Genomic DNA, 127,853 nt, shown 5'->3' with positions numbered 1-127,853 from the left:
ATTGTCGTGACCAGCTCACCTACATTGCTTCTAGATTTTAAACCACACTTTCCTAAGCCCACTAGTGTATAACTTTTATCAGACAACTACTGACACAGCATCTACAAATTATTTTTGCCTCTTTAACAGAAATGCATACATGAAAATCGTTAACTCCAGTTCGATAACAACACTATACAGCGCTCTTTGAATCTCATGTACCGAAGCCAGACACGTCTCCCTTTATCACCTCATCTTTACTGACGATCGATCTCCTTTTGTTCTCCTATGGTTCTCTTTGTTCTGTTCAAGTCCTCAAAGGTGCTCTAGACCATTTATGTTCACTTTTAGACTTCTCTATTAATCACTCCAAGAGTGTCATTTTCTTTTCTGGAGTCCATCCCTCCATTGAACTTGAAATCTTTATCTATTCTTGGGTTTCAGAAGTGTCCATCCCCAAGTTACCACAAGACTAAAATCTGTGGTTTGCAAAGTTCTCATTGTGAAAATCACAGTGAAAATTATCCATTAGACAAGCAGAGCTTTTCCTTATGTTGGTTGTGTGCAATTGATTTAAGTATGTTCTATTTTGCATACAATTGTCTGGGGATTCAATATTATCCTTCCTAAGAGTACACTAACTGATCTCAACAAAGTCTGTTCTATAGAAATGGAACAGAATAGCAGTCTCAGAACACTTCCAAATCATCACAGCAAAACAGAGCCTACTATGGTCAAGGTGGACATTTACCTCCTGCTCAGTGGTTGAAGCACCGGGCAAGTCAAAATTCCTCAGCAAGCAATGTTGTTGGAATTGGAGAACCATCCTTCAGCTCAGACCTCATACAGCCTTTGGTCATATTTGAAATTGGTGATGGCAATAACATCAATTTCTGATTTGAAATTGGTGATGGAATGGGTGTGTGAGTTTCTTACCAAGAAAAAAAAATAAAAATAAAAAAATTGGTCCTTTGGAATCCTAGTGTGTCCAATGAAGAAGCCATTGAAGCCTCCTCAGGAATCAACGCAGATTCCACGGTCAAACCATTCACCACTGGCCATACATGGAGCTTCCCACCAACCGTCCTTGCTTCTTCTATCCCACCATTGCGAAACCTTGCTTCTTTGCCTTGCCCTAACCCTAAACCCGTGTTCTGCTGCTTCCGGGGTTTGTCTTGTACACCAACGGTCACTTGTTCAAAGTAGCTCTTATACTCTATAGGCTTTTTATGTAATGTTGGGCTTGTTGGGTCTTGTTTCTGTTTTGATTCTTAGCTTGTCCAGCCAATTGATTTCTTCTTGGTCCATTACGTTGGGCCTGTACATTTATATTTTTTTTTACTCAAAGCCTGTACAGTTACACCTACTATATAAATTACCCTTTACATTTTTGGCAAAAGTGCAAACAACTCCCCTGAACTATCACAAAACGGCATTTTACCCTCTTGGACTACAAAAATGAACAAATCGGTACCACAACTAACCAAATCCATGCAAGTTAACCCCTGAAGCTTACTTCCGACCACTTTTCGGCCGACTTCATTGTAGATTTACAAAACTACCCATTGTAATTAAGAAGAAAAAAAATATGAAAATAAATAATTAGCGTGAAATGACCTAAACGTTGCCTAAGTGTTGTAACCCTCACTATTCGTCGGCAAATCTGATCGGCTTCAGAGGATGGTCTCCATCGCATCGGAGGCTGCGAAACAGAGCTTGTTGATTGTTAGATTTGTTTCCGAGGGTGTCACTATGGCTGTGCATGATGGCCATCCGAGAAGTATGTTAATTGCTGAGAATCCGGCAAAGAACGATGATGGTGACGGCGAGACTGAATCGGCGATGTCCAATTTCAAGCAAGGATTCCTGGTTCGACCGGCAAGTGCAGCCATGGCAATGGCAGCGCCGGCGATAGGCTATGGAGAGGACTAGTTCGGCCGACTGGTGCAACGATGACGATGTGGACAAGTCGGTTGTGACCTTGCGGCGCGGCACCGGCGGGCGATGGGCTGTGGACAAGTTGGTTGTGACCTTGCGGTGCGGCACCGGCGGGCAAGGTGAACTCGGTTGTGAGCTTCTTGGTGGTGAGTTCGGCTGTGATGAACTCGTGACGCGACACCGGCGGGCAATAATTGGCCGGCTGGATTTGCCAATTTTGACCCAAGCGGCCGACAACTAATTCACTTACGGACCCTCCGGCATGCCGTGTGTGACGACCCTAAACTAAATACCAAAAATAAAAAAAATAAAAAAATAAATTTAAAAATTTTGGTATAACCTCTGCTAAAAATGGTCCTATAACAACATGTTCAAATGAAAAAAAACAACGGCCTTTCAAGACCTATCCAACCTACCCCAACACACAATACAAAAGAAATATAATGCATTCCTCAATACCACAACATCAACAACCTTCCAAAATTAGCCCATCATCGTAATCCCCTTCAACTTACGCATTTACATGGTCTCAGTTTACAACAAAAATAATCAAGTATCTTAGTTATGTTACAGGGCCATGATTTGCAAAAATAAATACTTTTTTACATAGTTTGAGACAATACAAAAAAAAAATGGGTTAAGATACAAAAGATAACAAAATACAACTCCTAATCTTTTTCAATCTTGCGGGGGATTGTCATCCGCCACTTCTTTTCCGAGCCGTGAAAAATGTTAAATAATAGGGGTGAGCAAAATTGTTCAGTAGGTAGTGGCTAAGGCATACCTCTTGAGACCCCGTGAATCCACACAATGAATAGGAATAAGGAAATTGGGATCATACCATGCCGGGAGTAAAAGTATAACTACGATAAAACATTATTAATCCAATACCACAAATAAATATGTCATGCACTGAAATGTCGTGCCATGCAATGTCACTCCCCATATTCCCAAAACCATTTCCATTATCATTTTCAAACCGTCAGTGAATCCGTCCCATGGCAACTCCATAGCGGCACGAGAGGAGGATTGGCCATTGTCCATGACCCATGGCAACTCCATGGCGTCATTTGGGGCCCAGGTAACTCAATCACACTAGGGCGGTCTCCCTAATCCCCTCTAGGCCTCACTAACGCCGCGGTCCATAGGCAACTCCTAGGCAGCCGGGTTTTTCATAAAATTCTTTTCAAAATTCTTTCCCAAAAATATATATGTATCTATTTCTATTTATTTTTTTGTCAAATTCATGTTCCTATCTCTTTCCCAATGAAGTACATAGATGCTTCATGCCTTTTTGGCCATAGCAACATTTATCATCACACTCCAATTTTAAGATTTAATTACTTAGCATGCTTCACAAGAAGTTTCAAAAAAACATAACATACTTCCTTCAACAAAATTCTAGCATGGTAAGCAAGTAAGACATGGAATTAAATTCATATAAGCATATATTTCATGTAACACCAATTAAAACACATAGACACATATCTCATTACAACAATATGATCATTTCAAGGAAAAACTAACACAATTTAACATGCTTGACAACAAATCAAATAAGATGATTCACAAAGGAGCAAGAAAAAGTGAATTAGGAACCCTTACCTCAATTATATGCAAAACCCCCAAATTCCACCTCAAACCCTAGGATTTTCGAATTTCGTATGGTGCATCAACCAAGGAATTGCTCCTATCAACTTGTAGGCCTCGCCGTGAGCTTCAATTTGCCGCAAACGGCACTTCAAAATACCAAGAATTGAGAGAGGAATCAAGGATTTAAGTTTTGAAAAAAAAAAAAAAAAAAAAAAAAAAAAAAAAAAAAAACAGAGAGAAACAGGCAGCGGGAGAGATGAGAGAATAAAGAAACAGAGACCAAAAGATGGTCTTATGACCACTTCAAACAATTGTGGGCCTCACCAATTGGTTTTTTTTTTTTTTAAATATCTTTTTTTTTCCTTTAACTAACAATATATATATATATATATATATATATATATATATATATATATATATATATATATATATTTGAAACATTACATTCTCCCCAACTTAAAAGATTTCATCCCCAAAATCAAGTCATACCTGGGGAAGAAAACAACTCTGGATACTTGGAGCGAACCTCCTGTTCCAGCTCCTAGGTAGCCTCCTTAACTCCGTGGTGTCTCCAAAGAACTTTCACCATTGGTATCGTCTTGTTCCTCAATACCTTCTGTTGTGTGTCAAGGATTTAAATTGGTCCCTTCTCGTAGGAAACATCCTCATCAATGTCCACATCAACCCAACTCAAAATGTGAGATGGATCCGGCTCATACTTCCGTAACATCAACACATGGAAAACATTGTGGACTCTGTCCATCTATGGTAGTAAAGCAAGTCTGTAGGCAACCTCTCCTACACGGTCCAAAATCTCAAACGGTTCAATGAATCGTGGCGACAACTTGCCACTCTTCCCAAATCTCATCAAACCCTTCCGTGGAAAAACCCGAAGAAAAACGTGGTCTCCCACCTCAAAGGATAACGGCCGTCTCCGCTTATCCGCATAACTCTTCTGTCGGCTCTGAGCTGTAAGTAACCTCTGTCTGATCAGTTTAATTTTCTCGGTAGTCTCGAGTACAATGTCGGGTCCTAAGGCGGCTGTCTCGCCTACCTCAGTCCAACAAATAGGAGACCTACAAGGTCTACCATACAACGCCTCAAATGAAGCCATCTGGATACTCACCTGATAACTGTTGTTATAAGCAAACTCAATAAGCGGAAGATGATCCTCCCAACTACCTCCCAAATCAAGTACACATGCCCGAAGCATATCCTCTAAAATCTGGATAGTACGCTCCAACTGGCCGTCTGTTTGTGGATGGAATGCCGTACTAAAATGCAACGCTGAACCAAATGCTGCTTGAAGTCATTCCCAGAACTTAGAAGTGAACTTGGCATCCCTATCTGAGACAATAGTTACTGGAATTCCATGCAACCTTACAATCTCCTTCACAAAAAGTACACCAAGCTTTTCTGTATCATCTGTTGCCTTAATAGGCAAAAAGTAAGCCATCTTGGTCAACCTGTCAATGATGACCTATATGGCTTCATTACCCCTCCGTGACCTTGGAAGACCTGTCACAAAATTCATAGCAATATGTTCCCATTTCCACTGCGCTACAGGCAATGGTTGCAATAAACCAACTGGTCTCTGATACTCAGCCTTCACCTGCTGACAGGTAAGGCACTTAGCCACAAACTGAGCAACATCTTTCTTCATTCCGTTCCACCAATACTGACGTCTCAAATTGTGATACATCTTGGTACCACCTAGATGAACTGCAAAACGAGAAGTGTGAAATTCCCGTAAGACGTCCTCACGACAAACCGTGGGAACCACCAATAAACCCCTGAACCATAGACCCCCATCTGCATGCAAAGCCCAATCTTTCACTGTCTCACCACTGCAGATCAAAGCGTGAATGGCATCTAAATCCGGGTCCTGTCTCTGTGACTCAATCACTCGTACAATAAGAGTAGGCTGAGCCACAAGACTAAACAAGAATGTTGGCTCACTGTCAACATCGTCATCAAAACACTGCAATCCCATTTCTGCCAGATCTTCAAGCATCTTCCATTTTCAGATGGCCAAACTAGCCAAAGTTCCATGAGATTTCCGACTTAAGGCATCTGCTACCACATTTGCCTTGCCCGGATGATACTGCAAGTCAAAATTGTAATCTTCCAAGAACTCAACCCATCTTCTTTATCTATTATTCAAGTCCTTTTGGGAGAAAAGGTAATGTCTCCAACACTTCAAGGCAAATACAACTGCCGCTAACTCCAAATCATGAGTAAGGTAGTTAAGCTCGTGAGTCTTTAACTGTCGAGACCCATAAGCCACTACTCTACCATCCTACGTCAACACACATCCCAAACCATCACGTGAAGCGTCACAATAAATCACATAACCCAAGCCACACTCAGGTATCACCAACACTAGAGCTGTAGTCAATCTTGTCTTCAACTCCTGAAAAGATGACTCACAGGCTTCATTCCACACAAACTTAAACCCTTTCCGGGTCAAACGGGTCATAGGAGCTGCCAAACGGAAGAAATTCTTCACAAATCTCCGATAGTAACCCGCTAGGCCAAGGAAACTCCGAATCTCAAAACATTCTTGGGTTGCTCCCAATTCAAAACTGCTTCAACCTTTGATGGATCCACTGACACTCCACCTTCTGAAACAACATGCCCCAAAAATTTCACCTCCTGTAGCCAAAACTCATATTTCTTATATTTGGCATACAATCGATGCTCCCGCAAAATCTGTAAAATAATACTCAAATGGATCTCGTGTTTCTCCCGAGATCGTGAATACACAAAAATGTCATCCACGAAATCTACCACAAACTGGTCCAAATAATCGTGAAAGACACAGTTCATCAAGTCCATGAATGCCGCTAGCACATTAGTCAAGCCAAAAGGTGTAACAAGGAACTCATAGTGTTCATACCGTGTAAAGAACGCTGTCTTTGGGATATCTTCATCCCTAACCCGTAACTGATAGTATCCTGACCTTAAGTCAATCTTCGAAAAACAACTTGCTCCTCTCAACTGATCAAATAAATCATCTATCCTTGGTAAAGGATACTTATTCTTGATAGTGGCACGATTCAACTTCCGGTAATCAATGCACAACCTCAAAGAACTATCTTTCTTCTTAGCAAACAAGACCGGTGCGCCCCACAGTGACACACTCGGTCGGATGAAACCTTTCATCCTCAAATCATTAAGCTGCCTCTTTAATTCTTCCAATTCAACTGGTGCCATACGATACGGTGCCATAGAAATCGGCGCGGTACCTGGCATTAAATTAATAGTGAACTCCACTTCTCGGTGTGGAGGCAACTTTGTCAAATCCTCCGGAAACACATCTAGAAAATCACGACCAACTGCAGGATAATCTTCTTCCACAACGTCATCTTCTTCGGCTATAAGGTTAGCCAAGAAGTAATCACCACGACTCCGTCCACGAACTCCATAAAACGATGAAATGTGAGAATCACTCCAATCTCACATGAAAAAGAAACAGTCTTCCTCGGGAGTGCAAACTGTGACTCTACCTCTAAAACAGTCGATCGTGGCACGAAAGGAAGCTAACCAATCCATCCCGAGAATGACATCAAAGCTAGTCATCTTCAGTAGGATAAGGTCAAACACAAAGGTCCGCCTGGCTATTACAATGGAACAATCCCACACAACTCGACTCAAAGACACTGAAACCCCAACTGGCGTATCAATACACAACGCCCGATCCATGAAACTGACCTCTAACCTCGATGCAAGTGCAAATGATGATGATATGAAGGAATAAGATGCACTAGAGTCAAACAAAACACGAGCCCAATAACTAAACACTGGAAATAAACCTCGGAAAACTGACGATCCAGGAGATGCATCAGTCGGTGCAAGTGCAAAGACACGTTCCTGTGGTGCCTGTGCTTGAGAACTGCCAACCTGAACACCTGACTACTGTACTGACATAGTAGGAATATCCCTCCTAACTGGCCGTGAACCCTAAGAGGACATGGTAGGCTGTCATGGTGGTGGTCTGAAACCTGACTGAACCGTAGCCAACTGTGATGGCCTCTGCTATGACCCCTGCCACTATCGGTGCCTGCTCCCTGATTAGGACAATTCTTAACCTTATGGCCCTATTGGCCATAACCAAAACAAGCCCCAGAATTAACCGATGTATGTGGACACTCTGACTTGTAGTGACCCGGCTGATTACAACGATAACAAATGACACCACTCCTGGCAGACCCTGCTGGCATAGGAGTGGTAGGAGCGGATCATGCTGACTGCTGCCCCTGAAACTGAGATAAACCACCCATGTTCCTCTTCCCTGAAGGTCCCTCTGAAACTGAGATAAACCACCCATGTTCCTCTTCCCTGAAGGTCCCTCTGAAAATGACCTTGCATTCCTCTTTTGCTTCCATTGTTCCCTTCTTGCATCTTTATCTTTGGCCTCCGCCTCTAACATTAATGCCCTTTCCACTGCCTCAGAATAAACCTTGATGCCCTGTGCTATTAACAACGGCCTCATCTTGTAGTCAAGTCCGGAGATAAACTTCCGAACCTTATCAACTTCATTACTCACCATCTCTGGAGCAAAGCGAGAGAGTGAGATGAACCTATTCTCGTACTCCGTAACCGACATATTGCCTTGGATAAGGCCAATAAACTGATTCTTTAACTCCCACCTCTTGGAGTCAGGGAAATACTTCTCATAGAACAGCTCATTGAATCTATCCCAACTAATCTCTTCAATCTTATATTGATTTGTGATCAATTTTCACCAAAACTTGGTATCCTTTGTGAACTTATAAGTGGCTAGGATGATTTTCAAGTGATCCACCATCACATCCATAGAAGTCAATTGAGTTTCAACTTGCTCCATGTAGTCATCCACAACCATGGGATCTGCACCGCCTTCAAATATCACTGGCATCAACTGAGAAAACCTTTTAATAATCTTGAGACGCTTCTGTGTTGGCGTCTCCTCTACTTGCACTACCGATTGTGGTACCGGCTGCGGTATCAACTGTGGCTGAGTAGCAATGGTGGCCCTCAAGGCCCTCTACAATAAGCGATTCAATACTAGTTCCGCCGAACTTTCACCCTCTTCAACGGGTGCTTCCACATTATCCCTCCTTCTAGGAACAACTCTTGGGGCAATCAAATCCCGAAGAAATGTGTCCTCATGAACTGGCTCCACTGGATTGGAGCTAGAGCTCTCGCCAACATCACCCCTTGTTGGCCTAGGGCCAATGTCACGCCCCGGATTTTCTAACAAAATCCTCGATTTATACAAGTCCAAATACATCAAAATACACCCAGGATCATAAAAAAAAGAAATACCCTTTTTTATACAAAGTCAGATTCCTCAAAAAATACAAAAAAATTCTCCAAATAATAAAAACAAAACTCGCAACGCCAACTCTTCATCCTAAGCCTATATATACGATCCCCGTCCACTTTCGGTACCTGAAACTAGAGGGTGGTGAGATAAAAAGTCCCAGTAGGAAAAACCATAATAAGAATTTCATAGAGGTTTAACAAAACAACTTCACAAAATAAACATATACAGGTGAGTATAAACAAAATACATATGCATTTCATGAAAACAGTTAATAAAATCATTTGAAGCAAAACCTCCCATACCATTCAAGGTATAGAGAACCCTACACTGAAAAAGAATTATCCCCCGCTGATCATCAAAGCTTCAAGCTCTAAGACCACCTCTACAGACTCTCGGCTCCTCTGTTTTTCCTCAAAACTCACTCTCTGCAATTCTACGCTCTCAGCTCACTCTCTCTTTCTATACTACTTACCCAAGTCACAAGACAGATACATATATAGGAAAATGCACCGACTTCACAATCAAAATATCAAACATAATTATTACTTCAGTGGACCCCGCTACCCACCTTTTCTTCTTATCTTCTCATTTCCTCCACAAATCAGACCATATCTCTCTCTATCTAAATATTCGACGTGCACAATTTAAAGTCAAAAGAAAATTGCCGAAGTCAAAAAGTTGGTCTGCCAAAACACTCATTTCAAGCCAACCCCCACGTGAAGAACCAAGTTCAAAGAACTTATGGCCACAAAAAATTAATTTCGTGGGCCCCACCGCATCATTATTTTTTCTTCCTTTTTCTTTTCTTTCTTTTTCTCTTTCCAATTCGGCCAACCCACTTCGCTTCCTTCTCCATCTATACACAACATAAACATATATATATATATAATGAAACAAACCAAATCAAATGGGGCCCGCCAAAATAACTTTTGCCTTTCTTTTCCCACTTTCCATTTCCCAGCCTACTATATATATATATATATATATATATATAATATAACAAAATTAAATAAAAATTCAAAACCCATTAATATCTCTTTAGTGAACCTCATAGACAAAAAAAATTCCTTATTTCTTAATTTAGATAGTTTAAAAACCATAAAATAATTAAATTAAAATCTCAAAAATTCAGGTCATCACAATCTCCATCACTTAAAAAGAATTTTGTCCTCAAAATTCAGATCCAACAGTCTTTGCATAACCAAAAATACCAATAATCACAAAACCAAATCCACAAATCCTTACCCTAGGCGATGTGAGATACAGTGATATGTAGGACGTTGTGGTAGCTGACAGTGCTAGTAACCCTCCCACACACTCCATAACCGTTGTGGTAGCTAGTCGATGCGTTACTCGCCCACCCACTAAAAAAACAAACAATAACAAATCTGGGCTACCTGCCCAACCACACTAACCAACCATCCCAATAACTGCCAGTGAACGTCATCCGCCCACACACACCCAGTTACGAGTGGTAGCTCACCAGTGCTACACACTCACCCACTCACACCCATCTACATCATCACTATATTCACACTTCCGACTGGGTACAAGCTCTAATACCATTTTGTCACGCCCCGGATTTTCTAACAAAATCCTCGATTTATACAAGTTCAAGTACATCAAAATACACCCAGGATCATAAAATATATATATATATATCCTCTTTTATACAAAGTCAGATTCCTCAAAAAATACAAAAAAAATTCTCCAAATAATAAAAACAAAACTCGCAATGCCAACTCTTCATCCTAAGCCCGTATCTACGATCCTCGTCCATCTTCGGTACCTGAAACTGGAGGGTGGTGAGACAAAAAGTCCCAGTAGGAAAAACCATAACAAGAATTTCATGGAGGTTTAACAAAACAACTTCACAAAATAAACATATACAGGTGAGTATAAACAAAATACATATGCATTTCATGAAAACAGTTAATAAAATCATTTGAAACAAAACCTTCCCATGCTATTCAAGGTATAGAGAACCCTACACTGAAAAAGAATTATCCCCCGCTGATCATCAAAGCTTCAAGCTCCAAGACCACCTCTATAGACTCTCAGCTCCTCTGTTTTTCCTCAAAACTCACTCTCTGCAATTCTACGCTCTCGGCTCACTCTCTCTTTCTATACTGCTTACCCAAGTCACAAGACAGATACATATATAGGAAAATGCACCGACTTCACAATCAAAATATCAAACATAATTATTACTTCAGTGGACCACGCTACCCACCTTTTCTTCTTATCTTCTCATTTCCTCCACAAACCAGACCATATCTCTCTCTATCTAAATATTCGACGTGCACAATTTAAAGTCAAAAGAAAATTGCCGAAGTCAAAAAGTTGGTCTGCCAAAACACTCATTTCAAGAACCCCCACGTGAAGAACCAAGTTCAAAGAACTTATGGCCACAAAAAATTAATTTCGTGGGCCCCACCGCATCATTATTTTTTCTTCCTTTTTTCTTTTCTTTCTTTTTCTCTTTCCAATTCGGCCGACCCAGTTTGCTTCCTTCTCCATCTATACACAACATAAACATATATATATATATAATGAAACAAACCAAATCAAATGGGGCCCGCCAAAATAACTTTTGCCTTTCTTTTCCCACTTTCCATTTCCCAGCCTACTATATATATATATATATATATATATATATATATATATATAATATACCTCCATATAACATATATGTATATATATATATATATAATATAACAAAATTAAATAAAAATTCAAAACCCATTAATATCTCTTTAGTGAACCTCACGGACAAAAAAAATTTCCTTATTTCTTAATTTTAATAGTCTAAAAACCATAAAATAATAAATTAAAATCTCAAAAATTCGGGTCATCACAGCCAACTTCCCTTGATTCCTCACACTGTGACATCGTTCTATAAAACAAAAAAAACGGTTCAATAACAATAACACTAAGGTCCAACCGTGAACAACTCAACATAAAAAGATGTTATACTAACACTTAGCATGCAAGACTATGCAATAAACACATTAATATAAGCATATAAGCACATAAACACGTAAACAAGTAAACAGTTAAGCATGCCTTTTCACGTAGCAACATTTTTGCAATTAAGCAATTAACAATACAAATGACTTCCCAAACAACCCTAGGTAGGCCTTTACCCGTCGTCCTAATGGTTTTCGAACCAAGGCTCTGATACCAAATTTGTGACGACCCTAAACTAAATACCGAAAATAATAAATAAATAAAAAATTAAAAAAATTTCGGCATGACTTCCGCTAAAAATGGTCCTATAACAACCTGTTCAAATGAAAAAAAAAAAAAAAAAAAAAAAAAAAAAAAAAAAAAAAAAAAACAATGGCCTTTCAAGACCTATCCAACCTGCCCCAACATTCAATACAAAAGAAATATAATGCATTCCCCAATACCACAACATCAACAACCTTCCAAAATTAGCCCATCATCGTCATCCCCTTCAACTTACGCATTTACATGATCTCAATTTACAACAAAAATAATCAAGTATCTTAGTTATATTACAGGGCCATGACTTATAAAAATAAATACTCTTTTACATAGTTTGAGACAATATAAAAAAAAAATGGGCTAAGATACAAAAGATAATAAAATACAACTCCTAATCTTCTTCAAGCTTGCGGGGGATTGTCATCTGCCACTTCTTTTTCGAGCCCTGAAAAATGTTAAATAATAGGTGTGAGCAAAATTATTCAGTAGGTAGTGCCTAAGGCACACCTCTTGAGACCCCGTGAATCCACACAATGAATAGGAATAAGGAAATTGGGATCATACCATGCCGGGAGTAAAAGTATAACTATGATACCACATCATTAATCCAATAGCACAAATAAATATGCCATGCATTGAAATGCCGTGCCATGCAATGTCACTCCCCATTTTTCCAAAACCATTTCCATTATCATTTCCAAACCATTAGTGAACCCGTCCCATGGCTACTCCATGGAGGCACGAGAGGAGGATTGGCCACTGTTCCTGACCGATGGCAACTCCATGGCGTCATTTGGGGCCTAGGTAACTCAACCACACTAAAGCGGTCTCCCTAATCCCCTCTAAACCTCACTAACGCTGCGGTCCCTAGGCAACTCCTAGGCAGCCGGGTTTTTCATAAAATTCTTTTCAAAATTCTTTCCCAAAAATATATATGTATTTATTTCTATTTATTTTTTTGTCAAATTCATGTTCCTATCTCTTTCCCAATGAAGTACATAGATGCTTCATGCCTTTTTAGCCATAGCAACATTTATCATCACACGCCAATTTTAAGATTTAATTACTTAGCATGCTTCACAAGAAGTTTCAAAAAAACATAACATACTTTCTTTAACAAAATTCTAGCATGGTAAGCAAGTAAGACATGGAATTAAATTCATATAAGCATATATTTCATGTAACACCAATTAAAACACATAGACACATATCTCATTACAACAATTTGATCATTTTAAGGAAAAACTAACACAATTTAACAAGCTTGACAACAAATCAAATAAGATGATTCACAAAAGAGCAAGAAAAAGTGAATTAGGAACCCCTACCTCAATTATTTGCAAAACCCTCAAATTCCACCTCAAACCCTAGGATTTTCGAATTTCCTATGGTACATCAACCAAGGAATTGCTCCTATCAGCTTGTAGGCCTCGCCGTAAGCTTCAATTTGCCGCAAACGGCACTTCAAAATACCAAGAATTGAGAGAGGAATCAAGGATTTAAGTTTTGAAATGAAAAAACAAAAAAAAGAAAAAAAGAAAAAAAAAAGAAAAAAAAAAAGAAACCAGAGCGAAGCAGGCACCGGGAGAGATGAGAGAATAAAGAAACAGAGACCAAAGATGGTCTCATGACCACTTAAAACAATTGTGGGCCCCACCAATTTGTTTTTTTTTTTTTTAAATATCTTTTTTTTTTCCCTTTAACTAACAATATATATATATATATATATATATATATATATATATATATATATATATATTTGAAACATTACACCGTGATCCAGACGGAGCCCCTCTGGATCGTCTTCAACGACAATGGTGGCCGAAAATTGAGCATATCAGTGAAGAGATGTTGTTTGGAAGAGTGGGAGATTTTAGGGGTACCCAACATCAGAAGAAACCAAATCAAAAATGTTCCCCCCATACACGAATTCACTTTCCTTTGATGATGAACAACCCACAACATCTCTCTCACTCTAAAATCTCTCTCTCCTTCTATAACCATCCATTCTTCTTTGCTTTTTCTTTCATTTTCCTGTGCTTTTTGATTGATATTTGTTATTACCCTCTGCAATCCTCCCTTTTGATTTGTTCTATTATACATAGTAATTGGGTTCTTCATTTACTTTTTCTTTCTTGCATTCCTTGGTTGAACCAACACTGGTCATCAGAGACTTATAGCGATGACAAATCTTTCGAGCTTGATGGACAACACTTCTATAACCATCCATTCTTCTTTGCTTTTTCTTTCCTTTTCTTGTGCTTTTTGATTGCTATTTGTTATTACCTTCTGCAATCCTCCCTTTTGATTTGTTCTATTATACGGAGTAATTGGGTTCTTCATTTACTTTTTCTTTCTTGCATTCCTTAATTGAACCAACACTGGCATCAGAGGCTTAAGGCGACGAGAAATCGTTCGAGCTTGATGGACAACACTTTTGGATGAAATGAAGTAGAGGGAAAGATCATCAGTAATGTTTCCATCTCATATCATCAATAATCTTCAACTCAGTTGCATCAACTATCATTTTATGTGTAAATCAACTGCCATTTTAGTTTTACACATAAAGCTTGAAGAATATGGATTAGAAATCAACTCAATTGATTCGGAGATCGAAAAGTAGAAGTTTGGGTGTTGAGTAATTGGGGCAAATGAAAAGGACAGGTAACCGTGCTGCACTTCCAGTTGACTTCATTGTAAAAATGAAAATGAATAAATAAATAATAATATTAATGAGTATTCCAGGACAAATTTGGAATTAAAAGAAAAGGACTACACTTATGGGCCGGAAAGTGGTCGGAATTAAGCTTCAGGGGTTAACTTGCACGGATTTAGATAGTTGTGGTACTAATTTATTCATTTTTGTAGTCCAGGGGGTAAAATGCCGATTTGTGATAGTTCAGGGAGGTTGTTTGCACTTTTGCCTACAATTTTTTGGGGGGGTTGGGGGTCTAACATACAATATGAATACTTATTTAACAAATTCTACATTTTTTTTTTCCCGATTGAGTGGACTCACATTTTCACCTCTCAAAATTATTTCTTCCTCTTCCATGAGCCTATTCATTTGGTAAATGCCTACCTTTGCTCTTTGAAAGATTAATGATGAAGATCGGGATGGCTCAACTTGGACCCAATGACTCATAAAATGGTTTACATTAATGCAATTTCAAATCAAAAAAAAAAAAAAAAAAAAAAAAAAAATCATTTCCCCACATTTTCTTTCTCTTTTTATCATCAGATTAATCACAGTTGTTCGTACATGTGAGCTCATCAACGGCCAGAACGCAATCTAAAAGGCTGGTGTTGTCAATACCAGCGGAGGACCTGACAGTGTCCCGATGGCGCAATCAGTTAAGAATCGGTGAAGGTGGAGTAGCGTGGCAAGTTCATGATGGTTTGTAAATGGAGCATCTTCAATTTCAAGATGGTGTGTTAATAGAGCATCTTCAATTTCCCCAAGGTGAATACTAATTTTGTTTAGAGTAAACCACCAAGTGTTAATGTGAGTCTCTATGATCATCTAATAATTTCTCCAATAAATAAAGAGTAATGATACTTGCACCGATTTGTTGCACCGAATGTTTCTGATTGGTTATTTATGCATAGTACATATAAATAGAGGGCCCCACTTATTTATTTATGCATAAATAAATCGATTAAAAGAAATAGATTTGACAATTCTTTACAATAAATCGCATAAATAAATAAGTGGGAGCCTCCACTTACATGTACTATGCATAAATAACCATTAAAAAACATTCGGTACAAAAATCGATGCAAGTATCATTGCTCATAAAGAAAACTATCAAGTGTTAACATTCTTTTTGATTGGGCTAGCCACTTTTAATTTTTATTTTTAAATTTTAAAATATATATTTATTTAATTATTTATTTGTGTTTTCTTCCACAGCTATTTTACCAAAAAATTATAATAATAACAAAATTATAAGATTTTTTTTATTTTAAAAAAGGAAACAGTGAAGGAAAGAAAGTCAAATAAAGCCAAAAAATAATAATAATAATAATGAAAGAAGGAAATTGGAAAGAAACCAAAAAAATAACAAAAAAAACTAGGGGTGACAAAATTGGTCAGAAACCATCAACCCGCCCATATTCGCCTGTTTTTTAATGGTTATGGGTGAACCATATTTAATTGAGGGTCAAGATGGGTTGGGTAATTTTTAATTACTTAATTTAAGGGTCAAGGTGGGTTAAAATAGGTTAATCATATTCAACCCATATTTCACCCATCACATAATAAAAACATAACACACATCTATTATATATTGCACTTAACTCATTTCTCTCTCTAAAATTTTCTTACTCACCATCTTCTCTCTCTAAATTTGTCTCTCATCAATCCCCTCTCTCTAAGTTTCTCTCTCTAGAAATTTTTTCTAAAAAAAAATAATTAAAAAAAAATTTAAAAATTAAAAACAATTTTTAAAAATTAAAATTAAAATTAAAAAAAAAAAATTAAAACCTTATGAAAAAAATTTATTGTGACCTAGGCTATGCAGATTCTATATTTTATCTTTTTATCAATCGTCTTATTTTTATATAGTCTTGTGGTAGAGACAGTGTCATACAGGATAGTTGTACAAAATGTTAGTGATAATCAATCATATGTTATCCTACTATTGACTTTTTGCCAGAATTATATGGTTACACCTATTTGGATTTTTACCGGACAAGGAAGGAATTGTAATTTAAAATTTAAAAAAAATAAATAAATAAATAAGAAGTTATAATTTTACTTACTTTTCTGACCACGCTAAAAATGTGGGTACTTTAGGCTATAACTAAAGCTGCTATATTTTACAGATAAAATAAAATAAAATTAAAAACAAAAATAGAAATAAAGTTGTTATACTTATTCGTCATCTTCTTTTTCACATTGTTTAGTTGGCCAAAATAGAATTGTTTTTTTAAAAATATATATATATATATTTAAACAATTATGCTATCAACTAATTTGAAACCACAGGCAAGACATTGGATAAATTAAAATTTCAAATGGGGTGTCCATGCATACTAAAGATTAGAAATTCATTTGCAAAATCAACACTAATTGAGAAGCACGTACTTCTTTTATGAGGAGATCCTAAGGCACAGTATTACTACTATTTCACAATTTTTCTACATTTCCGATGTGTCAAATAATTTTTCTAGCATATCAAATAACCAAACTTGTCTGTATAACACTATGATCATGCAAGGAGGCATAGACAATGTTACATTGTCCCTGTTTCACATTTTTCATATCCTGACGTGATATAAATAGAGATTTTTACAAAAAACTTTCGCTCAAGCTTTCTGTAAAATTTTTCATACAGTAAATAATGTTATATAGACTTGTTTTTAGCGACGCAATTTAGTAGAGATTTTTGCAGAAGTCTTCCATATAATAATAAATCTGCTATATGGACTTGTTTTCAGCAACCCAATTTTGAAATAACATTATGTCTAAAGTTTTCAGTTTAATTAGATAGACAGTTTCATTAGTATATGTCGCAGTCAAAGTCCAATGGATAACGCCTATGTAGTGCAATTTTCTCTAGGTACCGGTGGACATTTTTTATAGTACTATGCACATTGGTTTCATCTTTCATCCTATATATGTAACCATGTTACTAGTGGGCCTTATCCTAATAGTATCATCACTGAGCATAGAACCAGAGCTCATTTTGTCTGTTGATAACCATATATAATGTAAAAAATAATTAAAAAGATTTTAAAAATAAATGAAAAATTTTAATAATTAAAAATTTTAAAAATAATTAAAAAAAATTTAAAAATAAAAAATAATAATTAATGGATTCACGGGTCATAACAGGTTAACCCTGCCCATTCATATTCAACCCGTCTGAATCTTGACCCATCCATTTTTAATCTGACCTACCCCGCCCATTTGCCATCCTGAAAAAACAAAGATGGATACATTTTTTGAACCCCCACCAAGTAAGCAGTGGGCCCATTTTCAATAGCCAAGCCCTATCCGTATAACAAGTGTTTTCACTTTTCGCTATCGGCCACGTGAGGGCCACGTTTTGCCAGTCCAATACGGGCATATTGCTGGCCGAATGACCCCTATACTGCTTGACCTTAGACCACGCTGGTCAAATGGCACTATACTGCTTGCCCTAAAACACTCAATAATTTACAATTCCCTATATGCACCATATATAGCAAAACTCATATGATTTATTAGAATTTGAATGGACCACACTCCACAAGTAATTTCATTTGCAAATAAACTCTAATTTTGACCATATATAGGTAGCCATAAATAAAAATAAAAATAATAATAAATAAATAAATAAATAATTGAAGAGCCAACTTTAATTTTCCCATACAAAATCACAATTAATAACTATATTTAGGTACCATTAATAGAGTTTTGACCCCAAAAAAGGCCCCCCTCCCTGCACCCGGACTAGATACATAGTATAATATAGCGCAGCATTGGGTTGAATGAAGAAATTTGCAGGCTTAAATTCTAACCAATGAAAGTAGTAATCACACTTTAATAACAAGGAAAGTAGTTATCTATTTGATATGTCTACCAAATAAACATTTCGACTGTTCTATAGAAACAGATCAGAACACCTAAATGAATATACTATTTAAATGGGATCTTCCCCACTGATTTTGCAATAACCTTCCAAATTCAGGATCAAAATTTATGCTTTTATAGAATAATATATTAACAACAGACAGCCATTTGAGATTCTAGGCAATCATGCCATAACATTCATATCCCCAAGTGCATTCACTTTGATTGTATATATATGTGATGATACATAGTTACATACCAAAGACACTTACGGGACTCCTAAAGTTAAAAGCAAATTCCCACCATGAGAATGAAAGTGGCACAGCTCACTTGGCTGCTCCTAATGCTCCTTCCTTGCCACCACTTTTTTTTCCCTATTGTATGTACTGCAAACCAGATTGATAACCTTAACAAGTTGATTAAGTCCCGGAGATCAAAAAGTCCTCCGGTTGCACAATCTTGGGCTGAACTAGCTGTCGGAGATGAACATTATTCTCCGGTGTACATTGGACCTCAAGATGGATTGAGGAAAGCTGACAAGATTAGAGCTCTACCGGGGCAGCCAGAAGGAGTGGACTTTGATCAGTATGGAGGCTATGTAACTGTGGATCCAAAAGCAGGAAGAGAACTGTTCTATTACTTTGTGGAGTCACCACAGAAATCTTCCAGCAAACCTTTAGTCCTATGGCTCAATGGAGGTAATACAATGCCATGATCTTTTTCTATTATAAAGCACCATAAAAATTAAAGATAACAGCATGATATGTGTGTGTGCGTGAGCATTTTCATTGAACATAAATTAAGGAATTTATAAATATCATTAGAAGAACTTGATGGGGGTTAAGTCCATGGTCTATAGTTTCTCAGACTGTTCAACTAGTGTGAATTCCACAATATGCTTCAAGCCAACATATAATGTCACTAGAAGAACTTAAGAAGTGGATATTATAGATTTTATTTTTTAATTTTTTTTTGTTTATTAACTTGTAATATTTTCTAACTTAAATCATTGAGTTAATTCAGAGCACCAAACACATAATCATCTAACCCATTCTCTTAACCTGTGTGCATACCACAATTATGATGGAAAATTTTAACATATATTAATGCGTTTAGCAGCATGGAATTCACAGTTCAAAAGTGAATTGTGGACTGTATTAGTTCAAATTTTAAAATAATTTGATTTCAATTCCAATTCTTAAGTATCAATTCAATGTTTCTAAACGCAACATTAAAAAAAAAATGAAAAATAAAAAAACCATTGATTGGTAAACACTAAATCCCTGATTTGGAGTTACTTGGTGGAATTCTGTGGCCGATGGTAAAAGCACAAAAATATGGCAACCATTAATTGATGGAAGGTGGACCAACAAATAGTTGGAACCATTAGATACCAATCATTGTGTCCACATTGGAAAAGGGGTTTCCAAACAAATTCCAACATTAACTGTTTTTCCTGATTGCTTCGTTATGAGAATATTTCTAGTGATGGTCACTGTATATTCACTCTTTAGATGTTTCATATTATACACTTAATTTCTTTAGAATGAAGTACTAATTGAATGTTACCATTGTACAACACCACAACCATTGCATAGTTACTTCATTAATCTGTTAATTTGTATGATATGTTTGCAACAGGACCAGGATGCTCATCACTTGGCTATGGAGCAATGGAAGAATTGGGACCCTTCAGAGTCAAAAGTGATGGAAAGACACTCTTCAGAAACGACTATGCATGGAACAATGGTAAATACTGAACTCATATTCTCTATGTTAAAAACTAACTAATCAAGATAGACTTTGGACTAAGGCCTCCAGAAAACTTACAGTGGCAAATGTGCTATTCCTGGAATCCCCTGCTGGAGTCGGGTTTTCATATTCAAATACATCCTCTGACTATGACAATGCTGGTGATAAGAGCACCGCCAACGACTCGTATACATTTCTACTAAACTGGCTTGAGAGGTTCCCCAAATACAAAACCAGAGATTTCTTCATAACCGGAGAGAGCTATGCTGGTCACTATGTGCCTCAGCTTGCTTACACCATCCTGTCAAGGAACAAGAACACAAACCAAACAAAAATTAATCTAAAGGGCATTGCAGTAAGTCCATTATCAATTATCCTTTGCCACATTTATGTACAAGTAAACATCCCATTCTCTGAAGTAGAAGACACAGTTTAGGACTCTTCTTTATGTTTCCATTGATGGTGCAGATTGGGAATGCTTGGCTCGATGATAATACCAACAACAAGGGGCAGTTTGACTTTTACTGGACACATGGTTTGAACTCTGATGAAGCCAATGCAGGAATAAACAAGTACTGTGACTTTCTCACTGGTCCTTCAGACACTTGTACCAAATATCAAGATCAGGCATATGATGAGCTTGGAAACATTGATGTTTACAACATCTATGCCCCACTTTGCCAATCAAATGCAATGAAGACTGCTTCCACTGGTTTTGTAAGTCCTTACTTTAGTGACATTTTCATGACAACTATGAATTTGACTACAAAAAAAGGAAAGAAAAGAAAAGAAAGGCAATTTCATCTTCTAAATGCTAAATATCCTTCATTCAAAATCACTCAAAATTTGATTTTGATGTTGCATAATTAGATCAATAACTTTGATCCCTGCACCGACAACTATGTCAACTCCTACCTGAATTTAGCTGAGGTGCAGAAAGCTTTTCATGCCAGGAATACGTCATGGTCAGCTTGCAAGTATGTATTCTTTTGCTCATGCAGAATTTATGAACAATGTAATGAGGTTTTATAACACATCAACATGTCAATTGAACTTTTCGACAAATCAAGTTTGTGTGCTTTTCAATCTGATAGAAGAAGGTTTATCATCCAAACTGATTACAATTCCTTCTGAATTTTGTGCAGCGACTTAGGATGGGCAGACGCCCCTACAACCATTCTACCCACAATCAAGCAGCTCATAGCAAGTGGCACTAGAATATGGTTATATAGGTAAGCCCCAATTTTTTCAACTCAAACTACCCACTAAACCCAAGGGCCATATCGACTCAATGTGCTAAGCACAAGAATACAGAATGCAAATCTACCAGAAACTGTAAAAATAACTACAAATGGTTTCCCTTTGGATCGATGTTACTTTAATTTACATCTTACAAAACAAATGATATAGCTTGGAAGATGGCAACATTAAATTATGCCTGAACTTACACTACCTAGCTGGTCAAACTCCCTATCTCTTTGTTAAAACTGAAATATTATTTTAACTGAATTTTTGCAGTGGTGACATTGACGGTCGGTGTCCAGTAACCGCCACTAGGTATGCAGTAAACAGCTTGAAGCTTCCTGTGACCACGGATTACCGGCCATGGTATTATGACAACGAGGTAATATATTAGGGTTGTATGCACCCATTGCAGCTGCAAGCTAAATGTTTTTAAGATGTATGCATATTGTGACAATGGCAGGTTGGCGGGTTCGTGGTTGAATATCAGGGACTGGCCTTAGCCACAGTAAGAGGTGCAGGGCATGAAGTTCCAAGCTACCAACCAGAACGAGCACTGGCATTGATCTCATCTTTCCTTCAGGGAAAACTTCCTCCATCAAATTGAATAAATTTTCTTAACCTGATTCAGCAGGTTAATACTTCTCTCTATGTAATGCCCTGTGAAGTCCTAGAAAAGATGAAATTATGTAAATGAAAATAAGGCATCTAACCTGAGCCTGTTGTGTTGTTCTGGATGGAGTTTTTTAAATGCTATACTGGCCATAAAAGAGAAGGACAAACTCTCTTAAACAAAAGTTAAGCATGTAAATTAATGCACAACAAAACTTGATCATCCAGGGAAAACAAACAGTGAGATTCCTTCACTAAAGGCAAGGCAATTAAGTTGATTATGAAGTTCTCTATATACAGAACAGGCAAAACCAAATAAAGAATAGCACATAATCATGCTGATAAGAGGAATTCTATTAAACTTAAGTTTATTTTTCATTTTTTCTAACAAATAACACACACTCGCTGTTACGAAAACTTGAACCCTCAACCTTCCACTATACAACACCATATAAAACAATACAAAAGAATGCTCCGTGTCATTCTTTCTGTTACCAATATCAAGGTCACCTCACCCATGTAGCCTGTTAACCAAATTCAGATGAGGCTAGGATTTAAAACCAAAATGGCATTGAACTTCTCACCAAAGAGCTAGCCAGTTTCAATAGATCCGAACAACTCAAAAACATAAAATCACTGGATTCAACCACCCCCATTGAACCTACTTTAACAGAATCTCCAAAACTGATATTTTCTTATTATTAATGCAGAAAGAAATGATACCCACGAAAAACAAGTCAAAGAGAAACGTAAAGAAAAATCATTAAAATCTACCACCCCTTAAACCTTCCAAAGAATTACACTTTTCTCCCTGAAAGTGATTTTATCAATATCTAGAGAAGAAAGTGGAACCGATTTTCTGAAACGTGTCATCACCAGCTCAACTACATTGCTTCTACATTTTAAACCACACCTACCTAAGCCTACCAGTGTGTAACTTTATCAGACAACACAGCAACAGACACAGCATCGACAAATTATTTTTGCCTCTTGAACAGAAATGCATCCATGGAATTCATTAACTCCAGTTCCATAACAACCCTATACAACGGTCTTTGAATCTAATGTACGAAGCCAGACACGCCACAAGTCTCAGATTGGAAGGCGGCAAAGATGCAGCAACATCAAAAAGACAGCATTGTAGAAGCTTTCTTAGATAACAAAATAGTTTGTCGGATATCACATTCACCATACATTATAATAGTTCATAAGCACATTCACAATACTAAAGGTCTAAGGCAAGGGGATCCCCTTTTCCCTTTCCTTTTTGTGATTGTCATGCAAGTCTTCTCCTCCGTTGTTCATAATCATATCTCTGCTAATCCCAATTTTAGATTCCATTGGAGGTGTAAGAAAGTCTCTGTGTCTCGCCTAATCATTGCTGATGATCTACTTTTGTTCTGTTATGGTTCTCTTTGTTCTGTTCAAGTCCTCAAAGGTGTTCTAGACCATTTCTGTTCCCTTTCAGGCCTCTTTATCAATCAATCAGTCCAAGATTTTCAATGATGTGGTATATCCGTAGGGACGGCAATTTCCTCCAACCCGCTGGGTTTCCACCCCACTCCGCTCCTAATGGGCGGATTTGGTAGCTCCATAAATGGGTTTGGGGCGGATATGGTAAAAGAATTGAAAACCCGAAGAGGGTTTGGGGCGGATTTAGTGATGCCCCCACCCCACCCCCGCCCCGACCCGACCTCAATTATATATGTACATATAAAGTATATATTTAAGTTAAGTATCCATTAATATATTTTGACTAAATATTCACTAGAATCACTACTTACTAAAATTCCACAATTGTGCACGTGATTCAATCTTCAAAAATCAATCAAGGATTCAAGATCTTAGTATTCTATCCCAAGTCCAGGAATTAATTCAACAGTTTCAACTTTATCGCAATTAAACGGAGTATGTAGGGCGGAATCGGTATTTTGTCTACTGGAGTAGGGGCGAGGATGGTATACCAATTATAAACCCGTCCCGGAATTGGAGCGGAGTTGGTATGACGGATTTTTTAATGGGGCGGAGTAGGGTTTAGCCAACTCCACCCAACTCCACCCCGTTGCCATCCCTATATATCCGACTCGAACAACATCTTCTCTTGTGGATGGTGGGCCCCACAAACCATGTGTCTGCTTTGGTGCTACGGCCTCTGACAAATAATGTATATAAATAGAATAGTTATATGTTGTAGCAAGGATTATAATAATAATTAATCTTTTTTTTTAACTAGATTTGATTTTCTAAAAGCAAGATTATGGTAGTGCCAGACCTCTTAGAGCACCCCACAATCCACCATCCAGATCTCACATGCACCATAGATAGCAAGACTTTAATGATTTATTAATATCTGAATGGACCACAAGTAATTTCGTTTGCAAATAACCTTTACTAACCATAGATAGTTGGCCATAAATAGGAAGTTTTTAAAATTTTGGACGGACATCTTTTAATTTTCCTATACAAAATCACAATTCATCATCATTATCATTTTCCCTGCCTTTATCTTACAATATAAAATAACAATTAACAACCATATTTAGGTACCATTAATAGCGTTTGGACCAAAAAATCCCCCCTCCCTCCCCCCGCCCCCCCTCCCGCCGCGACTAGATACATGGTATGGTATAACGTTGAATGAAGAAATTTGAAGACTTAAATTCCAACCAATGAAAGTAGTAATCACATTCTAATAATAGGAAAGTCGTTTTCAATTTGACATGTCTACTAAATAATAATCATGTCAACTATTCCAAAGAAATAGAGCAGAACAACTAAGTGAATATATAGCTACTCAATTGCCCTACTATTTAAATGGGATCTTCACCACTGATGTCATAATAACCTACCAAATTTGGGACCAAAATTGACCCTTTTAGACAATGACGTATTAACAACAGTCAGCCATTTGAGATTCTAGGCAATCACTCTACAAGCTGTTCCTTAGCTAAGCAATTACTCTATTCCACCATAAAAAAATTTATTACACGCCATAACATTCCTATCACCAAGTGCCTTCACTTGCTTGTATATATATGTGATGATGTACTTGCATACCATAGTCATAGACACTTACAGGACTCCTAAAGTTACAAGCAAATTCCCACCATGAGGATGAAAGTGGCACAGCTCACTTGGCTGCTCCTAATGCTCCTTCCTTGCCACCACCTTTTTTTCCCTATTGCATGCGCTGCAAACCAGATTGATAACCTTAACAAGTTGATTAAGTCCCGGAGATCAGAAAATCCTCCGCTTGCACAATCTTGGACTGAACAAGCTGTCGGAGATGAACATTATTCTTCGGTGTACATTGGACCTCAAGATGGGTTGAGGGCAGCTGACAAGATTGATGCTCTGCCGGGGCAGCCTGGAGGAGTGGATTTTGATCAGTATGCAGGCTATGTAACTGTGGATCCAAAAGCAGGAAGAGAACTGTTCTATTACTTTGTGGAGTCACCTCAGAAATCGTCCAGCAAACCTCTAGTCCTATGGCTCAATGGAGGTAATACAAATATACAACGCCACAATCCTTTTCTATTATAAAGCACCATAAAAATAAAAGATAACAGCATGATATGTGTGTGCCCGCACATAATCATTGAACAAATTTAGGAATTCATAAACATCATTTTTGTGTTGGGAGCACCTTTGCATTAACATGTTAGGAAAACGAGAAATTATGGTGACCATGAATTGATGGAAGGTGGACCAGCAAATAGTTGGAACCATTAAATACCAATCATTGTGTCCACATACTATAGAAGACAATTAACATTGGAGATCATTTTCTCAAACTAACTCCATATTTACTGTTTTCCCTGATTGCTTCATTACGAGAATAGTGCTAGTGATGCGAACTGTATATTCACTCTTTAGGTGTTTTGTATTATATGTTTTAAGGCTTAATTTTTTGAGAATTAAGTATTAAATAGAATGTTACTATTGTGCTGCACTACAACCATTGCACATTTACTTCACTAATCTGTTAAATTTATGACTTGTTTGCAACAGGACCAGGATGCTCATCGCTTGGCTATGGAGCAATGCAAGAATTGGGACCCTTTAGAGTCAAAAGTGATGGAAAGACACTCTTCAGAAATGACTATGCATGGAACAATGGTAAGTACCCAACTCATATTCTATGCTAAAAATTATCGGATGAAGATAAACTTTTGACTAAAGCCTCCAGAAAACTCACAGTGGCAAATGTGCTATTCCTGGAATCCCCTGCCGGAGTCGGGTTTTCGTATTCGAATACATCTGACGACTATGACAACGCTGGCGACAAGAGCACTGCCGATGACTCTCATACATTTCTATTAAACTGGCTTGAAAGGTTCCCACAATACAAAACCAGAGATTTCTTCATAACCGGAGAGAGCTATGCCGGTCACTATGTGCCTCAGCTTGCTTACACCATCCTGTCAAGGAACAAGAACACAAACCAAACAAAAATTAATCTAAAGGGCATTGCAGTAAGTCCATTATCAATTATCCTCCCAGTCTCTGAAGTAGAAGACTAAGAGTTTAGGACTCTTTTTTATGTTTCAATTGATGGTGCAGATTGGGAATGCTTGGATGGATGATAATACCAACAACAAAGGGCAGTATGACTTTTACTGGACACATGCTTTGAACTCTGATGAAGCCAATGCAGGAATAAACAAGTACTGTGACTTTCTCACTGGGGACATTTCAGACACCTGTACCAAATATCAAGATCAGGCAAATGATGAGGTTGGAAATATCAATGTTTACAACATCTATGCCCCACTTTGTCAATCAAATTCAACAAAGACTGCTTCCACTGGTTTTGTAAGTCCTTGCTTTAGAGACATTTACTTTTCATGACAACTATGAATTTGCCTACAAAAAGAAAAGAAAAGAAAGGAAATTTCATCTTCTAAGTGCCAAATATCCTTCATTCAAGGTCACTAAAAAATTTATTTTGATATTGCATAATTAGATCAATAACTTTGATCCCTGCACCGACAACTATGTCAGCTCCTACCTGAATTTAGCTGAGGTGCAGAAAGCTTTTCATGCCAGGAATACGTCATGGTCATTGTGCAAGTATGTATTCTTTTGCTCATGCAGAATTTATGGACAATGTAATGAGGTTTCATAACACATCAATATGTATGACAATGTAACCTCTCAACAAATCAAATTATGGTGCTTTTCAATCCGATAAAAGAAAGTTTATCATCCAAACTAAGTACAATTCTTCTGAATTTTTTGCAGCGACTTAGGATGGGCAGATGCCCCTACAACCATTCTACCCACAATCAAAGGGCTCATCGCAAGTGGCATTAGAACATGGATGTATAGGTAAGCCCAAATTTTCCAACTAACACTACCCACAAAAGCCCAAGGGCCATATAGACTCAACATGCTAAGCACAAGAACACAGAATCCAAGTCTACCAGAAACTGCAAAAATAACTAAAAATTGTGAATATTGTTCATATGCCCTTTGGATGTTACTTTAGTGTACATCCACCAATGCTAATGGCATAGCTTAGAAGATGACAACATTGAAATATGCCCAACACTTACACTACCTAGCTGGATTAACTCCCTATCTCTTATTTGAAGCCAGTTGCAATACAATTCACCAACTGCACCAGATAGAAACTGAAACATTATTTTCACTGAATTTTTTCAGTGGTGACACTGACGGCATATGTCCAGTAACCGCCACTAGGTATGCAGTAAACAGCTTGAAGCTTCCTGTGACAACGCATTGGCGGCCATGGTATTATAACAATGAGGTAATGTATTATGATTATATGCACCCATTGCAGCTGCAAGCTACAGGTTATTAAGATGTATGCATATTGTGACAATGGCAGGTTGGCGGGTTAGTGGTTGAATATCAGGGACTGGCCCTAGCCACAGTAAGAGGCGCCGGACATGAAGTTCCAAGCTACCAACCAGAGCGAGCACTGGCATTGATCTCATCTTTCCTTCAGGGAAAGCTTCCACCATCAAATTGAATAAATTTTCTTAACCTGATTCAGCAGGTTAATACTTCTAGCTCTCTATGTAATGCCCCAAGAAGTCCTAGAAAAGTTGAAATTATGTAAATAAAAATAAGCATTTAACCTGAGTCTGTTGTTCTGGATGGTGTGTTTTAAATGCTATTATGTACATAAAGGAGGAGGATAAACTCTCCTAAATAAAAGCTATACACGAGAATTAATGTACAACAAAATTTAATCAATGAGGGTAAACAACCAAAGAGCTTCCTTCACTAAAGACTAGGCAGTTAAGTAGATTCACAAGTTCTCTATATACAGAACAGGAAAAACCAAATCAGAAGATCACATAACCATGTTGATAAGAGGAATTCTATTATACTTATGGTTTTTCTTTTTCTTTTCTTTTTTTCTAACAAATAACACACGCTCACTTGCAGGCTTGCAGCTAAGAAGGCTTGAATCCTTAACCTTCCACTGTACAACACCATATAAAATAATACAAAAGAATGCTCTGTGTCATTCTTTCCATCACGAATATCAAGGTCACCTGACCCATGTAGCCTGTTAACCAAATTCAAATGAGGCTAGGATTTAAAACCATAACGGCATCAAACTTCTCACCAAAGAGCTAGCAAGTTTCAATAGATCTAAACAACTCAAAAACGTAAAACCACTGAATTCAACCACCCCCATTGAACCCACTTTAACATCATCTCCAAAACTGATATTTTCTTAATATTAATGCAGAAAGAAATGATACCCACGAAAAACAAGTCAAAGAGAGACGAAAAACAAAATCATTAAAATCTACCACCCCTCAAATCTTCTGAAAAATTACACTTTTCTCCCCGAATGTGATTTTTATCAATATCTAGAGAAGAAAGTGAAACCAATTTTCTGAAATGTGTCACAACCAGCTCACCTACATTGCTTCTAGATTTTAAACAACTACCTAAGCCCACTCCTGTGTTACTTTTATCAGACAACACAGCTACTGACAGAGCATCTACAAATTATTTTTGCCTCTTGAACAGAAATGCATTCACGAAATTCGTTAACTCCAGTTCCATAACAACCCTATATGGCGCTCTTGAATCTCATGTACCGAAGCCAGTCAAAGATACAGAAACGTCAAAAAGACAGGATCGTACAAGCTTTCTTAGAGAAAGAAAATAGTTTGTCAGATACACATTCACCAAACATAATTATTGTTCAGCACATTCACCGTACTATAGGTCTAAGGCAAGGGGAACCCCGTTCCCTTTCCTTTTGTGATTGCCATGCAAGTCTTCTCCTCCATTGTTCATAATCATATCTCTGCTAATACCAATTTCAGATTCCATTGAAGGTGTAAAAAACTCTCTCTTTCTCAACTAATCTTTGCTGATGACCTACTTTTGTTCTCCTATGGTTCTCTTTGTTCTGTTCAAGTCCTCAACGGTGCTCAAGACCATTTCTTTTCCCTATCAGGCCTCTCTATCAATCAATCCAAGAGTCTCACTTTTCCTTTTCTGGAACCCATCCCTCCATTGAACTTGACATCTTATCTATTCTAGGGTTTGAAAAGGGTTCTTTACCAAATAGGTACTTGGGAATTCCCCTAGTTACCACTAGGCTCAAAGCTGTGGATTGCAAAGTTTTTAGAGATTACCCAATGGACAGGCTGAGCAATTGATAAGCCTGTTCTCTTTAGCATACAACAAGTTGTTTTGGGCTTCAATATTTATCCTTGCTAAGAGTACACTAACTGATCTCAACAAAGTTTTTAGAGACTTTCTATGATCAGGTTCTAATCATCAAAGCAAAACAGAGACTACTATGGTCAAGATGGATGAGCACTTACCTTCTCAGCGGTCGAAGCATCTGTCAAGTCAAAATTCTTAAGGAATTGGAGAACAATCCTTCAGCTCAGACCTCTCATACAGCCAATTTCTGGTCAAATCTGAAATTGGTGACGGCAATGGCACCAATTTCTGGTTTGAAAATTGGTGCCCAATTCATTTGTGATTGTTTTTGAGATGTCCTGCTATCGAGTTAGGGCTGGCGTTTCTCATTTTCACTATTTAAAGCATAAAAACTATCACTGGTTTTATTGGTGGATTCTTGGCTTAGGCGTTGGCAATTTGGTTCACCCTTTCTTGGGTTCGAGTCGCACTAAGGTAAGATTCTACCTTAGAATCAGTGATTAAAAGGTAGAGGTTTTATCCTTATGGTTTCTTGATTCTTTTATTGTAAATTAAAGACATTGATATAACTTGATAAACTTATATAATTCATATCAATTAATTATTTATTTATTTATCTCAAATTTAGATATAGACAATTTAATTGATATAAAATTATGACTATATATTTATGATGGGAGACCAAAAAGGTAATTAGTAAACCAATAGCTTAATGTTATTAAATTTTTACAAAACTAACGTATAAAAAAAAACATTCACATAAGAGCACCGTATAAGTTGTACCATTACAAGATAGGACAAAAATAAAACGGACTAACTATCTTCAAAATGCAGTCTATTAACACCCTAACTTTCATTAAAAAAGGCATTCCATCCACAAAAATTAAAGCTTGACATAGCACCAGCTTCATCACCACCTGAAATTAAAGCTTACAACCTGGTGCAAAATTAACTTGTCTCCCATGTTTGGCGTTGTTCTTCAGAATCTCTTGCCTACATTCGTTCAAAGGATCGGTCAAAAGTTGCAGTGCCATTTATATACGGATCAAAGTAGAGTCCGTCTGTACCATTAGATAGAAGTAAAATTATGTTAGAAAAAAATATGTATTTTTTATTTAAACAACTGTAGAACATAAAAGTATTTCACAATGACAATATACTATACTAACTTTGAAGCTTCGCAACAATATTTTGCCATCCATAACTCCATGAACCTGATAAAAAAAAGCCCTCATGAATGTCTGAACAATAGTTAAAAATTGTATAAGATAACTAGTGAGGAAGTTCGTATCAAACAGATAGCTAATTAGTTAAATAACAAAAATAATTCAAAAGTATAAAGTCAAACATACGAGTCATGTTGCACAGGAAAATCTTGATGCTTTATGATATCATAAAAATCTATTTTTTTCTTCTAGTGCAATGTCAAGAAAATCTTTCTGTAATATAGAAACATAATTACTAACAATATGATCCTATCAAAGTAATAAAAATGAAATGATTTACTATAAAAGAGTTATATACCACCAATAAACCATAATTTGTGTGTCTAAAACTAACACCGCTGCTACATATGTAATGCATAACCTCATTCAGACGGTGAATGACAACAAGAACCAATGATTACCAATGCATGCAAGGAAATAGAATTGTTAAACATTAACAACATATTAGTAGTGGAAGATTGTCACAACCGAAAACCATAGGCAGAAAACAAGGCTTGTTAAAAAAAAAATAACAAACCAACTCAAATTTATGAAAGTCACTGGTCTTTATTTTTAATTTCTTACATTATCTGTCCCAAGGGCTCACCAAGCGCTTCCTACGCTGCTCCTTATTACTTACAAACTGTGATACCCCCTAATTTTGGAACACGGATTGATCAAGTCCGCGTACAAAATCAAGGGATATCAAAACAATTTAAGTATTTAACAAGCACAGAATACAAAGATGAATAATAAAGAATAAATAAACCGCTGAAGAAAACTAATAAATAAATATTACTTAATGATTCTCCAACAATTACAATTCGGAAATCCCATAACTCAATGACCCCTTAAAACATTATCCAATAATCCAATACTATTTAAAAGTACACAAGATGAATAGACGAATGACAGTCTCCTAGCTGCGGATCCTCAACCTCGAGACTGGAACCTCTAATAACCTGAAAAATAAATCGTGGGTTAAACCTTACGAGCAAGTTCACTCTACCAGGCCTCTGAAAACCAATAAGCAGATCATCTCTGATCAAAACCAAACCTAATAAAGTTTTAACTTTAATAAAGCACGATATACATGTCTATATATAATTATATATACTATACTAATCACATCCATTAATAGGTTTATTAAATTTTCATACCTATTAAATAATTATTAAAATAATATTCATACCTAGACCAATCTACCATTTCATTTTATAAAAACTCCTTTGACCTTAATCCCATCCTAGTCAGTTGTCTAATCATTTAAACAACAAATTATAATAAAAGAAATACTCTATTTAATCACAACCCGATAATGATTTAAATTGTTTAAATCACATATCCAAAATCCAAGTTTTGACAAATCATCCACGTCTTCCCCAATATTATTTTATTAATGTAAAATAATACACTAACCAGTAAGTACTAAACTATTCTCATTTAAGAATATCTAACTCTAATCCAATCCATACATACAACAACCATAAATGATATTTTAATCATCTAACACATAACAACGTAATTATGCTTTGGCAAATCAACCATGCCATTGTAAATATTTTTATTTATATATTGGCAATTCAACCATGCCTTCATAAGTATATTTATTTATACATTGGCAATTCAACCATGCCTCCGTGTATGTATATTTATACATTGGCAATTCAACCATGCCTCCACAGGTATATTTATTCATACATTTAATTAGCAATTCATCCATGCTTTCCATATATGTATTCTATTCATACAAATATTTAGGTAATATATTTAATCATTTGACAATTCATCCATGCCCACACTTTAACCATGAATTAACTTTAAAATTAACAATACGCTAAATCATACATAGCCATCACATGCATATTATACGCATATCCTTAATTTAACAACCAGCCTATTAAGATATGCCAAATAAGAATGATAATATTAATCATCTTAAATGATTTATATATATATATATACCTACACATATGTTATTTAATGTATATATGTGTTTAACACCTTCTTTAATAATCCTTGATTATTTAAAATCAATATACATACATACATACATACATACATATATATATATATATATATATATTCATCCTTCCATACAACTCATAGACAAATTAAACTATATATACCCATATATAAATAATTATATATATATATATATATATATATATATATATACACTTCCTTCCATAACAAATTATTAATTTATTATATTTACACAAATTAGTGCAACTAAATATGTCAGAAATAGTTTCCTTTAAATACTCCATATTGGTTTAAATAGTTTTCCGACACTTTCTCACTAAAACAGAAATATCTCCTAGTAGGATGGGAATCTGATAATGAAATTGGTACCATTGGAAAGAAGACGAAAAATCCTTGAATTTGAGCTCAAGAATGACCCAATTTCGATTTAAAATGACTAAGTTATGACCTTTTTAATTTCTAGTGTCGAATTAGGCCAACATAGTTTCCCACGCGCGCCCACGTGCTTACTATGCACTTGCACGCGCTGGATTCAAGCCTCCTTGTGTGCTGGTATTGGCTAAGCTCTTTCAGCTACCGTGAGCTCACCACACTGAATCCATCACTTCCTTTATGCCGCATCCAATGGTCATAAATGAGTGCGCAAATGAACACGCTCACACTAGATTATTTTCTATTAACTATAATAGATCTAAGGTCCAGATCAGCGAGTGCACCATCTTCTCATGGTCTGCAATACACCAAATAATCCCATAGTTGACCAGACCACTTCTATGGTCCAGATACACATGCGCACCAAAGTTTTATGCGCCGCGATGCACCATATCAATTCACATAAGTTTAATTAATCAAATGGCCCTAATTGGCGTATACACCCTATTATCCTACACCGCGCCGCACTGGATCAATTCTTTATTGTGCCGCCACTCCACATGCGCCAGTTACCTAGTATATATATATATATATATATATATATATATATATATATATATAATTATTTTCCTAACAAATAATAGGAAAATAAATCCTAATAAATTCCTAAAAATATCAGAAAAATTCCAGAAAATTACAGAACAATTCTAGAAAATAAAGAAACCATAATTAACTCTCTTGGGTCACAAATCCACCTATAGATTGATTTTAAAATATACATAACACCTATATATATCAATTGAAATCCAATAATCTAAAAATCAAATATAATAGTTTATACTTTTTAATTATTCCGATCTAACCATAATTTTTAAACAAATAAATTTAATTAAAGCCTTGATACTCAAGGTGAAATCCTTATGAGTTCTAAGAGGAAAGTTAGAGAAAACTCGCCTGAAGGTTTCGAAACGAAACCGACGCTTTAAGCTTTAATTATCTCTTCCAATTCCAACGTCCTCCTTTTCAGATCCGACCTCCTCCTTGTCAGCCCTTCTTCTTCCTCTCTCTCTGTCTGTTTTATTTTTCTAACGTGTAAAACCTTTAACCCTAAAGCCTTATGTGTATTTTTATACACCTTAAATTCCAAATCCTATTCCAACTAGTATTATGAATTAAAATAATAATCTTTAAATAATTTATATCTATAAACATATATATATATAAATATATATTCCTTCCATAATTAACTCATTAGTTAATTAAATCATATATACTTATAAATATCAATAAATATATATCTTTCCATAACAATTATTAATTAATTATATTTATATATAATTATATATATATATATAAATATAATTGATACAAAAGTGATCATTTAAATAATTAAATAACCACGGACCTTCATTAATTAACCCAATAAGGTTTCATACAAGCCCAAGACCACATCTTTTGGTCCAACTTTCCTTAAGCCCAATCCAATTAATTTAAATAAATAAGATAATTAATTAAATACCGAAATTAAAATAACTAATTACATGAAGCACATAAACAAACAAGAATTTACAACTAAGTCATATAATACCAATAAAATCAACACACCAATAATTCAATCAATAATCAACCACACAAACAATCAATCATCATACATAATCACGAAATATATCTTAATTAAAATAAGATAATTAATCTAGCACTCAATAAAATAAAATAAATCATTGAAAAATAAAATAAAATAATTAATCCTAATTAATAAATCTTTTAGAATTATCGGGGTATTACACAAACTCCACATTCTCATCTTTAATGCAAATTACTGCAAAGGTAGAAAAATAGTACTTCATTTTCTTCTCATCCTATTTCTTGTTTAGAAGATTCGAAAAACAATCAATTACCTATAAGAAAGGAAAATCATATGTTAAGGAGAAAAAGAAACCAAATTGAACATGGCCTAAAAATATGAATGAGGTTAATATTCATGTAATCCACTCACAACACTTGCCACCCATTCATCACCTCACATCGTACAAACATTAGCCTGATTTAGTTGTGCAACATCAATACGTACTTACCAAAGTTTCACTGACATTGCAGAAAAAAATAATAATAATAAAAAAAAAAATTAAGTATTTATGATACGTTGAACAGAAGATTCAGAATAAAAAAAGGCAATAATTAATCCTAATTAATAAATCTGTTAAAATTATCGGGGTATTACACAAACTCCACATTCTCATCTTTAATGCAAATTACTGCAAAGGTAGAAAAATAGTACTTCATTTTCTTCTCATCCTATTTCTTGTTTAGAAGATTCGAAAAACAATCAATTACCTATAAGAAAGGAAAATCATATGTTAAGGAGAAAAAGAAACCAAATTGAACATGGCCTAAAAATATGAATGAGGTTAATATTCATGTAATCCACTCACAACACTTGCCACCCATTCATCACCTCACATCGTACAAACATTAGCCTGATTTAGTTGTGCAACATCAATACGTACTTACCAAAGTTTCACTGACATTGCAGAAAAAAATAATAATAAAAAAAAAAAAAAATTAAGTATTTATGATACGTTGAACAGAAGATTCAGAATAAAAAAAGGCATGTTTGGGGAAGTCATAGTCCCACTTTATCCATTACTTACGTTTTGTCACGATGAGGGGCTTGGACATAATTCAACAACATTTTGTGATCAGTAGTTTGTAACACCCCCACATTTTCCACGCATAAGTTGATCAGGCTTATACACGAAAAACGAGGGATATCAAAAACAATTGGCAATATACAAGCATGGAATACAAAATGATGGAAATAAAAGAATTTAGACAGGAAAGAAACATTAAATAATACAACATCCATCCATCCTTTATTTAATACAGTACTTCATTACAACTTGGAAATCCTACGTCAGGGATCCCTAAATATAACCCTGAGAGTTCAACGTCAAAAGTAAATAAAAACTGAAACTGAAGTATTACATAAAACTTCTACCCTGAACTGGATCGTAAGAGTAGATGAGTTCGGATGGTGGTCCCACACTGCTAACCTCAGCCTTGAAACGGATACTGACCGTATCCTGAAATAACAACAATGGTGGGTCAACCCCACGAGCAAGTCCTCTCTACTATGACCCAAATCAGAGAATCAAATAAATTAATCATTAGGAATCGGTTGAGTACTATAGCTGTATACATCCTAAGGGAACTATCCCATGTATAACATGACCTCAACCAGAATAGACGGTGATCACTTAGACTCACACTAGGTGGTCAAGTGTCGCCTTTCCTTACCCGGGAAATCAGCTATTATACATGGTGCACGATACTGACATCACAGACTATAACGAACTACACAGTGATAACACATCTCAAAGTACTGATGAATATACTGAGCATACAAATTAGGCAACACATGCCAATAATATTACTAAATAGACTGAGCATGTCCATTAGGCAACACATGCCAATAATATTAAACCACATACCCCGACAGCCACACATCTGTCTATAGCAACGAATGCATAAGGTATAAATGAGTCTAAACTTATTAGCCAGCTCACATGGTTCTATATGGCAACACATCCATACAATATAAATGCGACATAATAAATAGTCCATTTATTCCCTGAAATGCACACAGCATATAATCATGGTTTATATATCATTAACAACATAAATAATCCTGCAATGTATAACGGACAATTTATTTGAATTAAAACCATGTAATCATTTAATTTTAACATTAATGATTTAATACTGTTTAATAAAATAATAACACAATTAATGATCAACAATGTCATTAAATTAACTACATCCGTTTAATGGTGATCTATATTGAAAACGATACAATTAATATTTAAAAATATTAATCGGACATAATAATAACTAACGATTAATAAAATAATAATTTAATGTCCCGTTAAACCCGTAAGTACCAACCATAGGCCCAAAAGTGCAAGTTTAAGGTTCTGGAAATTACAAAACAGTCCCTAGGGGTATTCTGGACTTTTCCAGTAGCTGTAGAGGCCCCACACGCGCCCTCACGCGCCTCCCAGAGCTTCCCACACGCGCCGCCACTTTTCTCACACGCGCACGCGCTTACACGCGCCTTCACGCGCGTCTAGAACCTCCCACGCGCGCGCACGCGCTGCCACGCATGCACTAATGCATCCTGATGACGCGGCGTGTGCTGGTTGGTCGGTTGTACCGTTTCTATGTGGGCGCGCTACACTGGATTGATCCACCTACCTTCCCTCCATCCAACGCTCACAGATCCGGGTGTACCGCGGTAACATGGACCGCGATGCACCGAATCAATCAGACTCTACTAATGGCCAGGATGCACGCGCGCACTAACCTACCATGCGCCGCATCACACCGGATCACTCCGGTCATCTTCTTCACTGCCGGTGGCCGGAATCCTTGCCGGAGGCTCGCCGGAAATTGCAGAAAAGCCCCGGAAAATTCCTAAAAATTCTAAAAAAAATCCCAAAGGCCATAATAATTATTTTTAGCTATATTTTGATTACATAGGCCATAAAATAATTGTTGACCACCTTTAATAATTAAAATTCCTTTCTTTAATAAATAAAAAAAATTTAATTTAATAATTTCCTAGCATGATATCTAAGCTCTATAATTATTTAAATAATCTAAACAATTAATTTATGGATTCAAAGGGGAAAAGTAGATAATAACTTGCCTTTTTGGATTTAAAATAAATCCGCTGGTCTGCGCGTAGTCGGGTAAAATCGCCTACACCGGTCCAAGCTTCTTTCTCTTTCTCTTTTCCTTTCACTCTTATAAAATAGCTCACTTGAATTTATACTTTGCTTCTAACTCCCTTTCTTTTCTTCTAAGGTAAGCTAGTTAATTTATATACAAAATATATAATATAAATATTACAAATATCTAATTTTTTTCATCTACTAACCATCTTCCCAACCATAAGGCTTCAATTCCACCTATAAACATTGATGCAATCCTATCCTAATCTCTAATTTCATCATGACATTGGTTTAATACTATTATTATTATAACTATTATTATTATTACTACTAATATTATTATTAATAAACTTTTATAATTATTATTATTATATTATTAAACTATTTATTATTATTATTATTATTATTAAACTAATATAATTATTATTATTACAAAATAATACATTATATCATCATAATACTATATAACACAAATATAATACTTTAATTAACTAATATTGATTAATATAAGCATAACCAACAAATAAAATTATTAATAATAATACATGCATAATTAAATGAATACATTTACTATTTTAACATACACAATTAATTTACATGTACCATTAAATGAACTTAATATAACAATGCAGTATGCACAATAATAGGTAAAGGAATCCACACACAATTGAATTTAAATAACTAAACTCTTTAATAAATTACGGGGTATTACATAGTTAGTCTAAGTTTTTTCTTAAACTCTGTTTGGTCCTAGGGAGAGCGTACATATTGTGACTTACCTCGTCGACGACCACTAACAGTTTCTTTTGGGACATAATCATCAACTTCTGTCATGTATAGTCAATATCAATTATTAATTTAAGGTAATCATAATAGGATAAATGAATATATGGTCGAGCATACGAAGAAATATACCTATAGAGATCGATGTTTGAGAAATTAATATACTTTTGTGCCTCTTGCACAACATTTAAGCCATCTTGAACAGTTTCGTCGATAATACTTTCACTATCAACCTTATTCCCCACAAGATTCCATTTCAACATGATCAACACTTTTCACACCCTCCCCTGTTGCATTGTTACCCGTCCCAACATGAGCCATGTATTGGTCAGTTTTTGAGATAGTGGCTTTGGCATTTGGTTCTTCTACATTATTAAAGCACTTACGAACTTGGTCAGAATTCTTCAATCTACCATCAATTCCACAGTCATCGTCAGGATAACTCCAATTTTGATCAGATTCAACAATGTCATTTTCATCAATGGTTACTCCTTCACCTCTTATTCCATGAACCACTGTATGGGGATCAGACGAGTTGCTTTAAGGATGCATATTCAAATGCTCACCATTTTCTTCTCCATTACTTTTGCAACTTGAACTAGTGATACCTAACACACTACCTTTCCTTCGTTTCTCCCGTCACCTTTCCCTAATGGATTGAAGTCTCCTGAAAATTTGGTTAGTATTTTGAAGTTGCATCTTCAATTCTTGAAAGCAGCGCTGCAGATATCAGATAATAGGTTAAGAAGTTGGGGTTTTACAATAAAAAAAATATACAAAATAGACATAATGTAATGTAAACTTTTAAAAAATAATAATAATAATGGAATGTATATTTACCTCGTATTCTGAATCCAAACTTGTATCGGCAGATGGAAATGACATACGAGATGTAAAATGTGAGGGTGACGAATAATAATCAGTGATAGGGACTTCATGACCAGTTGTACAATTGGTTATAGGATGAGCTTATCACAAGTGTTTTACACTCAGTTATATAAATGAATACAACTATGGGGGTGTATGCTTTAATTAATTAAAAATTAAAGACTACAAGTATGAAAAAAATTTAAATTACCTAAAATTATCCTTTGTTTTGTGGATTCAAAACACATACCTTGTGGATTCAAGGTAATTTGTTCCTTGTGAATAAATTTATCACTTTCGCTTACGTCAATTGGTATCAGAGCCTTGTCTTTTCCTAGTCTGATAGCAGATTAACGTGGTGACGGTAACCTCACTAGCGACGAAGATCAACAAAGAGAGGCTCTTTCAAGGGTCGAATTCTAGGAATTTCGACAGACAACCCAACATGCGTTGCAAGAAATTCAAGTAACCCTTGCTGGGCTCGCGTTGGGTCTAAATCAGTATCGCAAAAACAATAGGTTGTGCAACGACGTAAATCGTGTTCATCCTATTCGTAATGGCAACCCCTTCTCTCCGCATAGTCTGTCAGCCTATGAGGAAAAGGTGTTTGGGGGTCATAGAGATGCACGAAGATATCATGATTATGAAGATTATGATTTTAGGAATTTTTCTGCTAGTTTTGATGGTCTCTTTAATGTTGAAGATTTTTAAAATTGGCTAGAAGATTTTGAAAGGCTCTTTGATAATGTGAGGATTCAAGAGGATAAGAAGGTGGCACTCATCACGTACAAATTGAAGGGAAGAACTTCTAATTGGTGGGAACAATTGCGGATTACTCGTGCATAACAAACAAAAACACCAATATGATCTTGGTTTAAGATGAAATGTCTTTTGAAAATCAAGTTTCTTCCACTAAATTATGAGGAGTACGAGGAAATCCAATTTCAGCCGTACAAGGATTATCGGCTGAGGTGTACAAAGGTTCAATCCTCTACTAATTTATTATTTTCTTCGAAGCCTCAATCACCTCCTACAATGGTCAAGTTTACACAAGAATTGAAATTTGAGAGGAATTGCTTTGAAGAGAAGAAAGAAAAAGATAATAAGAAGGAGAATACTAATAATTTTATTGAGGCGACGACTGACATTATTGAGATTGATCAAAAGAAAATTTTTGTTGATCCACCTTTTGTAGTTGAAGATGAGGAAATTTCTCATACTTTAACTACAATAGATCCACTTGTGAAGGCTTCTAAGAACACAGCTTCCAAGGCCACTTTAGACGACATAACCGATGGTTTGGGTGAGGCAGAATTGGAAGAATTTGATGACAATGATAATGGCATTGAATTGTCCAGCACAGAGCTTTGGCATGGTTGCAAACCAAGTAACTACAGAGACCCATTCTTGAATGATAATGATGAGAACGACTTGGAAGGGCTAAAGGATTTTTCATCCTCATTGGAAAGTTCATATATCAGTGTTGCTAACACTTTTAAATCATTAAATATGGAGTTAACCATCCCCTTGAATAAGAGTGTTCATGTGTTAAACAAAGCTGACCCAGAATATAGCGGAAGTCTTGTGCATCAAGATTCATATAGAAGCATGTGCAGTCCAATTATGTTGGTGGAAGGAAGTTTAGTTGGCATTGAGGCTTTGCAAAAAATATATTTAAGTAAAGGTTTTGGTCAGCAAGTGATGGACTTATTCCTCGATTGGTCTTTCAATACATTTAATTCTTTGCAGACAATGTATAAAGGCCAAATTCGAGTCATCTTGGTACTTGATGGGACACCATCATCAAATTCATAAAAATCAATGTTGAATGTTGTGAAAACTATTGGTGATCATTACATCAGATGGCATTGCGACGAGGGTGGAACTGTATTAGCATCCAAATTTGAGGACGAATTCTTTTGAAGTGGAGGGGACTGATGTAGGACAATTTTATCTACTGAGTATTTTTTTTTATTTTTATATTTTTTTATAGGAAGTGTAGTTTTATTAAAATTCTTTGAGGAATTGTTTTCCTTTTGCTATTAGGTTTCTTTATGTTTTAGTTTTCTGCTAAAGTTAGGTTTTTTATTATTATAAATACGTGTACTGCAAAGTGCATAATTAACTTTTATTCATTCAACTATCTATACAAATTTTATATTTCTCTAAAATTATCCTTTATTTCGTGGATTTAAAACACCCACCTTGTGGATTCAAGGTAATCTGTTCCTTGTGAACAAATTTATCGCTTCTGCTTACATCATATTTCTATTTGTCACTCCTAATTTTCTTTCTAAAATCCACTATATTATATATCTGGGGACGCCATTGTAGGTCCAGATTAACTAAACTATATGATATTCCTTCTTTATTTCTTTCCAATTCACAAAATATAATAATAAATAAATAATGAAGAGATTTTTTGAAAGAATGATGTTTCTCTCCATCCCTATTTATAAATACTGAGTAAGAAATTAGAACCCTAATTTATGAGTATTTTCTAACAAATAAATAAATAAAATTCTGTGTATGTGGTACTTCTTGTTTGTCTCTAAAAAAAATACTTCTATTTAAAGGGACTTAATGTTATTGTCTTGTGTAAACTTACTGTGATCTTAAATTATGCATTTTTTTATCCTCTTTTAATAATAGCTTCCTCATAAATGTCCTTTTGTAATTTTAACATCCAAAACCATAGTAGTTAACACCAATTAAAGCTTACTTCTGGGTTTTGATGAATGCATGGCTGCTGAAGAATGCGAGAACAGAGTATAAATTGAAGTGCCAGAGATGAATTTTAGTGTCGAAGAAAGTGCAGTTTCTGGGTTGGTGAAGTTGATACAACAAACAAAGATTTAATATGAAATTAAACATAGACAATGCTAGAAGAGACTCACCTACAATCTTACTGCAAAATTGGATCTTCTTCCCTAAAATCCTGCTTTCTGATTTTGTTGTTCTCTGTTTGAAACCCTTACTTGAATTTAGGGTTTCGGGATTGGTGAAGTTGATACAACAAACAAATATTTGACCATACACGTGTGATCTTGTTGTGAAATTGGACATTCTTCCCTAAAATCCTGCCTCAAGCTTTTCTTGTTCTTTGTTCCAAACTCTTGCTTGAATTTAGGGTTCTTTGGGCGGGAGCTCCCTCTTTGGCCTTTTGTTTTGTTTAAGGTCAAATTTCTGATGATAACTCATCCGTTTTAATTTCTTAATTCCTTTTTTTTTTTTTTTTTTTTTTTCTGTAATAGGCTTACTCTGTATAAGTTAACGAAGGATAAACACTAACGGAAAAAGCCATTTTCTATGGTTATAATGGAGCCTGCTTATATATTATAAAGCGTAGTGTTATTGCGAGAACGCTCTCGCAAAAAATCTAAAGAGCTCGCGCTCCTATTTTTAGGGATTTGAGAAAGAGAATTAATTAAAAAAGAATCATTTGCAAGTAAGGAAACAAATCAAAAAAAATTCTCTGTCTTCTCTCCACGTTCTCTCTTGGTTAACATCCTCAATCAATCTATCTCTTTGCAGTTTCTGAATTATGCTATGTTTGGTTAGCAACTTGTGATCCATTAGGATCTAGTACCAATTAATATGACCATTTGTGAGGAAAAAAATGTAACCAATTTTATGCCCATGCCCAACTCTACAAGAAGACAATTCGAACACCATTCCACCCCTCCAGCCCTCCTTCATATCCATCGTAATTTCTTCTTCATCAAGAGATAATGGAAAAGACTCAATCTGTTTAATGCAGGTGGAGAGACTCTTTGATCGAAAGACAAAGGGTTAACTATGAGAGAGAAAGAGACAGATTCTTTGATGGTTAACTAAGGAGAGAAAGAGACAGACTGGTTGAGGTTAGCAACTTGTGATCCATTAGGATCTAGTCCCAATTAATACGACCATTTGTGAGGGAAAAAATGTAACCAATTTTATGCCCATACTCTAACTCTACAAGAAGATAAATTGAAGACCATTCCACCCCTCCAACCCTCCTTCATATCCATCGTAATTTCTTCTTCATCAAGAGATAATAGAAACAACTCAATCTGTTTAATGCAGGTGGAGAGACTCTTTGATCAAAAGATAAAGGATTAACTATGAGAGAGAGAGACAGATTCTTTGAGGGTTAATCAAGAGAGAGAAAGCGACAGATTCGTTGAGAGTTAACCAAGAGAGAGAGAGAGAACGTGGAGAGAAGAGCGAGAAAAAATCTTGATTTATTTCCTTACTTATAAATGATTCTTTCTTAATTAATTATCTTTCCCAAATCCCTAAAAATAAGAATTGTGTAATTTATAATATAAGCGTGAACTTTTTCTCAAAGTAGCATACTACAGGGAATCCACTTAAGAGGATTCGCGCCTTCTTTGCCTTGCCCCAACCCATGTTCTATCTTTCGGAGTTGTCTTGTAGTTGATGACCAAAGGTAACTTGTTCAAACTTCAAAGTACAAGCTCTTATAATGACTATGGGCTTTCCATGAAATGTTGGGATTGTTGGGTTGTTTCTGTTTTGATTCTAAGCCTGTCCGGCTGATTGCTTACTTCTTGGCCCATTTCATTGGGCCAGTAGAGTATTACCTATATATAAAATTACTCTTTACCTTTAGAATAAAAAAATATAATACTAATTCAAGCTGGTGTTGGGATTTTTTTATAATTATCAGACAAGTATTTTCCTACGTATAGTTATATAGTTTAATTATATAGAATGTTGTTGACCGATAGTTGTATTGTAATGGAACAGAAAAGTTATAAAAAAATAAAAAATAAAAACCCTGATTACTAAACTGTTGTAGGTTACCCATTCACTAAAGCGTGGTTACACTCTGTGTACACATTCATATTAATTATAGGAGACTAACTATGTTATGAGAATTGCATATATATATATATATATATATATAAGACTAAAGACTCCACGAATGAGCAGTTCCATTTTACGTCTAACTGCATATAGTTAGACACCTTGGATGTTACCATATAAATGGGACTTTATGAGTGCACATGGAGTTCACTATGATTTGTAATTGTATGCGGATATTTGGGTATATATATGTCTGTGGTTATATTATACTGATGATGAAAGGAAAATTAATTCACTAATTGAATGATGAGTTTGTCTCACATGGGAAGTAATTGTCTCATTGGGTCATCATTCCATACAAATCTTAGAAATTTTTTTATCTATTATTATTACATGTATTATTGAGCTGCAACCTTATCGAATTTGTGAGCTCACTTTATTTTTATATTTCAAGTGCTTAATGGTTGTAGAGTCTCGCGTTGAAGACCAGACAAATTTAGAGTTGTTATTTATTTATTTATTTCATGAGAGTTTTTGTAATAAGAACTCAATGTAATTTCATGCTAAATTGATCATTGAATATTATATGAATAAGTGATTTAAATTTAAATTATAACACTACAATCCTTATATTATGCTTTGATCTGTGCATTAAATTGCAATATCAGAGAGAGAGAGAGATGTTATGAAGAGTCTACGGACTCTCGGAACATTTTTACAATCAGCTCATCTCAAAGTTCAAATTGACACAAAATGTGTGAATTTATTTATTTCAGTAGTTATAAACTTATCAATTAACCAGCTAACTAAGGTCCTCACTACCTTCTCGTGCTTCTTTCTTCTTAGGAAAAACATCTCCTACCATAGAAGTTATATAAGACGTCAAACATAAGTGCATTGGAGATTAGTGAATGAGCTGTGTGTGTGTGTGTGTGTGTGTGTGTGTGTTTTCTTCCATTTATGTTGCTTTGCTTTGTTAATTGTAGTGTGAGAAATTTTTGAGCAGAAAACTCGTGGTTTCTGTATTGAAATTCCTTGTTTGTGAGGTGAGAAAACCAGGATCAAACAAGAAAATCATAATAAATGGATATAGAGGAAAAAAAAAATGAGTTGTGGAACTTCGTGTGTATGACTAAATACCCGTAATGGAGAAAAAATGCCAATGCATTTTCCCACAATAGGACCGTGTCTGGTTCCAATCCAGGCAAAAAATAAAAAATAAAAATTCCGAACACTAATTTGGATTCGAATTGATCATCAAGTATCAAAGTCCAAAATCATTTAATAATTTCTTCCATAAATGAGACTGTCAAGCGTTAACATTCTTTCTTTAATTTGCCTTAAACTACATAAACAAACACAAGGCATGTGGAGCCTACCATCTACGGCCAGAAAACTCTGTGATGATGGCCCCATATGCCTTGTGTCTACTTCGAGTATCATCAGTCTAAAAAATAATATATACATATGTGTATATATAAAAAATAGAATAGTTATTTATTGTAGCAAGATTAGAGTGTAAATAATTAACACTTATTTTTTTTTAACTAGATTTGATTTCTTAAAAGCAAGACTTAAATGATTTATCAGAATTTGAATGAACCATAAGTAATTAATTTCGTTTACAAATCATAGATAGGTAGTCATAAATAGGAATTTTAAAACAAAATTAGAGTGCCATCTTTAATTTTCCTATACAGAATCAGAATTTATCATCAATATCATCTTTCTTGCCTTTTTCCCTATAAATAGGAACATAAAATCGCAATTTATTTATTTTTAGGTGCCATTAATAGCGTTTTGACCAAAAAAACAAAAAATGGCCCTCCTAGGCTCCCTCTTCCTCCAGAGTCCACCCTCAACTAGATACATGGTAGACCTATTTCTACGTTGTGCCTAGAAATTCCCAGACTCAAATTCCAACCAATGAAAGCAGTAACCACACTCTAATAATAGCAACTCAATTGCCCTATACTATTTAAATGCCATCTTCCCCACTGATGTTGTAATAACCTTCCAAATTTGGGAATCAACATGGACAATGTATTAACACAACAGCCAGCCATTTGAGATTCTAGGAAACCAATCACTCTACAAGCTGTTTCTCATCTATTCCACCATAGAAAAATTTATTGCCTTAACATCCTCATCATAGACATAGACAACTTACAGGACTCCTAAATTTAAAATCAAATTCCCACCATGAGGATGAAAGTGGCACAGCTCACTTGGCTGCTCCTAATGCTCCTTCCTTGTCACCCATGTGTTGCAAACCAGGTTGACAACCTTAACAGGTTGATCAAGTCCCGGAGATCAAAAAATCCTCCGGCTGCACAAGCTTGGGCTGAAATATCCGTCACGGATGATAAAAAACATTCTCCGGTGTACATTGGACCTCAAGATGGAAAGAGTAAAGCCGACAAGATTAATGCTCTCCCGGGGCAGCCTGCAGGAGTGGACTTTGATCAGTATGCAGGCTATGTAACTGTGGATCCAAAAGCTGGAAGAAGTCTATTCTATTACTTTGTGGAGTCACCTCAGAAATCTTCCACCAAACCTCTAGTCCTATGGCTCAATGGAGGTGATACAGTGCCATTATCTTTTTCTATAACAAAGCACCATAAAAATAAAAGAATACAGCATATATAATATGTGTGTGTGGGCGTATTTTCATTGAACAAATAGTTGGAACCATTTTTTGTTGGGAGCCCCATTAATTGATGGAAGGTGGACCAGCAAATAGTTGGAACCATTAGATACCAATCATTGTGTCCACATACTATACAAGACACAAATAACAATGGAGAAGTTTTCAATCAAAATATTGCTAATGATGCTCGCCGTATATTCATTCTTTAGGTGACTTGTAGTATATGCTTTATTTATTTAGAATTAAGTACTAATTGAGTGTTACTATTGTACAATACTGCATATTTACTTCCTTAATTTGTTAATTTTATCATTTTTATGATATGTTTGCAACAGGACCAGGATGTTCATCACTTGGCTATGGGGCAATGGAAGAATTGGGACCCTTCAGAGTCAAAAGTGATGGAAAAACACTCTTCAGAAATGAGTATGCATGGAACAAAGGTAAATTATCCACCTCATATTCTCTATGTTAAAAAATTTAACTAATGAAGATACAACTTTGGACTAAAGCCTCCAGAAAACTTACAGTGGCAAATGTGCTATTCCTGGAATCCCCTGCTGGAGTCGGGTTTTCGTATTCGAATACACCCTCCGACTATGAAAAAGCTGGTGATAAGAGCACCGCCGACGACTCTTACACATTTCTCTTAAACTGGCTTGAGAGGTTCCCCCAATACAAAAACAGAGATTTCTACATATCCGGAGAGAGCTATGCCGGTCACTATGTGCCTCAGCTTGCTTACACCATCCTGTCAAGAAACAAGAACACAGACAAAACAAAAATTAATCTAAAGGGCATTGCAGTAAGTTCATTGTCAATTATGCTATGCCATGTTTATGTACAAGTAACCATCCCAGTCTCTGAAGTAGAAGACTGAGAGTTTCAATTGATGGTGCAGATTGGGAATCCTTGGATGGATGAGGATACCAACAACAAGGGGCAGTATGACTATTACTGGACACATGCTTTGATCTCTGATGAAACCATTGCAGGAATAAGCAAGAACTGTGACTTTCTCAGTGGGAACATTTCAAATACTTGTGGCCAATTTCTAAATGAGGCAGATATTATGTATCAGATCATTGATATTTACAACATTTACGCCCCACAATGCTTTTCAAATGCAACAAACACTGCTTCCACTGGCTCTGTAAGTCCTTGCTTTAGTGACATTTACCTTTAAGTGCAAAATAACCATACAACTAAAATTTGATTTTGATGCTGCATAATTAGATCAAGAACTTTGATCCCTGCGACTACGTCTATGTCAACGCCTACCTGAATTTACCTGAGGTGCAGAAAGCTTTTCATGCCAGGAATATGTCGTGGTCAGCTTGCAGGTATGTATTCTTTTGCTCATGGAGAATTTATGAACAAGGTAATGAGGTTTTATAACAGTAACACATCAACATGGCAATTGCAACTTCTCAACAAATCAATCAAATTCGGGTGCTTTTCAATCTGATAAAAGATGTTTTGTGCAGCAACGTTGGATGGGTAGATGCCCCTACAAGCGTTCTACCAACAATCAAGCAGCTCATAAAAAGTGGCATTAGAATATGGATATATAGGTAAGCAACAATTTTTTCAACACACACTAAGCACAAGTATATATACAGAATGCAAGTGATACAGCTTAGAAGATGACAAGCCAATTGAAATACAATTTACCAACTGCACCAAACAGAAAACTAAAACATTATTTTTCACTGGAATTATTGCAGTGGTGACATTGATGGCCGGTGTCCAGTAACCGCCAATAGGTATTCCGTAAACAGTTTGAAGCTTCCTGTGAAGACGCCTTGGCGTCCATGGTATTATAACAATGAGGTAATATGATTATGGTTATATGCAATGCACCCATTGCAGCTGCAAGCTACAGGTTATTAATATGTATGCATATTGTGACAATGGCAGGTCGGCGGGTTCGTGGTTGAATATCAGGGACTGGCCCTGGCCACAGTAAGAGGTGCAGGGCATGAAGTTCCAAGCTACCAACCGGAGAGAGCACTGGCATTGATCTCATCTTTCCTTCAGGGAAAGCTTCCTAAATCAACTTGAATAAATTTTCTTAACCTGATTCAGCAGGTTAATATTAGATTATACTGTATATTGTAAACTACGGTTAGGGTTAGCGGTCTTCACTTGATCTCGTTACTATGTATAGCATTATCTGGTTTACTTGCTCTCCACGCATAACCTCTCCTATATAAACCCCTATGTATTCTTGTATTTATTATCACATATCAATACAATACATTGTATTTCTCACTCTCTACTTATGAATATACTTCTAACACTTCTCTTCATGTAATGCTAGAAAAGATAAAATTAATGTAAATGTAAATAAGCCATTTAAATTTTAACCTGAACCTGTTGTTCTGGATTGTGTTTTAAATGTTATAATGGCCATAAAGGAGAAGGACAAACTCTCCTAAACAAAAGTTATATACATGAATTAATGCACAACAAAACTTGATCAATGAGGGAAAACCACCAGCGAGCTTCCTTCGCTAAAGACTAGGCAATTAAGTTGATTCCAAGTTCTCTATTTACAGAACAGGCAAAACCAAATCAAGAAAAGCATATAACCATGTTGATAAGAGGAATTCTCTTATACTTCCTTTTTTTACCTAACAAATAATATAGAGTACTCACCACCACGCCTACTGCCATCGCCTTCCACTAACACCATTGCCGCTTTTTGCCATCACCATCGTCGCCACCTTCCACCATTGTTGCCTTCCAACACCATTACCACTTTCCACCGTGACCGCCATCCACCATCGGCTCCATTTCTTTTAAAAAAATTATAGAAGAATGTTATTTTGTTAATTTAATTTATTTATTACTACGAAGGGTATTTTAGAGAATTCAATTTGAAATTCATTCCCTTCTAAATTTTAAATTGGTCCAACCAAATACTAGAATGGTTATTATCATTCCATTCCTACACGTTTCATATTTGCAACCAAACAACAGAATGAGAATGACCATTCCATTCCATTCTCAACTGTATTCCATTCCATTCCTGCGCACCAATTGCAGCATAAGTTCTTCGATAAATTGAGAAATTATTAGATGGTCCTGAATTATTGACACTTGGTTGTCCAAGTCCAATGAGGGATGGACCCCAAAAAGTATGTTAGGGGGCAGCCTTTAACAAAAAAATGTTGTGGGGGCAACATAAATTGTTTTGGGGGGCAATAGTGGAGTTTTTCTGTAATTTCAGTGGGGGCAAATTTAAATTTTAAAGATATATAATTCAAAAAAATAATATTAATAGGTTTATATAATACCAACAAGACCGTGCCTGGTTTCAATCTAGACTGCACAATTAAGAGAAGTGAACCTTTAAGAGTAATAGTATAGGAAAATAACATTTATGTGGAGTCAGTAGATACCCAATTAGACAACCCACCCCACAACCAAGGGGGTCGGGCCTCCTCGACTCGGCAAGAATTGTAGTGCTCAAAATATATTTAAAGAAAATAAAAAAACAACGAACACTAATTTGATTGGAGTGGATCACCAAGTCTTATATAGTCCACACCCATCTAAAATTTCACCAATAGATGAGACTTGACTCAACAATCTTTTTCTTCCTTCTTTAATAGGCCAAAGGCCGAACTATCGAAACAAACACAAGGCATGTGGAGCCCACCATCTTCGGCCAGAACCGTCGAAGTAGAAACAAGGCCTGTGATGCTGGCCGAAGCAGACACAAGGCCTGTGGTGTGATTGGGTACACTCTAATTTTATCAAGGGTAAGAGTTTTTGGAATCTCAAAGCTAACCAACTCAGTTCTTGGAACTGGAGGATGCTACTTAAGCTCAGAGGTTGAGCCAAGCCATTTATCAAACACCAGGTGGGTGATGGATGTAACACTTTCCTGTGATTTGATTACTGGTTGCCTTCTGGGCCTATTGAGCAAAGATTGACCAGATAGAATCACATTATCTGGTTTCCTAAACATATTCCTAGACATGCTTTTATTACTTGGCTTGCTCTGCATACCATTCTCTACACTAAGGACATATACTTCTTTTCTCCTATTGACAACTCAAATCTTTGCTCTCAGTGCATGAGTGAAGTTCAGACACTTGAGCTTTTGTTCTTCAAGTGCAGTTCTTTTCTCTAGTGTGTGGGATTTTATTCGGCACAGGTGTGGTATTTATTGTGGAATGCTGATTGTAAGTCGATCACATCTATCACAGTCAAATTATGTTTTTCAGCTTGCATATGCTTCATATGAAAGGAGAGAAACAAACGCACCTATTCAGGAAATCAAGCAATTCCTCAGGCTGTGTGGAAGATTATTGAGAAATGTGTTCGAAATCGCCTGCTTTCCATTCAGCTGCTATTGCTCCAGTCTCCAGAGGCTCTAGAGCAATAGCAGCTGAATGGCGGATACCCAAACATGATTGCTCCCGTCTCGGATACAAGTATCTAATCCTTCTTTTGGTGGTCTGTCCTGCTCTTCGGTTGCTTGTAGCTGTAGTAGCTGTGGGGTGGGTGCGGAGGCTCTGTTTCCTTCGGGCGTTTTTTCTGTTACTTTGTGGCTATGGTGGTACAGTTTCCTTTTGATTTAATATATATATTGACTTACCGAAGAAGAAAAATAAATAAATAAAAGCATCTGTATATATACGTGTATATATTATTTGTTACACTGCTTATATTCTACCGAACACAAGGCCTGTGACAAATGATATATGCACAATAACCAATAGTACATACACATGTATATCAGTATATCTATAAATAGATTAGTTATATGTTGCAGGCTTGCAGCAAGATTATAGTAAGACTAATCATCACTTCTTCTTTTTTATTAGATTTGATTTTTTAAAAGCAAGACTTAAGTGGTTTATTGGAATTTGAATGGACCACAAGTACCTGCCTTTGTAAATTACTTTAACCATAATTAGCAAATTTTTTAAATAAAATTGGAGGGCAATCTTTAATTTTCCTGTACAAAATCACAATCCATCATCATCAATATCATCTTCCTTGCAAATCTTTATTTATTTATTTATTTATTTTTGATGGACTGCAAAATCACAATTAATAAGGATGTTTGACCAAAAACAAAGGTCCCCGTAGGTCCCCCTCTCAACCACTAGTGCACCCTCGACTAGATATACATGGTATACCTTTTTCTACGTTGTTGCCTAGAAATTTAGTAGACTGAAATTTCAACCAATGAAAGTAGTAATCACACACTAATAATAGCTCTACTCAATTGCCCTACTATTTAAATGGCATTTTACCCACCAATGTTGTAATATCCTTCCAAATTTGGGATCAACACAGACATAGACACCTGCAGGACATTGACATAGACATAGACAACTAATCAAATTCCCAGGATGAGGATGAAGGTGGCACAGCTCACTTGCCTGCTCATAATCCTCCTTCCTTGCCACCCATGTGTTGCAAACCAGGTTGATAACCTTAACAAGTTTATCAAGTCCCGGAGTTCAAAAAATCCTCCGGCTGCACAAGCTTGGGCTGAACTATCTGTAGCGGATGAAAAAAAACATTCTCCGGTGTACATTGGACCTCAAGATGGAAAGAGTAAAGCCGACAAGATTAATGCTCTGCCGGGGCAGCCTGCAGGAGCGGACTTTGATCAGTATGCAGGCTATGTAACTGTGGATCCGAAAGCCGGAAGAAATCTGTTCTATTACTTTGTGGAGTCACCTCAAAAATCTTCCACCAAACCTCTACTCCTATGGCTCAATGGAGGTAATACACCGCGCGCCATAATCTTTTAATTTCTATGACAAAGCACCATAAAAATCAAAGATTACAACATCATATGTATGTGTGTGTGCATGCGCGCATTTTCATTGAACAAATAGTTGGAACCATTAGATACCAATCATTGTCTCCACATACTATACAAAGACACAAATAACATTGGAGAACAAGTTTTCAAACAAAATTCCAACATTTACTGTTTTTTTTTTCATTTTTTTTTTTTTTTTGATTGCTACATTATGAGAATATTGCTAGTCATGCTCAGTGTATATTCATTCTCTAGGTGTCTTGTATTATATGCTTTATTTATTAATTTATTTAGAATTGAGTACTAATTGAATGTTACTACTATTGTACAACACGGCATGTTTACTTGCATTAATTTGTTAATTTTATCATTTTCTGATATGTTTGCAACAGGACCAGGATGTTCATCACTTGGCTATGGAGCAATGGAAGAATTGGGACCCTTCAGAGTCAAAAGTGATGGAAAAACGCTATTCAGAAATGACTATGCATGGAACAAAGGTAAATACCCACCTCATATTCTCTATGTTAAAATTTTTAACTAATGAAAGATAAAACTTTGGACTAAAGCCTCCAGAAAACTTACAGTGGCAAATGTGCTATTCCTGGAATCCCCTGCCGGAGTAGGGTTTTCGTATTCGGATACACCCTCCGACTATAAAAAAGCTGGTGATAAGAGCACCGCGGACGACTCTTATACATTTCTATTAAACTGGCTTGAGAGGTTCCCCCAATACAAAAACAGAGATTTCTACATATCCGGAGAGAGCTATGCCGGTCACTATGTGCCTCAGCTTGCTTACACCATCCTGTCAAGAAACAAGAACACAGACAAAACAAAAATTAATCTAAAGGGCGTTGCAGTAAGTTTACTATCAATTATGCTATGCCATATTTACGTACAAGTAGCCATCCCAGCCTGTGAAGTAGAAGACTGAGAGTTTCAATTGATGGTGCAGATTGGGAATCCTTGGATGGATGATAATACCAACAACAAGGGGCAGTATGACTATTACTGGACACACGCTTTGATCTCTGATGAAACCAATGCAGGAATAAACAAGAACTGTGACTTTAGTGCGAACACTTCAGAAACTTGTGACAAATATACACAGGAGGCATTTTCTGTGTTCCGAATCATGGATATTTACAACATTTACGGCCCAACTTGCCATTCAAATGCAACAAACAATGCTTCCACTGGCTCTGTAAGTCCTTGCTTTTAGTGAGATTTACTTTTCAAGTGCCAAATATGACCATACAACTAAAATTTTGATTTTGATGTTGCAAAATTAGATCAAGGACTTTGATCCCTGCTCCGACATCTATGTCAAGGCCTACCTGAATTTACCTGAGGTGCAGAAAGCTTTTCATGTCAGGAATACGTCGTGGTCAGCTTGCAAGTATGTATTCTTTTGCTCATGCAGAATTTATGGAACAATGTAATGAGGTTTTATAACACATCAACATGTGAAGTGCAACTTCTCAACAAATCAATCAAATTCGGGTGCTTTTCAATCTGATAAAAGATGTTTTGTGCAGCGACTATGAATGGGCAGACGCCCCTAAAAACGTTCTGCCAACAATCAAGCAGCTCATAGCTGGTGGCATTAGAGTATGGATATATAGGTAAGCACCAATTTTTCCAGCAAACACTAGGCACAAGAATACAGAATGCAAGTCTACCAGAAACTATAAGAAGATGACATGATGGAATATGCCTGAACTTTGAAGCCAATTGAAATACAATTTACAAACTTCACCAAACAGAAACTGAAACATTATTTCCACTGAATTTTGGCAGTGGTGACAATGACGGACGGTGTCCAGTGACCGCCAATAGGTATTCGGTAAACGCCTTGAAGCTTCCTGTGAAGACGGCTTGGCGTCCATGGTATTATAACAAAGAGGTAATATATATATTATGGTTATATGCACCCATTGCAGCTGCAAGCTACGGGTTATTAAGATGTATGCATATTGTGGCAATGGTAGGTTGGCGGGTTCGTGGTTGAATATCAGGGACTGGCGCTAGCCACAGTAAGAGGCGCAGGGCATGAAGTTCCGAGCTACCAACCGGAGCGAGCACTGGCATTGATCTCATCTTTCCTTCAGGGAAAGCTTCCTAAACCAACTTGATTAGATTTTCTTAACCTGATTCAGCAGGTTAATACTTCTCTCCATGTAATGCCAGAAAAGATAAAATTATGTAAATGAAAATAAGGCAACCTGAGCCTGTAGTAAACTCTGTAAATGAAAATAAGGCACAACCTGAGCCTGTTGTAAATTATGTAAATGAAAATAAGGCAAAAACAAATCAAGAAGAGCACATAACCATGTTGATAAGAGGAATTCTCTTATACTTTTTCTTTTCTTTTATTTTTCTTTTTTCCCCTAACAAATAACACGCTCACTGCGACGAGGTTCTAGCGACGAAGTCTAGACCCCCAACATTCCACCATATAAAACAACACAAAAGAATGCTCTAGATCAGAGCAACTCAAAAAAGTAAAATCACTGAATTCAACAACCCCCATTGAACACTTTATCATCATCTCCAAAACTCGAGTAAAAATAATGCAGAAAGAAACTGATTTTAATAATACCTAGAGAAGAAAGTGAAACCAATTTTCTGAAATGTGCCATAACAAGCTCACCTACATGGCTTTCTTAGAGAACAAAATAGTTTGTCAGCAGATATCACATTCACCATACGTAATCAAGGTAACAAGTGCATAGCACAACTTGCATCAAGCATGATGACCATCCTGTTGTTTGAAACCAGAGCACATTTCTGATTTAAGAAGCATACCACACCATTTATTTAAATTAAGAAGTTTCACGTTAAATCCCGCACTTGTACACAATGCTTAATAAAATCCTAAAACTGCCTCATAGAGTCAAAATTCGGTTCCACTCCACTTTGGAGGGGTTCTACAGAATCAAGCAAACTACAGGAAACAAAGAAGATAGGCCCATTCTAAGCGCGTTTCCAATCACTAGGACTAAATGTGTTTGCTTGGGCAGCCTTTCAGCTTACTTGCTGTTGGTGGGTGCCGTACACAGGATAAGCCCCATATGAAACAGCAGGTGCAGCGTACATGCCTGGGTAATGAGGTGGTGGCAAAGCATATCCATAACCATCATAAATCTGCCCTCCATAATATGCGCTGCTCCACTGGTTACCAAAATCAGATCTCAACTGCCAAATACAAGCAGTACCAAGTAAGAAAGACAACGAAATTGGAATATAACAGACTTTTAACTTTTAACTGGAGAAAAAACTACAATTGCATAATTGTTTAAGGAAAATTCGTAGCATAATATATAACTTGAGGGAAACCAATGATTCCAATTCCAATGTTTCTCTAAAACAAACAGTAGACGCATCTTTTATGAAACACCTCAATATTATGTCCAAGAAAATTTCATAATATACGCAAATGTCAAAAATTATTTTACACAACTAGTAAACTCTACAGAAACTGTTAGCCATAGGAAGACATTCATCTTTTGTATTTTTAAAAAGACACTACCATAACACAGGTAGTGCTGAAGGGAGCAGTGTTATCAGAGGCCCAAGGCACACTAAGGAACTAGAGGTCCTTTGGAGCCTAGGCACAAGGCGAGAAGCGCGCCTGAGTGAAGCGAAGCGCGCAATTGAAAAATTAAATTACTATTAAAGCATTCAATATTCAATATTAAAGGCGCAAGTGTTGTCAAAGGCGCACCTGGGCACACAACAGGCGCAATTGGTGTGCCTGTATGAGCCTGGCGTCCAGGCGCACCTTTGACAACACTGGAGGGAGAGAAGGTAGTTAAGAGGGAGAGAGAGTGCTTGCCTGCTTATTTGCTGGATTTCGTCCCCAAGAAAGCCGCACTATTTGCTTACCGATTACAGTACCATTCAATTTCTGCATTGCTTCCTCAGCATTATTTCTGTCAAGATAAATTATTAGGATGACATATTAACTAAGAAGTAGTTAAGTCTAGAATCTTGACATATCATCCAAGGATGGCCAAAGCACATCTCAGAAAGAGTCTCACCTGTTAGCAAATTGTACAAACCCGCATCCTTTCCCAAGTGGTATTTTTACAGAAACTATATCACCATATTGGGAGAAAGGCTGCCTGAGATCTTCGTCTGCGACACTGGGATCAAGCCCTCCAACAAAAATCTACAAACCAATCCATGATTAGCCAAGAAAAAAAAAAGAAGAAAGAAACAGGATTCACTAATAGCTAGAACCACGTAGAAGAGCTTGAGAACTAACTGTTGTGTTTGTAGAATCAACATCAGATTGGGAGCCTTGGGCTGAAGCACCTTTTGAAACATCTCTACCTATAAACAATTCAACATCAAAGCAATTTTAACCCACACACACACACACACACACACAGACACACACAGAAAAAAATAGTAAAGTGAACTTCAGATTATTAGCAATGGCCAAATGAAACTTCCTAAAAATTTTGATGGTAGAAAATATCGTGGACAACAACATAATGTATATAAACAAAAAAGTTGTTAAGTTTTTGGTGATTAAATTATTTAATTTACTATAGTAAATTTAAGACGAAGTGATTAAAATTATTAAATATTCTACGGTAAATTTAAGATGAAGTTCAATCAATAAAGAATCAGTAAAATAAATTATGTGGTAGTTCAATTCATAAGGTATACAGGCCAGGAAGAAAGAAAAATAAAATATAATGAAAAATATATATATACAGTAGAGAGAGAAATAGTAAGAACCCAGAATATAACTGACAAATAACTGTTATAGTGACAGGAGTCATGAGGAATTGCTTTGAATGAGCAATTGTATAGAAAAGAGTTCTTTTATGAAAAAATAGATAACAAATAAATTAATCATGAATAAATGTTTGTTATACTACACTAGTCAAGTATTTTTCCATATCAGCTGGAGCCAGCTTCAAAAAAATATAATGACTTGAACAAAATTTGGCAACTCCTCCCATTGTTTTTCGGATTGGAGGGAATTATCTCTCTCTCTCTCTCTCACACACACACACACATTGTTTTTCGGATTGGAGGGAATTTGGTTGAGACATCTTTAAATTGCATGCAAAATGAAGTGCAGAAGAAAATGAAAAAATATATATATGGGGGGTTGTGTTCATTTCACATAATTTACCCCATCCCCCGCACCCGCACTCCCCACCCTCGGTTCCACATATCACACCCTAGAGTTTGATTTTCAACACAAAAGACACTTGGGCACCTGCACAAGCACAATGCTATTATTCGTTATTGCAGTTTCCTAACAAGTGAGATATTTGTCAAGCCTTGAGGCCCTAGATGGAGAACTTATAGTTGATGAGAATAACATTGTTGAGAAGAATTCACCCTTGGAACGGACTGCTCAACTCACCCAAATACCATACTGCAGTCAGGTTCTTCAAAGTTCAAATCACAGAAATTATGATGGTATTTTAGAATGCCTATCATGATGTACTTGACACATCACAGGGTTTTAAGAATAACAGGATTGTCCAGAAGAACATTCAAAATTTCCAAATCCTGGGATTTGTGAAATTCATGACCTGGAGGAATTGAATGCAATAAAATTTAGAAACACTTGCCACAGCTGTATACCTTAAGGAATATGTTATATCAATTCATCGAGTGAGGAAAGAGTGTCTTGCTAACAACAGAACACTGCCACCATCTCTTCAATCTTGCGACATTTCTTCTTTAAACATCACCATATATCATAAGGCTACCAGTGCCTCCATCCTTCCACTTTCACCAAGATGCTTCCACCACCAAACATTGCCTTAACCAAAACCACTCTTTATACCTCAATAACAGCATCTTGATACATTATCAACACCACCCCCTCCTATCCTTCACAATGCCATTTTTGTAGCCATTACCACCACAACACAAAAATAACCACCCCTATTGCCTCAACCCACCACCACCACCACCACCATAATAGGTCCACAGCCATCACCTACACAACAGCACCTCACCGCCGCTATGACCATCTCCTCCTCTAAAATACCACTATTGCCACCATTTTCACCCATGTCTACCACAACCACTTTCACATCAAACACTGTGGATGAGATACCACTGAAACTATCTTAGGCACAGGTGAAAATGGCAGCAATAGTGGTATTTGACAATGCCTAATTAATGTCAACCACTACCGATTGCACCATCTCAGCCCCTCCTCTATCTTAGGCTCCCACAATGCCACTCAACCACTAGCTCTTCCAATTATATCTAATTTAACACTAAAATACTCATATAAACAGCATACTAGATGTTTTGGGATGAAATAGTTTTAAAGTCTTTGACAATGACTAATTATTGTTGTTATTATTATTTTGACAAGTAAGATACACACACCATATCCCAATTGAGACTTGAGTTCTATAACCACCCCCAACCCTCCCCTCCTTCTCTGGGTGCGATGGGAGAACTGCTAAAGCAAACAGCTAGCTATAGCAATGGGTTTTGCTTTTCATTGCTGAAATGGAGTTTCAGTAATAGAACTAGCACAGCACATTAATTCTAACATTTAAATAAAAAAATTGAAATTAATCCTATCACTTAAATAAAAAATTTAAGATATCAATATTCACAACTAAAAATCTAGATGAGTTTGCATGCATGTAAAATAATCAGTCACCATGAGAAGAATATTGTTGTTGATGTACAGACGATTTCCTCGGTGTCGCAGCACCAATACGCATGGGCCTGCTTGAACAATATACGCCATTCATTTCAGTCATGGCCTGTGACCATTCATTCTCATCTCCAAACCTCACAAATCCATAACCTTTTGAACGGCCAGTATTGGCATCAATGACAACTTTAGCAGCTTTAACAGATGGATATTTACTAGCAAAAGTTTCATGCAGTAAGCTATCAATAACATCTGAAGCTAAATCTCCTACGAATATAGAAAAATCAGAACCATTATTTGAACGCTTATCACCCATGCCAAAAGTAGCCCAGTTCAGACGGAAAGGTTGTTCTGCATTAGGCATCACACAGCCAGTATAGTTCTGTAGAACTTTCTCAGCTGCAGCATGTGAAAAGAACTCCACAAATCCATAGCCCTCTGACGAACCAGTTAGTTTATTGCGAATAAGCTTAATGGAAGTAAGCTGCATAAGAAGTGAAAGTATCTGTTAGCAAAAAAGGAATAAATTATAGAGCAATGATATAGAACCCAACAAAATATGCTGACTATACAAACTGACCAAATAATATTCTTTCACGTATTCACATGGGGTCCATATTATGTCATTTGTTCCAATTTTCGTTCATCCTATTCAGTCGGTTAAGTCTTTCAGTCTCTAAAAGTTGTGTAAAATATCATTTTTCCAATAATAATTGTGGAACCATATTGTGGGAACTATCTCATGGAATTTATATTGAAAACCAGGTTAAGCAGAGGTATCTTCAAAATAACATTTAGTTACAATGCAATGAATTATAATTTTCATATAACATAAAACGAGTAGACACCTTTTCACGTCCATAAAAACATTAAGGCGTGAAGTTTTTTATTATTATTTCCCATGATACCCCTTGGTTATGGAATAAATTTAATGGTGGGTTTGGAGTATGAAAAATAAGAATGCATTAACTAGGTCAAAAAATTAGGGAAATACTCATCTCCAATAAAGTATAAAATAAAATTTGGGTTCTTAATTGAGGTCAACAATTATCAGATCAGAGGGTATTTGGTGTAACTAAAATTGCAAATTTTATGTTAAAGATCCCAAGTTATAAAATTTTACCTTCACTGGAAAGTTTTCATGTATATTTAATTTTTTTTAAGAAGTATCATAGCAATGGGAAAATAGGAGAAAAAAGGTATCATATAAAGGCTTCTTTTAATATAGAAGACATAAGCCTCAAATATGTACAGTTTGTACATGGATATAGTCCCTGTATGGGGACGGAAAGAATGCAGATGAATCTGTAAATGCATCAATCGAATTTTAAAGAAACATAAAACAAAAGGAATGTCATTTTTGGAAGTAAAAAATGACAAACAATATAATGTGTTCATGCATGTACAGTATCATATACAAAATGTATATTTTACTGCATTGTGTATGTGTAATGATCAGAATATGATCCATGATGGTGATACATATCACCTAGCATATAAATTGTATCATTCATGTATCAAATCCTGTAGCATAATTCTTTTAAACACAATTAACTAAGTGCTTATTTAATGAAGTGTGTTTGACAGTAAAATCTGATTCCACTTGCCAGGAAAAGGTTTCACTTAAAATTCTAAATGAAATAGATGTCAATTATATTAATAAAAAAAAATTAAGCACTTATTTTCAGTTTTATCAAACATCACCTTACTTTCAACAGGCAGTTTCGAGATATGCTGCTAAAGAGGGCATCTATACCTGAATCATAGAAGCATCCAAGATAGTTGATTTTTTGGACTCTTAGAGAGTAAAGAGGCCCTATTTGGCCTTGTGTAGCTTTTGTGGGGTGCGTTCCCCTTTTGAAGGCTCCTTAATACAATCAATCTTATTAAAATAATAATAAGAATAATTAAAAAATAATAATCATGGGAGCATCCAAGAAGATTATCTAAACTAGAAATGGGCATTAACACATCAAAAAACCATTCCAAACACAGTATTGTTTAAATATAGGCAGAGCGTTAACAAATCCCTAACTGACCAGTATATCAACCACAACCATTTCAAATGTCAAAAATGTCCTTGTCTTATCAAATCAATAGTTTCAGTTATCAAACTGACTATATATACTCATCATAAATGTAGCAAAAGGAGAAGCTTTGGCAACAAAAGCTAGCAACTTTAACATTTCACATACAAAGTGCACATATTTTGCCAAAACAAAGTACTTTCCGTGTCACAAAACTTTTAATTAACATGGAACTCTGTTTAAACACTGTAAACAACACAGATTCATATCAAGTCCTACAATTTAACCAAACAACGTCCTACAGATACACAAATCTACACTACCTGAGATAGATATTATATATGCAAATACAGATGAAAAGGTGAGTGAGAATAGACCTCGCCGGTGGAAGCGAAGCAGCTGTGGAGGTAGTCCTCGTCCATCCAATTGTGGAGGTCGCCTACCCAGATCGTCTTATTCTCGCCGTTGGATTGCTGGTGTTGTTGTTGATGCTGCTGGGGTTGGTAGTGATGGTGGTGGGCGTGGTACGGCATGTAATGTGGCGGGTAATGCGGCGGAATCATCTGGGGGTGCATTACCATCGCCGCCGGATACTGCATCGCCACCCACTGTTGCTGTTGCTGTTGCTGCTGCTGTGGTGGCTGTGTTGGTGGCGGCGCCGCCGCAGCCGGCTGCTGTTGATTCTGTGGTTGTTGCGGATCAGAACCGTTACTGGATTGCATCTTTATTTCTCTCTTTTTCTTCTTCTAAAATTTACAGGGAGAAGATTGAGATGTTAGAGCAAAAAACAGATGATGCGTGTGTAAGCGTGTGTTTGTGTGTGTGTTGAATCTGAGTAAGAGAGCTGTGTGTTGGGCTGGGAAGGGAAGGGATACATGGAGGCCATTGAGAGTATTTATTTGAGGATGAGTGGGGATTCAAGGAAACCCTTCTCTGACGGCATTGTATTTTGGGCCATTTAATTATTTCCTGATTTTCGAAAAATAAAATAATAATAATAAAAAAAATAATAAGGCAATGACATGTCATTAATTAAATACAAACACGAATTGATGGTCCACAAATAAAAATAAATAGTACTACCTCCGTCCAAAATGAATGTTCCTTTTAAAAAATTATGGCACAAAATTACGAGTCCAGTTGATTGTTTTTATTTATTGAAAAAATATTGAGTGCGCCCAATATATCGTAAACCTGATTTATTTAAATCGTATACATATATGTGTTATATACATACATTTCGAATGAGCCAATACATTGTGCACCCCGACACACTTAATATATATTCCTTACTTATATGGACAAAATATAATTAATCAAGATACCATGTTGCTACAAAAATCTTTCTTGTGATTTTGATAAAAATTAAATTATATTGTTCGAGTTTTAGGCTAAGTTTGTTTCAACGTAAACTATTTTTTTTGAAATTTTTTTTTTGAGGTAAAATATTCTTTTATTTTTACTTTGTCGATATTTGGCAAAGGTTTACGTCGAAATTCAAATCGAGTCCATCGAGCAAAGCATGTAAAATAACTTGTCGAAAAGTGATGGATAAGAGCATATCCAATGCCCTCTCAAATGATTTCTCAAACTCAAAATATAACAAGTGTATGAAAATAAGGCATTCCAATGACTTCTCAAAATATCCCTTATATTTTGAGATCGTCAAAAGTATTGTCAAATATAGCAGTTCTCAAATGGCCTCTCAAACTCAAAATATAACAAGTGAATCAAAGTAAGGCACTTAAGTGGGCTCTCAAAAGACCTTTCATATTTTAAAATTGTCAAAAGTTGCAAAAATGAAATAAGGCACTCCAATGAGCTCTCAAAACATGGAATGGTTATTGTGTCAAAAAATAGTATTTTAGATGAAATGCATATGGAGCAGAAATGCAAAAATATAACATTTTGATACCATAGTTCCAAACATAGATTTGACATGGAAATATAGCATTTTGCATTGGAGATGTTCTAAGTTGTTTTTGTTAAATTTTAATATATTTTTTTTCTTAAATATTTTACGACAACCAAACACCAAAAAAAATATAAAAATATATTTTCTGAAAAATATTTTACGTCCAAACAAACAGAGTTAATCAAAGATCTAATTTTAATGATACTTTGTTATCACCAATCAAGCTTTAAGTACCAAGTAATAGCAAACTTTTAATAATATGCTTAAGTTGATAATTAATTTTTTTAATTAAAAGCTTGCACTAAACTCCCATGTACTATTAAAAAGTATTAAAATACTCTCATTACTTTTTTTTTTTTTTTTTGCCTCTAATTACTCTAAATTTATAAAAGTTGCAAATTATTTACTCGAACATTGAAATTTTGGTGTTAAAGTTGTAACGTACAATGCACATGACAGATGGGCCGATTGTTTTCACGAAAATAACTTACTCATTTTATTCTTTATAATTGATTTTACAAATGACATGTCAATGATGTTTGTTGCATGCGTAAGGTTATTTTCATCAAAATACTCTGCCCATGCTTCACATGCAACCTTAGTACCGAAAATTCTAAAATCCGATAATTTGTAACTTTTGATAAATTAAGAGTGCTTAAAAAAAAAAAGAAAAAAAAAGGAGTAATTTGTAACCATTTTTTTTTTTTTTTTTTTTTTAGAATAAAGGGTTTAGTGCAATTTGGCTTTAATTAAATATTGAATTAAGTTTATGGTTTACTTTTTATTTAGGGTAAATTCCACATACCTCCCTTGAGATTTTTTAATATTTCACATAGACCCCACTACGTTTTATAATTTCACTTGCCACCTATGTTATTGACTTTTTTTTTCGTTTAATCCATGAAATGTTTGCTGTCATTTTAAGCATTAGAATGGCAAATTTTGACAAATGCGAGAGAATTTGTTAATAAATCAGATCCTCAGGCAAGTGAAATTATGAAAAATAGAGCGAGTCTGTGTAAAATTGTAACGATCCCAAAACTAATAACTTTTAAACACAAAAATAAAAAAATAAAAAAAATAAAAAAAATAAAAAAAATTGGCATGACCTCCCCTAAAAATAGGCCTACCATACCCTGTTTAAATTCATTTTTAACCTATCATGGCTCAAATTCCGAATTCACGGCAATAGTAGATGATAATACACAATCAAATTACCTCAATAATACTTTAAACTAGTATTACTCTCCCCATTCATCAATAAGGTTTACATGTTATCAAATTCACATCCAAAATATCATCAAATACCTTAATTACATTACATGACAAAGTTTTGCAAAATATACATGTACACCTTCACACTTTTAGTGCTTTGCAAAAATAATGGAAGATATACAAAAGACACAAAAGTGAGCTTCTAGTATCGCTCAAGCTTAAGGTGGGTTGTCGTCCACCGGTTCTTTTCCAAGAGCTGAAAAAAATGTATAAATAGTAGGGTGAGCTATATGCTCAGTAGGTGACACTTAAGATACAAATCTTGTATCCTTGTGAATTCAAGAAAAGCATAGGCCAATGGGAGATAGGGATCATACAACATAGGGGATCAAATACAACATACAAGTCAATTCCAAGTATAAACAATGCAATGCAATGAAATGCAATGCATGTCAATGACACTCCCCATTTTCATTCTCAAAACCATCACTTTCAAACGTTAATACAGCTCGCCCTTTGGTAACCCCGCCGCGACACGAGAGGAGGATTGGCTAGTGTCCTTGACCCTTGGTAACTCCGCGGCGTCATTATGGGGCCCAGCTAGCTCAACCACGCTAGGGCGACTCCCTAGTCCCCTCTAGGCTATATTAACCTCCGGCCCGTTGGTAACCCCGCAGCGACCGGGTTTCGCATAAAATCATTTCATCAAAAACACTTTCCCGAAATTTCCCCTTTTTGAAGTAAATCAATTATTTCCCTTTTCCTGCCCAATGTTAATGCATGAATACCTCAATGACATACACAAGTTCATCATTCCATACTTTATCCAATTTAAGCAACATGATATAATTCGCAAGAATAATCAAGAAAGTCATAACATGCTTATACATAACAAGTTCTAGCACAATGAACATATATAATCAAGTCCTAAACATGCTTCACATAGAACAATCAACAAATATAGTCACACAACTAACATATATGCATACATATCAACAATTCTCTAGATTTTAAACAACCAATCAAATTAAACAACAATTAGAGGCAATTAACTCACTAAGGTACAAGATTTCATGAATTAAGGGCCCCTACCTCAAGATTGCACCAAAACCGTAGAAAATGGGTCTCAAGATTCGAAATCCAAAGGGGCACAAAATCTAAAATTGCTTGTATGGATGTGTAGAACTTGACACGAGTTTCGTTTTGCCTCAAACGGCACCTCAATCCGACAAAAGGTGGAGGAGTAATCTAAGAATGAAGTTTGAGTTCAAAAAGAAAAAGAAAAATCAAGAAATAGAGACAGAAGGAAGGGCCAGGGGGAGAGAAGAAAAATGGAGACCAATTGTAGTCTCAAACCCTTTTTGGGTGTGGTTGTGGGTCCCACCAAAATTTTAATTTGTTTTCTCTTTTTCTTTTACTCAATATATATCACACAATACACATATACTTATACAGACATCACAAAAATATTGATAAATATCAAGGGAAGTAAGTGTAATTTACCCTTTTATTCACAAGTAATACACACTCATTTTATCCCTTAGCCAGAGGCAAACCACATTAGTAGTCAACCATGAGAGAAAAATTTAACTAGTCGGTTGTAGTGATAATATGGTACCAACAAATTATTAAATATTGACACGTAATGATAGGACTTACTAAAATAAAAATAAAGTACTTTTACTTGTTGATACAATTGGTTGATGACACAGAAAAGTAAGTATTAAAAGTGCAGGAAAATATGACACACGCCATATCCGACCATCTTTTTCTACCAGACATACATGATACAACCCACCTTGTCCATCAACATCCTCTTTACAAAACTGAGCAGATTAAACTGAATTCAAGGTTTGATTGACAATTTCCCAGAAGATATGTAATATATATATATTTCCAGATTCCTTCTTTGTTCATATTTCTCTCTCTTTTGTGTGTGTTTATAGTAATATTTCTAAGTTGGGCTCCCAAAAAGCAATGGTATCTGTACAATCACGGAGCTTTTAGATACTTGTAGTTAGTACCAACTACCAAGTGTTCAAGTACCAACAGAATGACAGATAGAGCTGATGGTGGTACAAGTTAACAAGAGAATTTTGCTTTTTTTACCCCTTTTAAGTGATGAGTTCAAAATAAAAAGTTTTGGGTCGTTTATAAATGCTAAAGAAGGAAAAAATTGCAATAAGGAGTAAAAACTTTCATATTGTTTTCATCTCCTATTCTTCTTGTCTATTCTAAAAATGGGGGAAAATTAAAGGAAATTTGTCCTATGATGAGACAAATAGCATTTATGTTAAATGTTTTAAGATTTGAATATGATTGTGTAATGTCTCGTTTCACCTCAAAATGAGTTAGAACTTGAAACCTAGTTGCAAGAAAGCCCATTGTTACCATTGCATGGCAGAATGTAATTGTGTTCTTCCACCCAAGTGGTGGGATTAAATACGCACAAATATATATATATATATATATATATATATTAATTTTTGAAATGTTTCTGCATTCTAAATTATGTAAAGTAAAAAACCCATTCCAGAAAAATGTTCTATTGAGTTCTAAGACATTTACCATATATGTTTCGGCTAATTAAAAATCGGTGGTGAAGTCAGAAATTTACGCACAAATATATATATATATATATATATATATATTAATTTTTGAAATGTTTCTGCATTCTAAATTATGTAAAGTAAAAAACCCATTCCAGAAAAATGTTCTATTGAGTTCTAAGACATTTACCATATATGTTTCGGCTAATTAAAAATCCGTGGTGAAGTCAGAAATTTACTTAAGTATTAATAACCTTTAACAATAATATCATAAAGAAATGTGAACCAAAATAATAAATAGAAAATTATTAATTGATAATATTTTCATGCCATACATTTATAACTTTTCTCCACAATGTTTCATATTTTGAAAACATTGAATAATAAGCAATCATTCATCTATTAATCTTTGTGCAATTGGTAAAATTAATGTCAATATTTTATATATATATATATACACATGTACAATCACTTACAAATCACTAATTTACGGTTCGTCGCAGGCTGATCCTTTATGACATGGCTAGGTTGGCCCAATTACTACATCTGAAAAACTATGGGGTGGCCCAGATCAACTCCGTAGATTCGAGAATAAGTTGGCCCAATTACTACGGGCGAAAAAGATGATGATGCTAGTGGCCCGATGTTTCTTTTTTATCTAAAACACGTCAGCCTAAAACATATTTCTTAAAGCACGCTTTACTTTCTTTCGTTAGGCATGGTTTCCTACACTCGTTTTTTTATTTTTTATTTATTTATTTTTAACTATCTAAAACTTATTTTAGGTAGTCTATCACAAGTTATTTTGTTGTTAGATGTTTAGATTTTCGACTTTATATAGATTTATAAATGTTTTTATACATTTTATACCTAATTAATTCCGGTCGCTTGCATAGTTTTATTGGGAAAAAAATAAAAATGCATAGACAATGGAAATATAAATTTTTTTTTTCAACACGTATTTGCGCTGTTGTCTACTGAAAGAAAGTCTAACCAATGATTGGTGATTATTGGTTCAAAACCACACGTAAAAGAGTTAAGTAAAGTTGATTTGATAGTAAGCAATCAAATTTTCTTCATATAGTTTACATTTTCTTCTCGCTAAAAAATGATTTCCTAAATTTGTTCTCACAATAAAAGTGGAATTTTTTTTCTAAGTGTTAAAAAGAAATTTCTATTAATTGAATTGATAGATATTTGTTGTTTTTTATTGCAAAAAAATACATTTACACATTTGACCCACTTCAGAAGATAAGAAAGTACTACTAAGCTACAGGGCTTAGTTACGTGAATGAATTAGATTGGAAGTATATATAATTGGACTTAGAACAAATTTAATATTTTTATTTTTTTATTTTAGTTAACCAGGATGTCCGGGTTAACACGAACCTTTAGGGCCCCTCAACAACTCGACTAATTTCCGAGAATTCGGAAGGGCACCTTCCTACTCAGGCCAGGTAAGTCACTGTATGGGCAGCGGAGGCTAGTCATAAAGAACACTCAACAGGACTCGACCCCCAGACCTTGGACTTGCTAAGCTTCAAAATCTAGTAAGTACACTGCTAGGCCATATCCGAAGTGTTTAGGGGTGAACAATACTATAATAATGAATTGCAATAAAAAATATAGAACAAAAAGTACAAGATAAAGACAATGATTAGGGGCGAACAAGGATCAAATCAAATTGGTTGGATTAAGCATTCCACCTAATCCAATTCCATCGTTACGGAAACTTTAGTTTATGAATTGGATTGGATTAGATTAAGTATTTACACTGGTCGAATCATATTCATTATACAAATGCTAGGCTATTCAATAATATATGATTCACAACAAATAATAATGAGGCTAGGCTATTCAGCCTTGTATGATATAAATGTTTAATCTATAATAAACAACAATAAGGTTGAAAGTACTCCACCTCTCGAACAATTTCAATAAGAAAAAAAAAAAAAAAAAAAAAAAAAAAACTAAAATAGTGCAATTATTTGGGCTCTGTATTGGTCAAACCCATCAATAAAATGTTTATGAAGATGAAATAGTGCAATTATTTGGGCTCTGTATTGGTCAAACCCATCGATAAAAATGTTTATGAAGATGAAATGAAGAGTAAAGTATGTTTTAAGAATTGTGAATGCAATGGCTTGTTCCTCTTTGTCTTAGGAGTCTGACAACGAATGGATTGTTCCTTTTTGTCTTAGGAGTCTAATTTTGGGCCTCCGTACCCACTAACTTATTATATAATCTAACATTCTTACTTTGAAAAAAAAAAAAAAAAAGGAGGTCTTTAGAGTTAAAAATTAGAAAAAATTAAATAAAATAGAAATAGTGTGTATAATATACGTATATATTTTTTATAAATTTAAATATTTCAAAAAATAAAAGAAAATATAATCAGTATGGATTGAATTGGATGGAATAATGGAATCAATTTTATGTATTCACGAATCAAGTAGAAGTCGGTTATGATGATAACAATGACAATGACATTGCCGTAGATTTCCTCTCCCTCCTTTTATTTGTGAAATCGATTTGCAAAAGACATCAGAAAAAGTGAAAGCAAAAATTGACTACCGGCAAAATAGGAAAGTGAGAAAAAGAACGTGTGTATAATAAAGAAAAAAACGAAGAGAGAAAAAACACCACAAAAAAAAAAAAAAAAAAAAAAAAAAACCGAAGAAAAAAAGGTACTGTAGGAGTTGTTTTGGATTTTGAAAATTCTGCCCTTTTCTTGTACACCAAACACTCGTTAAAGTACTGAAGAGGAAGTCATGGGAAGGTGGTGCGAATATGCCATTTTATGGTTCCTCGCAGACATTCTCAGATGCTAAGTCGGTTCCATATTCCCCCATTATATATATATATATACATATATATATACGTCGACGTACGCGTTCCCTTCACTTTACTTTTTCTCATTCAGGTACTTTCTATTTCTCTCTCTAATAATTTTCTTAGTCCTTCTCTTCCTCTCTTTAATTTGATTTTCTGTTCTTACAATTTTTGAATCCTTGTTGGTAGTTTATGTTCAATCGTTTGTTGTTTGATTCGAATTTAATTTATTGTTTTTGGGCTCTTCATTTCTTCTTCTTCTTTTTTTTTTTTAGATACAAATTTTCTTTTGTTCTGGTTTAACCGTTTAAACTTTACAGCAAACCCTAGTTCTGTTTAAATGAATCATGGGTTTTGTTTTTCCCTGTGTTTCCAGGCTATATAGCCCTAATTTGAACTGTTATTCGTACATTTCTATACATATATGTATTTATATCTTTATATAAACACACGCACGTGCGTGGAAATGTGGAATGGGGTGGAAATTTATATATTGTGGGATGTTGAAGATATTCATCTCATTTTTGAAATCAGTTTCGGTTTCACTTAATTTTTATGGGTGTTTTTGCTTAACCGCTTTATTTGGTTATAGGCTGTTATAATTGTTGGAAATTAGGTGCATTTTACAGAAATATAGTAGTTGCAGTAATACTAGGCATGAGGTCTGCTTAACAGTTGGTCAGAACCTTTTTAGTTATTTATTTATTGAGGTTTTTTGGTTCGTGGCATTGCTTGATAGAAACAATCAGCAATAATTATACTCGAAATGTTCTTATAACATAAAGTTGCTAACTTTAGAAACCAGTTGATCAGAATATTAATCCACCAAACCTTCCTCTTATTCTTCTTCTTCTTTTTGATTGAATTAGGATGAATTTATTTATTTTAGTAGAGTTTGATGAGTGTTATCTTCTTGTTTACCCTAATATGATTAGTTACTTGCATTTTTTTTTTGTTTTTGTTATATATAGACTACAAAGCAATGAAGTAATTTCGGAAGTACTAATTTTTTTTTAAAAAAAAAAATTCTTATGAAGGTTTCAAGTACCGGTCTTTCTGGTGGATTTGGTGCTTCCAAAGTGGATATTATTTTCAAGAACTTGAATTAAAGTGAAAAAGGGGAATTGATGGGCTCCGAACGGCAATCTGTTGGTTTACTAGATACCCTGAACATGGAGAGGGTCAGGACCATTTTTACCCATACGTATCCTTACCCACACGAGCATTCACGTCATGCTATTATTGCTGTTTTTGTGGGCTGCCTATTTTTTATCTCATCAGATAACATGCACACTCTCATTCAGAAGTTAGACAACAACATCAAATGGTGGTCAATGTATGGTTGTTTGCTCGGTTTCTTCTATTTCTTTTCATCTCCATTTATAGGGAAGACAATTAAACCAAGCTATTCGAATTTCAGTCGGTGGTAAGTTTTTGCTGTCTTCTGTTTCATCCACAATCCATGTGTGGGCATAGACTTGTATTATTTATAGCACGAAGAGTTAATTAGATTGAGTTGATGGTAAATTTTGGCAGTTTTTCTTTTACAGGTATATAGCTTGGATTTTAGTAGCAGCCCTCTATCATCTTCCCAGTTTTCAATCAATGGGAGTGGATATGAGAATGAATCTATCTTTGTTCTTGACAATATTCGTATCATCTGTTTTGTTTCTTCTTGTTTTCCATGTCATATTCATTGGCCTCTGGTATATTGGACTGGTTGCTCGTGTGGCTGGAAAGAGGCCTGCTATCCTGACCATTCTTCAAAATTGCGCTGTAAGTCATGTAGACACATATTGTGCTAAAACAATGTTATTGGTTTTTAGGTCTTAGCTTTTCATGTAAACTATGATTTTGGTTTGATGTCCTCATGATTCATGTAGGTTTTAAGTATTGCCTGCTGTGTATTTTATAGCCACTGCGGCAACCGTGCTATTTTGAGAGAAAAACCTTTTGAACGAAGAAATTCTGGTTGGTTTTCTTTTTGGAACAAACAAGAGCGTAACACATGGCTTGCGAAATTCCTCCGCATGCATGAGTTGAAAGATCAGGTCTGCTCATCTTGGTTTGCTCCAGTTGGGTCCGCCAGTGATTATCCGCTTTTGTCTAAGTGGGTTATTTATGGAGAGGTATGGTTTCTAGGCATATATTTCATCAAATTTTCCTGCACACGCTGTGGGGGTCTTCTGTTATTACCTCTTTTCCGTTTTCTTCCTTCCAGTTAGCTTGCAGTGGCTCATGTCCGGGATCATCAGACGAAATTTCTCCCATATATTCATTGTGGGCCACATTTATTGGTCTGTACATTGCCAATTATGTGGTGGAAAGATCAACGGGGTGAGTGTCAAGTTGTGACTTGATCTTTTTATGTGTATAATATTATTTTCTCAAAAGGAGCAATGTCTTAATGAAGCTTCTTGCCTAGTTGAGATCTCTATGGCTGTTTGTCAAGCTTATGTTGGTTTTGGCAGGGACTTTATAACGTGTAATTACATTCTGTTGTGCTCGTTTTATTTTTATTTGTGTGTCTTGTTTATTGCCACTGGGGCCGAGAGGGGGGTGGGGGTGGGAGTTTGTGGCTTATGTTAAGTTGATGTTTTGATCATTTATTTGTGGCATTGTGCCATTGTCCAGTTGATGAACTGTCAACTGCATGCTTCATTACGTGTTAGTGATGAGTGGTGGATTGAGTATTTCTTACTTCTTGATTACACAGTGAGGATAAAGAAAAAGGTTTGCCTTTCTGATGGTTTTGTTTGTTTTAACCTATTTCCAACTTTTAGATTAATGCTGTTATAGTTGTTTATTTTTTAGATGGTAGAGACAGTATCCTTTCCCTACAATTTTGGCAGAGGGAAAGAAGTAGAATACCATGTCAAGTGTCTATAGTCTCATATTTTTGCTGCTGTAGAACTTATCCTAAGACAGTATCCAGGTGCCCCAATTGTGGTGGCACGGGAAAGAAGTTTGGATGCTGTGACAAGTGTTAAGTGTGCTCATGATTTCAAACAATTAAAGCCCATATCATAGTAATTTATTCAGCAATCAGCATCCCTTACTTCATTTATATTTGACAATTGACAGATGGGCTCTTACTCACCCTTTATCAGTCAAAGAATTTGAGAAGTTGAAGAAAAAGCAAATGAAGCCTGATTTCTTGGATATGGTTCCTTGGTATTCAGGGTATATATTATTTATTTCTTCACGCCTGTCAATTTTTTTGAAGTGGTGTGAGGTGGGTCCTGGGAAAGGGGAAATGAGTGAAAAGCTTTTTATTTTTAGTAGCGTTGCTAATGACCATCTGTTGCAGGACATCAGCTGATTTATTTAAGACGGTTTTCGACCTCTTGGTGTCTGTAACTGTATTTGTTGGACGCTTTGATATGCGTATGATGCAGGTATATTTTTTTGTTATTCCATATTATTATGTGGCCTCCTGTTCTTCTGCTGTATGTTTTTATTCTTTCAGCAATGTCCATAATCTCTCTCTCTCTCTCTCTCTCTCTCTGAATATTGTCTTGGAACTTAGCAAGATCTTTTGTGAGTCACGGAGATTGCAAGAACTGTAATTCTTTTGAAGGATTTGGGATCTTTCTTCTTGATAGGATTAACTGAGTGTTATATGAACAATAAGCTCTTTTTTAGCACAGCTTTTCACAGGACCATGATAATTACAGGTTTCTATATTATTAGCTATGACTATTTATCAAAAAAAAAAAAAAAAAAAATTAGCTATGAGTAGTTTTCATTTTTTCAACAGCCCAGTTATAACTTTACTGTGCCCACCGAAGTATGTCCATTTTTTTTCCGCACAAACTTTTAGTATGTTTCTATTCTTAATATTTCTATTTTGTTTTTATAGCGGGTTTACAGTCTATTCATATAACTTCATTGATCAAATCTCGTATATATATGAACGATTTCTGGTCATTGTCTCTCATTCACATGTCATCAGGCGGCAATGAGTAGGGTTCAAGATGGAGCTCAACAGGAGGATTTTCTGTATGATCATTTCAGTGAAAAGGATGATCTGTGGTTTGACTTCATGGCAGATACTGGAGATGGTGGAAACTCCTCATATTCTGTGGCACGGCTACTTGCTCAACCTTTTATCCGGCTTCGCAGTGATGATGATGCTGTGTGTACCCTGCCACGTGGAGACCTACTCCTTATTGGGGGTGATCTTGCGTAAGTTTGACCATTTTCCTATATATTATTTACATTTATGATCCATAGATTGTTGAATTAGATTACATATTAACTGTCATCTGCTGATTGGTCTTTCAGCTATAACATTAATAGGCTCTTCTGTACATAGTCTTATCAAGGATCAGATTTTTTTAGTTCGTTGATGATTGTGATGTGTATGGACTAGAGATACTTTTATTCTTGACCTTTCCTTTTGGTGTGTATGAAGCATCTGGAAGGAAAAATGACATGCAATCTACTAGGATGATTTTAATGGCCTACCAGGGGCACACTTCCTTCGGTAGTATAATTATTGTTTCTGTTGTCATTATAAACTACTTCGTTGTTCTTGTTGTGGTGGTGTTGAACTCTTTCAACTACAAATCTGAAGTCATGTAAGAATGGGATTGTCAAGTCCTCCTTTTGAATATAAAAGGGCACTTATTCTTTACTTTTGATTTGCTATTTCAAGATTTTCATTGATGAATAGCCGCGTATTAAGTGCGCCATACTCTAAGAATATAATTTTTTTATTTTTTTATTTTTTAACAAGGTAGTTACTTTAATGATGGGCAATGAGGTATATTTGATTTGGGACCTTATGGTGAAATTCAGATGGGGAATTGGATTATTAATCTTTATTTACAAATTCTTTCCTGGAGGGTGTAGTGCACTTTGAGTGCTGGATCTGGAAAGTCTCCCTAAATACAATGTTTGATTGGGATTTAGAAATTTTAAAGAGAAATGTGCCATTTACAAACCATTTTTAAAGATATTTGATGAAAGCTACGGCCTAGGGGAGCAGATGGATAGTGACACCAACCTAGGGAGGCAAGTTGGGCGGGTTAAGGGGTCAACCTGAGCTGAACCCTAGGTACAAAACCCTTGATCGAAGCTTGGCCCAGCCAGAGTACCAGTCTAGCACTCAAAATGGTGTGTATTGGGTGATTATGGGATTAGTAAATGGGTGTAGGGAACTCCATAAGTGACTAGTTCATTTGTGTGGATTAATAAATGCGGGTACCATGTGGAGGGGTGGGTTCCCATTGCGAGGGCGTTTATAGTTATCTCATGCTTGTTATATTTGTTTATATAGTTATACTAGTATAACTGACTGGAAGTGTTCGTCCAGTAGTTCTCGTAGTTGCAATAATCATTTTTTTAAAAATCAAGATTGGGTTAAAATTTACTGTATTTTTCTACAAGATCGAAAAGAATGCATGTGCTAACTCTTTCTTTCTGAGATGCCCAAGATAAAAAGACCAAGAGAAAGAATCGATGAGGAATCTGTAACATAAAATCAATGGGTGCTGGAGCTGCTTTTGCAAGGGTCTGGCCGGGGAAGCCTATGATGGGCACATAGATGTGTTCTGTCCTAATTTGGGTGTGTATTGAGTGACCTTGGGTTAATAAATGGGCGTGGGGAAACCCCAAAGGCAACTAGTCTTTCTAGATGTGGACCCAATTGTGGCATTTGGTTGACCAAAACAGGATAACACTGGATGATTTTGATAATAGTCACTTCGTGCAAAATAATACAAAAAGTTAGGCTCGTCTCTAGTTTTTTTTTTTTCCCCACTCTTTTCACCTTGCAAAAGTAGGTCCAATGCCAAGTAACGCCTTTCTTTTATGATAAGTGAATGGAATCACGTGTTGATGTCTTGTTGTTTGTAAGCACTTACCGTTTTCAAATATTCAGTTCTCATGGCTTACTACATGAGAGGTTGATACTCTAGTGGTTGGTTTAACTAAAAAAGTCGTTTATATATATATATATATATATATACTAATTTATGGTTTTCTTGTAGATATCCTAATCCATCGGCATTTACATATGAAACGCGCCTCTTTCGTCCTTTTGAAAATGCTCTCCAGCCTCCGGCATGGTATAAAGATGACCATGTAGCCATAAACAAGCCAGAATTACCTTGTGGGATGTCTGAGCTGAAGCAGTATGATGGACCCCAGTGTTTTGTTATCCCTGGAAACCATGGTTGGTCTTAGTTCGTAATCTGCTCTTCCTCATAATTTATTATTTTACATGATCAGTGAATAGTTTGTTATTATACTCAGTTATACTCGAGGGCTTTGACCAGCAAAATTCTCTGAACCAGTAGCACCTTTTTGTTTTTAAATTTGGTTTCTTTTAGTTTTTAGCTGTTTAAGTATTGATTGATATAATTATATAGCTCTTTTTTGATTTTACAGATTGGTTTGATGGGCTTCAAACCTTTATGAGGTACATTTGTCATAAGAGCTGGTTAGGTGGATGGCTTATGCCTCAGAAGAAAAGCTACTATGCCTTGCAATTACCTAAAAGGTGGTGGGTATTTGGTTTCGATCTAGCTCTACATTGTGATATTGATGTATACCAATTCAAATTCTTCTCAGAATTAATACAAGAAAAGGTATCTTCTCTCTACTGGCATGGTTTTACACATGTCATTTGTTGCCATTCGGTTTTTAGGATTACCATAAATAGTAGTAGTACAACAGTGGATGAAATTGGAGTGCGTCTCCATGTTCAGTGACATAATATGCTACATAATTATACGTGTTATTTCTTTTATAATCCTGTGTCTGTTAATTATAGCAGAAGCTTATTCAGGGAATTTTTATTTTTATTTTATAGCAGAAGCTTCTGAATCCTACAGTTGTTAATGGGGCAAACAGAAGTGCATTTTGCTTGTGAAATGTAAATGAGAAAAATGATAAATCATGGTTCTTTCCTTGTTGGAGTTTGCCGAATCAGTGCTATTGTTCTCTCCTAAATTTTATTTTACTTACCAAAAAGACAAATTCTTTTGTTGCCTACGATCATATACCTGAGCCTTATTTATGCGTGCAATATTCTGGCCTTTAGTATTACATGATGGAAATTAACACTTCTAAATCTTGCTTTCCGGACCATAATAATCAAAATTATTTAATTTTTGATGCAACAGAAATTGTTGATCTGTTGGGTCAAAAGTTCATTTTTCTTCAATAATTTATATTAGCTTGTGTAGAGGTGAAGAATTTTGATTTATTCTGCTTGATAAAAATAGAATTGGAAAATATTTCATTGTTAAATTTTCAACTTTCTTTCGTTTTTGGATGGTTACTTAAAAGTATTTGGTTGTCACTGGTTTATGGTTATAGTAGTTATGATTGGTGGTTTCAGGAGTCAGTCATGGCCTTGAATCTCCATAGGGTTACTATTAATTAGGTAGGATGATCTTTTGAAGGCTTCATCTTATTTAGGATGTATTGACCACAGTCTGAACAGTGAGAGTAGAACTCTTGATTGGTTATCATTTTTTAGTTTCCTTCTTGGTTTGAGGGTTCCTAGTGCCTAGTGGCGTCTCTGTGACATAACTCTATCCCTCCACTTGACTGGTGTTGTCATTGATATTTTTGCACACGACCAAACTATTTTACTCAAGTTTCTCTCATCTGGTCTGGAAGTTAAAATAATTTTGCCTAGTAAACTATTCACTTCTTAATCTACTGTGAAAATATTTCATTAGGTTTACAAAATCTGTGAATACTTGGAAGATCATGCTAATTGCAGAATACCTGGGTTGTGGATATATCTTTCATATTTTTTATACCTTGCATGTATATGACTCTTTGTTGAGCCAATATTTAAAAAATAAATTCTTAAGTCATTTTATCTTAAAAAATATGAAATCTGCGAATACCACATTGTTCTCATTCCAGACCATGGTGCAACTTTTAATATATTGAGTTAGTGAATCATGTTCTATCATTCAAGAGCTAGTTTCAATTACCTTCCCTTTCCGTGGTCCTCTTTTTTACTTTTTGGATACAATATTAAGTAGAAGTTCTTTCTAGGTTGGAGATGATGATTCTGTGATCATTGTGACACACGAACCAAATTGGCTTCTTGATTGGTACTGGAATGACACAACAGGGAAGAACATATCATATCTGATACGTGACTGTTTGAAAGGGAGGTGTAAACTTCGAGTAGCCGGGGACTTGCATCATTACATGCGTCATTCATACGTTCCGCCAGATACGCCGGATAAGCCAGTTTATGTGCAACATTTACTTGTTAATGGTTGTGGTGGAGCTTTTTTGCATCCCACCCATGTCTTCAGTAATTTCAACAAATTATATGGAACCTCCTATGAAAACAAAGCTGCTTATCCTTCCGTTGAGGATTCAAGCAGGGTAATGATCCTAAATCTTCTTTATATTACTAAGTTCACTGCTTTTCACCATTTTCCTTGTCATTGATGCTTTAGCATGTTGATATTTTTAATGCAGATTGCTCTGGGCAATATATTGAAGTTCCGAAAGAAAAATTGGCAGTTTGATTTTATTGGTGGCATTATATACTTCGTATTAGTTTTTTCTATGTTTCCACTGGTGAGTTTCATGTTGATCTTTTATCGTTGATACTCTTACAGTCATCCTCATTCATGGCAGCCAAACTTCAGATATTGTTAGTTTGATGCCTGAGTTGGGATGTTTCTAATTCCCCTTTTATTAGACTAGACACTCTTTCCGCCTTACCTAAAAAGATACTTTTTCACCTAACCCAGGCATATCTTAGATTAACTGTTGTTTTGGCTGCTTTGCTGGATTAAATTTCTCTTCTTTTGTTCATACATGTTACCTAGAAAGTATATACGAACTTAATATTTCTGAAAGAGATGGCTGATTATTTTCCTTTTTCCTTTTTTTTTTTTTTTTTTTTTAAAAAATCTAGTGTAAGCTAGATCATATATTGCAGGATGATACATTCTCTGGTCACTTGGGGAGCTTCTTTAGCACAGTGTGGGATGCTTTTATGTATATGTTGGGACACTCGTATGTATCTTTAGCAGGTGCTTTGTCCTTGTTTATAGCAGCATTCTCATTTGTCCCCTCCAAAGTATCTCGAAAAAGAAGGGTGGTGATCGGGATTCTTCATGTTTCTGCCCACCTGGCTGCAGCTCTAATTCTAATGTTGCTGCTGGAACTGGGTGTTGAGACATGTATTCGGCATAAACTGCTGGCAACTTCAGGTGTGTTTCTATGTTCTGTTTGAGATCACAAAAGCTTGGTGATATGTGCATTTCTGATACAAACATGGTTTTGTATTTAATCCATGCTCTCACCTGCTGTTTTTTATTTTATTTTATATTTTGGTCTTTCCTGATCTCCAGTTATCCATGCATGGTTATGTTATGAGTAAATGCAAACTTCTGGTGGTGTAGGCATAAATATATATTTTAGACCTCAAGCGTGGACACTATCATAGTTAGAGAAGCAGTTGAGAAGAGGGTTGTTGATATATTTGAATTACCAATGATTAAATTTATGGAGATTGACAGGGTCCTGATATGATATGGAACTAATTATCAGCTTGATTAATATATCATTGGGTCCTTCACCGCCAATGCGGATGGAGTGCATAATATTTTTATTTTTTTATTTTTCCCTTTCAAGTGTGGAGGTTTTAGACAATTTCATATTATGAGAATTTAAATTGTTTTTCCAGGATATGTGATAGATGAACTGTTTCCATCTTTAAAAAAATGTGGCCATGCCTTTGATTTGGTCCTTCCCATGGAATTCTGATATCCTTGAGTAGAAGAATGCTGGCCAACGATCTTAAGAACATTTCAAGTCTGCAGTGTAAAGTTATAATTTTTCAAAGAGAACTCAAAAAAGTTTACTTGTGCACAGTAAGCATACATTAGGGTATATAACTTACCAAACTTAAATCTATCATAGCGCAAGTTTTTTGTAAGCCACAGTTGGGAAACAATTTCAAATAATTGAGTGTGTTTTCAATAAAAATTTGATGATTATTTTCTGAATATTCTGAAGGGAGAGGATATTTTTTGTCAGGATCCACCACCACACTGTCAACAATATTGTCCGCTTTGGGTTCCCTCTCACAGCTTTAGAATGTGTTGCCTCGTATATTCTTAGCAACTCCTGCCTTGTGATGTGGATCCCGTCCACAAGTGTTCGCGACGCTATCACACACGTGACCTCACATGTGTGGCTCAAGTTGCCGGAGTGTGGTGAACACTGTGGACATGACTCACATTGCTTAGGAAAGCAGAAGTTGCTGAGAAAATAAATGGGGATTGCACACCATATGTTAAAAATGTGTTTTAAAGTGGTGAGGGGGATCCAAAGCAAACAATATTGTTGACTATGGTGGTCGGCTGTGACATATAGTATCAGAGGAAATCCCTAACCAAAAGTGTGTGGCAATCCCTCCAAAAGTTGGGCTGACTTGAGCTGTGCAGGTGGGCCAACATTTTGAGCTGCGCACGTGAGGACATGTGTGCGGGGGCATGGTGGACACCTGTGGACAGGATCTCATATCGCTTGTGGAGGCAGAAGTTGTTGATACTAACACAATATTTGTTAAAAGTGCATTTTAAAAGCTGTGAGGGGAGCCTAAAAGGGACAATATTGTTCACTGTGGCGGCGGGTCTTGACATTTTTGGTGAAAATTAGACCTCTCTCTCTATCTCTCTCTCACAGTTAAGGTTATATAAATCCTATAAAAACCAGAGGATACATTGGTAAATATTGCGAATGAGAGTATTTTTCTCTTGTGAAAGTAGATCCAAACACTCTTTCGGTTTTAGGGGTATATAGGGCTTGTTTGGTTTAATTTTCTGAAAGCAGTTCTCAATAATTCAGAAAACTATTTTCAGAGAACTATATAAGACTGTTCTTTGAGAATAACCTTTAACTGAGTTTTCAGTTGACAGTTTAAGAAACTATCAGCCAAACAAATTTTTATACTGTTTTCTAATTTTTAGTTCTCTGCAGACAGATTGCATTTCTCAGAAAACTAAACCAAACAGATCCATAGTTTTATAATTTTAAGAGTTTGTCTGTCCTAATATTGTGATTTGATAGTACAGATTTTGAAGACATGTAAGTTAATCTTGTGACATCAATACTGATAATATGGCTCTCTTATTCATATTTAGGAATTTGTTAACTGATATGGATATTACATAAGTTGATTAATTGAAAATTTAATTTCAGGTTATCACACTTTATATGAATGGTATCGATCAGTGGAGAGTGAGCATTTTCCTGATCCAACTGGCCTTAGGGCTCGTATAGAGAAATGGACATTTGGCCTTTATCCAGCATGCATAAAGTATCTCATGTCTGCATTTGATGTTCCAGAGGTGAGAATTCTCTCCTTATTTGGGGAAATGCAATGTTTTTTTTTTTTTTTTTTTTCCCTTCTCGTATTTTTATTTTTCTTAATCTTTTCTGCTATACTGAATTCATTGGGAGCAATCAATAGGTCATGGCTGTCACCAGGACTAATATTTGCAAGAATGGGATGGAATCGCTCTCTCGAGGGACTGCAGTTATATACTATGCTTCTGTTTTCCTTTATTTCTGGGTCTTCTCAACTCCTGTGGTTTCTTTGGTGTTTGGAAGCTATTTGTACATCTCAATCAACTGGCTCCACTTACACTTTGATGAAGCATTTTCCTCACTTCGTATAGCTAATTACAAGGCATTCACACGTTTCCATATCAACCGTGATGGCGATCTTGAAGTTTTTACCCTTGCAGTTGATAAGGTAAGTGGGTCACTGTGGTGGTTTGATTCTTGGAAAGCATTTAAAATTGAATGAGGGTTCACCTTATCCCAATCTGCACTTCCTTTTGGATCCTGCTTGAAGTTTGATAATGAGGAACCAAGTTTTTTATAATTTTTTTTCATCATGTTGGTGGAAGCATTGTTTTTAAAAGCTCAAAGGCACACTAAGGTGCCAAAGTCTGGAGCCTAAGCGCGTGATGCAAAGCAAGGCAAGAGCTTAATTGAAGCAAGGCCTGGTTGATAAAAATGAATATGAAATATAATTAAAGAAAAATAAAATAAAATATGCATCACAAACTAATCAGGATCAAAACAAAGGAATTTTTCAACATATAAATTAAATGGATAAACTAAAATGTCTTTTAGTTTGCATATGAATTCAATTAATCGATTTACATTCAAAATAAGTCAAATATGCAACACAACTAACCAACAAATTTTTAAAAATAAAATTTTGACATATAAACTTAGAGGATCAAGTACATCAATGCATATAAATCTTTTAAATATGCATATGCATTAAGTAAATCAAATACCCATTGAGACACTCAACAGTAACAATAATCACATATATATTATTATCATAAAAATTCAAAATCATTATACACAATTATTGTATCAAACATTAGACACAATTCATGTAAGTAGTCAGCCATAAGCTCACGAGTTCCATCAAATATACAATAAAATTAAATAATATGATATTACCATCATCTGACGTAGAGTATGTAAATTCATAGTCATTCAAGACAAGGAAATAAAATGATATAAATGAATGATCAAAAAGTAAGAGGCATGCTCTATTTGAGCCTATAGTGTGCTAAAAAGCACGAGCTTGAGGGCTTTACATGAGTCTGACTGAAAGGGCCTGCCATGTGATAGGTTCAGGCACTCCAGCTGAGCCTTGCCTGCTATTTTTTTGTCCTAAGAACGCCTTAAACGCCTATGGGCGGAAGGTTATTGTTAGATAAGTGTAGTGTCGTCAGAGGTGTGCCCGGGCGCGCCTAGGCTTTAGTCTTATACAGGCACAACACTTGCGCCTGTTGTGTGCCCAGGCGCGCCTTGGACAAAACTTTCCCCTTTAATATGGAAAATGAATGCTTTAATAGTAATTTAATTTTTTCAGTTGTGCGCTTAGTTTCACTCAGGTGCGCGCCTTGTGCTAGGCTCCAAAGGATCTCTAGCGCCTTAGTGCACTTTGGGCCTTTGATAACACTGTATAAGTGTATGGAGCCTAAGAGCTGCCCTTTTCATTTTTCATCTTTTTTTCCCATTGCAATAAAGTTAATATTAATCTATGAATGGTATGATGTGCATATATTACAAGCGTAAACTGGTTATTTTTTCTTATCATTAAATTTTGCAATGTTATTGCTGTTGAGGTGTTCCATAGTGACATCATCATAATGGTCCTAAAGAAAACCATGGCATCAGCAATATCAGTTTATCATATGATCTGAGGGTAGAAACCAATACTTTTGTAAAGAGGCTATCACAAGATCTCGGAAGGAGCCTGTTGCAATTGTACTTTGCAGTTTACTGTTCCTTCAACTGTTAAAACAGCTACTGTATGACTTCCCTGCTTGGAGAAATGGTATAGCAACAAGAGCGAAAAACTTGTAGGAAATATAGGTGACTTGACATGGGTGGTGTCGGAGATGACATTTAAGACGGGAGTGTGGCAGATTGAGAATCACATTGAAATAATGTTTGAGCATGTCTGATATGCTTGCTCAAGAGAGGGTAGCACGTGTGATTTTTGCCTGTGATCACACTATGAGAACCATAAGGGGAGAGTGGGGATGTTTTACTTTAATTATTTGATATAGTATAGTAGAAGGTAGCATGTGATTGCACTATGAAACCCTTCAGTGGAGTGGTGAGATGTGGGAGAGAAATGAATTGCTTTCATCTAGGTAGGGAGGAAGGTTTTACTATTATCTTTCAAGTATGGTAGAAGGTAGCACACATGATTGCACAGTGAGAACCAAAAGTGGAGTGGAGAGATGTGGGAAAGAAATTAATTGCTTTCAGCTACTTTTATGTGAAGCTTTCCTTTTCTTCCCTTAACTACCCTCTGTGCCCTTTATTTATTCTTAGTTGACTTTAGAGGAATGGGGATAATCTGGAAATTTTATACCTACCAAAAAAAAAAAAAAAATGCACATTTTATAATTGAGAGACCATCAGACGAAGCAGGAGACAAAAAGGGCTTTTGGCTCAATGTATGGTATCTATTTTAATGCAAAGCATGTTTTCCTTGAATTTTCTGTGTCACCCGGCTTACTCCAAAAATCAGGTATCTATTTTTTTTTTTTTTAATTTTTCTTTTCTTTGGCCCATGGAAAGGCACATGGTTGTTATTTGAATTTGGGTTTTGACTCTTTTGACAGCTATTAGTGTTCCAGTTATCTAGTCTTCTTTGGTTTTGTAACTACTCCTGTCAAAAACTCTTGTTTAGCTACTAAAAATGTTTAGAACTAACTGTTTGCTCTCGAGGAGGCATGCAGTTGCAGAGACTTTTTCTTAATATTGATGGTTTGCTCGCACAGGTTCCAAAGGAATGGAAGCTGGATCCTAAATGGGATGGAGAGTTAAGGCAGCCACAGCAGTTGAGCCATCTCAGAAGGTATCCTAGCAAATGGAGGGCAGTTTCCTCTCAGCAGGATCCATTAAGTACTGTTCGGATTGTTGACCAATTTGTTATTCAACAAACAGAGAAACCTAACCCGGGAGCCATGAATGGGTCAGCAGCTCATTGATCTAGCATTCGGTTCCTTGGTAATATTGTAACTTTAACATTCTTTAGGTAGTAATTCAAAGAAAAAAAAAATTAGATTAGAAAAAATGTGTAGATGTACTCCAGTGTGATCAAGGAAGAAAAATATAAATTCAGTGGATATATTGATCATGATTATTCTTTTCTATGTCTTGTTGCTCATGGTATAACTTCCAGCTCAGTTGATTGGTTCTACGTAGCATATAGGTGCATTCACTCGACATATTTGGATGGTTGTAGGCTTGTAGTGGGTAAGATACTGTGATAGTGATTAGGTGGTAATGATCGTTGAAACAGGGTTCCTGTCTGTTAAATATTTATTTTGTTCTGTTCAGAAGCTGAATAAATGAGTTTTTGGGACATTATGTTTAGAGTATAGGGCAAATTTTTTTTTTTGGATGATAAAATAGATCAAAGCAGGGATGTTTTATAAAGTTTTGGGTCAAAAGTCATTTGTTGAGGTGTACAAGTTTTGGGTCAAAAGTCGTGTGTTGAGGTGTTCAAGGTAGTGCATAATGGTCTGTTGATTCCAATGCATTAATTCCATGCAAGTATTGTGAGATCATATAATGTCACAGCAGTTGTGTGTGTGTGTGTGTGTGTGTGTGTAGACACACACTCACAACACTAAGAATTCTCTCTTCCACTTGAGGATGAGAAAATACCATTCCAGTTTTGTGTATAGACAGAATGAAAACTCACGATGTATCTGCTCATCGTCAGCCGAACGAGAGCATGTCCATCAAATGAGACCTCGAGACCAAGAATTTCAAATCCCCTATAATAACAATACAAGGAAGAATGCAAAATTAACAACAATAATTCAACCCATCACTTGCAATTAATTAAATTAAGTAATAAATATATTCACAACTAAAATCTCAAATTGAGTACCAAACACATGCAACTGACTAATCCTAAGGCAAAGGGTTGAGAAACTCAACCCCACTATTCTCTCGAACAAAAATAGTGGGAAAAATCGGATTCAATTGTCAACTGCCCCTATCGGAAATAGGACTGACTGCCATAATTGAACCTAACAACTTAATGTATCTCCTAAAAGGAATTCTAGCTAGGGTGGGTACGGTATGCTGAAGATTTCTTCTAGAGATGGCTGATAGTAAGGCTCCAACAATCTTGAAATACAGTCCTCTGTTTTCGGCGGCGAAAACTGCTGATTGAACACTTGAGGACTGATGACATTGAATTCTTGAATTTGAGGCTTTGCTGTTGCTTCATGATGACCGAACTGATCAATGCCGAGAGAATGAGGAACTAGTGCAGCAGTCACGTTGTGCATGGAATTAGTTCCTTCAGATGTCCCTGCAATGGAGTTTTCAGGTGAGGATCTCATAATAGGTTGTTCAATGTCCTCATTCATTCCATCATCATCAACCACTTGTCTACTATTTCTTGTGCCGCTCTCTCTGTTATAGATCTTGCATAAAACACAATCTAGCTGCAAGAAATTAAGAAATGTTAGAGTCAGTTGGAATATATATATATATATATATATATATATATATGTTAGAGACAGAAAATTGAGATAGTTGTGCATACCTTGGTATCATTTTGAGTTGTTGGACTATTGGACGGAGTATCTACTCTATATTCATGCATAATCCATGAGGTTTTCTTGGTGTTTTTAGGTCTGCCTTGATAGAATACCAATATCTTTTTATATCCAATAAGACGACCGTTAAACTTGACATGTTTGTCACTACCAGTGGCCTTCCAGTATCCATCTTTACCGGCTCTATTTGGTCGTTTACCGTTGGGATATTTTTTGTTTCTGGATGTAAAAAAATACCATTCTTTCTCTCCTTGATCCCTTTCTCCTTGAGCTATGTAATTCTCTATTAATCCCAAAAAAAAAAAAAATTAGAATATTAAAGGATTTAAAGATACATGCATGAACCTTATATATATATATATATGCAAGTTTAAGATTCATGCATGTATCTTTAAATCCTTTAATATTCTAATTTTTTTATTTGTTTATTTTTTTTGTGCTTTGGGATAAACAGAGAATTACATAGCTCAAGGAGAAAAGGACTAATTTGAAGACTAAGATAACAAAAGCCCGTATCACTCAAAACATAACCAACCTTTGCCAGGTTTGGCGGGAAAGGATTAACATATGATATACGAGTATAACATTAGATGACTATACAATAATAATAATAATAAAACCAATTAAATTGATAATATCAAAATCTACCTGAAGTGAATAACGGGGTAAAAATAAAAATAGGGTAAATCCGAAAAATATTGCGTTATCATGATGAAAATATAAGCAAAATAATTTTAAAAATATAGGGTGTAAATCTTATATGAAATCTAAGAGTGCACAAAAACAAACCGTTAAGAAATTGGTAAATTCATCGAATCGAATCATATGGTTTGGTCGGGTTCTGTGCTGTGCGGTTCGGATTTTAAAAAATTAAGCAACCGTTAATTTGATTATCGTTAGACATCGAAACAAACCTAATCCAATTCAACCATTATTACTTGATAATTTAACAAATATATTATATAATTTTGAGCATACAATTATGCCAATTTAAAGAAAAAAATTAGACAAAATTTGTTGATATTATTTTCAAAATTATCGGAATTAATATATTTGTGTCATATAGGACCTGTGTTAATGAATATCAATGACAAACAGAATTATCGCTAAATCTCCAAAATAAACACATATATGTATGTAAATTAAAAATCATAATCAGCAAGTGAAGTTATAGAGATATATGAACGAACCTGCAAGTGTATCTGGATTCTCGTCGTATATGTTAACCTCATGCATCCTGTTTGGCGGTAGTGGCAAGTTCATCAGTTTTATTTTCAAGTAATGTTGAACGAGCTCTTTATCGAGAGGCCGAAACCGATAACCAGCCGGAAAACTATCTAGATAGTCAACCGCATCCTCATAATAACCATTGTCGTCTTCGTTGTCGCCACCGGTGATCAAAGCAGCTGCTTGTTGATGGTGGTGTTGAGTTGTTGCACCGCTGAATGGTGGTATCAAAGATGAAAAAGGTGGTTGTGAACTACTGTCACTGCGAACTAAAAAGTCATTGTTTTGCCTGAAGTCTTGATTCTCCATTGTACGACGAAGGAGACTTCTACCAGTCGTCAAGTTATTTATAAGTGTGTTTTTTTTTTCCTTTTTTTTCTTTATTTTTTTTTTTTTTTGATATTTATCCAGAACTATAGTTAGAATATAATTGTTACATGAAAAAATATATGTTTCCTCGTAGGATTTAACTACTAGTGTTTTATATGGATTTGATTTCGAAATTATTGGTCCGACTAATCACGAATCAACATGTAAATAAAAAATAAAATAAAATAAATATATTTGTTTACGTGTCCACTAGTAATTGGTTTGAAACCATTATTAAGCAATAATTTCTGACGCTTTTGTAAAATTGACAAAAACGAAAAGGTTCTAATTGGGCTCAAGATTTATCTTGTTAGGTTCTTCTATTATTACGTCAACCTCACCTTGTCATGTTTGGGTATGGTGGGCTCTTTGGCTTGGGCTGTTTTGGGCTACAGCCTTCTCATATAAATATTAACCGTCTCAGTCTCTCATATATTTTATGTACAACTGTTTTTTTTTTTAAAAAGTAAAATATTATTTTCCTCTTATCTTTATTTATTTATTTATTATTATTTTGGTTTATATATTTTTATTTTATTCTCTTTCAATTTTCTTTTTCACTTTGAAGTTTGTTTAATTAGAGCATTAAAAGCTATTTTCAGCTGCCAAATTTATATTTTGACAGGTGCTACACTGTCAAAATACTACATTTTAGCAATTCTGTTCCAATGGTGCATTTCATGCAAAATGCTATTTTTTGACACAACCACTATTTTTTTTTTTCAATTACCATTCCTACCATTCATATTTGCATCAGTAATATTAATATTAGACACATTCTAAGGCAAGTTGTAGACATTAGAAGGAAGCTAAAATTAAACCTAATTAAAAAGAAACAAAAATCTAAAATATCTAGTCAAAAAAGGACCTATATATATATATATATATATATGTATAAATTTATATATTTGATTATATTGTTATATAATTTTTTTTTATATAATTTTTTTTTTTCGAAAATTCATACATATTATATATATATGTATATTATATATATTTGAGTATATTATTATTAAAAATATATATTTTGTTCAAAAACCCATATCTTTCAGTTTACATCGCCTGCTGTTCCAGTTTGGGTTCGCTGTTCGCAAGCTTCAGCCACTTTCTCAACTCTCAAGCTTGGCCTCTCTCTCTCTGCAACTGCTAAATTGTATGTATGGGTTTTGTTTTAATTTTTTTTTTCTAAATCAACTAATTAAGGTCTGTAATTCTTGTTTTGCAAACTAAATCCTATTTGGTGAAATTTTTTATTATCTTTTTTAAATATATATACATATATATATATATATATATATATCAACGAATTTGGATTGAAATTATATGTGTGTGTGGTTGAAATTATATATATGTGTGTGTGTGTGGGGTCGGTATTAGAGAGCTGTCAAAAAAATTTGGCAGCTCTTACATTTGAGAAATTTTTTGAGGTTTTCAAATTTTGAGAGGCTAAATGAAAGGTCATTGGAGTGGCTTTTTTCCCTCATCTCTCAAATTATGAGTTGAGTTTGAGAGTTCAAAATGAAAGAGCATTAGAAATGCTCTAATGCCACCAAGTGCTAGTGGTTTTTTAAATTTGAAAGTCAAGCGTTTAAGTCCTAATGTCCTTTTTTTTTTTTTTTTTTTTCATCAAACGGGTAATATCATGATCAAACGGGTAATGATCTTCTAATTAGAAATCTTTAGGTTGAGTACCCTTATTTTTTTGGTAAAAAATATACTTTTTCTTGGAGCATTAAAGAGTGTACGTCAACATATCCCTTCTACGTACTATCAATTAGTTCAGTTATAGTATTTTGAAAGCAAAAAGCAGATGCTAAATTATAAAGAATATTATATGATTATCGTTCGAAAATAAAATATTATTATACGAAAACAAATTTATTTTTACATAATTTTGTTTTTCTAAAAAAAATAATTTTCAAAAATTTAGCAATAGTTTGGTTTTTTATACTGTTTTTTGTTTTTGAATAAAAGACAACCAAACAAATCTTAATCTTATGCAATGATGATTGTTTTGGACACTAATTGTTTGGAATTGTTCTCAACTGTTCAAAAGCAGAAATTTTATTTTAAAAAATTGTGTTTAAATGTACTTTTAGTAGTTACCAATTTTAGATAAGATGAGTTTTTTTGAATTAAGCTATCATTTAAAGTTTTTAAAAATCCTTTTTTAATTAAAGGTTAAGGGTCTGTTTGATTTGTAACTCAAGAAATAGTTTTTTGTTCTCAGAGAATTTAAAAAAAAAAATTGTACAAAAATTTTGCTTGGTAACCTTGCTTGGTTCTTGTTTTCTAAAAACTTTGTTATAAAAATTTTTATTTTTAGAAAACTATAAAAGATTGGGGCATGCTTGGTCTGTAATTCTGAAAATAGTTCTCAAAAACTCAAAAAATAGAGAACAATTTTCAAAAAATTATAAAATATTATTATCTGAAAACAAACATTTTTATAACTAAGTTTTCAGAAAACTGAATCAAGCAGAATTTTTTTGTATAGTTTATGTTTTCTGAATTCTTGAAAACTGTTTTTAAAATTACAAACAAAAGAGATCCTAAATATTATAGCTAACTCTAATTCTTTAGATAATTATTATTATTATTTTTTTATGACAATTACACTTATCCCTTTAAAAAATTATTATTGTCAAATATGATAACATTCTATAAAAGATGTTACTATAAAATTAAGAATAAAAAAAGAATTGTTACTAAACAAATAAAAAAATAATTTAATTGCAAAAGTACTTATTATAACGATATTATTAAATACCTAACATTTTTTTTCCAAACAAGTTATAATATGTACAGTTACATATTACCTTTAAATTCAATATAATATGTAACCTATTCGTTGAGAAATAGGTTAGGTGGTTTGGTGGTACAGTTATAATATGCACTCCGTATCTATCATATCCAAACCCAATTCAAAATTTAAACAATTGTTGCAATGCAATAAGGGGCCATTGGAGAACTTGATGAAATTTTAAATATATTACTGTGCCACTAAATAAAACTGTTTATGTAAACAAGTAATAGGCACCAATTAACATAGAAGGTAACTGACAGGTTTGCAGTTCTCGTTCACGCAAGATTTACTATCGTATAAATCAAGAAAAAGAAAACAAAAAATTAATTGAAAAATGATATATTTAGTGCATATACATCAATTACACAAACTAAACTACAAGAGTAATTATACAAATAGTTATCCAGCACACAGATCAAAGTTTATCACCACTACTATTTCAATATTCTTTTGGAGGTTCTACTTGCTCCCAAACTTTTTGCAAGCTAAAACTTTTCGTTAGCTTTCCAGCGTTATTGATTATATTGAATTTGAAATTAAAATGAGTGAGATATATACGTTTTCATAACAGTTCATTTTCCTTTCAAAATCTTATTCTTTAACGTAAAATTTGATGTATTTGAGATCCGTTCACAACATATTCTTTGAGTTTAATTTCCTCCCATACATTAATAAATTTATTTTAATGATTTATATGTACCCATATAACCTTCAAACAAATGTATTTAACACCTGCCTCTTTTTCCAATTTTATCATTAAAAAATAGAAGTGTATTACATGGTATTTAACACCTGCCTCTTTTTCCATTTTTATCATTAAAAGTGTATGCCTCTTTTTCCAATTTTATCATTAAAAACATAGAAGTGTATTACATGGTTATGGTCATTCTAATAGGATGTATGAACATCGTACAAAAGAAGTTTAGGAATAATTAATTCCCTCCAACCCACTTAACGGTCGGCTGTTGTTGAGAGTTAAATCTTTCATTCATTATATATAGTAGAAGCATTATCGCATCACATCAACACAAGTATATATGGAGATAACAATTACACACATCAACACACAAATACAATATTTTACATGGTTCACTCAACTCTAGGGTTAGGTCCATGGGAGAGAGAGATTTCACTATCATGAATATACAACCACATATCAAAACCCCACTAACTCACTTATCATCTCTTTTAAGGTTACATGTATGCATTCGAGAATTATATATACTCCCACCTCTCCTCACAACACTCACCTTTTAACCCCTTACATCTTTTCTCTTTTCTCTCTCGCTCTCTAAACCACTCACACCATCTCTATTTATAGAGTCTTCAAACTCAATTCCGTGTTGGACAAGTATTCCTCAATTTGTCTACAAGGAGTTACCATAATGATCAAAACTCTAAAATAGAAACATAATGGGATACAATTTCCTTCACAAATTTTATCCTTCCAAAGCGAAAAAGGAAACTAATTTTCTGCACACAAATTTTGAGCCACAAACCCAACAATCTCTACCTTGGCTCAAAATTCTCTTCACGTGCTTCTCCATAGCTCCACCTCGAACAAGGATGTAATGTTACTGTTTTTCCCTATTTTCTATTTTTGAGAATTTATTTGATTTTTCTGGATTATTTTAATCCTTACCTCGTTTTGCGTACCACGCGGGCCCCGAAGGGCGTTTTGGTCATTCATCGAGCCAAAGGTTTTGAAAAATTAATTTTTTTTAAAAAAACAAAAAAATTATTTTAAGTCAATTAGAAATGACAGTATTATTTGTTAGAATTTTTGGAAGTTGGGACAATTTCTAGACTCGGGAACTTCTCCTGGTTTTGTTATTTTAGGAAAGGGGCATAATGGACTTTTCTCACATATATGTATACATCTATGTCTATATATTAGAGGTAGATATTTGTGGGATAAGAATGACATTTCATTGAAAGAGGAGGGGCATTATAGTAACTTGGCTTGAATTAGAAATCAACCAATTTAGGATAAGTGGCACACTTGTGGCCTTAGAGCAAAAAGGCAAAACCCAAATATCAATCTCTTCTCCTTCAATTTTCGGTGGAAACCCCCTCCCTCTAGATTTCCTTTTCTTTCTTCCTATATCTATATTACTATATACACCTCCATGCTTAAAACCTTTGATTTGAGGAGTTTAGAGTGAAAATTCAAGGAAGCCATAGAAGGAAAAGTGGAGAGCTTGGCACGAGCTTCAAATTGAGACCACTATTGCTAGGGCTAGGAAGGATTTCAAAATTTTGGGAAACTTAGAGCTTGTTTGGCTTGCTTCCTTGAGGTAGGGGTTCCTAAACCGTAAAACCTTTGATTTTAGTGAATTATCTCCTATGATGTGAGTATAGCATGTGAAAATTTTGAATTTTTGTTATGGTTGTATAAGTTTTTCTATGAAAAATGAGTTGGGTGTTCTTATGTGGTAATTGTGCTAGTTTCTTACATATCTAAATTATGCCTTACTTGTTAACATGTTTTGGTTGTGTAGTTGAGAACATGAGAATTATGGTAGTATTTGATGGATAAGGCATGCTAGTATGTTTGTGGTATAACTTATGAGTTTTTATGGTATTGAAGTGTATGAGGCATTCATGCATTAGCATGGGGTAAGAAAAGGGGAATTTGATTTGGAAACAAAGGAAATTGATTTGGGTAAAGGCTTTGGAAATGGGGAGTGACATCTCATTGTATGGACTTGTATAACATTGCATTTGTGATGTGTGGATTGTATGTGATGGTATATTTTCCTCCAAAATAAATATGATCCCTCTTTCTTTATGCTGTTCTTCGTTTAGATTCACGGGGTCATTAAGGAGTGCATTTTAGGCACTTCCTACTGAGCCGTCGTGCTCACCCAAATATTATCATTTTTCAGGACTCAGAAGAGGTGGAGCGGACAATCCGTCTTCACCATTGTGGACCATTTAGGAAGTGACATTTGATGTCATTATAATCCTCATCATTTGTAGTATTTTGAGTTCAATAATGTTGTAATTGTATTCATTCTAATGGCAATGTAAGTTTTATTATTTTGGGGTATGTAATTGGTAGCAATGGTATTAAATCTCTATATTGTAATTTTTACAAAGCATTGTTCAAATGTTGTAATAATATTTGTAACAATTCTGTTTGGGTATATAAACATGTTAATGTGGTTTTGTTTGAGTGTATATTAGGAAGATATTTATTGGGGTATTTTAAATGTAAGTGTATATATGTATGTATGTATGCGTACAATGGTGGTGTTGGGTGGTTTGTTACTAATGTTGGAGTAATTAAAGAAACCAGAAAAAAATTATTTTCTGCAGGTTTCGGTCGACGTGTGAATATTTCACGTCGATCGGTATCTCATTTTCTCTTGGACAGTGGGTTATTGTATTGTACACGCCACTAACTAATCGACGTGAAAAATTTCACGTCGATCGATTCTCATTAACCAGTTGACGTGTAGGGGTTACACGTCGACCGGTTCCTGAATATTGTACCGTTATGGTTTATTTTCTCAGTTTTGCCTTTTTTGTTTACTCACACAAGGTTATTATTACACATTATGACCCAATATAATACATAAATTATATTTTGACCACGAAAATGTCCTTATTACTCCCGAACTTCATCATAATTATTAGATAACCTAATAAATGATCGTTTTACCCTTTTGGGTCTTAAATCATCAAAATTATTTTGAAATGAACATTTTACCCTTGTTGGGCCGTAAAGTGTTAATTTAATGGGAAATGACTATGGTACCCTTGCATGACCTCGGGTTCGGGTGAGGACCCGGTTACCGATTTGGACCCTAGGTTCGGGTCGTTACAAATTTGGTATCAGAGCCTTAGGTTCGAAAACCTAAGGACGACGGGTAGGGTTGACCTAGAGGAGTTAGAATTGAGTTTGACGGTGTTGCATGTTTATGTGGTTATTGCTTGTTTAAATTGAAAGAATAATTTATCACTATGTGTTTACATGTATGCTAAATGATAATGTGATTATTGTTCTTAAGTTTGGTGTTTAGTAAATGTGAAAGCATGCTTATTTGCTAAATGTTTATGTGTAGCTGATTATATGATTAAGTTGCCAAATACATGCTTGATTTGTTACATGCTTAATTGTTAATTGTTTACTATTGATGAAAGCATGCTTAGTTTGCTACGTGTTTAATTGTTAAGTGTTTATTAATATTAAAAGCATGTTATACAAGTTCTTATTGCAAGTAATTGAGCATGATAGACATGATCTTGTTTTAGGATGTAGTTGCATTTGTAGGTTCATGTAGTGGTCGTTCATTCACTAAGAAGTGGATAGATGCATAACTTGTTTGTTTCGTTGTTAACGAGTTTGAGGTTTCGGGGCAGTGTTGTGTGTTGAGTTACGGAAGGTTTTAACCCACGTAAGTGAGGGGCTTGATCACTTCTACATTTCTGAATGTTTTAGTTCTTATCGAACGGATAGTGTGAGCACTGTAGCTCGTGGATTGAGCTACTTCATGTATCCTTGTTTTGATTGTTTAGTTGCTTTTGTAGTACCGCGCCTAAAGACTATATGAAGTGATGGATCCGGATAAAGTTGGGGAGCGAGCAGCTGAAGTGCCATCCTAGCCAGACAGGGTTTCAATGGGACAGGGCCGAGATAGAGAGGTGGATGATAATCTACAAGTACCGGAGGACGATGTTCTATTAGCAAGGGCTGTAACCTCAGCCTTTCAGAATTTAGCGAGTACTACAGCTCCTCAAATGGTACCACGATCGGCTATTCAGCCACAGGAGACAAAGATGGAGCGGAATCTTAGGTACTTGCTCCAGTTTAAAAAACTCATAAAAGTAACATTTGAGGGAGGTCCAAACCCATTAATAGCGGACGATTGGTTGGATGAAGTTGAAAAGCATTTTAGAGCAATAATTGTGCCCGATGATTGGTTGAAGATCACCTTAGCCACGTATAAGTTTGTTAGCAACGCGGCAGTATGGTGGAAGACCATGACTAGCGCGCATGACATTAACAGTATAAGTTGGGATGCATTCAAGAGTCTTTTCTTTGATAAATATTTCCCGTAGACTAAGAGACGAGAATTGAGGACGCAGTTTGACGGGCTTGAATAAGGTGACATGTCAGTGACAGAGTATGAGACCAAGTTCACTTCTCTTTCACGTTTCACTACAGATGTGTTAGGGAACGAAGAAGAGAAGACATGGCGGTTTGTGTATGGCCTAAATCGTTTTATTAGGCCAGGGGTGACACTTTTGGGTTTAAAGAATTACTCAGAAGTGGTTACGAGAGCACTAATGGCGGAAGCAGAAGCCAAATATTGGGAAGAAAGGAGTGGTATTATAGGTTCTTAGGAACGAGGTACGAGTGTGGGTACTTCTTCCGGGAGCCGGGACAGGAAGAGGCATAGAGGTGTTTCATTATTTTCTTAGGAGCAGCGAACGGCAGATGCTACTCCTATTGTTAGTGCTTCTTCAGAGCCCTCTAGGACGAGTGTGGTGTATTACCATTGTAGATAACCAGGACACCGCAAGGCAGGGGTGTTCTCTTGGTAGACTTAGTTTCGGAGTTTGTTTTCGGTGTGGTCAGCCGGGCCACATTAAGAGTGATTGTTCACAGAGGAGATGAGACATTGTTGTAATTGATTATGCTGTAATGGGGGCGACCTGTGACTGTGATGTAACGGGTGGTTACCTATGACTGTGTAACGGGGGATACTTGTGAGTTTTGTAATAGAGCTACCTGTGAGTCATGTTGTGTTGTAACGGGAGATACCTGTGAGTCATACTATGTTGTAACATGGGACACCTGTGAGTCATGTCGTGTTGTAATGGGGGACACCTGTGAGTCATGTTGCATGGTTATTCGTGAGTCATGTTTCATGGTTGTCTGTGAGTCGTGTTGCACGGTATTTTGTCAGTCGTGTTGCATAGTTGTTGCCAGTGCGTCGTGTCGTGTCGTAACGAGGGCAACCTGTGAGTCGTGTTGTGTCGTAACAGGGGATACCTGTAAGTCTGGTGTAGTAACGGGGGTTACCTGTGACTGTGTAACAGGGGATACCTGTGAGTTCTGTAACAGGGGATACCTGTGAGTTCTGTAGCGGGGGATACCTACTAGTTTGGGTATGACATGCTTGCACACTATTATTGTGACAACCCGAATTTTTAAGAGTTGAAATTATATTTATTTCATAACTTTTTAGTTCTAGAGATTGAGTATTTATTTAAATTGGTGATTTACCCAATTAAGATTTAATGGGTTTGATTTAAATTGTTTCATATTAAATATATTTTGAGCTCAGATGGAAGGAGCTTCTAGTCGTGGGATTTGAGAGAGAAGAAATGGGTTTTGATTTTGGAAAGTTTTAGTTGCATTGTATATATTATATATATACATGTATCTATGGCATCTGATGGAAGGATAAGGCAGCAGAATTAATGGGAAAGGAAAATGAGATATTTAATTGATTATAGTACTAGTATTTTATTTTGGAAGTATAGTACATATATATATTGATATATATATTATGCAATTGGATGGAGATTTTGAGATAAAGAAGGAAATGTTTGCTGCCAGCGAAATGATAAGGAGAGTGAGGATTTGGTGATGATTTTGGGTGCATGTCCCACTTGAGAATAAATGGGTTTGAAATTTGTTTTAGTTTTTTATATATAAAATATTGTATACTGGTGATTAATGGAGTATGCTACCAGCCACCGAAGTGGAAGAGAAAAAAAAAAAGAAAAGGGAAATTGTAATGAGTTATTTGACGGGCCCACTTGAGATATTTTATTGGGTAAATTTGGTTCATGCATATATATATATATATGTATGTGTGTGTGTGTGTACTTGGTCTAATAGAAGAATAAAAGAAAAAGAAAGAAATGGAAGTAGCAGGTCTGCCGAAAAAGGAACAAAAAGAGAGAAATGATATTTCGCGGGGCCAACTAAGATAATTGTTTGATCAAAATTTTGGTTTTGCTTTGTTTCATACATATATGATATATATTTGTTGTGAGGCCTGATGGAACAAGGGAGCTCTGCCGAATGGGAAGAGAGAGAAGGAAAAGTTTGAATGGTAATGAAAAAGGTGTGGGCTCCACTAGATCACTTTTTTGTCAATTTTTCTCTTGGCTGGGCTTTGTGCACGTGCGCTGTTATTTTCTTGAGAGGTATCAGATGAATGAGATACTTGTTTTATGTCGGTACAATTTGCCTTTAAAACGAATGTTGGGTGCACTGATAAGTAATGATAAAGAGAAGGAAATTGAGGAAAAATAGAAAGAAGCACAGAGAGTGCCGAGTTGGACAGAAGAGGCCGAAGGCTTCGAAACTTGATTGTCCAGTGATTTTATTTACAGTGTAGGGTTCTTCATATCTTGAATGGCCTAGATGATTTTGTTTTAATTATTTTATTAAATAATATTTTACTAAAATTGCATATATGTGTTTTGTTTAAAAGTATATGTATATTTTTGTGAAACTGATTTTGCATGAAACTCTTTGAAATTCTTGTTATGGTTTTTCCTATTGGCACTTCCCCCGTCTCACCCCCTTTCAGTTTCAGGTACCGTGGATTGCTAGTTGCGGGCTTAGGTGGAAGAGTTGGTGTTGAGAATTTAATTTAATTTATTTGGAGAATTTGTATTTAATTTAAGGAAATTGATGCTGTATCAAATAAATGATGATATTTCTTTTAAAATCCTTGGCGTAATATTGATATATTTTGATTTAAATAAATCAAGGAATTTAATTAGAAAAAATTCGGGGCGTGACAATTATTCTGGTAACGGGGGCTACCCGTGAGTTTGGGCAGATGCCTGTACACTTTATGCAGTGTGGATTCATCTGTGCCAGGATGGTGGACATATCCCGTAGTATGGTTCCAGATTGGTTGATGTTGATGATGGTTAGTGTGTGAAGCCTTGGGGCAGGATATAAATTGAGATATTCTGTATAAGTTTCAAGTTGTAATGATGTACCAGTTGTGACTGTTATGTATTAAAGCAATGTAAAATGATCAAAGAATAAGACCTGCAACAATATTTATTGTTTTGGGACACAGATGATGAAGTTAGATATATTTATGTGATTTAAGGACATAGATGTTGAAGTTGTAGCTAGTGCTAGAATAGTTCAGAACATGTCAAAATATAGTGTAGCTAAAATAAGGATGTTGGGATAGCTAATTAACATCTCAAGTATGGGTATATTTTTCCTTTAGTACATTTGGCATATGATATGAACCTTGTTTATGCATTGCACATGACTAACTGATACGCCACTGTTGAATAAAAATTGAACATCAACCATACTTATCCCTCGAGGCTACATATCTTGAATTAGGTAGACAAAGATATGAAGTACTACCATCCTAAAACTCTGGGTTTTAATTTCCTATATTCCTTATTTACACATATTAAAGATTACTAACAATTGAAATGTGAAGATTTTGCTAAATTTTATATTGGCCAGGAACACTTATCTATTTCGTTCAAATTACCTCTTTGAAGAAGCTGATGTTGAAGTTACCTTAAAGAAGCATTCAGTTTCAAGTTACCTTAAAGAAGCATTCAGTTTCCAAAAAGGTCTACCTATAGGTAGACCTTGCTGGAAAATCTCTATGCGCAATATCTCGAATGAGACCCCAATAATATATATATATTTTTTGATAAGTGGGACCCCAACTATACTTAATACAAGGAGCTCTTCCAACAACCAACTTTTATATAGTGCGAGGACCTCTTTCCCATAGACAAGTCCTTCACTTAAGGATATTGCCTAGGCAACATAAATTTTTTTTGTAAGACCATATGAGTATTTCAGACAGTTTTATTTGATAATGATGTGTATTTTATGAGCAGCTAGACTATTGTGTGTTGGTTTTATTAATAGAATGATGATAGAAGAGTTTTTAGCCATGTTACTCTAAAGGTTGTCGATGCAGTTGTTTAGTGTTACATAGTTGTTTCTATGAATGAAAGGCATAGATTTTCGCTTGAAAGGTTCTTCTTTGGCAGGAAGGGACGCGATGTCCTAGGATTCGTTATCTAACCCTAGTGTTTTGGGAAGGGACACTGTTCTATATCGCATACGGATGATCGGAGTATGAGTTACAGATCGAGCTATTTTGTCTCCATATAGTTCATTTTCTTGCGATATAGTATGCAATGTATCGATAAGTGCGTTTTCAGTTTTGTTGCGGTAGAGGGACCTGATTTTCCTTCTTCTTGTTCCGGTCCTGGCAAGGACAGTGTTGTCTGTGAGTTTCGTATCTCCACATAGGAGTTATGCGTGTCAGCAGATGGAAGGACTTTATATAGTTCCCTTTTTTGTTAGGGACCACAAGTGAGGGTTTAATTTGGATCGTTCGACTCACTTCCATGGCATGAGGTGCAGTCCTTGGTTTTATGGGATTTATCCCGAAATGTTATGATCGATACGGCGTGAGACGCGACTTATTTACCGGTATGTACGTTTTCTTAGGGTCTTGGAGTTAGCAATAGTATCTAGTAGTTGTGATGTGACTCATGTGTGGAGGGTAGTTAGACCGTGTGTAGTGAACCATGTGTCCAGAGTAGACATAGAGATTGGTACATCTGTATGCTTGAGGATTAGACTTGGAAACAAGAACGATGTTGGTGTTGAGGTCGGATCGACAATGGGAATGGCCTGGCCAACCATTTCTCTGAATTAGTCTTTCCTTAACATAATGTCGGGTCAAAGGTTTACGATGGTTAGTGACAGTCGGAGTATGATGTTGTGCATTGCGTGTGTGTGGTAGTACAATCCCATTTTAGAGTGAGTCTCACTAAGGATTGATGGTATTCTTTGTACGTGTTCTGGTGACTTGTTGTGGATGGTGGTGTACTTGGTATGGAACTATATGTCTAATGATTTTCAATTATTAGATCAGTCGATCCTTGAGCTATGCAGATGGGTTGTTTTCCTAGGTACCTGGTGGTACATTTGACAGGTCGGATGGTTCTCTCGATTACAGTCACGAGTTTTCAACTATGATGTAGTTGTTGAAGGCAGTAGTTATCAGAGATGGTTTTAAGGGTATTTTTAGGATGACGAGTTGAGCTCGTATGTTGGTTGGTTGAGCAGTTTTGTGATCACTGTTTTATGGGCCTTAGGGCATTTAGCACGGATTATGTGAGGCGCTGCTGGTTGGGCTTACTGTGTATGGGATCCAACAGTTTTCTGGTAGAATGTCTCGTGTGGGTCGCGTCAGTGCAATTTTATGTATCGAATTGATTTTGATCGAGGTTGAATGTTTTACCACTTGTTTTTCACGTATGGAAGTAGAGGGTTGAGTGTCGTGGTGACTTGGATTGAGGGATTCTTTTCTTGAGGCATGTTGTTGTGTGGGTTGATTGATGTCGTCGTTTACGGAGTTGGTATCGACTAGTGGTATGTTCTGGTTAGAAGGGTGAAATTCCTAATGATTCTCTGTGGTTAGGATTTGGTGGAGTCACGGAGTATGGTTGGGAGATTGTACCTCGTATGCTTGTAGATAGCGGTAGAGAGTTTTGTTTAGCACTGCGATGCCTTTCTCTTTCAGTTAGTTGTTGTGAGGGATGTAATCATGTGTGGTTGTGGTCACTGTTCGGTCGAGGTTGCGTTGGGTCACAAGCATAGGGTTGTGAGTGACATGGGATGGGGATTCTTCATGTCGAGGTTATCGAGGTAGCGTGTTGTATGGGGTAGTTGGAGACGTACTCCGTTTTTGTATCCTTTCGTCTTTCTCTGGTGAGGTGGGTTGATTTCGTGGATGAAATCTTTTAAAGTTGGGGAGATTGTAATGTTACTGATTTTCCCTATTTTCTATTTTCAGGAATTTATTTGATTTTTTTGGATTATTTTAATCCTTACCTCGTTTTGCGTGCCACGCGGGCCCCGAAGGGCATTTTGGTATTCATTGAGCGGAAGGTTTTGAAAAAATTATTTTTTAAAAAAAAAAAAAAATTATTTTAAGTCAATTAGAAGTGACGGTATTATTTTTTAGAATATTTGGAAGTCGGGACGATTTATGGACTCGGGAACTTCTCTCGGTTTTGTCATTTTAGGAAAGGGGCATAATGGACTTTTCTCACATATATGTATATATTTATGTCTATATATTAGACGTAGATATTTGTGGGGGTAAGAATGGCATTTCATTGAAAGAGGAGGGGCATTATAGTAACTTAGCTTGAATTAGAAATCAACCAATTTAGGATAAGTGGCACACTAGAGCAAAAAGGCAAAACCCAAAAATCAACCTCTTCTCCTTCAATTTTTGGTGGAAACCCTCTCCCTCTAGATTTTCTTTTCTTTCTTCCTATATCTATATTACTATATACACCTCCATGCTTAAAACTTTTGATTTGAGGAGTTAAATTAAAGGAAGCCATAGAAGGGAAAGTGGAGAGCTTGGCATGAGCTTCAAATTGAGACCACTATTGCTAGGGCTTGGAAGGATTTCAAAATTTTGGGAAGCTTAGGGCTTGTTTGGCTTGCTTCCTTGAGGTAGGGGTCCCTAAACAGTAAAACCTTTGATGTTAGTGAATTATCTCCTATGATGTGAGTATAGCATGTGAAAATTTTGAATTTTTGTTATGGTTGTTGAAGTTTTTCTATGAAAAATGAGTTGGGTGTTCTTATGTGGTAATTGTGCTAGTTTCTTACATATCTAAATTATGCCTTACTGGTTAACATATTTTGGTTGTGTAGTTGAGAACATGAGAATTGTGGTAGTATTTGATGGATAAGGCATGCTAGTATGTTTGTGGTATAACTTATGAGTTTTTATAGTATTGAAGTGTATGAGGCATTCATGCATTAGCATGGGGTAAGAAAAGGGGAATTTGATTTGGAAATAAAGGAAATTGATTTGGGTAAAGGCTTTGGAAATGGGGAGTGACATCTCATTGCATGGACTTGCATAACATTGCATTTGTGATGTGTGGATTGTATGTGATGGTATATTTTCCCCCAAAATAAATATGATCCCTCTTTCTTTATGCCGTTCTTCGTTTGGATTCACGGGGTCATTAAGGAGTGCGTTTTAGGCACTTCCTACTGAGCCGTCGTGCTCACCCTAATATTATCATTTTTCAGGACTCGAAAGAGGCGGAGCGGACGATCCGTGTTCACCATTTTGAATTTTTGTTATGGTTGTTGAACTTTTTCTATGAAAAACGAGTTGGGTGTTCTTATGTGGTAATTGTGCTAGTTTTTTACATATCTAAATTATGCCTTACTTGTTAACATATTTTGGTTGTGTAGTTGAGAACATGAGAATTGTGGTAGTATTTGATGGATAAGGCATGCTAGTATGTTTGTGGTATAACTTATGAGTTTTTATAGTATTGAAGTGTATGAGGCATTCATGCATTAGCATGGGGTAAGAAAAGGGGAATTTGATTTGGAAATAAAGGAAATTGATTTGGGTAAAGGCTTTGGAAATGGGGAGTGACATCTCATTACATGGACTTGCATAACACTGCATTTGTGATGTGTGGATTGTATGTGATGGTATATTTTCCCCCAAAATAAATATGATCCCTCTTTCTTTATGCCGTTCTTCGTTTGGATTCACGGGGTCATTAAGGAGTGCGTTTTAGGCACTTCCTACTGAGCCGTCGTGCCCACCCCAATATTATCATTTTTCAGGACTCGGAAGAGGCGGAGCGAACGATCCGTGTTCACCATTGTGGACCGTTTAGGAAGTTACATTTGATGTCATTATAGTCCTCATCATTTGTAGTATTTTGAGTTCAATAATGTTGTAATTGTATTCATTCTAATGGCAATGTAAGTTTTATTATTTTGGGCTATGTAATTGGTAGCAATGGATTAAATCTCTATATTGTAATTTTTACAAAGCATTGTTCAAATGTTGTAATAATATTTGTAACAATTCCGTTTGGGTATATAAACATGTTAACGTGGTTTTGTTTGAGTGTATATTAGGAAGATATTTATTGAGTTTTAAACGTAAGTGTATGTATATATATATATATATATATATATATATATATATATATATGTATGTATGTATGCGTACAATGATGGTGTTGGGTGGTTTGTTACCAATGTTGGAGTAATTAAAGAAACTAGGAAAAAATTATTTTCTGCAGGTTTTGGTCGACGTATGAGTATTTCACGTCAACCAATTGATGTGAAAAATTATTTTCTGCAGGTTTTGGACAGTGGGTTATTATACTGTACATGCCACTAACCAATTGATGTGAAAAATTTCACGTCGACCGATTCTCATTAACCAGTCGACGTGTAGGGGTTACACGTCGACCGGTTCCTGAATATTGTACCATTATGGTTTATTTTCTCAATTTTGCCTTTTTTTGTTTACTCACACAAGGTTATTATTACACATTATGACCCAATATAATACATTAATTATATTTTGACCACGAAAATGACCTTATTACCCCCGAGCTTTATCATAATTATTAGATGACCTAGTAAATGACCGTTTTACCCTTTTGGGTCTTAAATCATCAAAGTTATTTTGAAAGGACCATTTTACCCTTGTTGGGCCATAAAGTGTTAATTTAATGGGAATTGACCGTAGTACCCTTGCATAACCTTGGGGTCGGGTAAGGACTCGGTTATCGATTCGGACCCCTAGGTTCGAGTTGTTACAAAGGATCTCTTTATAGCTCTACCTCAAGTTCTTTATAGCTCCACCTCAACTGAAGATTTCTCCACCTTAGATAAAACACTATGATGAACTTGAGAAACACTCTAACAATCTCCACCTTTTCTCAAATTTATCATTCTTCATTTTCTCTATCCACCTCATTGGTGTTCAATTGCTTATGCATAACAATCCACCAATTTTTAACTCATCTTCATCAATTACTTTTCTAGCTTAAAGCAACAAACCTCTCATCTTCACTCTTTGGTGTGTCGCGTACCAAAGTTGCAAAAAAAGTATAGTGTGGCTAAGTTTAAATTTGTAGATTGCCACTACCAGTACTAACTATTAATGTAGCTAGAGTGACTAGGGATCATCCCAAGGGAAAATGAAGTGTATTTAAGCTTGGAAATCAACGTTGAATTAGTAGGTTGAATGATCAAAAGATAAATTGGTGGTTGAATTAGACTACAATGTAAACTAGATAAATGCAAAGTAAAACAATTAAGGTAAAATGAGATGTAGAGAATATAAGAGAGGTGTCTTGGGACTTAGAGTTCATCACTAAATATTACCTTCCTAGACATTCAATGTTTGATGGATTAGGGGGATTATATGTTGTAATAAAAGTGTGTGTCATTAATTGAATCAACAAGCATGGATGGCCAATTAAGCATACATTATCTAGCCAAACTAGTGAATAGCACAACATATCAAATCAATGCACACTCATCAAATTAGAGAAATATACTACTTGTATTCATAAGTATGGAACATCAAACAACTAGCATAGATTGTCCACCTATCTAAGAAAGTAAGGCAACTACACTACAACTAAGCTAGTGACACGAAAATTAAACTAATTAAACTAAAGAGGTGACACAATTGAAGAAATAAGTATGAACCATCAAATAAACCACAAGAGTAATCTCTTTAAGCACTATGCCTTGATCATCACTAGATTCATAATATTAACACACATAAACATGCATCAATGTCACAAAATCTAGAAATAAACACATAAACATTCATCCTAGCATATATAGACATATGGATAGAATTAAATGATCAATTGGAAGTATTAAACTACACAAATCATTGTAGAAACAAGATTTTTATATATAAGATGCCAAGACAATAATTACAACACCAATCGCCTTTAATTACAAAACATCAAAGTCTAGGAGGCATGCTTAGGGCTATCTTTAGCCCCAAGAGAATGGTTTAGTCACTCATTGATGTTGTTATCCAACCCTCAAGGGATATCTCCATAGTAGAAATGATCTTCCTCTTATTAGTAGAAATCCTAGATGAGTGTAAGAACTTTCCCCAAATGGTGTGTATCTCTCTCTAATCTCTATCCTCCTCCAAACCTCAATATTGTATATGGTATCAAAATAGCCAAAATCCTTATATAGGTAGCTCAAATGTCACACCCAATGGTCAGACCTTGTGCACTAGGACCTCCAAATGATTGCACCATGAGCACACTTTTTAATTGGCTGAAACTCTATTTTTCACGCACTTGAGGCAGTTTGATTGATCACAAGGGTGATTGGATCGATTGAACTATGGCGGCGCCTTTTTGAATAATGACAAAGCTAAGATATTTTTGGGATATTTTGGGAAAAGACAAAAGTGGTAGGTGAGGATAAGATCAAAAATGTTGGATCGATCAAAAAATATATTGGATTAATCGAAAAGGGAAATTTCCTAAAGATAAGGACAAAAGGCTCGATCCATTATGGCATGGTTAGAACGATTACTGTGTGATTGATCGGAGCTTGATTCGATCGATTGAAGAGGGCTGTTTTAATTTCACCACTTTGCTTCTTTCTTTCGCTAAGCTTGAGATTGCTTCTTTTATGGTCTAATTCAGCTGAATAGACTTATTTTGGGGATAAATGCCTGAAAAGGGACATAACATGAAATTAGACTAAAACGGAAAAATAAGATAGAATAAGGTCCTAGAATACTCAAGCTTAAGGGGTTTAAATGCGCACTTTTCAGCACTTATCACTCTTCATATTACCTTTTGCTCTTTATTGGGCTTAGAGCAAACCCCTTCATTCTTCACATCCCTTGCCCCATCTTGAGAACTAACATTCAGTCTTAGTTTTTCCCCAAAACTTATTCCTCGTGGGCTTCAACTCTATCACCTTTGCCTCATCTTGAAAACGAGTATCCTCTAGTTTGTTCCAAGACTTGTTCCTCATGGGCTTCACACTATCAACTTCTTCATACCTTTGTATCATCATTAACTTTGATTGAATCTCTATAGCACCTCACGGTCATCTTCTGCTATGATAAACTTCGTACCAATCTTCTTCTACTGATCTTCAGGACCAATCACAGGCTCTGACCCACCATCGGTTCTGATACCAGTTATTGGGGATAATTAACTCCCTTCAACCCACTCAACGGTCGGCTGTTGTTAAGAGTTAAATCCCTCATTCATTATGATGAGCGCTGAAAAGTACGTATTTAAACCCCTTAAGCTTGAGTATTCTAGGACCTTTATCTATCTTATTTTCCCATTTTAGACTAATTTCATGTTATTGCCCTTTTTAGGAGCTTATCCCTAAAATAAGTCAATTCAGCCAAATTAGAGAATAAAAGAAGTAATCTTAAGCTAAATGGAAGAAAGGAGCAAAAAAGAGCAAAGTGGTGGAAAATAACAAGTTTTGATCGATCATACTTATCTTCAATCGATCTCACAGTGATCGATCTAGCCTCACCAAGATGGATTAGACCCCTTGTCCTTATCCTCAAGAATTTCCATCTTTGATCGATCCAACTTTCTTTTCCATCGATCGAACTTCTTTGATCTTATCCCCACCTACCACTTTTGTCTTTTTCCCAAAATATCCTAAAAATATCTCAGACTTGTCCTATTCCAAAAAGGCGCCTCCAAGGTTTGATCGATCCGGACATACTTTGATCGATCTGGTCATTCTTTGATCGATCTCATTAGAATTCGATCGATCGAATCTCCTCAAGTTTGAAATAAAACGGAGTCCAACTCATTAAAAGGTGGCTCGTGGTGTAATCTTTGAAGGGGCCCTAATGCACGAGACCTGACCATTGGTGTGACATTGGAGCTACCTATATAAGGATTTTGAGCCATTTTTACACTATATAGATAGATGGAGAGATATACAATCTAGGGAGAATCATCATATAACAAGAGAATAGAGGAGAGAGCTTAGAGAATAGAGAGATACACTCACCATTTGGAAGTTTTTCCATTCATATAGGGTTTCCATCAAGGAGAAGAAGATCAATCCTACCATGGAGATGGCCCTTGAAGGTTGGATGACTACATCAATGAGTGACTAAACATCTTCTTAGGGTTAGAGTTAGCCCTAAGCATGCCTTTTAGATCTTGATGTTTTGTATTTTGAGGGGATTTGTGTTGTAATTCTTGTTTTGACATTTGATTTATATATGAATCTTGTACCTATAATGATTTATGTTGATTAATACTTCCAATTGATCATTTCATTTTATTTATATGTCTATGTATAATAGAATAGATGTTAATGTATTTATCTCCTGGTTTTGTGATATTGATGCATGTCTATGTGTGTTAATGTATGAGTCTAGAGATTGTCAAGGCATGGTACTTTAATAGAATACTTTTGTGGCTTGTTTGATGGTTCTTACTCATTTCTTGATGGATTGTGCTTCTACCTTAGTTTAGTTAGTTTAATTTGCATGTCCCTAGTTTAGTTGTAGTGTAGTTGCCTTATTTTCCTAGATGGGAGGACAATCCATGCTTGTTATTTGATGTTCCATGCTTATGAATGCAAGTAGTATAATTCTCTAGCTTGTTAAAGTGTTTGATTGTGAGCTTAAAGGAAGGAATAATGGCTTAGTTTGATATATTGTGCTATTCATTAGGTTGTCTAGATAATATATACTTAATTAGTCATCCACGCTTGTTGATTCAATCAATCACACATATTAGTGTTGTAACATACATTTCCCCTTATTCATTACACATTAAGTATCTAGAAAGGTGATTTTTAGTGGTGACCTCTAAATCCCAAGATCCATCTTTCTTGTTCTCTAACCTTTTATTTACTTTAATTGCTTTGTATTGAATTTATTTACATTGTAGTTTAATTAACTAATCAAACCACCTTTTGATTACTCGACCTACTAGTCCAACCTTGTTTCTATAGTAACATTGCTCCAATTCCTTGGGACGATCCCTACTCACTGTAGCTATATTTATAGTTAGATGTAGTAGTGGTACTTTATAAATTCAAACTTGGCCACTCTTTAACATATTGCAATTTAGAGTGTCTCGAAGACAACTACACCAAGTTTTAGCGCCGTTGCCGGGGATTGAATTGGCAACGCCGTCTTTTGGAAACAATTAGGAATTAGTACTCTTTTGATCGTGTTTTTACTTTATTTTATTTTGATTATTTATTTTGTTTGTTCTTGATTGGCTAGGTGCATTGAGAAAGGAAGTGAAGCAAAAGAGAATTGGAAATCAAGGAGTTAAGCTAAGCATAAAAGGGCAAAATTCTAAAAAATTGTAAGGCATAGCAAAACTTGAAAACTAAATTGAAGTTGCTTAAGAACTTTTTGTGAGCTTTTTCTAACTCAACCTCTAGTTAAATCGTCGGCCCGCGTGGTGGCAAGTTCTTAAATTCTTAGATAGATCGTGAGCTCGCGTGAAGGCAATTTAATTTTTCTTGTATATTGTTCAAGCATACGAGTATGGGATCCATGTATGTGGAGGATGTTTGTTGATTGATTTGTTGTGGAGGTGAAGTGATTGCTACTTGCTTTTTGAGTGTTTTTGTTTTGTTTGTGCATGCATGGTCGTAGATCATTAAATCCTACTCTTGTCCCACTTAATTTGAATCTTGAATCCATTGTTTGTAATTCTAAGGGAAGGGGTAGCTCTCATCACTCCATTTTACCAATGGAGGAGCAACGTGAGAACCATGTGGAGGACCTTGGTCACATAGACAACAAGGCATCCTCCACCTTAATGTGCATCATGACAACATTCAAGTTCCATTAGGCATGCCAAGACCATTCATTCAACAACAACAGCAAGGCCAAATTCCATTGGGAATGCCTCGGCCAATTTTTGCTCCACAACCTCCCATTATGCAAGGCCATCAAGGTGTTTGTGTAGCACCATCGGTTGTGAATCCTCCCATTGCTTTGTGTGATCATTATGTGCCAAATGAATATAATGCACCTACATGCATTCAATTGCCCCCATTTAAAGCACATCACTATGAAATTAAACCGCAAACTATTCAAATGCTTCCTAACTATCATGGACTTCCAAGTGAAGAACCTTACAAGCATTTGGATGAGTTTCTTGAAGTATGCTCCACCGTGAAATATACAGACATGCTGGAAGAGGTTTTGAGAGTCAAACTTTTTCCTTTTACCCTTAAAGACAAAACAAAACATTGGTTCAACAATCTTAGGCATTTTTCGATAACTTTTTGGGAGAAATACAACAAGAGTTCTTGAAAAAGTACTACCCGGTATCAAAGACCAATTCTATGAGAATTTCCATTCGTGAATTTTCTCAAGGGGATGGGGAATTATTTCATGAGGCATGGGAAAGATTTAATGACTTGCTTAGGAAGTGTCCACATCATGACATTCCTAAATGGCAATAAGTCCAATACTTTTTTGAAAGTTTGTTAGATAATAAAAAAGGAATGGTAGATGCATCTATAGGTGGTTCTTATCTTGATAAACATGAAAATCATGTTTGGCAATTGTATGAAAGTATGAGTGAAAATTCCATGCATTGATCTTTGTTCTCTAAAAATGGTAAAATTCTAGGTGGAAGGAAGAATGTCGGCTTATATCAAGTTGACAATTCCAATGACATAGCCGTCAAGGTGAAATCCTTAATTTAAAGGTTCGATCAATTTTTGATCAACCAAAATTCGGTGAATCAAGTATCTTCCTCCCCTAATCATGCTCATCATCTATCTATTGAAACTTGCATGACTTGTTCTAGTGTCCCAAGGGAATAATCCCTATGGCACACACTATAATGCTAGATGGAGGAACCATCCAAACTTCTCTTGGAAAAGCCAAAGGGAAGGCTCAAACCTTCCCTAAGGTGGTTTTCAATGCAAGTATGTTCCACCTCCAATGCAAAGCCAAGGTTCCCAAGGTTATAGATCTTTTCAATCATTACATGGAAACCAATTTTCAAACTCTCATTTTCCTAATCAATTATCTTATTCTCTTAGAAATTTTAGGAGTCTCGCTTTTGAAGAGAAAGTGTTGACGGCTTTGGGTACTTTAGAGACAAACACTCAATTGCTTCATTCTCATTCTCAATCCATTGCTAAGCTAGAAACCCAAGTCCGGCAAATAGCTAGTACTTTGAATGCTAGAGAGAAAGGGAAGATGCCTCTAAATGCCCCACCAAAGCAACAATTTGTTATAAAAACCAATGAAGGTCACACAATTGAACATGTTAATGCGGTGACTACCTTGAGAAGTGGGAAAATTGTTGACAATCAAATTGGTATTTCCAATGAAGAGAGCGAACCGTTGCAACCAAAAGTTGACACCAGTCCCGTTTCACATTTTGTTCCTTATTCATTGCATGTGCATGATCATCTTGTTGAGAAAGTGGTGAAAAATAATTTGAAAAATGATTTGAACAATGATTTGAAAAATTCTTGTATTGAAGATATTGTGAAGAAAGATTTTGAAAAGGTTTTTGAGCCAAATGCTCCATTTCCGGATGCCTTGAAAGGATCCATCTCTCTTGATAAGCAAAAGACCAAAGTGAATGAAATCATTAAAGTGTTTAGGCAAGTGAAGATTAATCTTCCGTTTTTGGATGCAATCAAACAAGTTCCAGCTTATGCCAAATTCTTGAAAGATCTTTGCACCCAAAAGAGGAAGAGCAAAAGCTAAGCACCAAAGAAATTGGTCTTGACCGAGCAAGTAAGCTCCATTTTGCAACACAACACTCTCCCAAAATGTAAGGATCCCGGTTCACCTACTACTTCTTGTATCATTGGTGACCATGTTATTAATTGGGCTCTTCTTGACTTAGGAGCAAGTGTCAACCTTCTTCTGTATTTGGTATATGTTAAATTGGGCTTAGGAGTCTTGAAACCGATGTCGGTAGTTTTGCAACTTGCCGACCGATCCATTAAAAAGCCCCGAGGTATTATTGAGGATGTATTGATCAAGATTGATAAGTTTTTCTTCTCGGTTGATTTCATTGTCATTGACACGGAACCGGTTCTGAATCCTAAGAGCCAAATTCCCATTATCCTTGGCCGTCCTTTCTTGGCAACCACAAATGCCAACATAAATTGTTGGACGGGGATAATGAAAATCTCATTTGGCCACATGAAAGTAAAGTTGAACATTTTTAATCCAACCTCGAGTTCAATAGACAAGCATGAAGAAGCATGTGCTGTGGAAAAGTGTCTTGACAGTGAATTTGAAAAAGTTGAGTCTTTGTTTGAAAATGAAATTTCTAAAAGTTCATCTTACAAAATGATTTCTATGAATGTTGTTTTGAAAACAAGTGTTGAAAGGGCATGGAAGCCCAAGAGTTGCATTGACAAAGGACTGTCAATCTCCTTTGAGTCAAATCCAATAAGCTCTCTAGGGAACAATTTATTGGGTGGGATTCAAAGTACTTTTCGCTCCGTCAAGGAGGGGATGCACCATAAGATCTTTGATCCGGGCTAAAAGAGCCCAACATCTTGCTAGAGACGTTAAATACTAGTACTTCGTAGGGTTTACAACCCTATTCCTCCCTTATTTCTATTTTAACTTCATTTCTTGCGAAGTCTAGATATATTCTGGGTTCATACATATTGCTAGGGACTTTGATTGAGAATGCATGTACTGTCATTTTTGAATTAAGCATTTTGTGCCTGTTCGATCGATCTCAAAAGAGGTTCGATCGATCGAACATCATCTCTGCATCCAATCATCTCTCTGTCCCATCGTGCGAAAATTTGCTGTATATTTCAGTTCTCTGTGTATCGTACGAACTTCATTCCCGATAGATCTAAAATTCTAGGATCGATCCAGTTTTCCCTTGGATCGATCTTCATTCCATACTTAGAATTTTTTTTGAACCCACTGAAAATCACCTTTCTGTGTGATCATTCGAGCATGTCTGTAGGTTTTTCACTTGTTGGATCGATCGAGATTCGCTCGATCTATGTTCGAGCGATCTGGGTGTTCCTGTTAACCTTTTACTTCTTGTTGAATTTTATTTTATTTATATAATTATATTTATAAAAAAAAATATATATAATAATATAAAATCCAAAAATATTTTTCAAAATTTAATTTATTTTATTTTACAAAAATGCAAAAATATTTTTATTTTTTTTAATTTTTATTCACCTCTTAATTTTTAAAATATATATATAAAAAAATTATTTTGTTTTAATTTTCAAAAATTTAAAATTTTTTAAAAATAGTGTGTCGTTTTGTAAGTTCGATCGATCTGAGTTCTTTCATGATCGATCCGAGTTCGATCGATCTGATTTCTAGGTGATCGATCGAACTCGTCGGAGATAGTTTTTAAAAATATGTCCCAAGGGTCATTTGGATCGATTTCAACATCGATCCAAAGCCCTCTTTCTTCTTTGGCAAGTTCCCATATTCTCTCCCATCTCCGGTAAGCTTTCGGCAACCTCTCAAGCTTCCAAACTTGATCTTGATCTCTTCTCTCTCTCGGCCCACTTCTCTCCCTCGTTTTTGGTAAGCTTTTACATTGGTTCTCCATTTTTTGCACTTTATCTTCGTATTTTGACATTGCCATACTTAGATCTGAGCTTCCAAGTTTGATTTCTTGCTATTTTTGATCTTTGAAGCATGTGTATATATATATGTATATATATTTTGTCCGATTTCGATTTAGGGGGTCACGTGCCTATTTAAGTGACCAATATTGACTTGTTGAGGTGTAGAGGGGCCTACGAGCTTGCTCGGGTGCCCCTTGTGTTATCCACGTCACAGGACTGTGACTGTTCGTGTTTTTGCAGAGTTCGATCGATCACACTTCTTCTCTGATCGATCGAAGCTCGATCAATCTTATCCATGTCTTAATCGATCCAACTTGGATCAATCTCATCTTTTTCATGATCGATCAAAATTTATCATTTTGCATATCATCTTTGTGTTTCACGCTATCCAATTTATGCCCAATGCCTGTGTTTTCACATTAGATGAATTCCATACTTATCATGTTCAGCATGTTTCACTTTATTTTGAACATTCGATATCTATACCTGGTTACATTATCACTTGCATAGATTCATGTAAATTATTCTGAGTTGTCTATCTTAACTTGATAAACATGTTTCTATTTGTGCGCTTTAATTCTATATTTCATATGCTATACCTGTGACTGGCTCCAATTACAAGTGTTTTCTTTCTTTTGCAGGCCATGGCTCGAGTCAAGACTGTTGCCAACCGGCAGTATCAGTGCAGAGTGAGACAGTGAGTAAAGGAGCCTGAGGAGCCAGCTCCAGCTCAGTCCGAGTGCTCCACCTTTTCTGCATCTGCATCCTCATCTTCTCCATCGGCAGAAGAGACTGAGCATATACCACCTCCTTTACTACCACCGGCTGAGCCCGGCCAGGTCAGAGACAAACCTACCAGGAGATATTCATGCCTTTCAGTGGCACATGAGTCTGTCTTTGACACTGCTTTCTTCTCTTGGTCGATTTTGACTAGGGCGGCATATGATGAGATAGGACGGCACGACATTTCAGCTATTCTTGTCCCGGTCGCCTACCCGGTTAACCCGCGGCTCGTTTGGTTGTTCTACCAGAACCTCTGACTGGCCCCGAGTAACCTATCTGAGTTGTGGACTACTATTGATGGCTATCTCATCCGCATCACAGTCAAGACATTGGCCATATCTTCTCGGTGCCCGCACGTTTGCCCTCCCGACCTTCAGTATCCTATTCTGAGGAGGCCATCTGACGCAGACATGGTCATTGCCCTGACTGGCCCTTACAGTGATGGCGAGACATTTGCCACCCGGACTTATTTGCCCTATGATCTATGGTTCTTTGGTTCGGTACTATACCAAAATGTATTTATGGCGGGTTATAAGATCCAGCGACGTTCAAATTTTCTTACTACCCTTTACGCCTTCTATACGGGCCATTGGTTTTCTGTTCCTGCACTCTACTGGAGTGTTATGATGAGACTCTACTCCACTTGCATCAGCAAGGCTAAGCCTGGGTGCGCCACCTTCCTTCCATTTGCCCACCTGATTACTTAGATCCTCAGAGATTAGTACTACCCTTTCCATTCTGAGGAGTAGCCTGAGTCCGGCGTTTTCCGTTATGGCAAGAAAGATTGGGACAAGAGCTACAACGCTCTTATTCGGAGTTTAGAGGATGAGGCAACTTTGGCAGCTGAGGAGGCGGATGAGGTAGAGTTGGCAGAGTTAGCAGAGGTAGAGGCAGCAGCAGCAGCAGAGCATGATCCAGCAGACCCACAGGTGGTTGCAGATGCGTATATAGAGATTGACTTGGAGCAGGAGCCTCCGGCGGAGTCACCACATCACTCTCCGGCAGGGTCGCCAATACATTCTCAAGAGTAGAGTCAGGATGAGCATCAGTCTCCTGACCTAGTCATCCCTAATGCTCTTAATTCAAACACCCGGCCTTGAAGAGCGTATCCAAACCTTGAAGGACACGGTTGTCTCTCTTCGGTCAGATATGGCCTCCCTTAGCACTGACGTGACCATTCTCCGTGCGAACGTCTTGACTGCGCTGTGGGACTTATCCAGAGATATCCGGGGATCACGCCTTGCCAGACCGACTTCATTTGCCTGACCTCTCTCTCTCTCTCTTTATCATTTTATATATCTGTGATACCTTACTGTTCTTTTGATACTATTGTTATATTTGTGCGGATAGTCTGTTGGCCTGATAGTATGTTGTACCATACATTGCTTTTATTATCTCTATTTTATGCATGATATTTTTGGATGTCAGTTATTATATTGATATATTTATCTGTGATTGACTCAATTATTAGGTGCATCCCAGTATCTTCAGTGAGAGAGTGCGGCCCAAAATTTTTCAGGACTATCCTTATTCTTCTCTCCTTAGTTCATTTATTATCCCACTTACACTTGTATGCCACTGTATACTATTATTATCCCCTTTGTTATCTGATCAGCTTTTATTCCAGTGCCATCTTTTCAGGATCACAGTCAATCCCAAGTTTGGGGGGGTTATACCACCCGCTTCGGATATTTGTCTCCTAGCCATTCTTTGCCATAGCTGCACTGGTATACTCTTTCCTTTTGTTCTATTTGCACATTGAGGACACTGTGCCATTTAAGTTTGGGGGTAATAAGTGTTCTTTGCATTGTTTGTGTTCAATTCAAATTTTGAGCATGACTTGTGTATTTGAGGGATTTTCTATGATTGGTCCATGGCTAGCTATGATTTTGATCTTTTGAGGACTATATTGCTTATAATTTAAAAATTGCTTGACTTGAGAGTCCAATACTCCTTGTATGCCTCGTGGATGCCATTTAGGAGTAAATTTTTCAAAAGATTGATATCTTGCTTGCACTTGTGGTCCACATCATCCTGATTTTGTGATTGTTTTGAGATTCACTCTAGGATTCTACACTAGCACAGGCGCACACTAGCATTCATTTGTGGGGTACATGCTTTGTTGATTATTGAATTGATTATATCCCAATCGGGCTAGTAGTGCATTGAAAGCTTTCATCTTGACAAAAGTTAATAACAACCCTTTTCATTGAGTAGCCGGTAATCTAGCCTCATCAAGCACTGAATTTCTCGTGCCGAAAGGTGGAGGGCCCAAACTCTAGGTTAATAATTGAAAAAAAAAGAAAGAAAAAGAAAAAGAAAAAAAAAAGAAGAAGAAGCAAGTTTGCAAAAGCAAATAAAAAAGTGAGGAATTCTCCCAAAAGGTGAGAAATGATTAGATGGAGGTTGTTTTAATTTGTAACCTAGTTGATTTGAGCTTGTAAGTCCTTAGGGGTGTTTAAACACCTAATGCCCTAAACCTGTCTGGTTTGGGAGTCATTGACCTAATACTCGACCTCATGGATCGCTAAAAAGCTTAATAGATCAACACATTGCACTATGCTTCCATTTTTTATCCTTAGGGATAGACAGAAAAACTTCCATCTTTGATCCTTAGGGATAGACAAAAAAAAAAAAAAAAAAAAAATCTAGTGAAAAGTATAAGTGCACCTAGATGAATAAAACTTTAATAAAATGTCCACTATTTGTTTTGATAATTGTGACTAGATTTGTGTGCTAGTTTGAGGGTAAGGATGTGATCATTTCTTTAGTTGGCTTAGATAGCAACATATTTGATGCCGGTCCACTCAAAAATGATTCTAGTGTTGTTTTAATTTGCATGACCATACTTGCTTACTTGATGTTGAGATTTTGGGAGATTGCTTGGATATGGTTGAAAAATTGCATACTTGAGGTAGTTTTCTCCCAATGTTTGTTTGCAATATTGGTGCCTCTCTTGTGAGAATGAGCTTAATGTTTGTGGGTATCATTTTTGGAAACCCTTATGAGACTTCACTCGTCCACTAGGGGTAACCTAGGGGTTTAAAAGGCTTGTTGCATGTGCTAAATGAAATCGTGTTCCCAACAAAAGTGGCGTTATCCATTTATTACTTTCTGATTCATAGTTGTATAGTTGTTCATTTCATTCCTTTACTTTTTACTTCATTGCTAGGGATTAGTAATATTTAAGTTTGGGGGTGTGATGAGCGCTGAAAAATGGCATTTAAACCCCTTAAGCTCGAGTATTCTAGGACCTTTATCTATCTTATTTTCCCATTTTAGACTAATTTCGTGTTATTGCCCTTTTCAGGAGCTTATCCCCAAAATAAGTCAATTCAGCCAAATTAGAGCATAAAAGAAACAATTTTAAGCTAAATGGAAGACAGGAGCAAAAAGGAGCAAAGTGGTGGAAAATAGCAAGTTTCGACTGATCATACTTATCTTCGATCGATCTCACAGTGATCGATTTAGCCTCACCAAGATGGATCAAACCCCTTGACCTTATCCTCAAGAATTTTCATCTTCGATCGATCCAACTTTTTTTTTTGATTGATCGAACTTCTTTGATCTTACATACCTACCCCTTTTGTCTTTTTCCCATAATATCTCAGACTTGTCCTATTCCAAAAAGGCGCTGCCAAGGTTTGATCGATCCGGCCATACTTTGATCGATTTGGTCATTCTTTGATTGATCTCATCAGGATTCGATCGATCAAATCTCCTTAAGTTCAAAATAAAACAGAGTCCAGCTCATTAAAAGATGGCTCGTGGTGCAATCATTGAAGGGGTCCTAGTACACGAGACCTGACCATTGGGTGTGGCATTGGAGCTACCTATATAAAAATTTTGAGCCATTTTTACACCATATAGATAGATGGAGAGATATACAATCTAAGGAGAATCATCATAGAACAAGAGAATAGATGAGAGAGCTTAGAAATTAGAGAGATACACACACAATTTGGGAGTTTTTTCATTCATTTAGGGTTTCCATCAAGGAGAAGAAGATCAATCCTACCATGGAGATGGCCCTTGAGGGTTGGATGACTATGTCAATGAGTGGCTAAACATCTTCTTGGGGCTAGAATTATCCTTAAGCATGCCTTCTAGATCTTGATGTTTTGTATTTTGAGGGGATTTATGTTGCAATTCTTGTTTTGACATTTGATTTATATATGAATCTTGTTTCTATAATGATTTGTGTTAATTAATACTTCCAATTGATTATTTCATTCTATTCATATGTCTATGTATGCTAGAATAGATGTTCATATATTTATCTCTTGATTTTGTGATATTGGTGCATGTTTATGTGTGTTAATGCTATGAATGTAGAGATTGTGACGACCTTGGTTTCTAGGCTAGTGTGTCCTGTGATGAACCGAAGATTGACCTGATAACGGATCCGATATGCGGAAGCGAAAATAGAAAACAAGACTCTAAGAAGTCAAAGTGACCTTCCATGAGGTCGTGGAACTCAATGAGAACTGATGCGGAAGCAAAAGGTCAAAAATATGACAAATAAGCCCCCAGGGGCAAAATAGTTATTTTTGAAAGTATGGATTCCGGTGCCACCGAGCACACCACTGGAAAGATAACAAAAAACTAACCAAGATGGACTCAAGAGTCATATGATTCGGGGTTCAGTTGAAGAAGATATGAAACTCCAAAGTTTCATAAAATCAAACTTTTGGGTTTTTAAAATAAGTGTGGCAATGGAACTTTACAAGGGGTAAACTAGTCTTTTTAGACAAAACCAGATGCAACTGAGAATACCATTAGATAAGACAAGGAAAAACTAATAAATCTAGACTCAAGAATCTCTTGATTCGGAGTCCTGATGAAGAAGATATGAAACGTCAAAGTTACAAAAAACTAGACTTTTGGGTTTCAAATTAATGCGGCAAGGGTACTTGGAGAGGGGTAAACTGGTCCTTTCAGAGAGAATTGAATGCAACCGTATATATCGTTGGATAGACCAGTAAAAATCAATAAACTTAGACTCAAAAATCACTTGATTTGGAGTCAGGACGAAGAAGATATGAAGCCTCAAAGTTTCAAAAAAATATCAACTTTCCGGGTTAAAAAATCTGGGCAGGAATAGTGTTTTGATAGCAAGCATCATTTGAATTTTTTTCTCGGAACTGAGGCTAAGAACGGACCCTTAAATGAGTTTTTCTGGAAAAACACAAAGAAAAAACCCCCCTTAAATTCACGTTTTCTACCCGACTTCGTGAAAGAAACCAAAAAAAACACAACATAAAGTTCCTAAAATGCCCCTTGAACAGCATAGGTTAAGATGGACCCAAAAAGCTGCTACATGAATTTTTTCAGAATCTACCCACACCTGAGAGTGAAAACGGGCTACCAAACGAATTTTTCTGAAAAAACACAAAGAAAAAACCCCCCTCAAAATTGAGTTTTCTACGTGACTCACAATAGAATAAAAAAAAAATGCAATGTAGAATGCCCGAAATACCCCTCCACGAAGTCTGGTCATGGAGGTCCAAAAAGCTGTTAAAAAAAAACAGAAAGCTGAACTTTACGATCAATTTCCGGTACCAAGACGACATTTTCTGGAAAAACATGAAAAAGAAACCCCTCCCTAAAATCACGTTTTCTAAGCGACAATATGAAGACTGGAATTTATTTCTCGAAGGAAAACCCCAGGATGCCCTAAAATCAGATTATGCAACAAAAGTGCAAAATGAATCCATAGGAGGCTCATTTCACCAAAGGAGAAGGTTTGCCCGGAAACGACCATGCACGCAAATGTAACTTACCTAGTAGGACATGCTACAATAGTCCACAGCTTAAAAATACCACCGATGCAAAATTTGACCCCCCCACGGCCAAAAAGGCAAAAATGAACTAGAAATGAGAAATTTGAAAACTAAAATTAGGAAATGGTTTCAAATGACCGTTTGGCCCTTGGCCACACTTCAAACTTGATTTATGAGACCCTATGAAAGAATGAAAATGGAATTACCACACCCGATGCAACCATGGTGAGACAATGACTTTGCATTTTTCAATTCTTTCATAATATTTCATGAAGTTAAAACATACGTAGAATTCAATATACATGTCAATGGCCTATGGCTTCATCTCATACATATCAAATACATTGTAAAGAGTGTACTTAGGTACACATTACACACATAGAATCAAAAGATACAAGCTTTGTCAAAATAAACAAAAGCAAACATGATATGCTAACATGTGCATATTCAATGTCATCAAAAATACTTCAAGACTTCTAGCATGTCTAAAAGTGTTGTGTATTCTATAATAAAGCTTCTTTACCTGCAAAACACCCAGTAACTTCGGGGTGAATAAACAAGACTAACAAGTTTATTCGTAGGGGATGAGCATGCATCGACTCAATTTCTTTAGAGATTTTTAAGACTAACATGATATAGTTTAAAAGGGATCATGCCACCTAACGTCTATGTCAAAGATTAGACTCAGAGATCATCCTAAGCTACCATGGAGTATAAGCAACAAGAATTATGATATATATACATATATAAAACAAGTCAAAGTTGGGATAATCCATGAACACGATAAGAAGGATGCTATAATACAAGGATCACATTATCAAATGCAGTTAACATGATTGGGAGTGATACATGAAATCAAGAACAAGGCATAATATCTATGCAATTAACAAGATTAGAGCATTCCAATTAACAGGATAGAAGTAATACAAGAAATCAATGACAAGGCATAGTATCTATGCAACTAAATAAGGATGGAACATTTCATGAAACACAAAAAGAGTTATATCAAGAGCAAGGCATAATATCTATGCATTTAAACAAGGATAGAATTTTCCATACAACACGAAAAGAGTTTTAAATCTTCAAGGAATACAACACTTGAAATTTAAGGAGTTAAATCATGAATGAAGCATAAAATCTATGCAATGAGACAAGATTGGAGCATTTCACACACACGACAAGTTTAAATCTTCAAGGAATAGCAACTTGAAATTTAAAGAGTGAAATCAACCAATGTGGAAACTCGGATATCGCCCGGATTAAAACCGTACTCTTGAGATTATTTTAGGGCTACTAACCCATGGATACCTTTCCCCTAGTGCGCATTATAGTGTAGAGGGACATTCCCCCATACTAGAACCGAGTCCTAGCCATGTCAATTCTTGATTGATATCCCAAGTCCCAAAATCAACAAGTTGTGCAAGTCAAGATTGTATCAAAATACAAGAAATGCATTAACCACATATCATGCACAACCAAGATTTTGGAACACACAAGTCATGCCTTAAGTTCTCAACTATGATGGCATGTGAAATGTTAAGAAATCAATGTGTGCATTTATATAGACCACAACCAAGATAAATAGCACATGGAATCCATCGAAGCAAATATACCATAAGTATAAGATACATGATTCAATTGTATACTAAACAACACATGTGTAAATAAACCATTCCGAAACAAATGAGCATGTTCATTAAGCACATTAATGAAACCAAGATACAAGAAGTCTAGATACATGATATCAAGGCATGATTAACTCGAGGGAGACATAAAAGGAAATTTAATCCACTTAAGGGATTACATTATCAAGGTTACATGGCAAGTCCAAATGTTCTGTGAACAAGTTATTTCAAGGGTCATGTCAAGGCCAAGTTCATTGTCAAGTTACAAGTCCATTACATACAAGATGCAACCATGTGAGGGAATTAATTAAATATAAGTTTGAAGACTTATCCGATTATTCTTGATTTGATACATGTGAGGGAACTTGCCAAGGAAATCATGAATACAAGGTTAGAAACTTAATCTAGCTCATGGAACCATTGAATGGATTTTAATTAATTCATTAAATAAAAATCTCTAGATTTTGAAACTCGTCCAAATGATCTCAAATTAATATATGTTATTAAACATGTCAAGACTTGATTTAAGAGCATGATACAAGTACATTCTATACAAGTTACGACCATGTGTATTAAACTTTAATACAAGAAAAATAATAAATGAAAGGCTTCAAAACTAAATCAAATATTCTAGATTTAATATATGTGAAACTATATTGCATGCACATCAAGAATTTCAAGTCGGAAATCCAACGGCATGAATAGTACACTTGGAGCAAATTAATTAATCTAATAAATTAAATATTATTAGATTTCAAAACTTCTCCGATTACTCTCAATTTAATCTATGTTGAAGAGCATGCTAAGGCCTAATATAATATGCTATCACATGTTGATTTAAAGCTAGATAAGGCCACATGATTTAATATTTTATTCAAGATAAATATTAAATAAAATCTTCATTACTTGTCCAAATAATCTAGGTTTAATATATGTCAATCTACATATCAAGGGGTAATATTCTATCATGCCACATGATTAAACAAAGTTATGGACAACCGGAAAAATTAAATCCTTCACAAGAAAAATAAATAATAAAATCTCTAGATTTTGTGATTCAAGCATGCAATCAAGTTGTATAAGCATCACAAGCATGTAATATAGCAAGAAAGTAAATTATAACACCCCCTACCTCAATTTGAGATGAAAACCTCAAATCCGCACTGAAAAAAAAGTGTCCCGAATTCGCCGAAACCGAAGGGTTTTGTCAGGGACAACACGGTCTACATGAATCCGAAGGAAGTCCCATGAAAATCACAACTTGACTTCAAATCCAAACTCAAGAAATGGTCAGAAATGAATTCTAATAAGGGGTAATGGTAGAGCACGATGAGGCGAACAACAAATGTTAAGGCTGAAGGATTTTCACTTAGGAATACAAGTGGAGGAGAAGCTCAAAGGGTGGCAGCCAAGGAGCTCCCATGGCTGCTGGCCAAAGAGAGGAAGAAGATGAAGAAAAATTTTGATTTTCTTCTTTAAGGCACCTATTTATATTAAGTCTCAAAAAGTGTCCCAAAAGTGCCCCGCCGGGTTCGGAAAAGTGGAATTTGAGCAAACGCTCTCAAACGGTAAAACTCCGTGAACAAAAAAGATTCAAAATGAGAAAATATAAACAATGAAAGAAATGGCGTCAAAAACCGAGTCCCGAGCAGAAAGTTATGCCCCGAACAAGTTCAGCGGCAATCGGGTCCAAAAACTCTGAAACTGGAGAAAAACGACCAGAAGGAAATTCTATGAATTTACAAGTCAACAAAAAGTGAAAATGAATCCTGTACGAGAATCTAGGCTCCAGACGATATATTTTGCAATAACTTTCGTTAATTGCACAATGACCCCTACAAAAAGGGTTAACTGCGAAAATGCCCCAGAATGAAAATATCTTCCAAAAGATATTTTCTTAGATACCCCTGAAATAAAATATCTTCAAAATATATTTACGAAAACACCCCAAGAAATGAAAAAGATTCTGAAGAATTGTGCATCTATGCCCATGTGAATACCGGGAGCAACTAGAGTACTTTCTTGCAAAAGTAAAGATGCGTATTTCGAGAAAACTACTAAAGATGAAGGTATGTGAAGTCAAAAACTAACTCCGAGCACGAAAAGTGAGGTTTTGCCAAACAAGTGACAAACGGAGATAAGACAAAATAGGGAAAAGGACGAAATAGAGCATAGTGTCCGAAAAGTAAAAATGCAGAAATGACTCAGTCCTCAAAGGAAGTTGTCAATCCACGGAAAAGAGTCTCAGAAATCATTTCCAAGTACTCGAGATGACACTAAGCGACAAGAAACAGAGTTCAGAAAGGAAAATTAAACGAAAAAAATTCATTCGTAAAATTTCAAGAAAAAGGAAAGGGAAGTAAATGACCGGGTCGTTACAGAGATTGTCAAGGCATGGTGCTTTAATGGAATACTCTTGTGGCTTGTTTGATGGTTCATACTCATTTCTTGATGGATTGTGCCTCTACCTTAGTTTAGTTAGTTTAATTTGCATGTCCCTAGTTTAGTTGTAGTGTGGTTGCCTTATTTTCCTAGATGGAAGGACAATCCATGCTTATTGTTTGATGTTCCATGCTTATGAATGCAAGTAGTATAATTCTCTATCTTATTAAAGTGTTTGATTGTTAAAGGAAGGAATAATGACTTAGTTTGATATATTGTGCTATTCATTAGGTTATCTAGACAATATATACTTAATTAGTCATCCATACTTGTTGATTCAATCAATCACACATATTAGTGTTGCAACATACATTTCCCCTCATTCATTGCACATTAAGTATCTAGAAAGGTGATGTTTAGTGGTGACCTCTAAATCCCAAGATCCCTTTCTCTTGTTCTCTAACCTTTATTTACTTTAATTGCTTTGCATTGAATTTATTTACATTGTAGTTTAATTAACCAATCAAACCACCTTTTGATCACTTGACCTACTATTCCGACCTTGTTTCCATAGTAACATTGCCCCCAATCCCTTGGGACGATCCTTACTCACCCTATTTATATTAGTAGTTAGAGGTAGTAGTGACACTTTATAAATTCAAACTTGGCCACTCTTTAACACATTGCAATTTGGAGTGTGTCGACGACAACCACACCACATTACACACAACGAAAGCATCATCACATCACATCAACACAAGTATATATGGAGATAACAATTACACACATCAACACACAAACACAATATTTTACATGGTTCACCCAACTCTAGGGTTACGTCCATAGGAGAGAGAGATTTCATTATTATGAATCAAGGAAGAAAATATACAACTACGTGTCAAAACTCCACTCATTCACTCATCATCTCTTTTAAGGCTACATGTATACACTTGGGAATTACATATACTTCCCCCTCTCCTCATAACAGCCACGTTCTTACATCTTTTTTCTCTAAACCCCTCATACCCATATCTATTTATAGAGTCTTCCAACTCAATTCCTTGTTAGACAAATATTCCACAACTTGCCTACAAGGAGTTACTATAATGATCAAAACTCTAAAATAGAAACATAATGTGATACAATTTCATCCACAAATTTTAGTCTTCCAAATGAAAAAGGAAACTAATTTTCTGCACACAAATTTTGAGCCATGAACCCAACAAAAGATTCTTAATAGACCATTTGATTTACATTTCATGTCATTAGCTTTGTTGTATGCAAATACAAAAACTATAATGAATTGTTTTTCTTCTTTAAACATCATGAAAAAGAAAAAAATGTCTAATTACTTTTAGAAAGAAACAAAACTAGTCCTTCAAGTTTATTTCCTCAACACCAAATGCAAATTACAAATAACATTCCCATCTTTAAAAGTAGTCAAAAATTCAAATATTTAATTTAATTTACTTTGTTCTAAAACTGAGTAAATGAGTTTTTTGAGTTTAGTTTCCTCTTATACATCAACGAATTTATTTTAATGATTTATATGTACTCATATCACGTTTAAAAAAAAATTAGTTAATACTTCTGTCTTCTAAGTTTAACAAATAAAAGAATAGAAGAGTTACATATAAGGGTAATGGTCATTCTAATAGGATGTATCTTTGTATATGCAAAAAGAATACGATAGATTAAAATCATACAAACATGCTTAATAAACTTTTTGATTTACATTTCGTGTCTTTGACTTTGTCAACTGCAAATGCAAAAATTTTAATGAATTATTTTTTTCTTTAAACATAATGAAAACATAAAAAATATCCAATTACTTTTTAGAAAGAACATTAACTAGCCTTCTCAAAGTGACATTTATTTCCTTTGCACCAAATGTGAATTGCAAATAACATTCAGAAGGTAGTCAGGAATTACAAATTACAAATATTTATTTTGTTCCGTTCTAAAGCTCCGGACAATATGTTTTGACCATATGGCACTTTTTAATTTTATTTTATTTTTATTTTTTATGGTAAAATAGATCAAAGCAGGAGTGTTTTATTAAGTTTTGGGTTGCAGAAGATTTGGCATTTGAAATTTGTAGAATTAAAGAAGTTTTTTTACACTGGAATCGATGAGTTTTGAGATTAAAAAAATAATAAAAAGTAGTGCACTGAACAACCAACATTCTCTTAGTTAGCAAATATATTGAGATTACATGAATAATCAAGTTAATTGGAATCTCGGGTAAAGATTAACTTGTTCATTGCACAAAAGAGTCCAAACTAATTTTTGAAGCTGAATTGGCAATGATATTCAAGTATATTGTCTGAGAGCTGAGGTCAAATATTCTTTTTGAATTTTTTCGATTTGATTAAATTATTTATATTTAAAGAAATTTTTTATAATATTTTTAGCGGGATGATATAAAATGCCTGCTTCCAAAATATATAGCCACATGTATACTTTGGAAACTTATATGACTAGGTATGCATATTCAAATTAGAATAAAGAGACAAGTTTTCTTCCAATAACACATGTGTAATGATCCGGTCATTTTTCTTCTTTTATTTTTCTCAAATTTTACGGATATTTTTTTTTTTTTGTTGATCTTTTCTTTTCAGAGTTCGGTTTCTTGTCACTTAGTGTTGACTTGAGTGCTCGGGAATGGTTTCTGAGACTTTTTCCTTCGGATTGACAACTTCCTTAAAGGACCGCGCCATTTCCACATTTTCATTTTTTCGACAATATTCACTTTTTGTCTTTTTCCCCCGTTTGTCACTTTGTTGGCACAATCTCACTTTTTGTGTTCGAAGTTGGTTTTTGACTTTACGCACCTGCATTCTAAGTGGTTTCCACGAAATACGTATCTTTACTTTTGTAGAAAAGTACTCTAGTTGCTCCTCGTGTTTATAGGGGCGTGTATGCATAGTTTCTTCGGAAACATTCTTCTTTCTTGGGGTATTTTTCATAAATATTTTTTGAAGATATTTATTTCAGGGTTTTTAAGAAAATATCTTTTTGGAAGATATTTTCATTCTGGGTCATTTTGTAGTTAACACTTTTTGTAGGGGCCATTGTGTAATTAATGAAAGTTATTGCAAAATGTCTCGTTTTGAGCTTGAATCCTCGTATGGGATTCATTTTCACTTTTCGTCAAGTCATGTACTCTTAGAATTTCCTTCCGGTCATTTTCTCCAGTTTTAAGGTTTCTAACTCCAGTTGCCGCCGAACTTGTTCGGGACATATCTTTCTGCTCGGGACTCAGTTTTCGATGCCGTTTCTTCCATTATTCATTTTATTTCATTTTGGTTCTTTTTTGTTCACAATATTTTACCGTTTGAGCACATCTACGCAAATTTCACTTTTTCAGACCCGGCGGGACCCGTTCAGAACACTTTTTAGGTTTTTTCTACAAATAGAGGGTTATGAAATAAAGAGTCAGATTTTTCTTCTTCTTCCTCCCTCCTTGGCCGGTATATTTTCTGGCCACTTCCCTCTTGTATTTTGCCGTAGTGCCTTAGCATTTATTGTAGGCCTTAGTGAGATCTTCATTTCCCCCTTATTAGAATCCGTTTTCGACCATTTTTGAGTTCGGGTTTGGATTTTCATGGTGTCTCATAGGTTAAAGTTGCTTCCCTCGTTGTCCCCGACATAACCTAGGAGTATCGTCGGATTCAGAGCACTTTTCTTTCGGTGGGGATTTGAGATTTCATCTCAAATGGAGGTAGGGGATGTTATAGGTTTATATTTTATTGTCTTGCATGTTATTGATGTTTATACAACTTGTATGCATGCCTTTATATTTATTCTAGAATTTAATTTTAATTATTTTCTTTGTATATGATTTAATTTACATGGTTGTATATAGTTTAGAATTAAATTGTGGCATGCTATTAAATTAAGCCTTGATATGTTTACTAACATATATTAAATTGGGAGTATTTGAATATGTATTAAAAGTTTTATTTAATCTTTCACTTGTATGAAGATTTAATTCACATGGTTGTAATTAGCA

The 127,853-nt window shown here is 35.6% G+C and overlaps 7 protein-coding genes across 7 annotated transcripts; 5 read left to right on the top strand and 2 right to left on the bottom strand.

The window, feature by feature from the left end:
• Positions 1 to 18,915: 18,915 nt before the first annotated feature.
• Positions 18,916 to 22,337, top strand: LOC132277756 (serine carboxypeptidase 1-like). Its single transcript, XM_059779605.1, has 8 exons — positions 18,916 to 19,309; positions 20,253 to 20,360; positions 20,444 to 20,718; positions 20,832 to 21,080; positions 21,234 to 21,340; positions 21,509 to 21,595; positions 21,882 to 21,987; positions 22,069 to 22,337. Exons 1-8 carry the CDS (start codon positions 18,916 to 18,918, stop codon positions 22,210 to 22,212), a joined length of 1,470 nt encoding a protein of 489 aa, XP_059635588.1. The 3' UTR covers positions 22,213 to 22,337.
• A 2,989-nt stretch (positions 22,338 to 25,326) lies between these two features.
• LOC132277755 (serine carboxypeptidase 1-like) lies at positions 25,327 to 26,740 on the top strand. The gene is made up of 3 exons (XM_059779604.1): positions 25,327 to 25,719; positions 26,229 to 26,336; positions 26,418 to 26,740. Exons 1-3 carry the CDS (start codon positions 25,332 to 25,334, stop codon positions 26,738 to 26,740), a joined length of 819 nt encoding a protein of 272 aa, XP_059635587.1. The 5' UTR covers positions 25,327 to 25,331.
• Positions 26,741 to 46,848: 20,108 nt separating this feature from the next.
• LOC132277751 (serine carboxypeptidase 1-like) lies at positions 46,849 to 49,360 on the top strand. The gene is made up of 8 exons (XM_059779600.1): positions 46,849 to 47,227; positions 47,632 to 47,739; positions 47,827 to 48,101; positions 48,198 to 48,449; positions 48,533 to 48,639; positions 48,784 to 48,870; positions 49,024 to 49,129; positions 49,217 to 49,360. Exons 1-8 carry the CDS (start codon positions 46,849 to 46,851, stop codon positions 49,358 to 49,360), a joined length of 1,458 nt encoding a protein of 485 aa, XP_059635583.1.
• A 3,061-nt stretch (positions 49,361 to 52,421) lies between these two features.
• LOC132276290 (serine carboxypeptidase 1-like) lies at positions 52,422 to 55,640 on the top strand. The gene is made up of 8 exons (XM_059777654.1): positions 52,422 to 53,050; positions 53,486 to 53,593; positions 53,681 to 53,955; positions 54,052 to 54,300; positions 54,389 to 54,495; positions 54,635 to 54,721; positions 54,897 to 55,002; positions 55,088 to 55,640. The coding sequence occupies exons 1-8, from the start codon at positions 52,672 to 52,674 to the stop codon at positions 55,229 to 55,231; spliced, it is 1,455 nt and encodes a 484-aa protein (XP_059633637.1). The 5' UTR covers positions 52,422 to 52,671; the 3' UTR covers positions 55,232 to 55,640.
• A 243-nt stretch (positions 55,641 to 55,883) lies between these two features.
• LOC132276289 (polyadenylate-binding protein RBP47-like) lies at positions 55,884 to 62,713 on the bottom strand. Its single transcript, XM_059777653.1, has 6 exons — positions 62,159 to 62,713; positions 59,758 to 60,238; positions 57,367 to 57,434; positions 57,140 to 57,270; positions 56,935 to 57,031; positions 55,884 to 56,294 (listed from the first exon to the last, which is right to left on the bottom strand). The coding sequence occupies exons 1-6, from the start codon at positions 62,501 to 62,503 to the stop codon at positions 56,124 to 56,126; spliced, it is 1,293 nt and encodes a 430-aa protein (XP_059633636.1). The 5' UTR covers positions 62,504 to 62,713; the 3' UTR covers positions 55,884 to 56,123.
• Positions 62,714 to 70,038: 7,325 nt separating this feature from the next.
• LOC132279866 (uncharacterized) lies at positions 70,039 to 84,997 on the top strand. The gene is made up of 16 exons (XM_059781919.1): positions 70,039 to 70,383; positions 71,330 to 71,718; positions 71,843 to 72,068; positions 72,176 to 72,421; positions 72,514 to 72,629; positions 73,377 to 73,475; positions 73,603 to 73,690; positions 74,248 to 74,480; positions 76,289 to 76,473; positions 76,689 to 76,888; positions 78,318 to 78,659; positions 78,756 to 78,857; positions 79,201 to 79,498; positions 81,495 to 81,643; positions 81,766 to 82,050; positions 84,623 to 84,997. The coding sequence occupies exons 2-16, from the start codon at positions 71,420 to 71,422 to the stop codon at positions 84,830 to 84,832; spliced, it is 3,078 nt and encodes a 1,025-aa protein (XP_059637902.1). The 5' UTR covers positions 70,039 to 70,383; positions 71,330 to 71,419; the 3' UTR covers positions 84,833 to 84,997.
• Positions 84,998 to 85,921: 924 nt separating this feature from the next.
• Positions 85,922 to 87,958, bottom strand: LOC132277750 (NAC transcription factor 32-like). Its single transcript, XM_059779599.1, has 3 exons — positions 87,613 to 87,958; positions 86,410 to 86,705; positions 85,922 to 86,308 (listed from the first exon to the last, which is right to left on the bottom strand). The coding sequence occupies exons 1-3, from the start codon at positions 87,956 to 87,958 to the stop codon at positions 85,922 to 85,924; spliced, it is 1,029 nt and encodes a 342-aa protein (XP_059635582.1).
• Between the last annotated feature and the right edge of the window lie 39,895 nt (positions 87,959 to 127,853).

Source organism: Cornus florida, unplaced genomic scaffold (assembly GCF_030987335.1).
Source record: "Cornus florida cultivar Cherokee Brave unplaced genomic scaffold, ASM3098733v1 CherokeeBrave_3.0.0_Hap2_Chr10, whole genome shotgun sequence".
NCBI lineage: Eukaryota > Viridiplantae > Streptophyta > Magnoliopsida > Cornales > Cornaceae > Cornus > Cornus florida.
The sequence above is the reverse complement of the archived record's forward strand: the minus strand, read 5'-3'. Positions and strand labels throughout refer to the sequence as shown.

Excerpts from the sequence above, each read along its gene's own strand:
- LOC132277756 (XM_059779605.1), top strand. The coding sequence starts at position 18,916 with ATGAGAATGAAAGTGGCACAGCTCACTTGGCTGCTCCTAATGCTCCTT. Across the intron at positions 20,719-20,831 it reads TTAATCTAAAGGGCATTGCA|ATTGGGAATGCTTGGCTCGA; the intron begins GTAAGTCCATTA and ends TTGATGGTGCAG. Across the intron at positions 21,596-21,881 it reads ACTAGAATATGGTTATATAG|TGGTGACATTGACGGTCGGT; the intron begins GTAAGCCCCAAT and ends GAATTTTTGCAG.
- LOC132276289 (XM_059777653.1), bottom strand. The coding sequence starts at position 62,503 with ATGCAATCCAGTAACGGTTCTGATCCGCAACAACCACAGAATCAACAG. Across the intron at positions 57,435-59,757 it reads ACAACAATATTCTTCTCATG|GTAGAGATGTTTCAAAAGGT; the intron begins GTGACTGATTAT and ends AATTGTTTATAG. Across the intron at positions 57,271-57,366 it reads TTGATTCTACAAACACAACA|ATTTTTGTTGGAGGGCTTGA; the intron begins GTTAGTTCTCAA and ends ATTGGTTTGTAG.
- LOC132277751 (XM_059779600.1), top strand. The coding sequence starts at position 46,849 with ATGAGGATGAAAGTGGCACAGCTCACTTGGCTGCTCCTAATGCTCCTT. Across the intron at positions 47,228-47,631 it reads AGTCCTATGGCTCAATGGAG|GACCAGGATGTTCATCACTT; the intron begins GTGATACAGTGC and ends TGTTTGCAACAG. Across the intron at positions 47,740-47,826 it reads TGAGTATGCATGGAACAAAG|TGGCAAATGTGCTATTCCTG; the intron begins GTAAATTATCCA and ends GAAAACTTACAG.
- LOC132279866 (XM_059781919.1), top strand. The coding sequence starts at position 71,420 with ATGGGCTCCGAACGGCAATCTGTTGGTTTACTAGATACCCTGAACATG. Across the intron at positions 72,069-72,175 it reads CCATTCTTCAAAATTGCGCT|GTTTTAAGTATTGCCTGCTG; the intron begins GTAAGTCATGTA and ends TGATTCATGTAG. Across the intron at positions 81,644-81,765 it reads CTGCATTTGATGTTCCAGAG|GTCATGGCTGTCACCAGGAC; the intron begins GTGAGAATTCTC and ends AGCAATCAATAG.
- LOC132276290 (XM_059777654.1), top strand. The coding sequence starts at position 52,672 with ATGAGGATGAAGGTGGCACAGCTCACTTGCCTGCTCATAATCCTCCTT. Across the intron at positions 54,496-54,634 it reads ACGTCGTGGTCAGCTTGCAA|CGACTATGAATGGGCAGACG; the intron begins GTATGTATTCTT and ends TGTTTTGTGCAG. Across the intron at positions 55,003-55,087 it reads CATGGTATTATAACAAAGAG|GTTGGCGGGTTCGTGGTTGA; the intron begins GTAATATATATA and ends TGGCAATGGTAG.
- LOC132277750 (XM_059779599.1), bottom strand. The coding sequence starts at position 87,958 with ATGGAGAATCAAGACTTCAGGCAAAACAATGACTTTTTAGTTCGCAGT. Across the intron at positions 86,706-87,612 it reads GAATCCAGATACACTTGCAG|AGAATTACATAGCTCAAGGA; the intron begins GTTCGTTCATAT and ends TGGGATTAATAG. Across the intron at positions 86,309-86,409 it reads CAACTCAAAATGATACCAAG|CTAGATTGTGTTTTATGCAA; the intron begins GTATGCACAACT and ends AATTTCTTGCAG.
- LOC132277755 (XM_059779604.1), top strand. The coding sequence starts at position 25,332 with ATGAAAGTGGCACAGCTCACTTGGCTGCTCCTAATGCTCCTTCCTTGC. Across the intron at positions 25,720-26,228 it reads AGTCCTATGGCTCAATGGAG|GACCAGGATGCTCATCGCTT; the intron begins GTAATACAAATA and ends TGTTTGCAACAG. Across the intron at positions 26,337-26,417 it reads TGACTATGCATGGAACAATG|TGGCAAATGTGCTATTCCTG; the intron begins GTAAGTACCCAA and ends GAAAACTCACAG.